The following is a 144,179-nucleotide window of genomic DNA, read 5'->3' on the forward strand; positions in this document are numbered from 1 at the left end:
GTTGTATGTCCAGCTAGAATGTCCTCTGTCTGAAACCCTGGAGAGTTTTTGCCATCCATTGTGGACAACACTGAGCTAGATAGAGCCATAGTGGGACTCAGTATAAGGCAGCCTCCTATTGTCCCAGCAAGAAGCCTTTGCCACGCACAGAGTGTGAGATTTTGACCAGCTTCGGCCCATCTGAAGCTGAAGCTGATACAGGCTCGTCTTATCTTGAGCCCAAGCAGAGCGTCGTCACACACAGCGGAAGGATAAACAGTATGTGCCACGTTCTTAACTTTATTTACACTTCTATGCTGAGAGAATACAAACGTGCATCTTGCCTCTGCGAGAGCAGAGAAGCAACTCCTTTCGGAAACAAAGAACACTGAGAGAACAGTGAAAAACAGGAAACCAGTGAATGTCACATCCAGTCTCCCATTCCCGTGGGAACCCAACAGTAACGCTGACTGTGGAATGCAAAACAATGTCCTGTGACTGCATTTGCTGCTCAGTGAGGGAAATAGAAACCAACATCCTCCCCCTTTCTGTGAACAGCACTGGGCAGCGTGTTCGTACAATATCACTACAAACCCAACTTCTGCACATAGGTACAGTGTTGATCCCTTGATACAATCTTGGACAATACATCAGCAGGAATTTCATTACCTGGCATATAGGACACCGTTACGAGTCCCTTCTGAACACATTCCCTAGCATGTTGCAGTTTCAATTGCAAATGCTTCGTGCTTTGCTTACAACCTTCAGAATTCAGCAAAGCCAAACATGCTTTGTTGTCCTGGTAAACCTGGATTGGACATTTGACAGGAATTTTCATGTCTTTGCACAATTGTAACAACCATTCACAATCTTTAAGTGAATAAGACAGTGCATTCAGTTCAGCTTCACAAGTACTTAAGCTAACTGTTGTTTGCTTCTTGCATGACCAATCAAATAGACCCTGATTGTACATGTAGCAAACTCCAGACATACTTTTCCTGTCTGTAGTGTCACTTCCAAAACTTGCATCTGCAAATATCTCAAAACCACCAGACTTCTGATTGTTAAATATCAGTCTGTAATGCATAGTGCCTTTCAAATAGCGTGCTATGCGTTTCAGAGCTTTCCAATCCTTAACAGTAGGATTGTTGACTTGTCTGCTTAGCAAATTACAGCTAACAGCAATGTCAGATCTTGAACATCTGGTAATGAAGTTTAGTTTGCCTACCACACTTCTGTACAGTGTAGTGTCAGAAAATGCTTCTTCAGTGTCATCTACTCAGGCTTGCTAGAGAGGTTAAAAGCAACAAAAAAGGCTTTTATGGGTATGTTTGCAGCAAAAGGAAGAACAAAGAAACAGTGGGGTCACTCAGAGGAGAAGATGGTGAAATGCAAACAGGGGACACAGAAAGGGGTGAACTCCTCAATGCCTTCTTTGCCTCAGTCTTCTCCGATAAAGAAAACAATGCCCGACCTGAAGAATTTGGAGCAAATGATTCAGCAGAGGAAACACAGCCCAGAATAACTAAGGAGATAGTACAAGAATACTTGGCTACTCTAGATGTATTCAAGTCTCCAGGGCCAGATGAACTGCATCCAAGAGTATTAAAAGAACTGGCAGATGTGATCTCAGAACCACTGGCAGTCATCTTTGAGAATTCCTGGAGAACAGGCGAAGTCCCGGCAGACTGGAGGAGGGCAAATGTTGTCCCTATTTTCAAAAAGGGGAAAAGGGAGGACCCAAATAATTACCGCCCAGTCAGTCTGACATCAATACCAGGGAAGATTCTGGAGCAGATCATTAAGCAAACAGTCTGTGAGCACCTAGAAAGGAATGCTGTGATCACCAGTAGTCAGCATGGATTTCTGAAAAATAAGTCATGTCAGACTAACCTGGTCTCGTTTTTTGACAGAATAACAAGCCTGGTAGATGAAGGGAACGCAGTGGATGTAGCCTACCTTGATTTCAGCAAGGCATTTGACAAGGTGCCCCATGATATTCTTGTAAAGAAGCTGGTAAAATGTGGTCTTGACTATGCTACCACTCAGTGGATTTGTAACTGGCTGACTGACCGAACCCAAAGGGTGCTCATCAATGGTTCCTCTTCATCCTGGAGAAGGGTGACTAGTGGGGTGCCACAGGGTTCTGTCTTAGGCCCAGTCTTATTCAACATCTTTATCAACGACTTGGATGATGGACTCAAGGGCATCCTGATCAAATTTGCAGATGACACCAAACTGGGAGGGGTGGCTAACACCCCAGAGGACAGGATCACACTTCAAAACGACCTTGACAGATTAGAGAACTGGGCCAAAACAAACAAGATGAATTTTAACAGGGAGAAATGTAAAGTATTGCACTTGGGCAAAAAAAATGAGAGGCACAAATACAAGATGGGTGACACCTGGCTTGAGAGCAGTACATGTGAAAAGGATCTAGGAGTCTTGGTTGACCACAAACTTGACATGAGCCAACAGTGTGACGCGGCAGCTAAAAAAGCCAATGCAATTCTGGGCTGCATCAATAGGAGTATAGCATCTAGATCAAGGGAAGTAATAGTGCCACTGTATTCTGCTCTGGTCAGACCTCACCTGGAGTACTGTGTCCAGTTCTGGGCACCACAGTTCAAGAAGGACACTGACAAACTGGAACGTGTCCAGAGGAGGGCAACCAAAATGGTCAAAGGCCTGGAAACGATGCCTTATGAGGAACGGCTAAGGGAGCTGGGCATGTTTAGCCTGGAGAAGAGGAGGTTAAGGGGTGATATGATAGCCATGTTCAAATATATAAAAGGATGTCACATAGAGGAGGGAGAAAGGTTGTTTTCTGCTGCTCCAGAGAAGCGGACATGGAGCAATGGATCCAAACTACAAGAAAGAAGATTCCACCTAAACATTAGGAAGAACTTCCCGACAGTAAGAGCTGTTCGACAGTGGAATTTGCTGCCAAGGAGTGTGGTGGAGTCTCCTTCTTTGGAGGTCTTTAAGCAGAGGCTTGACAACCATATGTCAGGAGTGCTCTGATGGTGTTTCCTGCTTGGCAGGGGGTTGGATTCGATGGCCCTTGTGGTCTCTTCCAACTCTATGATTCTATGATTCTATGATAGCCTGTTGTCATCGGTGTGTCTACAGGGTTAGCATCCATCAGGTTTAGTTTGCTTAATACATCAGCAATTTTCTGTGACTGGTGTACTAGAATGTTACCATCTTGATCTCTCTATTTCCAGAGATAGGTAGTTGTTTACCTCACCAAGATCTTTCATGTCAAAGTGCTCTTTCAGTTGAGCTAGGGCGTTATTGTACATTGTGACATCTTTCCAAAAGAAAAGAATATCATCAACATAAAACAAGCAATACAGCTTCTTTTGCCCCTCCTCTTTGACAAATACACATGGATCAGCTTTCCCTTGCTTAAAACCTAGAGAAAACAATACTTCAGTGAGTTTTGTGTGCCAACACCGTGCACTTTGTTTGAGACCATAAAGAGACTTCTTCAGAGCAGAAACAAATCCCTGTTTTACCTGTACGCCATCAGGTGGAAGCATATAAAGAGATTCACCTAGAGATCCGTACAAAAATGCTGTATTCACATCGTGGTGACTAACGTGTAGATTCTCCTCTGCAGCAAGCTTGAGCATAAGCCTAATGCTCTCATACCTCACAGTGGGTGAGTAGGTCTCGAGATAGTCTTCACCTGGTACCTGTGAAAAACCCCTGGCTACCAATCTGGCTTTGCGCCTGACTATCTTGCCATTTTGATCTGTCTTCGCTTTGAAGACCCATTTGCTTCCAAGCAGTTTCATTCCTGGAACTATTGGAACTAGCTCCCATGTTTTGTTCCTCTCTAAGGAATCAAGCTCAGCCTTCATGGCATTTAACCATGGCTCAGCATCCTTTGAATCCAAATCCTGGATTTCTTGGAAACTTGAAGGTTCAAATACCTTCTTGGAGCTTTTAACAGCTGCTACTGCTGTCTTAGCAAATTCATCAGCAAATCTCTTTGGAGGTCTGCCTTTTGTGGCTCTTTGTGACCTGCGAATTAGCCTTAAGTCTTCAACACTCTCCTCTTCTTTCTTAGGAGAATAGTGACCTATTGTGAACAATGGTTCCTCCAATTCTTCTCGATCAGAACTTTCAGAGGGTCGCATAGAGGCTTTTGCACTCTTGAAATCCTCTGAATCATCTGATTCAGTCTCAGACTCAGAATCAGGACCTTCATCAGTGGGTGTGGGTGGTCGCGGCAGCTGTGGCTGTTGCTGCTGCTTTAGCTGTTGCCTATCCTCAGTCTCATCACTGTCATCAGGATAACATTGGAAAATTCCCACATTCTCCCCTCACTTGGCATTGTACTCAACACTTCTTGTGAGCCTAATTGTCTTAGAGTCAGTCATCATTATTCTGTAAGAACCTTTCTGATAACCTAGAAAGATACCATGCAATCCACGCTTGCCTAACTTGGAGCTTTGTGGTGTGTGAACCCACATGTCAGAACCAAAAATTCTCATGTGTTTGATGTAAGGTTTCTTGCCAAACATCTTCTCATAGGGGGTACAACCAATCGCTGAAGATGACCTGCGATTATAACTGTAAACAAAACAGGCCAGATTCCGCCCAATAACTCTCTGGAAGATTGGCATCACGCAGCAAGGTTTTCATACCCTGAAGCAATGTCTGATTTGCCCTCTCGCAAAGTCCATTCTGCCATGGCGAGCGAGGACTAGACAAATCGTGCTGAATTCCTTTCTCAGTCAGAAAAGCTTCAAACTGCTGAGAAGTGAATCCCCCCCCCCCCCGTGATCAGTGAAAAAAGTCTTTATCTTCTTACCATGCACATTTCCCAACCAAGCACAGAATTCCTTGAACCTTGGAAAAGCCTCTGATTTCTGCTCGAGATTGTACACATAAATATACCTGGAAAATGCATCAATGAGAACCATGAAGTACCTGTTTCCACCCAAAGAGGGCGATAGTGGACCAACCAAATCAGCATGAACAACCTAGTATGGTTCTGTAGCTTGCCTACTAGACACCTTACCTTTCGCAGCCATTTTTACCTTGTTTGCTGTGCATGCCTTACACTTCATGTGGTACCTGCAGGGTTTAATAGTCATACCTTCAACCAAGGCAGGCATCTTAGATACTGCCTCAAAATGCAAATGACCAAATTTCCTGTGAAAATCATGAATACATCCTGCATGCAAACCTTTGTTAGAACCTGCAATGCAACAAGTTTCATCCTGCACATCATCATCAGAATACAAAACAAACAAACGATCAACATATTCAGCATGCAATACATAATCGTTTTTCTTTGTGATGGTGCACTTCTTGTTCTTGAAGGAAACGTCAATGTTCCGTTCATTTAGCTGTGCAACGCTGAGTAGATTGTGTGCAGCATCTGGAACGAGAGCACATTGTGTATCGACAAGTCCAAACTGTGAAGAACAACAGTTCCGTAGCCTTGACTGGAGATCGTGTGGTCATCCGCTTGGTGAATCGCACCTTCCTGCGGTGTAAAAGACACGAACAGTCGCTTATCATTGCATAAATGTCTCGTGGCTCCTGAATCAATCACGAAGAAAGATCTAGACGTCTTCTGGACCTTTGCAACCTTTGGAGTGAAGCGTGAGACCATTGCCTTGTGCTGTGTTGTCCTGGACACCGGACCTTTGCCTTTGCCTTTGCCTTTTCCATGCGATGAGCTTTCGCTGCGCTGCTCTGTCTTGGCCCTGGGAAATCTGCATTCCCTCTTCATATGGCCTAGACGTCCACATGAGTAGCATTTCACTGCCTTCAAAGCTTTGGCGCCATCTGGTGGTTCCACTGCATTCTGGGATGACGTCTGTGAAGACTCCCTCTTACCCATGCAGCTAGCACCTCGGCGGTCTGCTTCATTCAGAATCATGGCAGTAACATGGGCTACTGTGAGCTGAGCAGTTGGCTGAACAGCAATCTGAGTGGCAACGGACTCCCAACTTGAACCCAAAGAATGTAGTATCATGAAGGAATACACAGCCTCTGGAAAGGTGAGTCCTCTCTGTTGCAGCTCATGTCTCAGATTCTGCATCTCCATCAGATGTGTACGCACATTTGCACCTTCAGCAAGTGCCATATCATGCAGCTTGGCATAGTAGAACAAAGAAGCGCCAGCTTCTGTCCTCAAATGAGCATCTCTCAAAGTGTCCCAAATCTCTCTGGCTGAGGTCTTATCACGCAACAGACCGAGCTCTTCTGGGGATACTATCAATGTAAGAGTTCCCCTTGCTTTGGAATCCTTAGCTGCCCATTCATCTGTTATTGGAGCTGGGGGGGGGGCGCGTCTGTAATAACTGTAAACAGACCCTCTTTTTGCAGAAGAGCCTCTGCGTACAGCACCCAGTTCGTGTAATTCTTTTTATTGAGCTTTGGATTCCCAAAAGCATCAGCTAGCCTTGCATTAGCCATCTCTGCTCCTTTAATCAAGCTGCTTTCTAGCAAGCTGCGTCTGTGTACAGCAGCTGCATCCAAAAGCCCTTTTAAAAGTACTTTCGGTTTTCCAGCCTCTCAAGCCTTTGAGCCTGTGCCATGGCAAACGGCTTTAAAAGTTCAAAGTCCAGCCTTAAAGCCATTAAGTAGGAGCTGGCAGGCTGCCTGGAGCAATGAGCACATACCTCTCATCAATCGTCTTGACGCGCAGGCAGATATCGTCTGATCCATCCCTCTGCCTCTGCCGGCTTCCGATCCTTTGTTTCTTTGTTCCTTTGCCAGCAGCCATTCTTCAGTCCGATTGCGTATTTCTGGGCCCATAACCCAAAAATGTGAGATTTTGACCAGCTTCGGCCCATCTGAAGCTGAAGCTGATACAGGCTCGTCTTATCTTGAGCCCAAGCAGAGCGTCGTCACACACAGTGGAAGGATAAGCAGTATGTGCCACATTCTTAGCTTTATTTACACTTCTATGCTGAGAGAATACAAACGTGCATCTTGCCTCTGCGAGAGCAGAGAAGCAACTCCTCTTGGAAACAAAGAACACCGAGAGAACAGTGAAAAACAGGAAACCAGTGAACGTCACATCCAGTCTCCCATTCCCGTGGGAACCCAACAGTAACGCTGACTGTGGAATGCAAAACAATGTCCCGTGACTGCATTTGCTGCTCAGTGAGGGAAATAGAAACCAACACAGAGGACTTCTTAAATACATGAAATAAATAAAGCTGCCCTGGAAAGGGATGCTGAAAATGAGTCAAAATTAGAAAGCCCTGGGACAGCAAAACACTCGGACACAGTGCCTTTAAAGCACGGACCTGTGCATAGGAAGCATGGGGCACAAGGTAACTGTGGCTGAGCCTTGAGAGACTGCTGTCCAACGTGCTGAAGGGATTGAATACAAAGATGCAACTGTTAGCATGTCAAGGGGCATGATGGTGCTTTGAAAGTATAAAGCAGATGTGGCCTAACTTGTACAGTCGCAGAATGAACTGAATTGAGCTGGAAGAAGCAGGACTACATGGGATGTAGAACGCTATACAGGAAATGGCTATGGGTGGCCCACTGGGAGAGCCACATTATGCAAAAAGTGGCAATTTCAATCCATTCATGGGAAACAGAACTCTGAAAACCTGCTCTCTGAAATCCTGGAAAGCAGCTGCTGGCTATGGCAGACCATACAGAACTCGATGGCCCAGTGGTCTCACTGGGTTTTCAACCCAGAACACAGCTTCAGCACCCCCAGAACAAACCAATTTTTAATTCTCCAAACTGTTATGAAGAGACACGAGAATTCTAAGGTGCCAGAACAAGCTTTGCTGGCTACTGGTAGTAAACAAAGCAGAAGAGACAAAAGATGACCGACTTTCCATTGAAGAAGCCTTGAACCGTTTGAATAAAGGTAAGAACAAAGATAGGGCTCAGTGCTTATGCCCCAATCCAGCAAAGAAGAAAAATACATGTAAATCAGCTCTTATATGTTTGTCTCTTGCTGGATCACGAACTGGGAATAAAGCTGGTGCATATCTGAGTGTTAGTACTGAACTGCATTGTTTCCAATATGATGTGCTTCTGAATGGGTACTCCATTCATCTTTTAGCTCATCAAGCCATACTTTAAAATGGTGTTTACATGTGACTAGGGTTGGGTAAGGTCCTTACCGTCAGGATGTTAATACTTGGATGCTCAGTTGAGGTTTATCCCATTCTCTTCAGCTGTTTAAGGACTGCCCCTCTTTCTGATTTACTGCCGCTGAACTTTGTGCCATCTGCAGATTTCAACATGCTTCTAAATAATAAATAATAATAATAATAATAATAATAATAATAATAATAATTATTATTATTATTATTATTATTATTATTATTATTATTAGTTATATTCCATCCTCCCCAGCCGGAGCCGGGCTCAGGGCGGCTAACAATAATAAAATAGTGCAACGTTCTAAAATAATTCATTATAAAATTAATTCAAGTCAAATTGATGGCAACCATTGGGCTAGAGATTCTGAGAAGATTGCCAAAGGAGGGAGTCAGGCTGTGCCCTGACCAAAGGCCTGGTGGAACAGCTCTGTCTTGCAGGCCCTGCAGAAAGATGTCAAGTCCCGCAGGGCCCTAGTCTCTTGTGACAGAGCGTTCCACCAGATTGGAGCCAGGGGGAGCAAGGTCCCGCAAGGCTTGGCGGAATCTATCAGGGTCCATCAGCCTCTGCGGGCGAGCCCAAATCGGCTAGCCACCGAAGCAGGGTGCGGGTGGAAAGTCAATCCTAGCTTTCAGAGCGTAGTGATCAGACCATGGCACCTTCATCGAAGGAGACATGATCACATCTATACCTACGCCAAAGATCAAATCCAGTGTGTGGCCTGCTTGATGTGTGGGGCCCGAAACAAACTGGGAGAGCCCTAGTGTCGCCATGGAAGACACCAGGTCCAGAGCCTGTGGCATCAGCATGGGAGTGGCATCAGCATGAATGTTGAAGTCCCCCAATACCAATAGATTAGGGAACTCCAAGGCCCAGCTGGCCACCGCCTCCAGTAGGCCTGACAGGGTGGCTGCTGGTGTGCTAGGTGGCCGGTACACCAGCCAGACAACCAAGCTCTCCTCGGAGCCCCACACTAGGCCAACACATTCAATGCCGGGGATCGATGGCGATGGTAGAGCCCTGAAAGAACAATCTTCCCGGATTAGTAATGCCACCCCTCCCCCCCGGCCCACAGTCCGCGACTGGTGGAGGACGGAGAAACCCGGGGGCGCCATCTCTCGTAAGGTAACTGTTTCCCCTTCGTGCACCCAGGTCTCCGTCACACAAGCCAGGTCGACCCCCTGCGAGGTAAAGAAATCTCGCAGGGTGGCGGTTTTGTTGCCTATAGACCTGGCATTGCACAACACCAGTGACGGAGGTGAGTAATCCTTGCTCACCCTACCCTCGTCCCTCGGGATGGGGCGCAGATTGGAAGGGGTATGAGCGTATCCGTATCTCAATCCCCTTTGCCTATAACATCTGCTCCCACCGCCATATCTCCCTCGCCCCTCCACGGTAGCAATCCCAAGCCTAATACTAGCCTCCATTGATGGCAATTGATGTTATTCTTTCCCAGCCTAGTTGTTCTGCTTATAGTATCAGCAACTTGATAACTCTAATTAGTCGAGTAGAACAGACCAACTAAACATCAGCTACCTCTCTGATTGCATGGAATTATTATATTCTATGTCAGCCTACTATTATAATATCAAACAAACCAATTAACTGAATTAAAAATTAAAAAATAAACCCCAAAACATTCCACCACTAAACAAAACTACCATATAACATACATTAAGGAAAGAAAAAACACTTAAATAGCAAAAGAACAACAATCAAACACCTAACAGTAAGCAAGGAGCTTAAATATTATCACGAAAAAATGAACTATAAAAACTAAAACAAATGGCAAAGGAAGGTGGGAGGGGGAAAAGGAAAGGAAAAAAGTTCTTGTAGCAGATGAAGTTCTTGTAGCATCACGTGCCAGCTCAAGTCTGCTCGAATGATCTCTTGGCATCAGGAGTCCGCTTGTTTCCCTGCAGCTGGAGTTCTCAGGGCCACAGGATGATACCTCTCCTCTGCTACAACCAGCTGCCAGCCCTGTGGCTTAAGAGTCTCTGGTGTCTTGAGGGTGGAACCTCCCTCTCTGGCTTCCCTAGGTGCCTTTCAATTGAGTCCTCTGCAGAGTAATATATCTTGACCCAGGCTCCATGCCGAGTACATTTTTAGAATGTATGATTATTTGACTGTTTGATTATTTGATTGTTGTTAGCCGCCCTGAGCCCGGCTTCGGCTGGGGAGGGCGGGATATAAATAAAGTTTATTATTATTATTATTATTACTCAACCAGTCTGTCTCAGTCCAGGAGCACCGCTGGCATGCAGGGCAGCCGGACCCACAGCTGGGAGGACAGAGCAGGCACACAGCACAGTTGGACCCACAAGCCAGGAGGGCAGAGGCAAGCACAAACGGAACACTCCTGCAACACAGCTTCACCTCCCTTAGTTCATTTAAAACGGCCAGTCAAAACCTGAGTCAGAGTCAGTTCGGGAAAAGTTCAGAGGATTAATTAAATTGATTAGAGTTACGAGTCCTTGAAATAGGTTGGGCGGCCGCTGTTAAGCTGTTCGACTTTGTTAGATCTAATTTACAGCGCCAACATCACACGTTCTCTGATATAAAACCCCAGGTTGCCAAACTTTGATAAGAAGAAGGTTAAAAGGTTAAAAAGTTAAAAGTTAAAAAGTTAAAAATGTTAAAAGGAGTAGGAGCCCCCAACATCTTTTCCAGGGAGTCTTCTCTTCTCGTGAGGTGGCCAAAGTATAGGAGGCTCAGATTCAGGATCTGTCCTTCCAGTGAGCACTCAGGGCTGATTTCCTTAAGAATGGAGAGGTTTGATCTTCTTGCAGTCCATGGGACTCTCAAGAGTCTCCTCCAGCACCAGAATTCAAAAGCATCCATTCTTCGGCGATCAGCCTTCTTTATGGTCCAGCTCTCACTTCCATACATCACTACTGGGAAAACTATCGCTTTAACTATACAGACCTTTGTTGGCAAGGTGATGTCTCTGCTTTTTAAGATGCTGTCTAGGTTTGTCATTGCTTTTCTCCCAAGAAGCAGGCGTCTTTTAATTTCGTGGCTGCTGTCACCATCTGCAGTGATCATGGAACCCAAGTAAGTCAAATCTCTCACTGCCTCCATTTCTTCCCCTTCTATTTGCCAGAAGGTGATGGGTCCAGTGGCCATGATCTTCGTTTTTTTGATGTTGAGTTTCAGACCATATTTTGTGCTCTCCTCTTTCACCCTCATTAAAAGGTTCTTTAGTTCCTCCTCACTTTCTGCCATCAAGGTTGTGTCATCCGCATATCTGAGGTTGTTGATATTTCTTCCAGCGATCTTAATTCCGGCTTGGGATTCATCCAGCCCAGCCTTTCGCATGATGAATTCTGCATATAAGTTAAATAAGCTGGGAGACAATATACAGCCTTGTCGTCCTCCTTTCCCAATTTTGAACCAGTCAGTTGTTCCATATCCAGTTCTAATTGTAGCTTCTTGTCCCACAGAGAGATTTCTCAGGAGACAGATGAGGTGATCAGGCACTCCCATTTCTTTAAGAACTTGCCATAGTTTGCTGTGGTTGACACAGTCAAAGGCTTTTGCATAGTCAATGAAGCAGAAGTAGATGACTTTCTGAAACTCTCTAGCTTTCTCCATAATCCAGCGCATGTTTGCAATTTGGTCTCTGGTTCCTCTGCCTCTTCTGAATCCAGCTTGCACTTCTGGGAGTTCTCGGTCCACATACTGCTTGAGCCTGCCTTGTAGAATTTTAAGCATAACCTTGCTAGCATATGAAATTAGTGCAATTGTGCGGTAGTTGGAGCACTCTTTGGCACTGCCCTTCTTTGGGATTGGGATGTAGACTGATCTTCTCCAATCCTCTGGCCACTGCTGAGTTTTCCAAACTTGCTAGCATATTGAGTGTAGCACCTTAACAGCATCATCTTTTTAAATTTTAAATAGTTCAGCTGGAATACCATCACTTCCACTGGCCTTGTTATTAGCAGTGCTTTCTAAGGCCCATTTGACTTCACTTTCCAGGATGTCTGGCTCAAGGTCAGCAACCACACTACCGGGGGTGTATCTTACCGGCCCAGTGGTTTTTCCTACTTTCTTCAGTTTAAGCTTGAATTTTGCTATAAGAAGCTGATGATCTGAGCCACAGTCAGCTCCAGGTCTTGTTTTTGCTGACTGTATAGAGCTTCTCCATCTTTGGCTGCAGAAAATATTATCAATCTGATTTCGATGCTCCCCATCTGGTGATGTCCATGTGTAGAGTCGTCTCTTGTGTTGTTGGGAAAGCGTGTTTGTGATGACCAGCTTGTTCTCTTGGCAGAACTCTATTAGCCTTTGCCCTGCTTCGTTTTGATCTCCAAGACCAAACTTGCCAGTTGTTCCTTTTATCTCTTGATTCCCTACTTTAGCATTCCAATCCCCTATAATGAGAAGAACATCCTTCTTTGGTGTCACTTCTATAAGGTGTTGTAAGTATTCATAGAATTGGTCAATTTCAGTTTCTTCAGCACCAGTAGTTGGTGCATAAACTTGGATTACTGTGATGTTAAAAGGTCTGCCTTGGATTCGTATCGAGATCATTCTATCATTTTTGAGATTGCATCCCAGTACAGCTCTCGCCACTCTTTTGTTGACTATGAGGGCCACTCCATTTCTTTTACGGGATTCTTGCCCACAGTAGTAGATATGATGGTCATCCAAACTGAATTTGCCCATTCCTGTCCATTTTAGTTCACTGATGCCCAGGATGTCAATATTTATTCTTGCCATCTCCTTTTTGACCACATCCAACTTACCCAGGTTCATGGTTCTTACATTCCAGGTTCCTATGCAATATTTTTCTTTACAGCATTGGACTTTCCTTTCACTTCCAGGCATATCCGCAACTGAGCGACCTTTCGGCTTTGGCCCAGCCGCTTCATCAGCTCTGAATCTACTTGTACTTGTCCTCCGCTCTTTCTCAGTAGCATGTTGGACGCCTTCCGACCTGAGGGGCTCATCTTCCAGCGTCATAACTTTTATATGCCTGTTGCCTTTGTCCATGGAGTTTTCTTGGCAGGGATACTGGAGTGGCTTGCCGGTTCCTCCTCCAGGTGGATCACGTTTGGGCAAAACTTTCCACTATGACCTGTCCATCTTGGGTGCCCTGCTCGGCATAGTTCATAGCTTCTCTGAGTTATTCAAGCCCCTTCGCCACGGCCAGGCAGTGATCCACGAAGAGGGTTTATATCTTAGACCTTCTAATTCTCCTAACATCAGGAATTGACCAGATGGTGCAGGATGCCCCCCCCCCCAAGTATCTGTTAGCAGCAGATTTAGGAGATTTAGGAGTGTGTGGGGGGGTGGAAGCACCTACTGGTGGGGAGCACACTTCTTCTGGGGATGCTTCCTCCTCCTCCTCTTCCCACTTCTCCCTGGGGCCTTAAGATGAGAAGTCAGGCTGGAAGTCTCCTTGGAGAAGACGAAGGAGCAAGCATGGCTGCCTTTACTCTTCTCCAGAACAGTTAGTTGGACTAACTTGCTGTTGGGAATGGACAGGCAAGTCCCAGGCCCCTGGGGGGGGGGGCAGCGGGAGCAGCTCAGAGACCAAGAGGAGGACTCCTAAGGAGAGGGGAGAGGAGAGGAGAGGAGGCTAAGAGAGCACTCCGCAAGGGAGGCTGTTTGAGAAAGGGGGAGGGGAGGCAACCTCGGCAAGCAAGGGGGGACCTAACTGGTCTCCTGAGCCCCACAGGGGTGCCGCAGAAAGAAGGGAGTTGGTCCAAGGAGCCATGGACCCAAAAGGGTTGAAAACCTCTGTACTTTTATTTCCTCCAGTAAATTATTTTGCTATTATAGCAAGGCCACTGGACCCAAGAAGCTGTGGAGTTTGGAACTGACAGGGTTAAAACTCCGTGGTGTCCTGTATCTGGGAGGAGCTTGACGCAGAGAAGTGAGTCACAGTCTGTGTCACTGTTCAGACTTGCTTTCGCTTCTGGCTGACACGCAGCACAGCACGGAGGCTGTGCGAGTGTGCTTTGGGAAGCACAGAGAAATGTTCGAAGTTTCTGATGGATTTACTGCTTTGTAAATAAATGCTACTAGAGATAAGAACGAACTGTCTCTGGACTTGATTTATCCCTTATCTCACACGGACGCAGGACCGCTGCTACTCTGCTCTCCTGCCAGGTCAGCTCCCCAGCAGAGCCACGCAGGGAAGAGTGACTGGACGCAGGATTTATTTTCCCGAATAGGTTATGGAAGTTCTGCGTTTCCTGACAAGTGTGAGAAGGGAGGAAGGCTGCCAGCGTTGAGTTGCTGAGAGCTCCTTCCAGGAAGGGCAGTGAGGAATGCTGGAGATCGGAGCCAAGAGCCAAGAGAGACGGCTGCTTCGGAGGACCAGTTGCTGGCAGTGTGAGTACGCTTGAAGCCCCGGTGGGAGGAGAATGGCTGCTGCACAGGCACAGCAGGGCCAAGACAGCTACCTCGGTGAGAGACTGAATGGGGCCAACTGGGAGGCCTGGTCAAGAAGAGCAAGGGGGTGGTTTGTGGCCACAGGGCTCTGGAGTCCAGTCCAGAAGGAGCCGGCCCCACCCACGCAAGCTACTGCTCTGCTGAGTGAGAGAGAGCAGAGAGAGCTCTGCATGTTGAAAGCAACTGTGGATGCTTTGCTGTTGCCCCATCTGGAGGGCGTTAAATCGGCTCAGGCCGCCTGGCAGGTGCTGAGGAGTCTGTGCAAAAGCTCAGCAGGAGCCAAGGGCCGGGAGGAAGCCGAAGGCCAAGGGAGCAAGCCTTGGGCCGAAGTGGGAGCCAGACCAGAGGGGGCTGGAAGCCCAGGAGGGGCTGAGGGATGCCCAGAAAGCCCAGTGGGGGCTGGGACTGTGTTGGGAAGCTGTTGCAATGCTTCAACACGTCTGTGTGATGGACTGTGTGCTTGAGAGCGGCTGAGAGCTGAGAAGAGGAAAGCAGTGGCAAGCTGTTCCTCTGGAAGCTGTGCACCCAGGAGTGGGGGTGCAGGCCAGGCAGGCCATTCCAAGAGCTCTGAGAAAGCCATAGGCTCCGAAAGTTGTTTGTGCTTTGAGGCGTCGTCCAACAGCTCTGGGAAACATCCGCTAGAGGCTCAGGCTGCCAAGGACACCGGCCGGCGTGGAATGTCAACAAAGCAGGTTTCCAGGGCCGGTTCCCAGCAAAGATGTGGGAAAGCAGCAGGCCAGGAGAAAAACAAAGACAAGGCGTCTTATCACCTCACAGCTGCGATGGTGTCTCTGAGAAAAGGCAAAGGCCTTAGTCGGGGGGGAGGCTGTGGCCATGGCAACCGGTGGGGGTGCGAGCAACGCCATGGCAACTTTGGAAGACAGCCAGAGAGACACTTTATCTCTCGTAATCGACTCAGGCGCGTCTCATTGCCTCGTGAAATCTCGGGAGCTCCTGAGGAACTGCAAGACAGTTAAAACTGGACGTTATGTTACGTTAGCGGATGGGTCTCAGAGACCGTTGACTGAATCTGGGTTTTTATTTTGTTCTTTTATAGATCATTGGGTGCAAGCTTATGTGGTTCCAGAGCTTGCACATTCTCTTTTAAGTGTGTCATCTCTTACTGCTGATGGGTTTGAAATTCTGTTCTCTAACAATTTGTGTTCCTTCTACAGGGATGGGAAGAAGATCTACAGTGTTGAGAGAAAAGACAGGCTCTTTCTGGTGGAGATGCCTATTGAAAATGGGACTGGTGGGAAAATGGGACTGGTGGAAAATGGGGCTAGTGGAGAGTCCATTGAAGACGCCCAAGTGCAGTGTGCAAATGTCCCACCACACCATGATTGTATACACTTATGGCACAGGAAATTTGGGCACGTTGGGTGGTCACTTGTGAGAAAAGCCGCAGAGAACACCATTGGGTGTAGGTTCAAGGCATGTGACAGATACCTAGATTGTCAAGCCTGTAAGCAATCGAAGGTCACAACATGCACATACCCCAGGTCAGAGAGGCGAACCAGCAAACCCTTTGAACTTGTGCATGCAGATTTATCAGGGCCCATGCCAACACCTTCTTTAGCTGGGTCTAAATGGGTTCTGGTTCTGATTGACGATTTTTCGAAGCATTCTTGGGTTTTCACGCTTAAACAGAAGTCAGAGGCAGCTGCACTGATCAGGGATTGGATCACAGCGGTAGAGCTACGGTTCTCTACCAGGGTGATTTCCTTTCAATCTGATCGCGGGGGGGAGTTCACAGGTTCTGCGCTGCAATCGTTTTTCAGGCAGAAGGGTATCAGTCATCGACTGACTGCACCCTACAGTCCGCAGCAGAATGGGGTTGTAGAGAGAAAATTTCGCACACTACAGGAATCAGCGAACGCTATGTTGGCAGACTCGGGTTTGCCACAGCACTTTTGGGCTGAGAGTTATAAGACAGCATGTTTTCTGCAGAATCGGGTGTACAATTCCAGTGTAGGCAACACACCATTTTTCTTACTGCATCAGAGGAAACCGAAGGTGGGGTTTCTACGCGTCTTTGGGTCTGAGGCTTGGGTTCTCATTCCAAAGGCCATACGCAGAAAGGGTGAGCCAAGGTCCAGGAAGATGATCTTTGTAGGCTATGAGCCGGGTTCAAAGGTGTGGCGTTTCGCATACCCTACTGGCAACCAGTCTAAGCTGCTTATTAGCGGCAGTGCTGAGTTTTGCGAGCAGAGTGGATGGAAACGTCTTCATGGGAACCCGGATGTTCTGTTAGACTCAGGTGAGGAAGAGGAGGAGGACGAGGCTGAACCTGTTGCTGAGGTGGGACTTCCGGAGGCGACGCGAAACGGCAATGGCGGTCCTCTTCGCGCTGTGAAGAGGGGCTCCGCGGAAAAGGGTCGTCCGCTGCGGCAAAGCGGAGACCCATCAAGAAAAACCTCAGGCAGAGCGAGCCTGTGGCCGTGGGACTCGGCGGGTGCCCAAAGCCCCCCCAGAAGCGCAGAAGGGACCCCGTAAGGGGCTCCGGAACGTGAAAGGGGGAGCGGCACTGTGAGTTCATCGCTCTTTCCGTGGATGCAAAGCCGCGCAGCTGCTGCCGATGAGCGCCGACCTTTCTTCTTGAAAACATCGGATTGGCAGTAACATACCCGTGAGTAAGGGGTACCAAAATCTAAATCTAAAATTTAAAAATTGGAAATTTGGCCGAAAACGGGAGGCGAGTAACAGGAAGTCCGCCTCCCGATCTTGCTAAACAGATCAAAGCAAAGACTCTGAGGAATGCGGAGGAGATTAAAGGGGATCGTAAAAGTGGAACTATTGTGCATCTAAAGACTTATTTAAAGGATAAAGGAGAAGTTACTTTCAAAACTGTGGGATTCGTTCTTGGAACTATTTTCTTGCTTTACCTTTGTTTTCGGATCTAAAAGGGACAACCAAGCCGTCGGGCTGCCAGTGCTTAAGAGAGCTGTCAAACTGCGGATTACTGTTACAAGAGTTTAAACTGTTACATGTATTGAGGTTTCAACACTTAAACATTGTTGTTGCCACCTTTCTTGCGACCTTGTGGCTATTCTTTAAGAAATAGAAAGCTTTGGGAACTTTCCTTTTGTCTCGGAACTATAAGGATTCAACACAGGGAATATAGGAACTTTAATGGCGGAAAAACTCTTTCCTTCCTTGAAACTGTGAGCCACCCCCCCTAGTGGATTGTGGAGACATAGGGGCCTGGGAACTACACTTTGTTTGGACTTTCTGAGGTTAATTGTTTACACTCTGGATTTGTCTTTCTCATGGAATAAAAGACAATTTGACCTTGAACAGAGGCTGCTGGGGAATGAGCGGCACAGGGAAAACAAGAGCAGCTAAAGCTAAAGAAAAAGAAAAGAAATCTGCCCAACTAACCCAAACAACCTTAACCCATCAACGTAGATCATCTGTTCCAACTGTGCTGACAGCACAGGAGGTGGAAGTCGAACAGCCTGCTCCAGAAGATATGGCAGCAGGAGGGTCTGAAGCAGCTTTGAAACAAATTTTGGACCAAGCAACATCCTCTATTAGTAAATTGACTGAAAAGGTTTCTCAGCACACTCAAGCAATTGAGAATTTGCAAGGAGCAACAGCTGAAAATCATAAACTAGCTGAGGAAGCCTATCAAAAAGCAGAGCAAGCGAACAAAAAGGTTGATGAGATTAAGGGAGAAGTTAGGCCTCTGCAAAGACGGGTAGGGGAACAGCAAGCCTACCTGTCAATGGTGGAACTGAAAAGTAAGGAAAATAACCTCAGGCTGAGGGCCATCCCAGAATTGGAGGAAGGTAATTTGGAGGGATTTTTGACACTTTTATTTTCCAAATTCTGGGGAGTAGAAGAAGATAAAGACTTTAAAATCGTGACGGCATTCAGACTGGGTAGATTGGTAAAGAAAGACAAGGCCAGAGATTGTTTGGTCATTTTGAGATCAAAGGAAGAAAGAGACAAGATACTAGGCCTACATTTTAAAAAATCTTTGGAGATACAAGGTAAAAAGGCTGAAATTTACAGAGACATACCCAAACCGCTTTTGGATCTTAGAGCCACATATTTAGAACTGACAAAATTGTTGAGATACAACGCAATCCCTTACAGGTGGGAGTTTCCACAAGGATTATCATTTACATACAAAGGAAGGAAAGTAAGAATCAAAACATCAGAGGATCAGCAGAAGTTCCTACACGACCACGGGGAAGACCTCCAAAAAGGAGCAGCAGCTTCTTGGCCACCGCCCCCACCGGAACCTACACCTGGAGCCGGACCAGTATTACCACCACCGGGATCGGAGGAAAATCAAGACACCCCATTGTAAGACTTACGAATTGATCCAGGATGTCTCTGCAACTACTTAGTTGGAATATAAATGGCGGAAACTCTCCGGAAAAAAGAAGAAAAGTGTTTCATATTTTGAAAAAAGAACAATTGGACATTATTTGCCTGCAAGAAACCCATGTGACAAGGCTCCATAGAAAAGTGCTAATTAATAAAAGGTTAGGCCAGGAATTTATTTCCTCGGATAAAGTTAAGAAAAGAGGAGTGGTGATATATGCAAAGGAGAGCCTGTCACCAAAATTTTTATTTAAAGATGAACAAGGCAGAATTCTGGCGATTGAAATTCAAACACAAGGAGAAAAAATTTTGATATTAGGAATCTACGCACCAAACGATGGAAAATCGGAATTTTTCAAGAAGTTGCATGAGACTTTACTGGACTATCTAGACTACAACAACATTATTATGTTGGGAGATATGAATGGAGTTGTGTCTGTACACATGGATAAGTCGCAAAGTGCAAACATAACTAAGGATGGCAGACTACCTAAAACCTTTTTTGAAATGACTGACAATATGGACTTGATTGACATATGGAGGGTTAAGAACCCCCTAGGAAAAGAAGGAACTTTCTTTTCTGAAGCTCATCTGTCATGGACACGAATCGACCAAATATGGATATCTAAAGGACTGGCACCCAAGACTAGAAAAGTGGAAATCTGCCCAAAAACCTGCTCCGACCATAATGCCTTGAAAGTGGAATTGAGATTAAACACAACCGGATCCTTCAGATGGAAAATGAATGACACTTTATTAAGAGATCAGGAGATTGTTAAGAAGGCCCAAAAAACTTTAAAGGACTATTTTGAGATAAATTTAAACACTACGATAGAAAAAAGAACAATCTGGGACGCAAGTAAAGCAGTTATGAGAGGGTTCCTAATACAACAAAATACGATAAAGAAAAGACTCTGGAATGAAAGGAAGGAGAAGATATTAGAGAAAATAAGAGAAGGAGAGAAAAAATTAAGATCTAGGCCTAAGTCGAAGGAGGTGCTGAGAGAAGTGAAATTTTTCCAAGCACAATATTCGAAACTGATAAATCAAGAAGTGGAATGGAAAATTAAACAAATGAAACAAAGATCTTTTGAATCAGCTAATAAGTGTGGGAAACTGCTAGCATGGCAGTTGAAAAAAAGACAAAAATTAAATACAGTCACAAATCTAGAGATTGAAGGGAGAATTGTTCAGAAACCCGAGGAAATTAGAAAGTGTTTCCAGAGATACTTCAAAGAACTTTATGCACAAGGGCCGCAGAAAGAGTTTGAGGTGGATCAATTCGTTAAAACCAATGGATTACAAAAAATACCCCAGGAAATGAGAACAATCCTGAACAGTAAAATTTCACAGCAGGAAATCGAAAATGCCATACAGAATCTCCAACTAGGCAAATCTCCAGGCCCTGATGGACTTACCTCCAAATATTACAAGGCTTTGAAGGACTATTTGATACAACCCTTGATGGAGGTCTGTAATCAGATAATGGAGGGGAGGAAGGCACCGGAAACGTGGAAAGAAGCCTTCATCACATTGATACCTAAACTAGAAACTGAAAAGACCCAAATTAAAAACTATCGTCCCATCTCACTCCTAAATGTGGATTACAAAATTTTTGCGGACATTTTGGCAAGTAGATTTAAAAAAGTCCTTAATGAAGTGATCCATAAGGACCAGGCAGGCTTTCTCCCTGGTAGGCATTTGTTTGACAACACAAGAAACATCATTGACATTTTGGAACTTTTACAAACAAATCTCAACACTAGAGCGGTGTTAATCTTTATTGATGCGGAGAAAGCCTTTGACAACATTTCTTGGATGTTCATGAAGAAAAATTTGGAAGGGATGGGAGTGGGACGGGGGTTTGAAAATGGAATAGAAGCAATTTACTCAGAACAAAAAGCTAAATTGATAGTAAACAATGTGGTGACAGAGGAATTTAAAATAGAAAAAGGGACACGACAGGGGTGCCCCCTATCACCTCTATTGTTTATCTCAGTCCTGGAGGTGCTATTGAACATGATTAGAAAGGACCGGTTGGTACAAGGAATCGAGGTCGGAGTGAAACAATATAAACTGAAAGCATTTGCAGATGACTTGGTATTAACATTACAGGAGCCAGTCTCTAGTTCTAAAAGAGTTTTAGAAATAATTTCTGATTTTGGTCGAGTGGCGGGATTTAAGCTGAACAAGCAAAAGACTAAGGTTTTAGCAAAAAATTTGGCATCCACAGAAATAGATGAGTTCCAGAAAGAGACAGAATTAAATGTGGTTAAAAAAGTGAAATACCTAGGGGTATATCTGACCTCCAAAAATTTGAATTTATTTAAAGATAATTACGAGAAATGTTGGTCCGAAATTAAAAGAGATATGGAAACTTGGTCAAGATTGAAACTTTCCTTGTTAGGCCGAATAGCAGCTATAAAGATGAATGTATTGCCGAAAATGTTATTTTTGTTTCAGGCCCTACAGATCGTGGACAAGGTGGAATGTTTTGGAAAGTGGCAGAAGGATATTTCTAAGTTTGTTTGGCAGGGCAAAAAGCCCCGAATAAAGTTTAAAATATTAACTGATGCGAAAGAAAGAGGGGGATTTGCCCTGCCAGACTTGAGGTTATATTATGAATCTGCAGCCTTCTGCTGGATGAAAGATTGGTTTTTGCTGGAGAACACTGATGTCCTAGATCTGGAAGGGTTTGATAACGCGTTTGGGTGGCATGCATATTTGTGGTATGACAAGGTTAAAGTTCACAAACGGTTTAAAAACCATATTGTCAGAAGAGCAATTTTTATGGTCTGGATGAAATACAAAGACTTATTGGAGAGTAAGACCCCGAGGTGGCTTTCACCGGTGGAGGCCAAGGCACGTAAGAGACTTAACATGGAGGCCTATTGGCCAAAATATTGGGAGATAATTGAAAAAATTGGAGACAATTGGAGGTTGCAGAGCTTGGAAAAATTAAAATACAAGGTGCGAGATTGGTTGCACTATGCCCAAATTCAGGAAGTTTTTAAAGTGGACAAAAAGGTGGGATTCCAGGTGGAAAAATCGAAATTAGAGATAGAATTGTTAGAACCAAAAAATAAATTGCTTTCGAGAATGTATAACTTGCTGCTTAAATGGAACACACAGGATGAGACAGTCAAATCCGCCATGATAAAGTGGGCACAGGACATTGGGCACAACATTATGTTTGAAGACTGGGAAAAGTTATGGAACACCGGAATGAAATTCACGGCATGTAGTGCCTTGAAGGAAAATATTATGAAAATGATATACCGGTGGTACATGACCCCAGTCAAGCTTGCTAAGATATATCATCTGTCTGATAATAAATGTTGGAAGTGTAAGGAGGCGGAAGGGACATTCTTTCACCTCTGGTGGACATGTCCGAAAGTGAAGGCCTTCTGGGAGTTGATTTACAATGAGCTAAAAAAGGTATTTAGGTATACCTTACCTAAGAAACCGGAGGCCTTCCTTCTGGGCATGGTAGACCAGAACGTGTTAAAGAAGGATAGAACCTTTTTTATGTATGCTACTACAGCAGCAAGAATCCTCATTGCAAAGTATTGGAAGACACAAGATTTACCCACTCTGGAGGAATGGCAGACGCAGTTGATGGACTACATGGAACTGGCTGAAATGACTGGCAGAATCCGAGACTTGGGAGAAGAAGCAATGGAAGAGGACTGGAAAAAATTTAAGGACTATCTACAAAAACATTATAAGTTGTATGAATGTTAAGAAAATGCGCTTTTTAGGAAATTTTAACCCCAGCAATAGCAATTAGGTGAAATGAAAACCAAGGTATAAGAAGTTTGAGGTGGAATCAGGAAATAATTTTATTGTGTTTTGATTAAAATATATAAGAATTGGCGTACAACATTTTGAATTTGATAACATGATAAACTGAAAGTTACAATAAGTTATGAAACAAGATGACAAATTGCTGAAGTTTGTATTTTAAATAATGCAAGGTCTGGAGGATGTGGGGAAGTCCAGTAGTTTTGACAAAAGATCTATGAAATTTTTATATTCTTCTTTCTTCTATCTGTTTTTCTTCTATTCTGTAAAATTAATAAAAATATTTATTAAAAAAAAACCTGTTGCTGAGGTGCACAGTCCACAGCCACAGAGTCCAGAGCAGGGATCTCCAAGGGGGAGGCTCCGTATCTCTCCAAAAGGGAGTCCCAGGACCCCTCCACAGGTCTCTGTCAAGTCTGAGCTAAGGAGTGCGCCCGAAACGGCGCCCGAAACGGCACAGCAGGTCCGAGGGGGATGTTTCTGACATAGGGGATAGTAGGGTTGATCCAGGTGAATCAGGCACAGTTCCAGAATTCACACTGAGGAGGCCAGCAAGATCAACCAAAGGGAAGCCACCTGAAAGGTATGAAGCCACAAGTGTCTGGGTTGGTGTGGCTAGATGTGAACCTGAATCCTTTGAGGATGTTCAAAAGTTGCCTCAGGAAGAAGCCAGCAAATGGCGTGAGGCGATGCAAAAGGAGATGAACTCAATGGAGTCTCTTGGTGTGTTCTCACTCACACAGCTGCCGGCGAACAAACAAGCTGTTAGCTGCAAATGGGTTTACCGTCTTAAACCCACAGAAGCGGGAGAACCACAGTATAAAGCGAGGTTAGTGGCCCGAGGATTTACACAGTGAAAGGGTGTCCACTTCACAGAGGTATATTCGCCGACCTCGAGAGCGGAGACTTTGAGAACGCTTTTGGCGATAGCAGCACAGAGAGGTTGGAAGGTGAACCATTTTGATGTAGATGTCGCCTACCTGAACTCAGATCTCCAGGAGGAGTTGTACATGCTTCCTCCTCCAGGGTTTGAAGTCAGTGAGCCAGGCGTCGTGTGGCGGTTGCACAAATCCATCTATGGATTACGCCAATCTGCCAGGAATTGGAATATGTGCCTACATGAAGCCTTAGAAGAGCTAGGTTTTAAGAGATCTCTTGCAGACAGTTGTCTTTACATTAGAGATTCAGGCTTAAAACAGAAAGTGGTTCAGGTGTTTGTTGATGATATTTTGATCATGGCACAGACAGGTAAACAGATGGAGAAGTTTGCTAGGGAGCTTGGAAAGCGGTTCAAGCTAAAGCAGCTTGGAGATGTCAAGTCCTATCTAGGCGTAGAGATCACAAGAGCAAGTGATGGAAGTTTTTTGCTTTGCCAGAAAGGTAAGATTGAACAGTTGCTTGAGAAGTTCAGGATGTCTGATTGTGCAGGTGCCAGATCACCCATGGAGGCTGGATACGTGAAGGAGTGTCAGCAAGTAGAACGCGTGGTGTTTGAAAACACTGAACTCTTTCAGTCAGCTCTGGGTAGTCTGTTGTATCTGTCACAGTGGAGCAGACCAGACATAGCGTTTGCTGTCAATCTGCTCAGTAGAGAGGCTTCAAGTCCTAGTGTGCAGGCCTGGAATGGTATAAAGCGGGTGCTACGTTACCTGCAAGATACCAAAGACTTTTGCCTTAAGATGTCAGCTGAGGGTGGTGTCAAGCTGACTGCTTGGGTGGATTCGGACTGGGCTAACCTTGCGGACTGCAAATCAGTGTCAGGCCTAGTGGTGAGGTTTGGGGACTCAGTAGTTGGGTGGAGGTCCCGGAAGCAAAGTCTCATAGCGCTTTCATCTACTGAAGCTGAGTTCAGTGCGCTATCAGAGGTTTGCAGAGAGCTGGAGTTCTATGTTTGTTTGGTCGAGGAAATCTGTGGAGAGAATTGTCTGCCCGTTGTGGTGCATGAAGACAATCAACCGTGCCTTAAATTGGCTGAGACGGGGCAATTCAAGGCGAGGACCAAACATTTGGACATACGTTTCCGGAATGTATGTCAGAGCGTTCATGAGGGGCTAGTTGCTCTGAAATACTGTCCCTCAACCAAGAACCTCGCTGATGGTTTCACAAAACCATTGACCTTCCAGAAGCACGAGGAGTTCTGTGAGGGTCTGTGTATGGGGAAAGCATTGTTGGCTCTTGTCCCTAGATGCAGGACAAGAGGGGTGTGGAGTTTGGAACTGACAGGGTTAAAATTCCGTGGTGTCCTGTATCTGGGAGGAGCTTGACGCAGAGAAGTGAGTCACAGTCTGTGTCACTGTTCAGACTTGCTTTCGCTTCTGGCTGACACGCAGCACAGCACGGAGGCTGTGCGAGTGTGCTTTTGGAAGCACAGAGAAATATCCGAAGTTTCTGATGGATTTACTGCTTTGTAAATAAACGCTACTAGAGATAAGAACGAACTGTCTCTGGACTTGATTTATCCCTATTCTCACACGGACGCAGGACCGCTGCTACTCTGCTCTCCTGCCAGGTCAGCTCCCCAGCAGAGCCACGCAGGGAAGAGTGACTGGACGCAGGATTTATTTTCCCGAATAGAAGCCAGTATAATAATAATAATAATAATAATAATAATAATAATAATAATAATAATAATAATAATTTATTATTTATACCCCGCCCATCTGGCTGAGTTTCCCCAGCCACTCTGGGCGGCTCCCAATCAGTGTTAAAAACAGTACAGCATTACATATTAAAAACTTCCCTGAACAGGGCTGCCTTAAAATGTCTTCTGAACGTCAGGTAATTCTCTCTATGTGTCTCAATCAAAGCTGAGTTTTCCCTTTTCTTGTCAGGGAGAGATCTGTCGCCGCCTGGAGATTCTGAGGAAAGAGAGAGGGGAAATTCTGGCCTATCAAGCAGACCTGGACAAGGAAAGCAAAGACCTCCTTGTAAGTGTCTCTATTGTTACTATTGAGGGAACAAGCACTTCAAGAAGCAAGTCAGGACTGAGGAGGGATGGGGAAATCTGCCCATTTCAACTTCTCCCCATTTCTCCTTTTTCCATATCAGTTTGTTATATTTATTATTCGGAATCAAATGCTAGGGTGTCTACCTTCTCGTGTAAATATTTTGATACATGCTTTACCCTCATAAATACATTTTGGAAAGGTTGTGGACTACTGGGCTAAATTTCACTGCATGCAATGCTTTGAAAGAAAATGTAATGAAAATGATATATAGATGGTACATGACCCCAGTCAAACTTGCAAAAATATACCACTAGTCTGATAACAAATGTTGGAAGTGTAAGGAAAATGAAGGAACATTCTTTCACCTCTGGTGGACCTGCCCTAGAGTGAAGGCTTTCTGGGAAATGATATATAATGAGCTGAAAAAGGTATTTAAGTATACCTTCTCTAAGAAACCAGAGGCCTTCCTTTTGGGTATTGTCGGCCAAGGGGTGCTAAAGAAGGACCGAACATTTTTCATGTACGCAACAACAGCAGCAAGGATACTTGTCGCCAAGCATTGGAAAACCCAAGATCTACCCACACTGGAAGAATGGCAGATGCAACTGATAGACTACATGGAACTGGCCGAGATGACTGGCAGAATCCGAGATCTGGGAGAGGAGACAGTAGAAGAAGACTGGAAAAAATTTAAGATTTATTTGCAAAAATATTGTAAATTGTATGAATGTTAAGTAGGATGCTTGACTATAAACAATTTGGCACCATCAAAACAGATGAGGTGAATTATGAAGACAAATTAAATTTAAGAAAAAACAAATCTTTTTAGATAATTATTAGGCTAAGAGGGAAATAAATGTATCTAAAATTTGAGATATAACATTGGAAAAATAGACAGTCAAGATGGAGATAAGGTGATAAATTGCTGGTTTAAATTTTATAATTTGGAACGCAGGAGCGGGAGATGTGAGGAAGTCCAAAGGAGATAAGAAAAGATGTTGTGATATGTAATATTTTTGTTTGTTTATTTATATTGTAATTAAAAAACCCTTAATAAATATTATATATTAAAAAAAACCATAAATACATTTTTTTGTGAACATTACCTGGCTGGGTCAACCTTGAAAAATTCAGAGGTGTGGATTTCAAAAGATTGCTGTTTTGGTCTTCATATTTTTCCAAGAATTGCGAATTAGGTAAGTTCACCTTTGAATGCAGCTAAATGGAGTTTATTTCCCATTGTTGTTTATTATGTGAAAAGCAGTCAAGGAGAAGCCTGAGGACTTATGAGCTGAGAGGGTGGAAGCAGTTCAATTCAAATCCTAATTCTCTTGCTGATGTTTTGAAGGCTGACCATCTTCCTCACTCAGACCTCCTCAGAACCGGAGAGGCTGAAGACTGTGGAGAAGTTGAGACAACTGTGCCAGTTCCTGGAAGAAGAAGAAGAAAAGTGTCTGCTGAATCATGTGGAGGAGGTGGAGAAGGAGATTGCAGGGAGAAGGGATGAGCAGCTGGCCAGACTCTGCAGGAAACTCTCCTCTCTTGAGAGGATCATCCAGGTGATGGAGGAAAAGGGTCAGCAGCCAGCAAGTGAACTGCTGCAGGTAAGACGGTAGCAGGAGCAGCCCAAGGCTCCAGGAAAAGGCTGCCTCCCATCCTTTCTGTGCCCCTTTTATGTACGCAAGGAGTGTAGGGCTCAGTTGACGGAGCCTCGAGTCAGGTTTGTAATGGACAGGAACACCCCAGAGACCTGGGATGCTGAACTCACCTGAATGCCGACTAGAGATTCTTCAGTCTTCTTGATGGAACGGGAGGGGATTTTCTGCTCCTTGCTGATGATTTGCCTCCGAATGCCTTCTCGCTGGGCAATGCTGCCTTCTTGCCCTGTCCTGGGCTTCACCAAGGATGCATTCAGGCCTCCTTCTGACACGAGCCAATCTCTTGACCAAGCTTCTCTTCCCGTTCCCTCCAAAACTTCTGGGTTGATCCCCTTCCCCATAGATACTGATCGTCCCAAAATGGTGCTCGGTCACAGTGACCAAAGAGCAAGACAGAGGGACTCATCCAGACTGCACCATCTTCTCCATTCACAATCCCATATGGCCAGACGTACAAGTGCTTCTGAAGTGCTTTAAGGAGGCTGAGAAGGCTGACATACTGGCAAAGGCAGGAGAAGCCCTATTATGGAATGATTACCAGATGTCCCTGTCTCCCAGGGACAGTCCCCGGATTTACGAATCTGTCCCCAACAAAATCTGTCCCCTGAATGTCCCCGGATTTTCTATAAGGTCCCCAGATTTATATTTTAAATGTTGTAGATTTATTAGTAGGGAAGGAATGTTGTGTGATTGGTTCAACGGCCCAAGACACATCATATGGGGACTTCCGGCGAGGCAAAATGGTGGGTGCCATGGTAATAAGCAGCTCCTGAAGCCAGCCAGAACCAACTGCACTACCAGGCTGGCTCTGGGCTGCTGAGACTGCCGCTACCGCTGCCACTGCCGAGGGGGAACCAGGGATGCCCGGTGCGTCAACTGGGGGAACCACTGACACACACCCCCAGGACCCAAATCGAGGCGGGAGCGAGAGTGCCCAGCCACTTGGCCGACTGCCCAGTGGCACTCCAGGGCCAGTAAAAACCCCGGAGCCAACCCAGGGAGGAGAAAAGGAGAAGGAGAAGGAAGAGAGAGAAAGAGGAAGGTGAAAAAAGAGGGGCGGCCCTGAGGAGATTTCACCCCTCCCATATCCAAGAATCTGCTGATGTTCTCTGCTGATTCTCCAGAGAGGAGGGGCGGTTTTCTGCTCACTACTTATTCCGCTCCAGCCTCACATTAAAGTGTCGGGGAGAGAGAGACTGAGTGTTAGAGAGAGATCATGTGTATAGATAAGGTTGCTGCTAAGAGCAGCTGCAGACACTCAGTGCAGTTCAGCATTTTCATTTAGACCTCATTTAGCTCTGTATATAGTTGTGTATTATAGTTGTAGATAGAATAAAGAAGATATTCTACAGAGCTGCTCTCCGAGTCGTTTATGCTGTGCTGTACTCTGCTATACTCTGCTGTGCGACGACTGTCTTCTTGTTGGAGTGAATCCGGTGCTCACAACTCTAAGCTGTGAGTCCACAGCACTTTGACCTGTTCCTGTGCAGAAGGTGGTCTCTGGAAGTGCTACCCAGCTCGCCTAGCCCAGTCGGGGCTGAAGTGGATGAGTCCAGTCCGTGGCACTGGCTCAAGGGCAATGCTGACAGCCCCGACCTTGCCATGCTAGTGTCGCTGAGGAAGAGAGGTAGGAGAGCAAGGGCACGGGGCCGAGCCCAGGCCCGACCCAAGCCTACTCCACGGCAGATAGCACTCCAAGAGCTCAGGCTGGGGCGCAGAGGAAGGCAAGAGGAGAGGAAGGCAGAGGAAGGCAAGAAGACAGAAGAGACAAAAAAGAGAAGATATTACTTCTTATTTTTTTAAAAAAAGATTTTTAAAAAATAACATTTTTTTCTCTTTTGAAAAAAAAGTGTCCCCGGATTCTTTGAAAAAAATCTGGTAACCTTACCTTAAATCCTAACCTTCTAATTCCAAGTCTCTTCTTTCTCAATATCCCCCATTCCGTTAACCGCACCAAGCAACAAGCTGTAAAATACAAGTTTTAAACACAAGCTTTCCTTTGCATCTCCCAGAACTTTAAATGTAATTCATGGCTTTTTTCACCTGTCCTACAAACTTAGGTCTTTTCCCATCCTTTAAATGGGAAATCACTAGTCAAGCCATACTTTTTGGTAAAACGTACATCTGGATCCCGGAAGGCCTACCTGAGAAGAACAATGGGAGTTTCCACCAGCACCAGCCGCTTCTCCTTCTGCAAGCAGCGCCACCCGAATTCCCACCTGGGATGAGCCTCTTGACACACTAAACTGAGCTGTCGAAGAAAGACTGGGGTGGGCGGCAAGTGGGAGGGGGAAGTCGTGCGCTTCTGTCCCGTGAGAAAAGTGCTGGGCTCTGTCTCTCCAGTTGCGCTTCCTCGGTTCAGAGGTGGACTATAGCAGCTGGGCTGGGCTGCCACAAAGCCCATCAAGGCCACAGGCTGCTAGCATGACTCATCCCGGCTTTATCATCTGAGGGGAAAGGGTGCATGGTCTTAAATGCTGGCCTTGGCAACTTGGCTGAGCCACCTTGGGCCAGTCCTTGGGCCAGCTTAGCCTCCCTCCCAGAGGGTTGTTCTGAAGATACACTCAGGAAAACACCCAAGGCCATGGACATGGGGAGGGAGACCAGGCTGGAAGGAGCAAAGAGGGGGCATGAAGAAGAATAATGAGGAGAATGGGGTCTGGAAAGGGGGTGGTGGGGAGTGATACCCCCCCAGCCGCTCCAGGATGGGAAGTGCGTCCCAGGGGAAGTGGGATTCAGGTGGAGGGGGACGTCAGGTTGGGTGGGGGTTGCCAGGAGCAGCACGATGTCCCTCAAACCCCCGGGTTCCACTCTCCAGGCAGGCGCCCAACGTGGCCAGCTGGCAAGGGTTCTTTCTTACTCCAGCCTTGGTGTGCAGATCCCAGGTTCTGCCCCAGATCTCTGGAGCGGAAAGGCTCTTGGGCATGAATATGAAAGGCAGCATCTGTCAGAATAGGTCATACTGAGCCAGTACAGATGAACGTGACTATTGGTTTGCTTCCTCGGCATCCCAGAACTGTGAAGGTTGCCTCAGCTGTTGAACAACACAGCTAAGGAAGAAGGAGTGGAGTGTCTCTGTTCAGTTTCTGTTAATTGATTCTCATGAAAACTTACAGATTCTGGCTTCACACAATTAACTCAAGGCAGTGTCCATTTACTCTTGGCAGAAAGCCAAGGTCTGCTTGACCTAGAAACTACTTACTCTGATTGGTTAACGACCAGCACTCAACTCTGTTATCTAGGAATGCTAGCACAGTTTGTGTTGAGGGTGTGGTGTGTTAGGAGTGCTGTGTAGAGAGAGAGAAAGAAAGGATTTATTTTGCTTTGTTTTGTATGCAGAAACTCTGCTGGTTTTATTTTTCCTTTTAATAAATCCTGTAAATAGTTATTCTGAGTCTAGCTGACTAGTCATTTCCACCTCAACTAGCTTCTTCACTGTGCAGGAAAACTCTGCTACGTTTGGGCTAAAGCCATTAGAGCTATGCCTGACACTTCAAAGTCTCCAAAATTTTATCTTTTTTCTCATTTTGAGTTCTCTTCTTTATTGCGTTCTGTTGAATCAGAAACCCTCTCATAACCGTTTGCTTGCATCCCAGATTACTCTTTTTTCAAGCGTAGTATTCAAATTTATCTCAAAATAGTCTCTCAAAGTTTTTGGGGCCTTCTTGGTAACTTCTGCATCTCTAAACAAGGTGTCATTCATCCTCCACCTAAAGGAACCAATTGGTGTTAATTTCATCTCCATTCTCACAGCATTATGGTCGGAGCAAGTTTTAGGGCAAATTTCCGCTTTTCGAATTTTAGGAGCCAATCCTCTAGTTATCCAAATTTGGTCAATTCTTGTCCATGTCATTTTGGCTTCAGAGAAGAAAGTTCCGTCTCTACCCTAGGGGTTCTTAGTTCTCCAAGTGTCAATTAAGTCCATGTTGTCAGTCATGTCAAAAAAAGTTTTTGGTAGTCTGCCGTCTTTAGTAATTACCTGTCTTTGTGACTTGTCCATATTTGTAGACACCACTCCGTTCATATCTCCCATCATAATAATGTTATATTCCATGTAGTCCAACAATGTCTCATGCAACTTCTTTAAAAAAATCAGATTTCCCCTCATTTGGTGCATAAACTCCTACTATCAAGAATTTCTCTCCTTGAATTTGTATTTCAATTGCCACAAATCTTCCTTGATCATCTTTAAAAATAAATTTCGGTGATAAGCTCTCTTTTGCATAAATTACAACTCCTCTCTTTTTAACTTTGTCTGACGAAATAAACTCTTGGCCCAATCTTTTATTAATCAGTACTTTCCTATGGAGCATTATCACATGAGTTTCCTGTAGGCAAATCAAGTCCAGTTGTTCCTTTTTCAATAAGTGGAAAACCTTTCTCCTTTTCTCCAGGGAGTTAAAGCCGTGAATATTCCAACTTAATAGTTGCAGAGACATGGTGTGGTTATTTTGCTTCTCCTCCAACTGCTCCAAGTAGTTGTTCTTCTTCTGTCGGTGGTGGCTCTTTCTCTGGTTTATCCAATCCCAAAGGTAGTGATACTAATTCTAGTAATCCTGGTTTTAATGCTCTTGGCTCTTCTCCTTCTTCAGCTTCAGCTTCTTTTTGTAGATCTTCTTCGTGGTCTCTCAAGAATTTTTCTTTATCTTCCACTGATCTTATTTTGGTTTTTCTCCCTTTAAAGGTAAAAGAAAGGCCTTGGGGAAACTCCCACCTGAAAACAATTCTGTTTCTTCTCAACAGAGCCACCAGATCTCCGTAGTTAGCCCTAAGGTCCAATAAATGTTTCGGAATATCCTTGAAAATCTCTACTCTTGGACTTCCGGAGGCGGCGCGTCCGGCAATGGCTGCCCTTTCCTAAGTGGGAAGAGGGAGCTCTGCAGGAACGGGTCGTCCGCTACGGCGCAGCGGAGACCCTTACCAGGAAAACCACGGGTAGCGTAAGCCCGTGGCCGTGGGACTCAGCGGGCACCTGGAGCGCCCCCAGAAGCGCAGAAGAGACCTCGTAAGAGGTCTCGGAACGTGGAAGGGCTGGCGCGGTGCTGTGAGTCAATCGCTCTTTCTGCAGAGTGAAGCCGCGAAGCTGCTGTCGGTGAGCGCTGTCCTCTTTTCTTGGGGAAATTCGGCTTAAATCAACAACTCGTGAGTAACAACGGAAAAGATAAGGGTTGGACTATAAATTTGCTGTAAATTCAGCTGAAAGCGAGAGACGTAACCAGGAAGTCCGTCTCTTGTCACTGCTTAAGATCTAAAGCAAAGACTTTGATGTGCGGCGCCTTTGAAGAGGTGTTAAAAGGCAATCAACTTCTACATTAGTTTAAACTACTTCAGGACTTAACTTTTTTAAAAGTTTTACTTCAATATATGAACTGTGTAACCTACTCTGTTGGATTAACAAAGGGACAAAGAATCCCAGGCACCGGATTGCCTAGACATTAGAACTGTCAGTTTGCAAGACTTGGATACTTTATTGCTGGATCTAGTAATATCTGAGCTTTAATGGAACTGTTGCTGTGAATTGCTACAGTGTACACTTATTGAAATATTGTTACCCTCTGAAACCGACTCTTCTAAATACAACTGCTGAAGGTCTTTATGAGACTATAGATGTTTTGGACATTGCTTTACAGTACTTAAGTTTAGAAAAACTTAATCAACGGACATTAATAATCAGACTTTTTCCCTATAATAGAAGCAAGCTCCCCCTAGAGGATTTTTGGACTTTAACAAAATCTGACTTTCCTTTTGGTTTCCTTTCCTCCGACTGGACTGTTTATTTTATGGGCTGGTGGATTCTCATGAGAACATACTCAGTTTGACCTTGACAGTAGATAAAAGTGTAATGAGCGGTACTGGGAGGCAAACAAGAGCGGCCAAAGCAAAAAGACAAACAACTCTGACTTTGGTCTCTCAGCCACGTAGGTCATCCGTGCCGGATGCTCGGGAATTAGAAGAGAGTGAGCAGCTGTTTGGACTAGATATGGCAGCAGGTGGAACTGCTTCAGTATTGGACAAAATATTTGAAAAATTGGAAGGCTTGGATAAAAAGGTGGATGAACAAACGGCAAAGATTGACCAGACCAGAGACTGTGTAAACAAGTTAACTGAACAAGTTACGTCGAACGCTCAAGCAATCAGTAATTTATCTGAATCCACCGTAGAAAATCGGAAATTGGCAGAAGAAGCCATCCAGAAAACTGTAGCACTGGAGCAGGAGGTGAGACCACTGCATAAGCAGGTAGGGGACCAACAAGCCTACCTGTCCATGATAGAACTTCGGGCACGGGAAAACAACTTGAAATTGAGGTTCATTCCAGAACTTGAACATGAACAAGGGAACCTAACTGAGTATCTAACAAAAGAGTTTTCCAAGTGGTGGAACTTGGAGGAGGAAAAGGACTTTAAAATTGTGACTGCTTTTAGACTTGGAAAACTTACAAGAAAAGACAAGCCCAGAGATTGTTTGATTACTTTAAGATCCAAGGAGGAGAGGGATAAAATATTAGGATTACACTACAGAAAGTCACTGGAAATTTTGGACAAAAGAGCAGAGGTGTACAAGGATATTCCTAAACAACTTTTGGATCTTAGATCTACTTATCTTGAACTAGTGAAGTTGCTGAAGAGCAATTTAATTATCTTTAGGTGGGAATTCCCACAAGGACTGTCCTTTACGTTTAGGGGGAAGAAGGTGAAAATCAAAACTGCAGAAGACAGAGACAAATTTCTGAATACTTACGGAGAGGATCTTCAGAAAGGGATTGACAGACCTCCTGGGGCCGAACCACAACTTGTACCTACACCTACACCGGCGGGGTCTCTAGACCAGGAGAAAAAGATACCACCACCAGATCAATAACAGATTTGACCAGGATGTCTCTGCAACTTCTTAGTTGGAATATAAATGGCGCCAACATCCTGGAGAAAATAAGAAGGATATTTCATATTTTGAAAAAAGAACAATTGGACATTATTTGTCTGCAAGAAACACATGTGACTAGGCTACACAGAAAAGTGTTAATAAACAAAAGATTAGGCCAAGAATTTATTTCTTCAGATCGAGTAAAGAAAAGAGGCGTGGTGATATATGCAAAAGAGAGCCTGTCACCAAAACTCCTATTCAAGGACGAACATGGACGAATTCTGGCAATTGAGATTCAGGCTCAAGGTGAAAAGTTTTTATTATTAGGAATCTATGCGCCAAATGAGGGAAAATCGGAATTTTACAAGAAGCTGCATGAGATTATGCTGGACTATCTGGACTATGATAACTTCATTATGTTAGGAGATATGAATGGAGTGGTATCAACTAACATGGATAACTCACAAAGCCATAACGTGACAAAAGATGGCAGACTACCAAAGACATTTTTTGAAATGACTGACAACATGGACTTGATTGACATCTGGAGAACAAAGCATCCCCTAGAAAGGCAAGGAACATTCTTTTCTGAAGCCCAACTGACATGGACAAGAATTGACCAAATTTGGACAACTAAAGGCCTGGCCCCGAAAATAAAAAAAGTTGAAATCTGCCCAAGAACCTGCTCCGACCATAACGCTGTCAAGATGGATATGAGACTAACTCCAACCGGCTCCTTCAGATGGAGGATGAATGACAACTTGTTTAGAGATCAGGATATTGTTAAAAAGGCCCAAAAAGCTTTGAAGGACTATTTTGAGATAAACCTGAATACTACAGTCGAAAAAAGAACTGTTTGGGACGCAAGTAAGGCGGTGATGAGAGGGTTTCTGATACAGCAGAATACAATTAAGAAAAAAGCGCAGAATGACAAGAAAGACAAGATCTTGGAGAAAATTAAAGAAGGTGAGTAAAAGTTAAGATCGAAACCGAAATCAAAGGAGATCTTAAGAGAAATTAAACACTATCAAGTACAATATGCAAAAATGATGAACCAAGAAGTAGAATGGAAGATCAAGTTAATGAAACAAAGATACTTTGAATCGGCAAATAAATGTGGAAAGCTGCTAGCATGGCAGCTGAAAAAGAGACAAAAGCTGAACACAGTAACAAATTTGGAAATTGAGGGAAGAACTATTCAGAACCCGATGGAAATTAGAAAGTGCTTCCAGAGTTTCTTCAAACAACTTTACACACAAGGGCCGCAAAATGATTCAGAGATAGATCAGTTTTTACAGAAGTATGGTTTACCAAAGTTGTCTCTTAAGAACAGAACAATCCTGAATTATAAAATAACACAATTGGAAATTGAGGAGGCCATTCAGAACATGCAACTGGGCAAGTCTCCAGGGCCAGATGGGCTTACCTCCAAATATTATAAGACATTGAAAGACTATTTGATGCATCCATTAATGGAGGTTTGCAATGAAATTATGGAAGGGAAAAAGGCACCGGAGTCGTGGAAAGAAGCTTTCATCACATTGATACCCAAACTAGAATCTGAAAATACGCAACTCAGGAATTACCGCCCCATCTCCCTTTTAAACGTGGATTATAAAATATTTGCAGACATTTTAGCAAGAAGATTTTAAAAAGTACTAAATGAAGTAATCCATAAGGACCAAGCAGGCTTCCTCCCAGGTAGACATTTGTTTGCTAACACAAGGAACATTATTGACATTTTGGAACTTTTGCAAACAAATATTAATACAAAAGCTGTTTTAATCTTTATAGATGTGGAGACGGCCTTTGATAACATCTCTTGGAAGTTCATGAAGAAAAATTTGGAAGGAATGGGAGTGGGGCGGGGGTTTTACAATGGGATAGAGGCAATTTATTCAGAGCAAAAAGCAAAATTGATAGTCAACAATGTGGTGACAGAAGAGTTCAGAATTGAGAAAGGAACACGACAAGGTTGCCCTATATCCCCTTTATTATTTATTTTGGTCCTGGAAGTGCTCTTGAATATGATTAGAGGAGAGGGTATCCAGTGGAAGGTATCCAGGTCGGAGCGGAACAATATAAACTGAAAGCATTTGCAGATGACCTAGTTTTGACCCTACAGGAGCCAGAGCCTAGTACTAAAAGGGTATTGCAACTGATTCAGGAATTTGGTCGAGTGGCAGGATTTAAACTTAATAAACAAAAAACTAAGGTTTGGGGGAATAATTTGACTTCTTTAGAGTCAGAAAGGTTTGAAAAAGAGACAGAATTAAATGTGGTCAAAAAAGTCAAATATCTAGGGGTAAATATAACAGTGAAGAACAGAAATTTATTTAAAGATAATTATGAAAAATGTTGGTCTGAAATAAAAAAAGACCTAGATGTCTGGTCAAGATTGAAACTTTCCTTGTCAGGACGTATTGCTGCTGTCAAGATGAACGTATTGCCAAAGATGTTGTTTTTATTTCAAACTTTGCAAATAGTGGACAAAATGGAGTGTTTTGGGAGGTGGCAACGAGATATTTCTAAATTTGTCTGGCAGGGCAAAAAGCCCAGAATCAAGTTTAAGATATTAACTGATGCTAAAGAAAGAGGGGGCTTTGCCCTGCCAGACTTAAAGTTGTATTATGAATCAGCAGCCTTTTGCTGGTTGAAAGATTGGCTACTTCTTGAAAACACTGATGTTTTAGATTTGGAAGGATTTAATAATGCGTTTGGTTGGCATGCATATCTGTGGTATGACAATGTTAAAATACATAAGGCTTTCAAGAACCATGTTGTCAGAAAAGCAGTGTTTAATGTCTGGTCAAAATATAAGGACTTATTGGAAAGGAAAACCCCAAGGTGGCTATCACCAATGGAGGCTAAGGCCCCGAAAAGACTCAATATGGAGGCCAAATGGCCGAAATATTGGGAAATAATAGAAAAAGATGGTGACAACTGGAGACTGCAGAGTATGGAGAAACTAAAGGGGAAAGTGCGAAATTGGTTACATTACGCTCAGATTAAAGAAGTTTTTAAGTCAGATAAAAAATTAGGATTCCAGGTGGAAAAATCAAAGTTAGAAACAGAACTGTTAGAACCCAGCTCTAAGACACTTTCAAGAATGTATAATTTGCTGCTAAAATGGAATACACAGGATGAAACGGTCAAATCAGCTATGATAAAATGGGCACAGGACATAGGGTACATCATCATGTTTGCTGACTGGGAAAAGTTATGGACCACCGGTATGAAATTTACGGCATGTAATACCCTGAAAGAAAACATTATGAAAATGATATACAGGTGGTACATGACCCCAGTCAAGCTTGCGAAGATATATCATTTGCCTGATAATAAATGTTGGAAGTGTAAAGAGGCTGAAGGAACATTCTTTCACCTCTGGTGGACGTGCCCTAGAGTGAAGGCTTTCTGGGAAATGATATATAACGAGCTGAAAAAGGTATTTAAGTACACCTTTCTTAAGAAACCAGAGGCCTTCCTCCTGGGCATTGTCGGCCAAAGTGTGCAAAAGAAGGATCAAACTTTTTTTATGTATGCCACAACAGCAGCAAGGATACTCATTGCTAAGGGCTGGAAAACTCAAGATTTGCCCACACTGGAAGAATGGCAGATGCAACTGATGGACTATATGAAACTGGATGAGATGACCGGCAGAATCCGAAACCAGGGAGAAGAATTGGAGGAGGAGAACTGGAAGAAGTTTAAAGACTATCTACAAAAGCATTGTAAACTGTATGAATGTTAAGAAAAATGTATGATCTGCAACATCAGGGCTCCAACAAATTAATAATTTATATGTGTAAAAGTTAATGTAACTGAAAAATAAGATAAATTGTGGATAAATGGTACTCTATAATTAACCTTTGACAAGAGAAATTTAAAAGATTAAATTTGAGATTTGAATATTGGGAAATTGTAATAGACAAATTAAATTAAGTTAATAATTTGCTGGTAAAACTTATGAGTTTAGAGAGTAGGAACAAGAGGCGTGAGGAAGTCCAAGGATGTTTATGAAATGAGGATATCTGAATTTGGTATGTTTTTTTTATATATCTTTATTGTTAAACAAAAATTTAATAAATATTATAAAAAAGAAAAAAAAAAGAAAATCTCTACTCTTGATTCTTGTATCTCCAGAGTCTGCTGGAAATGCAGATTCAGTATTTTGTCTCTCTCTTCTTTTGTTCGGAGGGTAATCAGACAGTCTCTCACCCTGTTTTTTCTCCCTCCTCTTCCAAGTCTAAAGGCACTTACAATCTTAAAGTCTTGCTTAGCATCCAGGTTCCAAAAGTCTGCAAATTCTTGCGTAAGAAAGTCACTTAAACTGTCTTTTTCAAGTTCAGGTACTGCCCTGATCCTCAAATTAATCTGTTTTTCCTTAAGTTCAACCATAGACAGGAGCGTCCGGTGGTCCTCAAGTTGTTTACATAGTGGTGTAATCTTTTCCTCCACAGCCAAAGCTTTTTCCTGTGCTTCCTCAGCTGCCTTTTGGTTCAAAGTAGATTTTTGCAGCAGTCTTTCAATGGATTCTGTATTTGAGTTCAACTTTTGCCCCAAGCTATTAATGCTGGTAGTGTTTTGGTCGATTTTAGTTGTTTGTTCAGTAACTTGGTTACTTAGTTTTTCCAAGGTTTCATAAATTTTGCTTAATACTGAAGTAAAACTCTCTTCAGATGCCATTCCTTTAGGCCCAGCTTGTACAGGATCCTTTCCTTGTGTTGCAGTTTGTGCTGCAGTTTGTGCAGGGTCTTTTCCTTGTGGTACGGGGGGCCGGATGCGGATGCGCTGCGCTGCGCTGCTGTGATATGCTGGTCTGCGTCAGTCTAACCTTACCCGATCTTGTTGTCTTTTCCTGAGGCAAGTCTGCCATAACACTTTATCTGAGGATCAAGGTCAGTCCCACGGCTCGAAGCTTGTTTTGCAGTGGAAATTTCCCTGGCCAGTTAACAGTGGAAAATCCCCAACTAGTTGTAACAATTTCAGTATTCCTCTAGGGGGACACAGTAACAGTCAATGGAAACAATATAATGTCTTTTCCAGTTTTCCAAAGTCCCCCTTCGACAAAATAAGCAACAGTTTCAAGTCCAGAGAAGTGTAGGAATGAAAATCACGGGAGACGAGTAGTAGGTGTCATGTGAGAGGCGTCTGCCGGGGAAGCCCCGGGAACTCTCTTTTATTGAATATTACAAACATTGCCACAGGTGTGGTTGTGGCTGATTGGTTGATACAAACACAAAGAAACTCATTGCCTATTGGTTAATGCAAATGCAAGGCGGGAATTACATGTGAGGGGTGGGAATTACATGTGAACATTAATCACTGGTAGATTAAAGGCTGGGAAACGAGGTTGGGACTAGACAGGCATGAAACCTGACAGGCATGATTGATCATAACATGAAAGAATACAATAATCAAGTTCTATAGATGTGGTCAGCTATGCATGGAGTACAAGTCACCATGAACTTTAGGTGAACGGAGCGATGAGGGAATGTCTTGGTGTTTGGAGCAGGTTCGTACAGTGTGTGCAGAAACAGAGAGAAGATTATAAGCGAGACTTCCCAGAATGCAAGAGAAAAGAAGCAATACTTCCCATAGCAAGACTTCCCATAAGGCCACAGTTATGTGTAGAAAGAGATGCAATGCTTCCCTATAATGCAACAGTTATGTGCAGAGGGAAAACATATGTGCAGAAGGAAAACTTCCCTTTATTTCCCTTCAGAATTAAAGTATCTCACTTGCAGAGTTAACTGTCAAAAAGTAACATTGTCCATAAACAGTGCGTCTCTCAGTACTGCGGTTTTATTGATCCTGGCAGTCTGTTCCCAGGGATTAAGTGGTGGTCTTTATTGTTAGGATATTTCCGTTCCACCTTAAGAGAGAGCAGGCTTGTGAGTCACAGAGTCTGCGCATGTCCTGTTTCTCAGGATGTTTAAGTTTGCTATTGCTTTCGTTTTCTCTCTCTGCGCCAGAACACGCTAGCAGTCGGTCATGCTTTTCTTTGTTCTGACCAATGCTGAATAAACATTCTAAATGATACTCTCCTGAGTGAAACTTTTGCTGTGTGAATTCTGCTGATAGAGTGTGCATCAGCCCAGGAATGTGGCAATCTGTTTCTGAGGCTTGGTGCCGCTAATTGCTGATACTGTGTGACTATGGGACATCAACAGATCGTCCGGAGACGACGTGGAGGCAGTGATGGCCTTTGTCTCCCTGGCAGTATCCCAACAACAGGTTTCGGGCCCAGATTCACGGCACTTAAAGGGGAGTAAGAATGAAAATGCAACAGACTACTGAGGCATGTGAAAAGCGAATGAGGAGGCTTTTCTGTTGGGCCGCGGCAAAAGGCCTTTGATGTTCCGGCAGGGCTTAATTGGCCTGGGAGCCGTGCCAGAGACTTCGTGATTAATGAGGAGCCAAGATTAAAGAGTCTTTGAGATAAAGAGAGAGGCTCGGGCTGAAGGAAAACCTGAAATGGAGTTTTTCCAAGCCTCTGCTGAATGCCCAAAGTTAAATGGGGGAAATTATCAGACCTAGGCAAAATGGTGTGAGAGTTTGCTGTGACAATTCGGAGTGTGGCATACTGTGAGTGACGCCCCTCCAGTTCCTCTGACAGATAGATGGAGGGCCCAGAATTCGAAGGCCATTGACATAATCGTCTTGTCCGTCTCTCTGGAGGAAATAAAAACGCTTGCTGGCAACGTGACGGCACGTAAGATGTGGAATGCTTTGAAGAAAGCTCATTTGCCAGTCATCCCAGCTCAGAGTCTGAATGCCCAGGGTGTGAATGCATTGGAAGTCCTGTCTGTTTCCCAGAATGCGAGTGAATGCAGGGATGCAGAGGGCACCGGTTGAAAGCTGCAGAGGGAGCAGACTGTGATGTCAGCCCAGGCAGCATTCCAGCCTCCAGGGGGAGCCCAGGAGTCGGCAGCTGAGAGCTCTGTTTCTCGTGGGAGCCAAGGTCATTGTCTTTGCAGAGGCCGGAAGGCCAGAGGTAAACAAAGACAGATGCCTGCAGATGGCCCGAAGCAGAGGGGGGGGGTGAAGAGCCCACGCCAGTGGAAAACAAAGCGTTGTTAGCTGGCACTGCTTCACCAAAGGCTAAAGGCAAGTCTCATGGCCAGGAGCAGGGGGGCAAGCTGCAAAAGCCCACGCCGGTGGAAAACAAGGTTTTGCTTGTCAGAAAGACTGCTCCAAAGGCTAAAGCCAGGTTTATTGTGGACTCAGGTGCGAGCCGCCATTTATCGAAGGACAAGCATCTGTTTATCTCCTTCACACCTCAAGACGGAGAGATCCACCTGGCTGATGGAAAGACGTTGCAAATTGCAGGAGAAGGGACTGTTAAACTTGCAAGTTTGCATACAACCATCAGTAATGTACTTTATGTTCCAGGAGCTGCGGACAATTTGCTCAGTGTCCCACAGCTGACTGGGCGTGGTTTTGAGATTTCCTTCAAGAGGAGCGTCTGTGTCATCAGGAAAGGCAAAGAGGACATTTTGCATGCGAAATTTATGGATGGTTTATTCTGTATAACTTATGATGACAATGCTGTTATGTCTAGTGTTGATTCTTGTTGTGTTGCACAGACTAACTCTAAGTCCATTAAGTTCACCAAGAGTGTTGAGTACAATCCTAAGTGGGGGGAAAATGTGGGAATTTTCCAGAGTTACCCAGAGGAGGATGAAGGTGATGGGAAAAAGGCAGATGATGTTGAGGAAGCTGAGGATGATGATGATGATGATGATGATGATCAGAGTTTGGATTCCAGTTCAGTTGGTGGCACTGCTGCTGGTGTCAGCGACAGTGATGACACAGCAGACTACAAGAGCGTAAAGGCCTCAGTCAGACCATCTGATGCGTCTGACAATGAACTGGAAGAACCACTGTTCACCATTGGTCACTTTTCTCCTAAGAAGGAGGAGATGAGTCCAGAAGACTTACGTCTGGTTCGCAGGTCTGAGAGGGCGACCAAAGGCAGACCTCCAAAGAGATTTGCTGATGAGTTTGCTAAGACGGCAACTGCTGTTCTTAGTAGCTCAGAGAAGGTGTGGGAACCTTCAAGCTTCAAAGAGGTTCAGGAGTTAACCTCTAAAGATGCTGAGCCTTGGCTTAATGCCATGAAGGCTGAAGTTGATTCCTTGAACAGGAACCAAACTTGGGAATTGGTACCAGTAGTTCCAGGAATGAGACTGGTTGGCAGCAAATGGGTCTTCAAGGCCAAGACAGACGAGAATGGCAAGGTTGTCAGACACAAAGCCAGATTGGTTGCCAGAGGTTTTTCACAGGTACCAGGACAGGATTACCACGAGACCTACTCACCCACCGTCAAGTATGAGAGCATTCGGCTGATGCTCAAGATAGCTGCCGAGGAGAAACTGCATGTTTCTCACCATGACATTAATACAGCTTTTTTGTACGGGATTCTGGGGGAGGAGCTGTATATGCTTCCACCTGATGGAATGCAGATACAGAAGGGAATGGTCTGTAAACTGCGGAAATCCTTATATGGTCTCAAGCAGAGTGCCAGGTGTTGGAACACAAAACTCACTGAGACATTGCTTTCTCTAGGTTTTCACCAGGGCAAAGCTGATCCGTGTGTGTTTGTCAAAGAGGAGGGGCAAAACAAACTGTATTGTTTGTGTTTTGTTGATGATCTTCTTCTGTTTTGGAAGAATCAGGCTTTTTACCAAAGCACCCTAGCTCAGCTGAAGGAGCACTTTGACATGAAGGATCTTGGTGAGGTATCCAACTATCTTTCTCTGCAGGTGGAGAGGGACCGAGCAGGTAATTTTCTGGTACACCAAACACAGAAAATTGCTGATGTATTAACCAGGTTGAATTTGGTTGATGCAAACCCAGCAGACACACCGATGGTGACAGGTTACCAGGTAGATAGTACTGCTGAAGCGTTTTCTGACACTACGCTGTACAGATGCATTCTAAGCAAGTTGAATTTCATTGCTAGATGCTCAAGACCTGACATTGCTGTAAGCACTAACCTGCTTAGCAGACATGCTAACAATCCTACTGTTCAGGATTGGAAAGCTCTGAAGCGCATAGCCCGCTATTTGAAAGGGACTATGCACTACAGGCTGAGGTTCACCAGTCAGAAGACTGGAGGTCTTGAAATCTTTGCAGATGCAAGTTTTGGAAGTGATACCACGGATGTTACAAGCACTTCTGGAGTATGCTACATGTACAACCACTGTCTATTTGACTGGTTGTGCAAAAAGCAGACAACAGTGAGCCTAAGTTCCTGTGAAGCAGAACTCAATGCTCTGTCATTTTCACTCTTGGATTGTGAATGGTTGGTGCAACTGTTTAAGGACATCGGGGTTTCTGTGAAATGTCCTATACAAGTGTATCAAGACAATAGATCCTGTTTGGCTTTGCTGAACTCAGAGAGTTGCAAGCAAAGAACCAAGTACTTGCAGATTAAGCTACATTGTGCAAGAGAGTGTATTCAGAAAGGACTGATTCAGGTGTCTTACATGCCAGGAAATGAAATTCCTGCTGATCTGTTGTCTAAGGTTGCTAACAGAGAACAACTTAAGGTTTACGTACAGAATTTGCAATTGGGTGAACCACAGGTACTACAGGTTACACGGAAAGGGGGAGGATGTTAGGATATTTCCGTTCCACCTTAAGAGAGAGCAGGCTTGTGAGTCACAGAGTCTACGCATGTCCTGTTTCTCAGGATGCTTAAGTTTGCTATTGCTTTCGTTTTCTCTCTCTGCGCCAGAACACGCTAGCAGTCGGTCATGCTTTTCTTTGTTCTGACCAACGATGAATAAACATTCTAAATGATACTCTCCTGAGTGAAACTTTTGCTGTGTGAATTCTGCTGATAGAGTGTGCATCAGCCCAGGAATGTGGCAATCTGTTTCTGAGGCTTGGTGCCGCTAATTGCTGATACTGCGTGACTACGGGACATCAACAGATCATCCGGAGACGACGTGGAGGCAGTGATGGCCTTTGTCTCCCTGGCAGTATCCCAACATTTATTCCCTTTACTCTCCTTTTTTTTTGCAGGCAAAAAATACTTTCTCCTCTTCCCTCCCCTCTCCTGCAATTCGGGGGGGGGGGGATTCTTTTAGTCTGATGTTAGGATTTAAGTCCTTTTAGACACAACTCTCCAGGTGGTCCTCTAGTTGCTTAAAGAGTCTTTGCTTTGATCTATATACAGAAAACGGAAGTCGGACTTCCTGTTTACGCCTTCCCGCTTCAGTGCCAAATTAATCCTTTTTTCTTATATTCCCCAATCTTAAACTTGACCTACTCACGGGTAGCTGTTTGTTAGCCGAATTGTCACAGGAAAAAGGTCAGCGCTCTCTGGCAACAGCTGTGCGGCTTCACTCCACGGAAAGAGCAGTTGGCTCTCAGCACCATGCCAAACCCCCGTTACGCTCCGGACCCCCTTGCGGGGTTCCCTCACAAATTGGGGGGCGCTAATGGTGCTCGCCGAGTCCCACGGTCACAGGCTTCTCCTGCCTGTGAATTTCAAAGGGGTCCCCGCTTCGCTGTAGCGGCAAGACCCAATTTCCGCGGAGTTACTCCCTCGAAGTTAGAGGGAATCCGCCATTGCCGATGGAAGTCTCGCAATATTTCAGCCGTATCAAACCTGACTGAACACTTTGACATACATTCTGGAAAAGTATGTGTAGATGCTTGGTTCTGGCCTTAAACTGCCCAGATTCTGCTAGCTTCAGACAGGGTTGATTGTCTTCCTAAACAGTGATGGGCAAGCTACAATCCCCACAGATCTCTTGCACCAAGCATCTATAGAACTCCAGTTCCCGGCACAAATTTGACAGTGTGCTGAACTCAGCCTCAGTAGAGAACAGCGCAACGAGACTTTGCTTCCGGGACTTCCACCCAACAAGAGATTTCCCAAACTTTATTACCACCCCGGATACGGACTTCCTGTCATCCAGATTTGCCCAGTCGCTGTCTGCCCAGAATGTGAACTTCGTCTCACCTGCAGCTGACAGTTTGAGACTGAAGTCTTTGGTATCCTGCAGGTAACGCAGTAAACGCTTGATACCATGCCAGGCACTTACACTGGGCTTTGAAGCTTCCCTACTGAGCTGATTGGTAGCAAAAGCAATGTTTGGTCTGCTCCATTGGGACAGATACAACAGACTACCCAGAGCTGACTGAAAGAGCACAGCGTTCTCGAACTCAGCACATTCTGCTTGCTGACTGTCCATCATATAGCTTGTCTCCATGGGTGTCCTAACCCCTGCACAATCAGACATTCTGAACTTCTCAAGCAACTGCTCTATCTTGCCTTTCTGACTGAGCAAGAAGCTACCATCCTCAGTTCTAGCTATCTCCACGCCCAGGTAGATCTTTACTGCACACAGGTTCTTGAGCTGAAACCGCTTCCCTAGCTCTTTGGCAAACTTCTGTACCTGTTTGTCGGCCCTTGCGTTGTAAATGATGTCATCAACAAAGATTAACACCATTTCCTGTGACTCTCTTGACCCTTTAAGGTACAGGCAGCTGTCAGCAAGACTCTTCCTGAAACCTAGCTTCTCTAAAGCTTCATTCAGGCACAAGTTCCAATTCCTGGCCGATTGTTTCAAACCGTAAATTGACTTGTGAAGTCTCCATACAGTACCTTGCTCATTGCCCTCAAACCCTGTAGGAGGAAGCATGTACAGATCCTCCTGGAGGTCTGAGTTCAAGTAGGCTACATCCACATCAAAGTGATGCACCAGCAAACCTCTTTGTGCAGCAATGGCTAAGAGCATGCACAGAGTTTCACGTCTGGAAGTAGGAGCATATACCTCAGTATAATACAGCCCCTTCCACTGCGTGAACTCTCTGGCTACTAGCCTAGCCTTGTACTGTGGTTCTCCAGTTGCTGTGGGTTTAAGACAGTAAACCCAGCGGCTACTCACGGCCTGTTTGCCCGCTGGCAACTTCGTGAGGGAGAACACACCTAGAGACTCCATTGAGCTCATCTTCTTTTGCATCGCCTCATGCCATTTCCTGGCTTCTTCCTGAGGCAGTTTCTGAACATCCTCGAAACTCTCAGGTTCACACTGTGCCATACCAACCCACACACTAGTGACTGCAAACCTGTCAGGAGGTTTTCCTTTTGTTGCCCGAGTTGAACGGCGCAACCCAACTTCAGATACCCCCTCTGACCCACTAGGGCCAGCCAGAACGTCCTTGGCATCAGAGAGCTCCCCCTCTGACTTGCTGCACCGTCTGGACTTCTCAGCTGACCTTATAGGAGAAGAAGGAGCACTGCTGTGTTCAAGCTTTACAGCCTTAGGAGAAGTTCTCCCCTCTATCTGATCTGGGTCTGGACTCTGTGCCTCAACAGAAGGTTCAAACTCTTCCTCTTCTTCATCAGCAGAGTCAAGCAGACTCTCTGAAAGAATATCAGGGTTCCCATGCATGCGTGTCCACCCACTCTGCTCACAGAATTCAGGACTGTTGCTGAGCAGAATTCTGGACTGATTCCCTGATGGATAAGCAAATCTCCACCCCTTGGTCCCTGGCTCATACCCACATTTAATCATCTTTTGGGACCTAGGGCCACCCTTTCTGCGTTTGGCCTTTGGTATGAGGACCCAAGCCTCACAGCCAAAAACACAGAAGAAATGCACCTTGGGCTTCTTGCCATGCAGCAGAAAATAGGCTGTGTCCCCTACCACTGAATTAAATGACCTGTTCAAGGTAAAACTGGCCTTCCGCCAAGACTCCCCCCAAAAGCGCTGTGGGAGCCCAGCATCAAACAGCAACGCTGCAGACATCTCCTGCAGCGTTCTGTTCCAGCGTTCTGCAACGCCATTCTGCTGGGGACTGTGTGGAGCTGTCAACCTGTGTTGAATTTCCTTCTGGTGGAAGAAACTTTGCAGCGCAGACCCGGTGAACTCTCCGCCACGGTCGCTCTGAAAGTTTCGCATTCGTGTGGAAAACTGCAGTTCCACTGCCGCAATCCAATTTTTGATTAGCAGCGCAGCCTCACTCTTGTGTTTAAGAGTGAACAGTCAGCCATTCCTCGAAAAATCATCTATCAGCACCAATGCAAATTTGGCCCTGCCCAGATTGGTTACTGACATCGGGCCACACAAATCTGCATGTACTAACTGAAAAGGCCTAGTGGTCATCCTTTCAGACCTTGGGTATGGGCACGTTTTCACCTTTGCGTGCTTACACGCTCTGCACTCAAGAAACTTAGCACAGGATTTCATTTTGCACCCCTCAGTGCATTCTGGGATCTTCTTCACGTAACCCCATGACACGTGAGCCATACGTCTATGCCAGAGATGAGCACATGCATCATGGACTGGAACATTGGCACATTACGCATGAGCTGCCTCCGTGGCATCTGGACCTGCAAGAGAAGCTTCTAGCACAAACAGCCTATCTTTACATTCCACACTGACTAGTTGTTGCCTATCCCTGGAAATAGAACACATATTATTCTCAAAACAGACTCTATAATTGTCAGCAACAAGAGCGGTGATGGATAGCAACGCACAGGACAGTCCAGGAATGACAAACGCCTGTATCAAATTCTGTAAGAAAGAACAAAACAGTGAGCCAGTCTGCGTCAGAGCACGCTTAGTCCCATCTGTCAAACAGACAGATTTTCCAGAGACTATAGAGGTGCAGTTCCTCAGAAAACCACCAGAGGGCACGAGATGATGCAAAGCTCCTGAGTCAATCACAAAAAACAGCACAGCGTCCTGTTCACAGCTCCTGATTCTTGCCATAGAAGCTGCTAAATGTTTATGTTCAGGGCCGTCTCTGCCAGCTGTCTTTGGCTTTTGCTTCCCACGTTTCAAAGAGCTCTTAATCTGGTTGCTCCGGGAACAACCTTAGGCCCTTCCTGCACCTCCACTGGGCAATTTCTCACGAGGTGGGAGCGAGAGCCATACCGATAACAGCGGCATGTAGCAAAAGCTCTCACAGCTTCCCCTCCAGCCATTCCTGCACTCACTGCACCCCCACCTTTGGGTGCACAGCTTGGGCCTGCATGCTCCCCAGCACTCTGGTTTTGGGCCTCTACATGACGTGGCCTCTCGGAGACAAAGCAGCAACTCCCAGCTGTATCTTCAGGAATGTGGCCTTCAGCCCCCACCGGGTCCTCGGCTTCCCCTCGGCCCTTGGCTCCTGCTGAGCTTTCACACAGACACTTCAGCACCTGCCAGGTGGCCTGAGCAGTCTTGAGACCCTCCAGGTGGGGCAACAGCAAAGCATCCACACTTGCTCTCAGCATACAGAGCTCTCACTGCTCTCTCTGCTCTCAGCAGAGCAGCCTCCACGTCTGCTGCACCAGCTCCAGCAGCAGCTTTCATGGGTGGGGCCAGCTCCTTCTGGAATGGACTCCAGAGCCCTGTGGCCAAAAACAACCCCCGTGCTCTTCTGGCCCAGATTTCCCAGTTCTGGCTGTTGAGCTTCTCAACCGGGACATCATAAGATTCCTGGAGAGCAGCCATCTCCTCCCCCAGTCCTCCCTTGGGGCTCAGAAGTACTCACGCGTACCAGCCAGCTTCTGAGGAGAGTCCTCCAGTGACACTTTGCAGCACACAGCTTGCAGCCAGTGAGACCCCCTGCTTTCCTCCAGGCAGGGTCTCAGAGCTGGGCTTCCTTCTTCAGCAGCCAAAAGCTTTTCAGCACACAGCACATAAAAGCAGGCTTTCTCTGACAGCGTAAAAACTTCGGCTCCATAGCTTCTGAAAGTAATTTATTGCTCAGAGAGATAACAGTCCGGCGGGCTTTCCTTGCTGCGCCAGGCCTTCAAAGGCATTCCAAAGCTCTGAGCAAAAGCAGAGTCTAGCAGTGGTCAGAAAATAAGTCTCTGTGCGTCGATATGCATAAATCAGGCTCTCACGCAGAGTTACTAAAACTAAAAGCACTTTATTTATAGCAGAAACTATCCATTATCTAGTAGAGTACGGAACATCGTACAAACGTGTCTGTCCCAGACAAAAACAAAAGCAGAATAGAACAAAGGACTGAGACTCTCGGATGTGACGCAGAGTCTCTCCACCCCACTGTAGGCAGGACGCACATTCTGAGCTGTTTAACCTTGTAAGCTCAGGTTCTCCTCACACATACTGCCCAATCCTAGTTATCAGTCTTACTACATATTGCAGGAAGTGGCAGCAGGCTGCCCCCCGCCCCCCGACCCTGTGAGCTAGCCTATAGCTGTGGTTTCATTACTTTTTTCCAGCATTGTCATCTGGTTGGGTGATCTGAACTACAGGCTTTGCCTTCCTGATGCCAACGATGTGAAAACTCTGATCACTAAAAATGAACTTCAGAGACTTCTGACCTACGACCAGGTGAGAGAGATATTTGTGTTATATGTGGTGGTTTAAGATATTGCCCTGTTTATTTCCTCTGTCTGGGATACCCCAGCCTAGGCTAGAGAAACCACTTTCAGGCAGTTAGGAGCAAAGTGTAGCTATAACATAGAATGACTGTGACTTCTACAAATGCTTTTTAAGGTTGTAGTTTTGTGCAACCTTAATTAGAAGCAAGTCCCAATTAAGTTGGAGGGTTGCCTTGGAATAAATAGGACTGCTCTGCAATTTCCCAGTTAAAGGGCTTTCCTAGCTCAGCACACGCTCCAGATGTTTGTTGGACTCCCATCAGCCCCAGCATAGCTGCTGTCCAGCAATATCTAAAGGTCTAAGGTTTCCTGCTCTAGGTTTTGCATCTATCTGGAAAATCTGCATTGCTCACATGTTCTTATCAGCAGATACTTCCATTAAATCAAATTAAATTGCTGATGCTTTTTGTTTTTAATTTTTCTCTCCAAGGTTTGTGTGTTCATAATGTTTACGACCTTTCTCCCACTTGGCATAAGGATCATTGGTATTTTGTGTTGAAACAGAGGCCTGATTGCTGCACCTTATGGTGGATTTAAACTTTGTGAGTGTAGTCATGCCTTAGCCCTTTTAGAAGGATGCTGCAAGGAAGGCAAGGGGGGGCAGCCTCAGACTTGCAACATATGCAAAACCATCATAAAACATTAAAAACTTCCCTAAAGGTTGTATAGTTACTTATCTCCTTGACATCTGACGGGAGGGTGCCCCACAGGGCAGGTGCCACTACTCAGAAGGCCCTCTGTCTGGTTCCCTGTAACTTCGCTTCTCACAGTGAGGAAACCGTCAGAAGGCCCTCAGTGCTGGACCCTGATGCCTGGGCTGAACAATGGGGATGGAGACACTCTTTCAGGGCTGAGGCCATTTAGGGCTTTAAAGGTTGGCACCAACACTTTGAATTGTGCTCAGAAATGTACTGGGAGCCAACGCAGGATGCAAAAGGATGGTTTTGCAGTTGTTCGTAGTGTTGGGATGTATTCTGGTGGTTTTTAACAGTTTGTATGGATTATTGGTACATATAACATTGTCTGTTGTAGGTATGGCTAACCTGTGGTCTGCCAGATGTTACTGAGCTGCAGTTCCTGTTAGCTCCAACCATCATGGCCAGTAATCAGGGATGATGGGAATTGTAGTTCTGCAGCACTGTGAGGGCCACGTGTCTGCTACTCCTGAGTTAGAGGATTTTCCTGTCGTGTGATGCAGCAAAGTAATTTAAGATGACTAGGGGCAAAAATGCACAAGCATCCTGTACCTTTAATAATTGTGTATAAGATAGGATTTCAGCAGGTATACCCCTTTTTTTGCACATGGCTAACCTACTAGTAGGGACGCGGGTGGCGCTGTGGGTTAAACTACAGAGCCTAGGGCTTGACGATCAGAAGGTTGGCAGTTCGAATTCCTGCGACGGGGTGAGCTCCCCTTGCTCTCTCCCTGCTCCTGCCAACTTAGCAGTTCAAAAGCACATCAAAGTGCAAGTAGATAAATAGGTACGCCTCCGGCAGGAAGGTAAATGGCGTTTCTGTGCACTGCTCTGGTTCGCCAGAAGCGGCTTAGTCATGCTGGCCACATGACCCAGAAGCTGTACGCCGGCTCCCTCGGTCAATAAAGCGAGATGAGCACTGCAATCCCAGAGTCGGCCACAACTGGACCTAATGGTCAGGGGTCCCTTTACCTTTACCCTACTAGTACTTCACCTTGGTCTTCCAGCACAACAGTGGCTATTAATAGACTCCATTGTCAGGCAACAGGGGGTCTTCTGCTTCTCTGCTGATAAGCGATTTCTTTTTGGCTTTAGCTAAACATTCAGCGTACCAAAAAGACAGCTTTTGCTGATTTCACAGAGGGAGAGATCAAGTTCATCCCGACGTACAAATTCGACTCTAAAACAGATCGCTGGGACTCCAGGTAAGCGCCTGCTTGATAGCTGAGCCTTTGTAAGTAAGTCCTCTAAATCATTCTTCTGCAAGGCTTGTTTGTTTTTCCTAGTCTGCTGAGATGCTAGTAGTGTCCTGCCTTTCCATTCTCTTGAGCAGGCTAGTAAAAAAAAATATTTTAAAAATTGCTTTCTGCTAAGCAAGCTGGTGGAGGAGGGATAGAGTTGAGGGCTGGATGGACTTCCATTCCTCTGCAGCCAGAATGGACATCAAGCAAAGGAGGAAGAGAGAGATCCAGCTCTCCTTCACCTGCTCACTTTGCTTGCATGGAATTCCTGGTTACCAAAGGCTGCTAGGCAAGTTGTGAAATGCAAGGCTGTGATATGTTGTCTTCCTCAACCCATCCCTGCTCAAAGTCTCTGGAAATGTTTCGGCTCCTTTTCCACAAGCAGCCTTTCCCCCACATTTGTCCTGATAACCAGCATCCTCTGTTTCATGGTGTGTATAACCGGTGTTGCAGTTCATTGAAAGGTGCAGCAGGCTGAATGACAATCCTGTTTGTGTCAAGGAAGTCTGGGAATTAGACTTGGTGCTCTCTCAAGATGAGTCTGCCAGGGCATAAGAACGTGAGAGCAGCCCTGCTGGATCAGGCCATTGGTCCATCTGGCCCAGCATCCTGTTCTCACATTGGCCAATGAGATGCCTCTTGGGGAGCCCACAAACAGGACCTGAGTGCAACAACACACTCCCCTCCTCCAAGCCATACTGCTTCTGTTGGGGGAGTATGTTCTGTGGCCATTATGGCTAGTAGCCATTGAGCCTCATCATCCATGATTTTGCATATTATTGTGGTTATTGACAACTGTAAGAAGCCACCTAGGCCTGCTAGTTTAATTTCTCTTGCTGTGGTAATGGGGAAATCAAAAGGACAGGCGGAACATGTAGTGACGAAGCCGGAAAACGGCAGGCTCCTTTGGGCAGCATTTCAGGTGCCAGAAAGGGTATTTTTACATTTCTTGAAGCTTGGATCACTGAACAAAAATACCGGGGCCCATTGCTTTTGGGAAGGATCATAATTTGATCCTAATTTGGATCGTAATTTGGATCATAATTTGGTGGTGTGCCATATGCTTTGTATGCAGAGTCTCAAGTTGAAACTCTATGGCACCTCCACCTGAAAAAGGATTGGGCCACAGAGAGCTGCTGCCAGCCAGAGTAGACTTAATTAATTAATTGGGGGGTTGGAAGGGATCATGAGGGTCATCTAGTCCAACCCCCTGCAATGTAGGAGTCAAAACTGGGGTAGGTCAGAAATCCATTCTGACCTGGTAGAAGGCAGCTTTTGATTTCCTAACAACTCTCTCCATGAGGCAAAATACCTGCACACCTGCAAGGTCCGCCCCTTCAGAAGTTGGACTCCCAAGCCCCATCATTGTCGCGAATTCCTCGCGGCGCTTTCAGCAGAAACGCTCAAAATCCCAGGTTTTTTTCAGTGCAGTCTTTTTAATGTGAGCTATATACAAGTATTTACAAAAACAGTCCATACAGAGTACCTGCTCCTTAAGGCAAACAAATACTCTCCACCACAGCACCACCACACCACAGCACAACCACCACACCACAGCACAACCACACAACTGTTGCACAGGCTTTCCTTTTAAAAACAGGTGATAGCCAATCACATTCCCGCTGAGTCACTCTGACCCAGCACTTCACAGAGTATTGCATCAGCCTGTTGAAGCCTGCAGACTTACTCATCATCCTGCGAATCCCAACACTCCTCCTTAAGTCAAAGGCTTGAGACCTAATAATTCTCTTAAGTCTTGAAATTTAGTAGCATCCAAACATTTTGTATACAAATCCGCCACATTACATTTCGTGTTACAGTGCTGTACCTTTAACACATTTCTTTCCAAAGCATTTTTCACATTTCCGTATCTTATAGCAATATGTTTACTCTTGCTCTTAAAGTTCTGTTGGTTAGCAAGCTGTTGTGCAGCCATGTTGTCACTTAGCACAGTGATTGGCATTTCAGAAGGTATTCCAAGTTCTTTTGTTAGACAAGCAAACCACTCTATTTGTGACACACATTCGCTTATGGCTGAGTACTCTGCTTCACAAGTACTTGTGGAAACAAATGTTTGTTTCTGGGATTTCCACTGAACCAGGGCATTTCCAATATATATGGCATAGCCAGCACCAGTTTGTAATCATTTGTGCCTTTCAGATACCTTAGGATTCTTTTAAGTGCTACCCAATCTCTCTGAGCCGGGTCTGCACTTCTTTGGCTTAACATGTGCACTGCCAATGTTATGTTGGGCCTTGTCCAACAACTTAAATATAACAGAGAACCCAACAGAGAATGAAACGCTGTTGCATTCTCACATTTTTGTCCTTCTGGTTCATTTTTGTACTGGGTAGTCATGGGAGTGTCAACCTCATTTGCCCTCTCCATTCCATATGTCTTCAGTAGCTTTTCGATTTTTTACTTCTGACTCAGATAGCAGACTGAACCTCTACTCCTAAGTAATTCTGAATCTCTCCCAAATACTTCAGTTTGTATTTGTTACCTAGGCTGTTTATAAACCAAGACACTTGCTTTTGTGCAGTTGTTATTAGACAGATATCGTCAACATACAAAAGTAAATAACAAACACTTCCTTGCACCATTGCTGAATATAAACAGGAATCAGCCAGGCTTTGTTTGAATCCCATCTTTTTCAAAGTTGTGTCTATGCATTCATGCCATAGACGTGCACTTTGGTGTAAACCGTATAGTGCCCTTTGCAGCTTTAACACCATGCTGTCTTTTTCCAGCTCATAACCTGGTATTTGCTGTAAATACGCCGCGGTGTCAATAGGAGCATTTAAATATGCTGAGGCAACATCAAAATGATTAACCTTTAACCCTCTCAGACTTGCCATTGCTAAAACTGATTTTACTGTTTCAGCCTTTGCTGTTGGGGCAAACACTTCATCATAATGTATCATTTTCCTTTGTGTAAAGCCCCTTGCAACCAACCTGGCTTTCCTCTGACAACTACCATCAGCCAGCTTTTTCACTTTAAAAACCCACTTACAGCTTATGGGCTTTTTACCTTCAGGCAATTCTGTAGGTACAAACACATTGTTGTTTAGCAGAGAGTTATACTCTGCCTGCATTGCCTTTAACCACGCCTCTTTCTCTAGAGTAGGTAACTCTTGCACTTCTTCAAAGTTTTCTGGCTCAGTTACACAAACCTGGTTTATGGTGGCTGGGAACCCATAACGGTCTGGAGGTTGACCTTTATTACTTCTTGCAGACCTCCTTGGTTCATTAATCTCACCCCCTGGGCTACCTTCAGGACTGCTTTTGGGGTGGATTGATTCTGGAGATTTACCTCCTCCTGTCCCTGTTGCACTTTATTTTCCCCACTGCTCCATGCTAGCAGCTGGAGAAAAATGCTCAACCTTTACCTCCTCCCTTTCAGTTTCTCTGGGAGAGCTGCCAATTCTTAGCTTTGTTTCAGCTGCCTCAACAGGTACGCTCGGCAGTAAAACTTTTTCTGGCAGCAGGTTTGCATGTATCTTGGGCCAATTTCTTTGCTCATTAAAGCTAGCTGATCGACTATAACTCAAAAGATTTTTATCATCTTCAAACCTGTAGGCTTTCGTACCACTTTCATACCCAAGAAATAGCAACTGCTGTGCCCTTTTCCCACCTTTTCTTCGGTTCTTTACAGGTATGTCAACCCACGCCTTTGCCCCAAAGATTCTCAAATGTTGCAAACTGGGACTTTTGTTATAGAGAATTTTATAGGGTATGTCATCTAGTACCCTTGACCACAAGCGATTCCCAATATAATTCGCAGTCTTAATACTCTCAGCCCAGTACTTCATTGGAAGATTTGCATCTGCTAACAATGCTTTCATTTGTGTCTGCAAGACACCTCCCCTACGCTCTGCTACTCCGTTCTCCTGAGGCGTTGCCACATTGGTAAGCCTATGTTTAATCCCTTGGGAACGCAACCAGTTTCTTAGAGAGCTTGCCATAAACTCTCCTCCCCTGTCTGTCTGAATAGAGCACACCTTTTCGCCAAGTTGCCTTTCTACCCTTCTTACCCAGAACTTCAAAGTTTGGGCAACGTCAGACTTTTGCTTTAATGGATAGACCCAGCCAAATCTAGAATAGTCATCCACTAGGATCAAACAGTACTTGTTATGGGAGACACTTGGTGGAAAAGGACCAGTTACATCAGCATGAATCAACTCCAGTGGTTTTTTGGTTTCTCTCTGGCTTGCTCTTGCTACTGGGCAAGCCCTTCTTTTAACCTCCTTGCAGATATTGCAGTCTAAGTAATTATCACAACTTTTAATGTTTTTCATCCCCCCACACAACTCCAATGTTTTGTTCAGCACCTTAAAGCTAGCATGAGCCAGACGCCTGTGCAGGAGATGAATACACATATCATGGGTTGGGACATTTTGCACATTCGCAACCTTAGACTCACACTGCAGTACATACATATTAGTTCTAAGGTTAGCATTTGCCAACACTGCCCCATTTTGCTTTATCTGTCACTGACCTCCCACAAAGTTTACTTCAAAGCCTGCTTTTGCCAAGTCTGGAATACTCAGGAGATTGTTTTGCAAACTAGGCACACACAACACATTCCTGAATGCGTGTCCCAGCTGTGGGAACACACCTCCCCCTCACAAACCACATTAGCTTTCTGGCCCGTAGCAAGACTTACATGTTTTTTGTTTTAAGCCCTAGCATCAGTTAGCAATCCTTTTCTTTTACAAGAAGAAGCTCTTCCTTTTCTTGACCATCTGCTCTTCCACAGCTCTTCCTTTTCTTGACCATCTGCAGACACCCAAGCGGTAGACTCTCTCTCTGCTGCCTCCTGTGCTTCTGCTGTTTTTGTTGTTTTCTCGGGCAGTCCCGCAGCAGATGTCCACTGGACTTGCAGCAAAAACACCTTTTTACTTTGTTGACCACTGGCTGGTCTGCAGCAGCTCCTCCTGGCTGTTTCTCCGACTCCCGACACCTCTGCTCTTACCGGTTGTTGTTCCCTCTGGGATGCTCCAACAGCTGGGCTGAGGTCATCTTTTGCTCTGAGCGCCTGTCCTCCTCTGCATACAACTGTCCAGTAATGTATTCCAGAGTCAGCTTATCAGTCTCTACAGGCTCGAGGGAATTGACCAGCATATCATAGCTGTCATCAAGGGAACTCAGGACTATAAAGACTTTGTCCTCTTCCCCCACAGGCCTCCCTCTTAAGGCTAGCTCCTGGAAACAGCCTGTTAGGAATTTTAGGTGGTTCACCAGGGAGTCCCCCGGTTTCTTCCAACACCGGTACAGTCTCCTGGTCAATGTTATCAGTGAGCCAGCTGTCTCTTGCACATGGACAGCCTTGAGCGCATTCCACGCCTCACTTGCCGTCACCTTATCAGCTACGTAGACTAGCTGGCTGTCGTCCACTCCAAGAATGATAATAGCCAAAGCTTTCTCATCCTTTTCTAGCTGGGCCTCTGCTAGTGCCAGCTTTTCATCGTCGTCCTCATCCTCCTCAGGGGGCTGCGGTGGAGTTTCCACCACCTTCCACAGGCCCTCACGCTTGAGGAAGTGTTGCATGCAGACCGACCAGATGCTGTAGTTCGTGGCCGTCAGCTTCTCCAGCAACACGCCAGTTCTGGACTGCTCCATCCCTGCAGCTCACCTCCAGCACCCACGGCTAGATAACTGCCACCTGTACTCTTGCACAGCGGAAGCGTGCTGGGCCCATAACCCTGTCGCGAATTCCTCACGGCGCTTTCAGCAGAAACGCCCAGAGTCCCAGGTTTTATTCAGTGCAGTCTTTTTAATGTGAGCTATATACAAGTATTTACAAAAACAGTCCATACAGAGTACCTGCTCCTTAAGGCAAACAAATACTCACCACCACACCACAGCACAACCACCACACCACAGCACAACCACACAACTGTTGCACAGGCTTTCCTTTTTAAAACAGGTGATAGCCGATCACATTCCCACTGAGTCACTATGACCCAGCACTTCACAGAGTATTGCATCAGCCTGTTGAAGCCTGCAGACTTACTCATCATCCTGCGAATCCCAACAATCATCTCCAGCTGTTGACCATGGTCAAGATCACAGACCGTGTGTGGAGCCAAAGTTTGACTGTGTGAGCCTTGTGTGTTGCCTCAGGCAGTCCAACAGTCCTAGTGTCTCTCCTGCCTCCTTGCAGTGGGAAGTGCTGTGTGCCAGCATGGTGTGACCCAATCCTCTTGAGAGGAGGCAGCGTGAATCAACTTAGCTACCAAAGCCACATGGAATTGAAAATGAGCGACCACAAGCCCGTCAGCTCCCTCTTCCTCACAGGGGTAACAACTGCACTGGCCAGGGCTATCGTCTATTCAGGGTTTTTAGTTGCTTGCTATGTTGCACCTCCTCGAATCTGGGCTGGCCCTGACCAACAACCAGGCCCCTTTCCACAGAGCTCCTCCTTAGCAAATGACTTCTGGTGCAAGGAGTGGGCAGGTTTTGGCTCTGTTAAATCCCTATGCTTCCATTCTCCACTGTTCTGAGTACACGCTGCTCCTGCAGGCATGGCAGACCACATGGGCTGAACTGTATACTTTAACAGTTGGCTCCATTCATGCAGTGGAGCTTCTGTGGCACTTGGCTTGGAGCATTTGGCTTCAGTCCATTGGGTCTGGAAGTCACAGAGCCACTTCCGAGCTCGAGAGGAGGTGGGGTTGTGGGCCCCCCCCCACACGCGGGGGCTGGTTTTGGCCCCCGCGAGAACGAGGGAATCCCCGTCGCGCCCAGGGAAAGCCCTCTTTGCGTCCATTCCAGCTGACCGTTTTTTTTGCCTGGTACCGTTGTGGACTCGCCTTTCCCTTGTGCTCGGCCAGACCTCGCTCAAGAACTGAAATCACTGTCGTGACTTTGGTCTCAGTCAGAGCTGAAATCACTGCTTCGCTTTAGCATGGTTGCTGGTAGCAGAGGGTCAGGGCGCACGAACGGTTCGAAAGGGAGTGCAGCGGCGCTCGGGCTCTGCGGTCTTGCCGGACTAGGGAGTATTGCAGCGGTCACTTATTGGGTTCGCTTGCAGTGAACTGTGCTACGCGGAGGGAAATCCTTGGATTAGTGTGCGGTCCAGAATACGGGTGAAGTATACCGAGCGGGTCTTCCGTGGCTGTTCTTTCCTTCTCCCGCACTAGGCACCATTTAACTGTGCCTTGACTTATTTTGCCCTGGTTCCTTGGTCCCAAAGGCAATCTGCACGGCGGGAACCGAGCGAGCAAGGAGGACTGTAAACAGTGCAGCCTGCCCTGCGACGTTTTCTGCCAGGAGGCCTCCATTCTAAAAAAAAGCGGGGGGGAATTTCCGTTCCACCTTAACAGGGAGCAGGCTTGTGAGTCACAGAGTCTGCATATTTCCTGTTCACAGCGCTGCTGCTGGTGTCAGTGACAGTGATGACACAGCAGACTACAAGAGCGCAAAGGTCTCAGTCAGACCATCTGATGCGTCTGACAATGAACTGGAAGAACCACTGTTCACCATTGGTCACTTTTCTCCTAAGAAGGAGGAGATGAGTCCAGAAGACTTACGTCTGGTTCGCAGGTCTGAAAGGGCGACCAAAGGCAGACCTCCAAAGAGATTTGCTGATGAGTTTGCTAAGACGGCAACTGCTGTTCTTAGTAGCTCAGAGAAGGTGTGGGAACCTTCAAGCTTCAAAGAGGTTCAGGAGTTAACCTCTAAAGATGCTGAGCCTTGGCTTAATGTCATGAAGGCTGAAGTTGATTCCTTGAACAGGAACCAAACTTGGGAACTGGTACCGGTAGTCCCAGGAATGAGACTGGTTGGCAGCAAATGGGTCTTCAAGGCCAAGACAGACCAGAATGGCAAGGTTGTCAGACACAAAGCCAGATTGGTTGCCAGAGGTTTTTCACAGGTACCAGGACAGGATTACCACGAGACCTACTCGCCCACCGTCAAATATGAGAGCATTCGGCTAATGCTCAAGATAGCTGCAGAGGAGAAACTGCATGTTTCCCATCATGACATTAATACAGCTTTTTTGTACGGGATTTTGGGGGAGGAGCTGTACATGCTTCCACCTGATGGAATGCAGATACAGAAGGGAATGGTCTGTAAACTGCGGAAATCCTTATATGGTCTCAAGCAGAGTGCCAGGTGTTGGAACACAAAACTCACTGAGACATTGCTTTCTCTAGGTTTTCACCAGGGCAAAGCTGATCCGTGTGTGTTTGTCAAGGAGGAGGGGCAAAACAAACTGTATTGTTTATGTTTTGTTGATGATCTTCTGATGTTTTGGAAGAATCAGGCTTTTTACAAAGGCACCCTAGCTCAACTGAAGGAGCACTTTGACATGAAGGATCTTGGTGAGGTATCCAACTATCTTTCTCTGCAGGTGGAGAGGGACCAAGCAGGTAATTTTCTGGTACACCAAACGCAGAAAATTGCTGATGTATTAACCAGGTTGAATTTGGTTGATGCAAACCCAGCAGACACACCGATGGTGACAGGTTACCAGGTAGATAGTACTGCTGAAGCGTTTTCTGACACTACGCTGTACAGATGCATTCTAGGCAAGTTGAATTTCATTGCTAGATGCTCAAGACCTTACATAGCTGTAAGCACTAACCTGCTTAGCGGACATGCTAACAATCCTACTGTTCAGGATTGGAAAGCTCTGAAGCGCATAGCCCGCTATTTGAAAGGGACTTTGCACTACAGGCTGAGGTTCACCAGTCAGAAGACTGGAGGTCTTGAAATCTTTGCAGATGCTAGTTTTGGAAGTGACACCACGGATGGTACAAGCACTTCTGGAGTATGCTACATGTACAACCACTGTCTGTTTGACTGGTTGTGCAAAAAGCAGACGACAGTGAGCCTAAGTTCCTGTGAAGCAGAACTCAATGCTCTGTCATTTTCACTCATGGATTGTGAATGGTTGATGCAACTGTTTAAGGACATCGGGGTTTCTGTGAAATGTCCTATACAAGTGTATCAAGACAATAGATCCTGTTTGGCTTTGCTGAACTCAGAGAGTTGCAAGCAAAGAACCAAGTAGTTGCAGATTAAGTTACATCGTGCAAGAGAGTGTATTCAGAAAGGACTGATTCAGGTGTCCTACATGCCAGGAAATGAAATTCCTGCTGATCTGTTGTCTAAGGTTGTTAACAGAGAACAACTAAAGGTTTACGTACAGAGGTTGCAATTGGGTTGAACCACAGGTACTACAGGTTACACGGAAAGGGGGAGGATGTTAGGATATTTCCATTCCACCTTAAAAGGGAGCAGGCTTGTGAGTCACAGAGTCTGCATATTTCCTGTTCACAGGATGTTTATGTTTGCTATTGCTTTCGTTTTCTCTCTCTGCGCCAGAACACGCTAGCAGGCAGTCACCTTTGTTCTTTATTCTGACCAACGCTGAATAAACATTCTAAATGATACCCTCCTGAGTGCAACTTTCGCTGCGTGTGAATTCTGCTGACAGAGTGTGCATCAGCCCAGGAATGTGGCAATCTATTTCTGGAGCTGGTGTCACTAATCACTGATACTGTATCTACGGGAGATCGATGGACCATCTTGCTTTAGGCCACGCGGCGAGGTGTGGGCAGCCTATCTTTAGTAAGGTACTAGAACCGGGCAACACTGTCTTTACTGTATCATTTGCTCATTCCTTTACTTTAGCACCTGCAACCATTTAGTTTGAGGGTGTGTTTTCGTTAGCGGTTTTCAGTTCAGGGGCGTTTTTGTTTCAAAGAAGCATTACCTGGCGCACGTCACCCACGCAGGGGGTTGCCTGATTAGATAGCGCTAAATCTCCGGCAGCATTGTAAGCTTCATCGCTCCTGCGAGCGGGGTGGTAAATAGCAGGGGAGCTTTAAGCCTGGGAACTTTTAAGTCCTTTTTAAGTCTGTAAGGTTTACCCACGGGCTACAGGTCACGGTATTGCGATTCACTTGAAGTGCTTGAGCATTGTTTGGCGTGCTGTTTTTCCGAGGTTATTTTTCTATCGCCACAGCAGTGCCGCAATCTAAGTGCGGGGTGTATTGTTTGAAGGTTTAATTATCTGGCGGCTGATCTGTAGTTTGATTGTGAAGGAATTGGTTTCTGTGTAGTAAGTTTAAAAACTGACTCAACCCCCCCCCCCCCGTTTTGTTCTTTCAAAAGAGAGCACTTTTAAATGCGTAAAACTTGAACTGTTGAGCAAAAACCATAATAAAGGACACAACTGCATAAACAGTTCTGTCCTTTATCAGGACAGGCAAGGCATGGCCTTGGCTCCCCAGGGAACAACGAAAACACATCAAAACTTTATCTTATGTGCCGACCACAAAATACGCACAAGACCAATGTCTGGGAAAAACTCCAAAAGCTTGTTCCCGGAGATTATGACGCCCCCCCCCCCCCCCAGATAAGAGTAGGAAGAGATCCTTTTATGGTTAGAAGTACAGGAAGGAAGATCCTTTATGGATGAGAGTACCAGAGAAGTAATATATGTGATGTCAACCTGCGTATACAAGTTGACGTGGCTAGGGAAGCGGGAGAGGATGCCTGGAGAGTATATAAACTGCATGAAACCTGTCATTTCTTTGGACTTTGCTGTGGACCCACCACGCAAGTGCCTTCTGCTATCCGGAGAGCAGAATAAACTCTTTCTTTGAACCAACTCGGTGTCATTTTGACTTCCTTCCTCCCGTCACGGAGCAACGCAGACCCAATCAGTGAACTCCAGTAAGGCTACAATTGTTTTGCTTTACACGGTTCAGAGAGTGGCTGTTTAGTTGGAGGATTCTGGTTATTGGGAAACATATGTTTAGTACTGCTAAGGCACAGCTTGCCTCAAGTTAAAATGCTGGGTGCATCAATTTAGGGATAATTGTTTGGGAGCTGATTCATAAGTTAGTTGCATCTCATTACATTTAAGTGCCTGGAGCTTAAATTCTGGTTATTCAGCAGTGGAGCTGCTGAATAATTTAAAACTACTGTGTTGCTAAAGTAAAATAAAATAGATAGATAGATAGATAGATAGATAGATAGATAGATAGATAGATATAATAATAAATAAAATAAAATAAAATAAAATAAAATAAAATAAATAGTAATAAAATAAATACAATCAATAAATAAATAAATAAATAAATAAATAAATAAATAAATAATAACCCGAAGCATTTTAGGCCACTCAGTTGGTAAGCATCTAAGGTGGTCAGGATTGTTATAAGACCTGCTGTCTAAGTGGCTTACAGTGGGGAAGAGTCCGCGGGGACTGTTGTCCCAAGCTCATACAAAAGCAACCAGGGGCTCTTATTTGCTAGCGTTCAGGGTACATAATACTGAGCTAGCCCTCTGTGTTGCCTTTTTCTTGCAAGGACAGCGTGTCAGTAATTATTTGGTACTAAATCCTACCTGAGATAATTCTCACCTCTGATAACTGAACAACCCTTAACTTTAATACCTATTGGGCGGTCGTTCATTCTGAGCGGCTTCTAGTGGGTACGCATTTCCACCAGTGTGGACAATACTGAGCTAGTGGTTCGCAGATAATTAGAAGGTTTCTTTGTGTCTTTTTTATTTCGGAATGGCTTCTGGGGGTAATCAACAGGCTTCCTCCACCGGTAATCAGCTGGCATCTTCCACGGGTAATGGAGGCGCTCAATTGCTGGCTATGCCCTGTGATCCTCAAGCCTTTGCTCAATTCTTCATGGCTTTTGAAACATTTTATAGGCAGTGTAGGCTGAGGGCTCTGGCACATCCAGCGCCGGAATCTTCACAGGAGGTTATACCCGATACTCCCCTTAACAGTCAGGAGCAACAGGGCACATCAGTCGCTGTGTCGGTCAGCGGTCAGATAGAGACCACGGCAGTCGGATGCCCCAACACTCACGCCCAATCAGCCATTGCTAAGAAACCCACCTCAGGCACCGGTAAAGGTAAGGCACCCATATAGAGTGCCGGTAAAGGAAAGGCGCCTGCAAAGGGAGCCAGCAGTAATACCATGTCACAGGCTTTAGGTTCCCCCCGTGTTTTTCAGAAGCAGCAGCCGTAGCACAGTTCTACGGAGGGTAGCTCGGGTTCCGACTCTGATACGGAGCAGCTGGAACCCCAAGTCGCCCAGCCAGCGGCCAATGAGAACTCAGCCAACAGTGAGGTGCAAGGGGGCAAAAGAAAGTCCAAGAAGAAGCACACGTCGGCTAAGAAAAGAAGTAAGCAGTCGGAGACGGAAGATGAGTCAGGTACGTCTTCCTCGGATTCTGATAGCGAGGGTCCTATGGATAGATACTGGGGTTTTGGGGAAGATAATCATGGGATCCCACTTTGGGCGCATGAAAGAAGAGCTAATTCGCACTGTAAGACGTTCAATGGAACATTGGAATGGAAGGATGGTGTGATGGCCTGGGATTCCGATTCAGAGGCTGAACCAGAGGAATCCCAGCCTGCACAGGAGTCCCCGCCTCCAGGGCCGGCTGAACTGGGGCAAGGCCTAGATTCTGAGGAGCCTGCACCTCTGTCAGATCCTCAGGAGCAGGCACCAGGTGAAACCATTCTGGCCCCAGAGGTGCTTGAGGACTCAGTGTCTACAGGTGAACCTCCTCCGGGGCCCAGTAACCCTTCGGCCTCTCCTGAACTGCAGAGGCTTAGGGCAGAGAGGCAAAGGGAACTGGTTGCTCCCAGGAGGAGTGCTCGCCTTAAGGCCAGAGGAGGCGGGGCTCCAGGGGGCCGGGACCGCCCCTGGCCTTAGAAGAAGATAAAGGTCAGTCAGCCCGCTCCCAGGTTGCGGGAGCAACGTCGTTGTTGGCTTCAAACCTTCCAGTGTTCCTGTTCCCTGCCCGGCCTCCTGCTCCTGACCTTCCAGCATTCCTGTTCCTTGCCCGGCCTCCTGCTCCTGACCTTCCAGCGTTCCTGTTCCCTGCCCGGCCTCCTGCTCCTGACCTTCCAGCGTTCCTGTTCCCTGCCCGGCTCCCTGTTTCGGACCTCGCCTCTCATCTTGTGAACTCGGACTACGGTAACGGTACCTTTACCCCGGGACCAGCACAGTTTGCTCCCGCCACCTCCCGCACTCCCCCTTTGTTGGGGTGCGTTCGGGAAGAGCCAGAAGCCATGGCCGACCAAGCGGCTACGCTGCTGGCAATAGCCCAGGAGAACCAGGCCTTGACTCACACCGTGCAGCAGCTCAGCAACGCGGTTACGGCACTTCAGCAGCGCTTGGACACCCTACCGGCTCCTGGGGCTGACGCCCCGGCTTCTGGCAAGTACCCAGTGGCTTTGCCTGAGAAATTTGATGGGGCCCCGGCCAGTTTTCCCATGTTCCTTGCCCAGGCCAAGTTGTACATTCAGGGGCGAGCCCGGAACTTCCCTGACGACCGCACCAAGGTGCACTTTTTAATCAGTTTGTTAAAGGACCAGGCGGCCAAGTGGGCTTTGCCACTGCTCCGGCAAGACTCTCCTTTGCTAACGGACTATGTGGGGTTTTGTAACCACTTAGAGACTGCGTTTGGTGACCCTCTGAAGGAGAGCCAAGCCAATCGGACGATTCGTCGGTTGAAGCAGGACAAGTCCACAGCCGCCGCCTACGCCACAGAATTTCGGCTGTTGGCACAAGACTTGTCTTGGAATGACTCTGCACTACGGGACCAGTATCTTGAGGGACTGTCGGACGAGATACTGGACCAGTTGGCCATGATGGATCGTCCCACCACGCTGGACGCCCTCATTCAGCGGAGCCTGCAGATAGACGATCGGTTGGAGGACCGTCGCCAGGCCTGGGATCGCCATCACTTCCGGCTACTAGCGCCAGTCCTTCCCAGCAGGTCCACGCCCACAGCCTAATTGCCAGTCGAGCCAACGCAGCTCGGGGCTGCGTGACCTCGCCTCTCCCCCTCGGAGAAGTTGCGGCGTCGGGAGGGGAACCTGTGTCTTTACTGCGGTGGGAGTGGACATTATGCCCGTTCCTGTCCCGAGAAGATACCAGTCGCAGGGAGACCGCCAACCTCGGTAGCCGAAGGCCCTAGCAACATGGGGTCCCAAACCATGCAAGAAGGGCCCTCACCAGTGGAATTGCGACATCTCATGGTACCGGTGCGTCTCTACCCTCCAGGTGGGCCCTGGATTCTTACCCACGCTTTGGTAGATTCGGGGGCAACCCGCTCCTATATGGACGCTGCCTTTGCCGCTCATCATCAGGTGCCACTTCAGAACAAGCCAGAACCGGTACAGGTGGAGGCAATTGACGGACGGCTCCTGCGTTCAGGTGCCGTCACTCGGGAGACCCAGACCTTGGTCCTGTGTCTCCAGCAGCACCGGGAGGTGCGAACCTTGGACATTGCCTCCATGCCCCGGTTCCCCCTGGTGCTCGGGATGGACTGGCTGGAGGCTCACAACGTTCAGATTGACTGGGTCAAACGGACTGTGCACTTCCCAGACCCATGTTCCCATGCTCAGTCCGAGATGCTAGCGGCCACACCCACGGAGGAGGCAGCACCCATGCTTCCAGCCGTGTACCGGGACTACCAAGACGTGTTCGAGGAACGGGGGGCAGACCAGCTGCCGCCACATCGGTCTTTTGACTGCGGCATAGACCTCCAGCCTGGAGCGCCCCTACCGGTGAGTCACTTATACTCTCTAACAGAGCCAGAGCGCGAGGCTTTGCAGGACTTCTTGCGCAAGAACCTGGAGTGTGGTTTCATTAGGCCTTCTACCTCGCCCACCGCTGCGCCAGTGCTCTTTGTTAAGAAGAAATGTGGGGAGCTCCGCCTTTGCCATGATTACCGGGCCCTGAACAAAATTACCATCCCAGACCGGTACCCCTTGCCCCTTATTTCGGAGTTGCTGGAGCGGGTGCAAGGGGCGCAGGTGTTCACCAAGCTAGACCTCCGGGGGGCCTACAATTTGATTCGGATCCGAGCCGGGGATGAGTGGAAGACAGCATTCAGGACCCGGTACGGGCAGTTCGAATACCTGGTTATGCCCTTCGGTTTGTGCAACGCGCCTGCTGTGTTCCAACGGTACATCAACCACGTGTTCCAGGACTTGCTAGACAAGTACGTGGTGGAGTACTTGGATGACATTCTGGTTTACTCCCGTGACCCGGCTTGCCACGAGGGTCATGTCCGGACTGTGCTGCAGCGCTTGCGCGAGCACCGTTTGTATGCAAAGCTCAGCAAGTGCGAGTTCCATCAGCGGCCTGTGGACTTCCTTGGTCACCGGCTCTCTCCAGATGGGGTGCAGATGGATCCTGGGAAGGTGGCAGCGGTTCGGGAATGGGCGGCACCTCGGAACCGCAAGGACCTAGAGCGTTTCCTGGGGTTCGCCAACTATTACCGGACCTTCATTGCAAATTATGCTCATCGCACCACCCCGCTGACCCGGCTACTGCGCCCCAAGACGCCGTTTTCCTGGGACAAGGAGGCAGAGGAGGCGTTTCAGGGGTTGAAGGCCTGTTTCCAGAGAGCGCCGATCTTGCAACATCCTGACCCCTCTCGACCCTTTGTGGTGGAGACCGACGCCTCCAGTACGGCTCTCGGTGCCGTCTTGTCTCAGCAGTACGGACCTGAAGCGCCACTCTTACCCTGTGCCTTCTATTCCCGCCAGCTCCTTCCAGCGGAGCGTAACTATACCGTGTGGGAGCGGGAACTACTGGCCATCAAGGTGGCCTTTGAGGTCTGGCACCACCATCTTGAGGGGGCACGACACCCGGTGGAGGTGAGAACCAACCACCGGAACCTGGAGTACCTCCAGACCACCCGCAAGCTGAACCAAAGGCAGATCCGGTGGGCGTTGTTCTTTTCCCGGTTCCAGTTCCGGATCCGCTACATCCCTAGCTCCCAAAACCAGAAGGCAGATGCCCTGTCCCGGAAACCTGAAGACAACGCAGACACGGTACAGCAGGCAGTACCCACCACGATCCTACCACCAGCTGCATTCCTGGCCACCCAGGAGGCTGAGCCACTGCAGGCTCGGGTGCGGGAACAGCAGCAGGTCGACGCTTGGGCCCAGGACGCTTGGTCTTCCATCAGGGCCTTCTGCTGCACCATGGTCTCCTGTACATCCCGCCAGGGCCACTGCGGGCTGAGCTTCTCCGGATGACCCATGATGCCCCAGCAGTGGGGCACTTTGGGCGGTATCGGACAACCCATCTGGTAAGCCGTGAGTTTTGGTGGCCCCGCCTGAAGGCTGACGTGGCTCGCTACGTTGCTGGTTGTGATATCTGCCGGCGGGCCAAGGGCCCTACCGGGCGACCCCCCGGCCTACTTCAGCCATTGCCAGTTCCACCACGTCCTTGGCACACGGTTTCGCTGGACTTTGTAGTGGACTTACCCCCATCTCGTGGCTGTACCTGCCTTCTAGTTTTCTCCGACCATTTCACTAAGATGGTGCACTGTGCCCCCTGCCCATCTGTACCCACAGCCAAGGAAACCGCTCAGCTGTACCTTCAGCATGTCTTCCGCCTGCATGGCCTACCTGAGCGCGTGGTGTCCGACCGGGGCGTTCAGTTCACATCCCGGTTCTGGCGAGCATTGCACCAGACCCTCGGGACAGAGGTCTGTCTCTCGTCAGCCTACCACCCACAGACCGATGGCCAGACGGAACGGGCGAACGCGGTGCTGGAGCAGTACCTCCGGTGTTACTGCAGCTACCAGCAGGATGACTGGGTCGACCACCTAGCATTGGCAGAGTTCGCCTACAACAACGCGGTGAATGCGTCCACCCAGCAGACCCCGTTCCAGGCCAGTTACGGTTATCATCCACGGCTGTTTCCAGATGTGCTGCCGGCATCCGTGGTCCCTGCGGTGACGGAGTGGCTTCAGGAGCTTCAGTCCCAGCAGCAGCTTTTGATGGAGCAACTGCACCAGGCCAAGGAGGCGTACAAGGCCCAGGCCGACCGCCACCGCCAGGTGGGGCCGGAACTTCACGTCGGTGACCTGGTATGGCTTTCCACTCGCCACCTCCACCCCTCTCGACCTTCACGGAAGTTGGACGCCCGTTTCACCGGCCCGTTTCCTATCGTGGACCAAGTCTCACCTGTGGCATTCCGTCTCCGGTTGCCCGCAACCCTGAAGGTTCACCCGGTCTTCCACAGGTCCCTTCTGAGTCCAGTGGCCCCACCCGATGAGTTCCACCCGAACCGTCCCCGACCGCAGCCAGTTTTGGTTCAGGGAGAGCCTGAGTACGAGGTGGAACACATTCTGGACTCCCGATGCCGCAGGGGAAAGCTGCAGTATGTCAGTGACTGGAAGGGGTATGGACCGGAGGACCGTTCCTGGGAACCAGCGGCCAACGTCCACGCGCCTGCCTGCCTCCGAGAGTTCCATGCGGCGTACCCCTGCAAGCCGGGTCCGGACCCTTGATTGAGGGGGGGGCTGGTAGGGGGGATGGTGTGATGGCCTGGGATTCCGATTCAGAGGCTGAACCAGAGGAATCCCATCCTGCACAGGAGTCCCCGCCTCCAGGGCCGGCTGAACTGGGGCAAGGCCTAGATTCTGAGGAGCCTGCACCTCTGTCAGATCCTCAGGAGCAGGCACCAGGTGAAACCATTCTGGCCCCAGAGGTGCTTGAGGACTCAGTGTCTACAGGTGAACCTCCTCCGGGGCCCAGTAACCCTTTGGCCTCTCCTGAACTACAGAGGCTTAGGGCAGAGAGGCAAAGGGAACTGGTTGCTCCCAGGAGGAGTGCTCGCCTTAAGGCCAGAGGAGGCGGGGCTCCAGGGGGCCGGGACCGCCCCTGGCCTTAGAAGAAGATAAAGGTCAGTCAGCCCGCTCCCAGGTTGCGGGAGCAGCGTCGTTATTGGCTTCAAACCTTCCAGTGTTCCTGTTCCCTGCCCGGCCTCCTGCTCCTGACCTTCCAGCGTTCCTGTTCCTTGCCCGGCCTCCTGCTCCTGACCTTCCAGCGTTTCTGTTCCCTGCCTGGCCTCCTGCTCCTGACCTTCCAGCGTTCCTGTTCCCCGCCCGGCTCCCTGTTTCGGACCTCGCCTCTCATCTTGTGAACTCGGACTACGGTAACGGTACCTTTACCCCGGGACCAGCACAGATGGGGTGTTGGTAGAAGATGTAAAGATTTCCACCAATCAGTCTACTGATTTTATATTAGGGAACCATTTGTCCCAGAGGAAGAGGAATAAGATCCTTAAGGGCGACTATGTAGATATGTTTACCCTTCTCCCTCCTACCAAGTTAACTGGGAAAGGGGAAAAGAAGTGCTCTTTCGGTAAGCGGAGGTATAGGACACCTAGGGCTGAGCGCACCTTTGAGAACTGGTTGGATGGGTACCAAGTCTTCATGGGAGTAATTTGCGCAGCTTACCCCAAAACGTTTGATGGATCTGGTTGCGTATTTGGCTCACATGAGGCGGGCTCACATGCTGGCGAGTGAGACCGTGGCATTAACCTATGATGAGAATTTTCGTAGAAATGCTTCTCTCCTGCCCTCCACCTGGTGGGGACCTAACGGACCTTAATTACTGGGGCGAGGACGTTGGCCCTTACATCGAAAAGAGGAACCAGGAATCGGCCAAGTCAGGTAAGAGAGAGGCAAAACAGTAAAGCTGTTATGAGAGGGTTCTTGATACGACAAAATGCAATAAAGAAGAGAAGCCAAAATGAGAAAAAAGATAAAATGTTGGAGAAGATAAAAGAGGGGGGAAAGAAATTAAGATCTGTAATGGGAATTGGGGTTGCTTGTTGTATATTCCAAACTGCTCCAAGCTGGTTGTATAGCTGGACCTTTCCCCGGTTTGACAGCCCTAACAGCGCGACTGTCTCAGTCACTGGCAGAATCCGTCAGTGGCCGTTTCCTAAACTTCTTCCAACATAAGAATTCCTTAACTGCAAGTCTCCACCTCGCTTCTCTGCGCAGAAGCCTTCTGCGCAGAGTGGGCATGCCAAGCGGTGGTCCTGCGCTCTCCTCACTGATCTCACTGGAAGAGTCTCGGAGCCTCCCCTCCGAAGTACTCTCAGCCTCTCCTTTCTTCCTGGTGTCACCTTGGTTTCCTTCCCCAGCGGAAGCTCTCTCTCTCCTTGCTGGTTCCCTCTCCGGCATCATTAGGGAGCCTTACCTCTCCACTCGGCTCCGATATCAGTTCCCTGACAAGATCAAAACCAAAGTCCCAAGAGATTTTGAGAGAAATTAAGTTATATCAAACACAATATATGGAACTGATGAACCAGGAAATAGAATGGAAAATTAAACAAATGAGACAAAAGACATTTGAATCAGCAGATAAATGTGGTAAACTATTGGCTTGGCAAATGAGGAAAAGACAAAAATTAAATACGGTTACAAATTTAGAAGTGGAAGGAAAGAACATCTATAACCCAACTGAGATCAGAAATTGCTTCCAGAAGTACTTTAAACAATTATACTCACAAGGGCCACAGAAAGAAATGGACATAGACCGATTTCTTGAGACAAATGGATTACAAAAAAATTCCCATGAAAGCAAAATAGTGTTGAATCATAAAATAACTGAACAGGAAATAGAAGGTGCCATTCAAAATATGCAATTGGGTAAGTCTCCGGGACCGGATGGGCTGACTTCCAGATACTATAAAGCTTTGAAGGAGTGGTTATTACAACCTTTGAAGGAAGTCTGCAATGAAATTTTGGAGGGGAAAAGGGCACCAGAATCGTGGAAAGAGGCTTATATTACACTTATACCGAAGACACAGACTGAAAAGGCTCAACTTAAGAACTACCGCCCTATCTCGTTACTAAATGTGGATTACAAAATTTTTGCCGACATTTTGGCTAAGAGATTGAAAAAAGTTTTGATGGAGTAGATTCATAGAGACCAAGCGGGCTTTCTCCTGGGAAGACACCTGTCAGATAACGTGAGGAATATAATTGACATTTTGGAAAAGCTAGAAGTGAATATAAATACTAAAGCAGTTTTGATATTTGTAGACGCGGAGAAGGCCTTCGACAATATTTCTTGGAGCTTTATGAGGAAGAATCTTCAGGGGATGGGGTAGGCCAAGGGTTTGAAAACGGTATAGGTGCAATATATTCTGAGCAAAAAGCTAAACTAATTGTAAACAATGTGGTTACGGAAGAATTTAAGATAGAAAAAGGGACACATCAGGGGTGCCCAATCTCCCCACTACTTTTTATATCAGTCCTGGAGGTTTTGCTGAACATGATCAGAAGAGACCGGTTGGTTAAAGGTATACAGGTTGGAGCCAAATAGTATAAACTGAGAGCATTTGCAGATGATTTAGTACTTACACTACAAGAGCCTGAATCTAGTACTAAAAGGGTTTTAGAATTAATTCAAGAGTTTGGTCAAGTAGCAGGATTTAAATTGAATAAGTCAAAAACTAAGGTTTTAGAGAAAAACTTAACAGCTATTGAAAAAGACAGGTTTCAGAATGAGACAGGTTTAACTGTGGTTAAGAAAGTGAAATATTTGGGGATTAACATGACAGCTAAAAATGTGAATTTATTTAAAGATAATTATGAGAAAATTTGGACAGAAGTGAAAAAAGATTTAGAAATCTGGTCAAATTTGAAGCTTTCCTTGTCTGGTCGAATTGCAGCTATAAAGATTAATGTATTGCCTAGAATGTTATTTTTGTTTCAAACATTGCAAATTGTGGACAAGATGGACTGTTTCAAGAAGTGGCAGAAAGATATTTCTAAATTTGTCTGGCAGGGCAAGAAACCCAGAATAAAATTTAAGATTTTCACTGATGCAAAGGAAAGGGGGGATTTGCCCTGCCAGACTTTAAACTTTACTATGAATCAGCAGCATTCTGCTGGTTGAAAGACTGGCTGCTTCTTGAGAACACAGACATTTTGGATTTAGAAGGTTTTAACAATATTTTTGGGTGGCATGCATATTTGTGGTATGACAAGGTTAAAGCTCACAAAGCTTTCAAAAATCATATTGTCAGGAAAGCATTGTATAATGTCTGGATTAAATATAAAGACTTGCTGGAAAATAAAACTCCAAGGTGGTTGTCGCCTGTAATGGATGTGAGGGGTTACTTGTGCGTTCAGTTATTTTGCTTGCCCAACCATGCTTAGGGTCGGAGCTCGCCCTCCGTGACCTGTTAGTCACTTGCAGAATCCGAGAGTGGGCGTCTCTTGAATCTCTTCCAGCATAGAAGCTGTTTGACCCCGAGTCTCTGCCTATGTTCTCTGCGCGGAACGCGTCTGCGCAAGTAAGGGGAAGGCAGGGGCGTCCCAGCACTCTCTCCACTAGATTCGGGGGAAGGGTCTTGGAGCCCTGTCACCAATTCCTCCATCTCCCTCTCTGCTCTATGGGTGTTACGTTGAAATCCTTCCCCCCTGCTCGTCCCCTCTCCGGCATCGCCCGGGAGCCCCGCCTCCGTTTCTTGCTCTGATGGCAATTCCCTGACATCCACCTCCTCCCCAGGACCCCCTTCACCCCCGGCCTGACCCTGTGACGGGACCTTGTCCCCTTCTTCAGCCGACGATGCCGGGAACCCCCGAAAGGAGCTGCTGTCGTCGTCAGTGGACTCAAACCCCGCTTCCCAACTGCTCCAATTTCTCACGGGCGGGACGTCTCCTCTCCTGACGCTTCTCCTCCTTCCTCCTGGGAAGCCGGAAAACCCACGAAATCCTCCTCCTCCTCATCGGTGGTGGCAAATTGCCCCTCCCAGAATCTCTCAAGGGGTTTGGGCTTCCTCGGATACCTGTTGTGGAACTCTTCCACCAGATATCCATCATCTATTTCCCCTGCAGGCACCCACGTGTTTACTGACTCGGGTTCCCCCTCCCAGGCCACTAGGTACTCCACCTGCCGCCCTCGCCAGCGCGAATCCAGGATCTCCATTACCTCGTGGTGGCGTTCCCTCTCTTCCATTAGCGGGTGGGTGAGCCCTTCCCCTCCTGCCTCCCGGACCCTCCGCTCCCCTCTGTATGGTGAGAGCAGCGACCTATGAAATACCGGGTGGATCTTCATGCTGTCTGGCAACTTGAGCCGGAACGCCACCGGGTTCACTTGGTGGGTCACCTCAAATGGTCCCAGCCGTTTTGGCCTCAGTTTCTTACACCCGCCCTTGAAGGGTAAGCCTTGTGTGGATAACCACACCCGGTCCCCCACCCTAATGGTCTCCCCTTCCCAGCGACATTTGTCTGCTTGTCTCTTGTACACTTCCTTGGCCCTATCCAGGTTCATTTTAAGCTGCTGGTGCAGAGCTTCCATTTCTTCCACAAACTGCTCTGCGGTGGGCACGCTCCACCCTTCCTCCCCTCTCCCAGGAAAAGCCCTGGGGTGCAACCCATAATTCGCCATGAACGGGCTCATCCCTGTGGACACATGCTCAGCGTTGTTATACGCAAACTCCGCTAGTGCTAGCTTCTCTACCCAATCGTTCTGTCTCTCGTTGACGTAGCAGTGTAGATATTGCTGTAAAATGCTGTTCGCCCTCTCTGCTTGCCCGTTGGTCTCCGGGTGTCTCGCCGTCGAGAATCCCACTTCCACCTGCAATAAGCTCATGAGTTTCCTCTAGAACCTCGAGGTAAATTGTTTCCCTCGGTCGGAGATAACCCTCGAAGGAGCCCCATGCAACCTGAAGATGTGATCCATAAACAACCGGGCAGTTTCCTCGGCCGTTACTGCATGTGAGCACGCTATAAAATGGCACATTTTGGTTAGCAGATCTACTACTACCATGACTGCTGTCTTCCCTCTAGATTTGGGTAGATCGGTCAGGAAATCGATCGACACCACCTCCCAGGGTCTTCCCGGTGTGGGTAAGGGCTCCAATAACCCCGCCGGGGCCGCCCTCCCTCCCTTGGCCCATTGGCAGCGGTCACACCCCCGTACATACTCTCGTACATCTTCCCTCACCCTTGGCCACCAGAATTGCCTCGTAACCAGTAACATGGTTTTGTGTTGCCCAAAGTGCCCCGCTGTTGGGTTGTCATGAAGCTGTCTGAGAACCCTTTCTCGCAGGGCTTCCCCGGGCACATACATTGCTCCCCTGTAATACAGCAGTCCTTCCCTCTCCTCAAAGCCTCCCTGATCTCCCCCAGTTCCCTGATTCTGGTTTGGGCGAATTCGTCCTGGCGAATCAGCTCGGTTAGTTCTCGTTTCCCAACCAACGCTCCCCCGCAAACCCATCATTCCTCAGGGAACACGTGTCGAGCTTCCGGCGGTCCTTCTCCTTCCGTATACTCGGGCTTCCGTGACAGCGCGTCTGCCCTCACGTTCTCTTCCCCTGGCACGTACTTGATCTCAAAGTTGAACTTGGAGAACTCCTGTGCCCATCGAATCTGTCTCTGGTTGAGCACTCGAGCTGTTCTCCAATATTCCAGGTTCTTATGATCCGTGCAAACCTGAATCTTATGCTGTGCCCCTATTAGGATATGTCTCCACTGTCGAAACGCTGCATAAATAGCTAACAGTTCGCGATCATACACCGTGTAGTTATGCTCCGATTTGTTCAGTTTCCGTGAGAAGAAGGCGCACGGCCTCCAGGTGTGTTGGCTCCATCCCGGCTGTAGCAACACTGCTCCAATTGCTCTGTCTGATGCGTCGGTCTCCAGCCTCATCGGCTTCTGCAGATCCACGTGCAGGAGCTGTTCCTCCGATGCGAACGCCTTCTTTAGTTTTTCGAAGGACCTTTGGGCACTTTCCGTCCAGACGAACTTCTTCTTGCTACTGAGACAATCCGTGATGGGTGCGGTCAAGTGGGCGAAGTTCTTGATGAACTTCCGGTAGAAGTTGCTGAACCTGAGGAACCTCTGCACATCCTTCCGGGTCTTAGGGGCCTTCCATTCCAGCACTGCCTGCACCTTGCCAGGGTCCATGGCAAGTCCTTTGTCCGACAACTTGTATCCCAGGAATTCCACCTCCCTGGCGTGAAATTGGCACTTTTCCAGCTTGAACCACAATTGGTGCTCTAGTAGCCTCTTCAGCACTTCCCTGACGTCCTGGACATGCTGCTTTTCATTGTCCGAATAGATCAGTACGTCGTCCAGAAATGCTAGACAGTTTTTGTACAGCAGGGGTCCCAGCACATGGTGCATGAAGCTTTGAAAACAAGCTGAGCCCGATTGTAATCCAAATGGCATGACTAGGTACTCAAAGGCCCCTGGGGGGGTGAACATGGTGGTTTTCCATTCGTCCCCCTTCCTTATTCTAATCAGATTGTATGCTCCCCGGAGGTCCAGCTTGGTGAAGATCTTGCCCTTCCTCACCCTAGTCAGAATATCATCAATTCTGGGCATAGGGAAGGTCACGGGTTCCAATACAAGGTTTAGTCTCCGAAAGTCCACTACAAGCCTTGGCTGATCCGTGTTTTTCTTGTCCACAAAAAACACAGGGCTGCCCCCCACCACCTTAGATTCCCTTATGAACCCCCTCTTAAGGTTTTTGTCAATAAAGTCTCGCAACTCCTGCATCTCTCTGTCCGACATGGCATACAGCTTACCCACCGGTAGCTGCGCCCCAGGGAGCAGGTTGATTTGGCAGTCAAAGGGCCTATGTGGCGGCAGCTTGTCCGCTTCCCTCTCGCTGAAGACTTCCTGTAAATCTGCGTACTGTGGCGGCACTTCCGCTCTCTGCTTCAGTGTAGTTGCTGCCACTCTGGCCAACCTCACCCTGGGTTTCTCCCCCCCTAGACAGTGTTCCAAACAGTGTGCTGACCCGAAGGTGACTGTCCGTTGGTGCCAGGCCACCACTGGATCATGTAGCACTAGCCAGCTCATGCCCAGTATTATCTTTTTTATATATATAAATATTTATTAAAGATTTTCTTAATACAATAAAAAAGAGAAACAAAGAACATAACATATAGTTTTACAATCACCATACTTTCTTCACTTCTTTGGACTTCCTCACATCTCTCGTTCCTGCGTTCCAAATTTTCAATCTTTACCCAGCAATTTATCACCTTGATTCAAATCTTGTATTATATTTTTCCAATATTATCCCTGATTTTAGATAGTATAACATAATATTTATCCAAAATTTATCTTTTCTTATAATTTCATTTATCTTCATACTCCTTTTAACTAGCTTTTTGGTGCCATATTGTTAATAATCTTACATCTTTCTTAACATTCATACAATTTACAATATTTTTGTAAGTAGTCTTTGAATTTCTTCCAGTCCTCCTCCACAGCCTCTTCTCCCAGGTCTCGGATTCTGCCAGTCATTTCTGCTAGTTCCATATAGTCTATCAGTTGCATCTGCCATTCTTCCAGTGTGGGCAAATCTTGGGTTTTCCAGTGCTTGGCGACAAGTATCCTTGCTGCTGTTGTTGCATACATAAAAAATGTTCGGTCCTTCTTTAACACCCTCTGGCCGGCGATGCCCAACAGAAAGGCCTCTGGTTTCTTAGAAAAGATATACTTAAATACCTTTTTCAATTCATTATATATCATTTCCCAGAAAGCCTTAACTCTAGGACAGGTCCACCAGAGGTGAAAGAACGTTCCTTCGGTTTCTTTACATTTCCAACATTTATTATCAGACAAATGGTATATTTTTGCGAGCTTGACTGGGGTCATGTACCACCTATATATCATTTTCATAATATTTTCTTTCAAGGCATTACATGCCGTAAATTTCAAACCGGTGGTCCATAACCTTTCCCAGTCAGCAAACATGATATTTTTGTACCCAATATCCTGTGCCCATTTTATCATAGCCGATTTAACCGTTTCATCTTGTGTATTCCATTTTAACAGCAAGTTGTACATTCTTGAAAGTACCTTAGTCTTAGGTTCTAACAGTTCTGTTTCCAATTTCGATTTTTCCACCTGGAATCCTATCTTTTTATCCATCTTGAAAACCTCTTTAATCTGAGCGTAATGTAACCAATCTCACACTTTATCTTTTAGTTTCTCCAAACTCTGCAACCTCCAATTATCTCCATCTTTTTCTATTATTTCCCAATATTTCGGCCATTTGGCCTCCATATTGAGTCTTTTCCGGGCCTTAGCTTCCATTGGTGATAACCACCTTGGGGTCTTATTTTCCAATAGGTCTTTATATTTTATCCAGACATTGAACACTGCTTTCCTGACAATATGGTTCTTAAAAGCCTTATGAAGTTTAACCTTGTCATACCACAAGTATGCATGCCATCCAAAAGCGTTGTTAAATCCTTCCAAATCTAAAACATCAGTGTTTTCAAGAAGCAGCCAATCTTTCAACCAGCAGAAAGCTGCTGATTCATAGTACAGCTTTAAGTCTGGCAGGGCAAAGCCCCCTCTTTCTTTAGCATCAGTTAGTATCTTAAACTTAATTCTGGGCTTTTTGCCCTGCCAGACAAATTTAGAGATATCTCTTTGCCACCTCCCAAAACACTCCATTTTGTCCACAATCTGTAAAGTCTGAAACAAAAACAGCATCTTTGGCAATACATTCATCTTTATAACAGCAATTCGTCCTGACAAGGAAAGTTTCAATCTTGACCAAACTTCTAAATCCCTTTTAATTTCAGACCAGCACTTTTCATAGTTATCCTTAAATAAACTCATATTCTTCGCTGTTATGTTTACCCCTAGGTATCTTACTTTTTTACCAGGGACGCAGGTGGCGCTGTGGGTTAAAGCCTCAGCACCTAGGACTTGCCGATTGAAAGGTCGGCGGTTCGAATCCCTGCGGCGGGGTGCGCTCCCGCTGCTCGGTCCCAGCGCCTGCCAACCTAGCAGTTCGAAAGCACCTCCGGGTGCAAGTAGATAAATAGGGACCGCTTACTAGCGGGAAGGTAAACAGTGTTTCCGTGTGCAGCTCTGGCTCGCCAGATGCAGCTTTGTCACGCTGGCCACGTGACCCGGAAGTGTCTCCGGACAGCGCTGGCCCCTGGCCTCTTAAGTGAGATGGGCGCACAACCCCAGAGTCTGTCAAGACTGGCCCGTACGGGCAGGGGTACCTTTACCTTTACCTATCTTACTTTTTTAACCACATTTAACTCTGTCTCTTTCTGAAACCTTTCTGATTCTAAAGGTGTCAAATTCTTTTCCAAAACCTTGGTTTTCTGCTTGTTAAGTTTAAATCCCGCCACCCGACCAAACTCATGAATCAATTGTAATACCCTTTTTGTACTAGATTCTGGCTCCTGTAGGGTCAAAACTAGGTCATCTGCGAATGCTTTAAGTTTATACTGTTTCGCTCCGACCTGAATTCCTTCCACCAACCGGTCTCCTCTAATCATATTCAAGAGCACCTCCAGGACCGAAATAAATAGCAAAGGGGAGATAGGACAACCTTGTCGTGTTCCTTTTTCAATTTTGAACTCTTCCATCACCACATTGTTCACTATCAATTTAGCCTTTTGTTCCGAATAGATTGCCTCTATCCCATTCTCAAACCCCCGTCCCACTCCCATCCCTTCCAAATTTTTCTTCATAAACTTCCATGAGATGTTATCAAAGGCCTTCTCCGCATCAATAAATATTAACACTGCTTTTGTATTGATATTTGTTTGCAAAAGTTCCAGAATGTCAATAATATTCCTTGTATTAGCAAACAAATGTCTACCTGGGAGAAAGCCTGCCTGGTCCTTGTGAATTACTTCATTTAACACTTTTTAAAATCTGCTTGCTAAAATGTCTGCAAATATTTTGTAATCCACATTTAGGAGGGAGATGGGGCGGTAGTTCTTAAGTTGTGTCTTTTCAGTTTCTAGTTTGGGTATCAATGTGATGAAAGCTGCTTTCCACGACTCCGGTGCCTTCTTCCCCTCCATAATTTCATTGCAAACCTCCATTAAAGGATGTATCAAATAGTCTTTCAATGTCTTATAATATTTGGAGGTAAGCCCATCTGGCCCTGGAGATTTGCCCAGTTGCATGTTCTGAATGGCTTCTTCAATCTCTTGTTGTGTTATTTTATAGTTCAGGATTGTTCTATTTTCCTGAGACAGCCTTGGTAGACCATTCTTTATCAAAAATTGTTCTATCTCCACCTCGTTTTGCGGCCCTTGTGTATAAAGTTGTTTAAAATATCTCTGGAAACACTTTCTGATCTCCACTGGGTTCTGAATATTTCTTTCTTCAATCTCTAAATTTGTAACCGTGTTCAATTTTTGTCTCTTTTTCAGCTGCCATGCTAGCAGCTTTCCACATTTGTTTGCCGATTCAAAAGATCTTTGTTTCATTATCTTAACTTTCCATTCCACTTCCTGATTTATCAATTTAGAATATTGTGCTTGGTAGAGTTTAATTTCTCTTAGAATCTCCTTTGACTTCGGTCTCGATCTTAACTTCTTCTCACATTCTTTAATTTTCTCTAGGATCTTGTCTTTTTTCTCATTCTGTGCTCTTTTCTTTATAGTGTTCTGTTGTATCAGAAACCCCCTCATAACCGCTTTGCTTGCGTCCCAGACGGTTCTTTTTTCCACCGTAGTGTTCAAATTTATCTCAAAGTAGTCCTTCAAAGCTTTTTGGGCCTTTTTAATAATCTCCTGATCTCTAAACAAATTGTCATTCATCTTCCATCTGAAGGAGCCGGTTGGAGTTAGTCTCATGTCCATCTTTACGGCATTATGGTCGGAGCAGGTCTTTGGGCAGATTTCCACTTTTTTTATCTTGGGTGCCAGACCTCTAATTATCCATATTTGGTCGATTCTTGTCCATGTCAGTTGGGCTTCAGAAAAGAATGTTCCTTCTCTTCCCAGGGGATTCTTTGTTCTCCAGATGTCAATCAAGTCCATATTGTCAGTCAGTTCAAAAAATGTTTTAGGTAGTCTGCCATCTTTTGTCACATTTTGGCTATGTGACTTATCCATGTTGGTCGATGCCACCCCATTCATGTCTCCCATCATGATGATGTTGTCATAGTTCAGATAGTCCAGCATTATCTCATGCAGCTTCTTGTAAAATTCCGATTTCCCCTCATTTGGCGCATAAATTCCTAATATCAAAAACTTTTCTCCTTGATTTTGTATCTCGATTGCCAAAATTCTTCCTTGCTCATCTTTGAATAAAAATTTTGGTGACAGGCTCTCTTTTGCATATATCGCCACACCTCTTTTCTTAACTCGGTCCGAAGAGATAAATTCTTGGCCTAATCTTTTATTTATTAGCACTTTTCTATGGAGCCTAGTCACATGTGTTTCTTGCAGGCAAATAATGTCCAATTGTTCTTTTTTCAATATATGAAATATTCTTCTCCTTTTTTCCGGAGAGTTGGCGCCATTAATGTTCCAACTCAGAAGTTGCAGAGACATCCTGGACAAATCTGTTATTGCTCTAGTGGTGGTGTCTTTTCCTCCTGGTCTTCAGACCCCGAAGGTGTGGGTGTAGGTGCAGGCGATGGTCCAGCCCCTAAAGGTCTTTCGATCCCTTTCTGAAGGTCCTCTCCGTAGGTACTCAGAAATTTTTCTTTATCCTCAGCTGTTTTGATTTTCACTTTCTTCCCTCTGAATGTAAAAGATAATCCTTGGGGAAAATCCCACCTAAAAACAATTGAGTTGCTCCTCAGCAATCTTACTAGCTCAGTGTAGGTGGATCTAAGGTCCAGAAGTTGTCTTGGAATGTCTTTGTAAATCTCTGCTCTTTTATCCAAAATTTCAAGTGACTTTCTGTAATGTAATCCTAGTATTTTATCCCTTTCCTCCTTGGATCTCAAAGTAATCAAACAGTCTCTGGGCCTATCTTTCCTTGTTAATTTTCCAAGTCTAAAAGCAGTCACAATTTTAAAGTCCTTTTCTTCCTCCAAAGGCCAAAACTTGGAAAATTCCTTAGTCAGAAACTCAATTAAATTCCCTTGTTCAGGTTCAAGTTCTGGTATAAACCTCAATCTCAAGTTATTTTCCCGAGCCCGTAGTTCAATCATAGACAGATGTTCTCCAACATGCTTATGCAATGGTCTTACCTCCTGCTTCAGTTCTTCAGTTTTTTGAATAGCTTCCTCTGCCAATTTCCGATTTTCTGCGGTGGCTTCAGATAATTTGCCAATTGATTGTGCATTCAAAGTAACTTGTTCAGTTAATTTATTAACACTGGCTGTATTTTGATCAATCTTTGCCGTTTGCTCATCCGCTTTTTTGTCTAAAGCTTCCAATTTCTCAAGTATTTTGTCTAATACTGAAGCAGATCCTCCTGCTGCCATATCCTCTAACCAAGGTTGCTCAATTTCTTCTTCTACTTCCAAAACAGCAGGGACAGATGATCTACGCGGCTGTGAGGTTAAAGTCAGAGTTGTTTGCTTTGCTTTCGCTTTAGCCGCTCTTGTTGATCTCCCAGTGCCACTCATTCCAATTCTGTCTACTGGTCAAGGTCAGACTGAGTATGTTCCCATGGGAAACCACCAGCCCAGAGGGTAAACAACCAAATAGAAGGAAAGGAAAAGAAAAGCAAAGTCACATGCAGTTGTAAATCCAAAGTCCTCTAGAGGGAGCCCAATTATGTTTTGAGGGAGGAAATCAAATTATTAAAGTCAATTATTTAGACCTCCAAACTTTTCCAAGTTCCAATACTTCAAAAATAATGTCCATACAGCCTTTAGTTTCCAAAGAACCTTCAGTTCCCCTGTATTTAGCAGAGTTGATCTCAGAGGTATAACAATGTCTCAGCAAGTGCCAGAAAAAATGATTCAATGTAGCAGTTCCAATAGCACTCAGCTTGTAGCAGCACAAAGAAACAAAGTGTCAAAATTTGCAATCTGACAGTTCTGTTAAATAGGCAGTCCGACTGCCTGGGTTTCTCTGTAAATTTGTAAATCCCACAGAAAAGGTAAAGCACAGTTCGTATTAAGAAGTGAATCACTTAAAGAGTTAAGGAGTTAAGTCTTAAACGCAGCTTCAATAGATGTAAAGATTGATTGCCTTTTAGCGCCTCTTCAAAGGCTCCAAACATCAAAGTCCTTTGCTTTGAATCTTAAACAGAGACAAGAGACGGACTTCCTGGTTGCGTCTCCCGCTTTTAGCCGAATTAGCAGTAATTTAGCCTCCAAATCTTTCCTTCTTTTCTTACTCACGGGTTGTTGTTTTCCAATCGGATGTTCCCAGGAAAAGAGGTCAGCGCTCACCTACAGCAGCTACGCGGCTTCACTCCACAGAAAGAGCGATCGACTCACAGCACCGCGCCAGCCCTTCCACGTTCCGAGACCCCTTACGGGGTCTCTTCTGCATTTCGGGGGGCGCTTCTGGTGCCCGCCGAGTCCCACGGCCACAGGCTGTCGCTGCCTGTGGTTTTCCGACGTGGGTCTCCGCTTCGCCGTAGCGGACGACCCGTTTCTGCGGAGCTCCCCCTTCGCAGTTAGAAGAGGGCAGCCATTGTCGTTCACGCCGCCTCCGGAAGTCCCATGCCCAGTATTATCGGGGGTCCCGCCAGTGTGGCAACGTGAAAGGCAATGGTCTCTGTGTGCCTGGATGCACTCATTCTCATAGGTGGGGTTTGATGTGTCACTTCCCCTCCCAGCAGCTCCCTGCCATCTATCGTGGTCACTTGGAGTGGGAAATCAAGTGGCAGCAGGTGGATCTGGTGCTCCAATGCAAACTCCTTACTAAAAAAATTACAGGAGCTGCCTGAGTCCAGCATTGCTTTCACCTTGACTGGGTGTCCATTTGGGAGTTCTAGCACCACCTCTATCGCTATAGAAACCTTGGGTGGGTCCGGTTGGGGCACTTCTGTTATCTGTTCGCTTGGCTGAGGCGCCCCCCTGTGGGCAGTCAAGCGCTGGCGTTTCCCTGCACCTTTTCCTCTGCGCCCTCCTCCTCGCTTCCAGCAGCTCCCACCATCCCTTGCCAAGCCTTTCTTTGAGGACAGACCCTGGCAAAGTGTCCTGGCCGTTGGCAGAGGAAACACTTCTTGGTGCTTTTCCCAGCCTTTCCCTCCCTTTTGCCTCCTTGGTTGGCGCCAGAAACCTCGCGCGCCCGTGCTCCATCGATTTCCATTGGCACTACGTCATCGGCAGGCAGCTTAGGCATCTCTGGAATTCGGTAGTCAGAGTGGCGCTCTCCCCTCCCTTCCCACCTTTCCAAAGCGCGCGCTTCCTATCGCCAGCGCTGCTTTTGTCAGCTGATCCATGGTCTCCGGGCGGGGCGCGCGGGAGAGCTCATCTTTAACGGCTGGGGACAACCCCTCCTCAAACAGCATCCGTATGGGAGGGCTATCTAGATCCCATTCGAGCCGGTGTATTAGCATCGCAAAGCGGGACCAGTAGTCTCTCACTGAAAGTTCCCCTTGCTTGCATCTCAGCAGCTCCCTCTGGTTCACGCTCTCCCCCAAATGGCTAGAATACATTGCGTCCATTGCCTGAAGAAACTTCAGAACGTCCTTCATGGCGGGGTTCTGCGCGGTCATTAGGGGTCTAACCCATTCCCGCGCGCTGCCCTCAAGGTGCCCCACGATATACGCCACTTGCGCTGCCTCGTCAGCAAAGTCATCCTGCTACAGCTGCAAGGCGTACTCTATTTCTGTTCGGAATCCATTATATTTCTGGGGCTCCCCCCCAAATTTGTGTACTAGTCCTGGCACCTTCCTTGCCACTGGGGTGGGTCTAACCTGCGCGTCTTGGGTGCGCCTCTCGTCCAGCCGCACCATCAGCAGTGCTACATGCCGTTCCAGCTCCTGGTTCCTCTTGAGTAGGTCCTGCGCCCCCGCAGCAGGCTCCGCTGCCCCGGCGCCTCCAGTCTGGCTCATGTTTCCACTGCTTGCGCACAAGTAACAGCAGTGACTCTCGGATTGCTGTAATGGATGTGAGGGGTTACTTGTGCATAACCTTACTTCAGTTCAGTTATTTTGCTTGCCCAACCATGCTTAGGGTCGGAGCTCGCCCTCCGTGACCTGTTAGTCACTTGCAGAATCCGAGAGTGGGCGTCTCTTGAATCTCTTCCAGCATAGAAGCTGTTTGACCCCGAGTCTCCGCCTATGTTCTCTGCGCGGAACGCGTCTGCGCAAATAAGGGGAAGGCAGGGGCATCCCAGCGCTCTCTCCACTAGATTCGGGGGAAGGGTCTTGGAGCCCTGTCACCAATTCCTCCATCTCCCTCTCTGCTCTATGGGTGTTACGTTGAAATCCTTCCCCCCTGCTCGTCCCCTCTCCGGCATCGCCCGGGAGCCCCACCTCCGTTTCTTGCTCTGATGGCAATTCCCTGACATCGCCAATGGAGGCAAAGGCTGTGAAAAGACTCAATATGGAGTCCAAATGGCCGAAATATTGGGAAATTCTGTAACAAGAAGGAGACAAACTGAAATTGCAGTTTTGAGAAATTAAAAGATAAAGTGTGAGACTGGCTTCATTATTACCAAATAATGGAGGCTTACAAGTTGGACAGGAAAATTGGCTTCCAGGTGGAAAAATCAAAATTGGAAACAGAATTGTTAGAACCCAAAATTAAGAATTTGTCAAAGATGTATAACTTGCTGTTGAAATGGAATACGCAGGATGAAACGGTTAAATCAGCTATGATTAAGTGGGCACAAGATATTGGTCATAATATTATGTTTGCTCACTGGGAACAGTTGTGGACCACCGGTATGAAATTTATGGCATGTAATGCCCTAAGAGAGAATATTATGAAAATGATTTATAGGTGGTACATGACCCCAGTCACGCTCGCAAAAATTTACCACTTGCCTGATAATAAATGTTGGAAATGTAAAGAAAATGAAGGTACATTCTTTCACCTTTGGTGGACGTGCCCAAGGATTAAGGCTTTCTGGGAAATGATATATAATGAAATGAAAAAGGTATTTAAATATACCTTCCTGAAGAAACCAGAGGCCTTTCTCCTGGGCATGGTCGGCCAATTGGTGCCAAAGAAGGATAGAACATTTTTTATGTATGCTACAACAGCAGCAAGAATACTCATCGCAAAGTATTGGAAGACACAATACCTACCCACCTTGGAAGAATGGCAGATGAAGGTGATAGACTATATGCGACTGGCAGAAATGACTGGCAGAATCCGAGACCAGGGAAGAGAGACGGCGGAAGAAGATTGGAAGAAATTTAAGGACTATCTTGGGAAATATTGCAAAATTAATAAATGTTAGAATGAGGTTGGTTTAGAAATTAAGTCGTTTTCAGCTGTAATGATTAAGTAAAAAGAAAAGAAAGGTTGAAAATTAAATGAATTTTTTTTTTGTTAGATATTTATTAAGGTTTTAAAAATTATATTAAAAACAAAACATAACAACAATACAATCAAACGCAAACAAAAGAAAAAACAAGTATAATTTCATTACCTTATTTTCTTAAACCTTACTTTCCCGACTTCCCCATACCTCCCCTCTCTGTATTCCAATTTCTATTTTATTAATTCAGCAAATCCTTTCCCTTAATTTCATTTAGTTTTTAACCCTTCTTTTCTTACTACTTATCCAATCCGGCTGGAAACCACACAGTTTCTAAATCAACGTCGTTCTAACATTCATTAACTTTGCAATATTTCTTGAGATAGTCCTTAAATTTCTTCCAATCTTCTTCCGCTGTCTCTCTCCCCTGGTCTCGGATTCTGCCAGTCATTTCTGCCAGTCCCATATAGTCCATCACCTTCATCTGCCATTCTTCCCGGGTGGGTAGATCTTGTGTCTTCCAATACTTTGCGGTGAGTATTCTTGCTGCTGTTGTAGCATACATAAAGAATGTTCTATCCTTCTTTAGCACCGTTTGGCCGACAATACCCAAGAGAAAGGCCTCTGGTTTCTTCAGGAAGGTACATTTAAATACCTTTTTCAATTCATTATATATCATTTCCCAGAAAGCCTTAATCTTTGGGCATGTCCGCCAAAGGTGAAAAAATGTACCTTCAGTCTCTTTACATTTCCAACATTTATTATCAGGCAAGTGGTAAATTTTTGCAAGCTTGACTGGGGTCATGTACCACCTGTAAATCATTTTCATAATATTTTCTCTCAGGGCATTACATGCCGTAAATTTCACACCGGTGGTCCACAACTTTTCCCAGTCAGCAAACAAAATATTATGACCAATGTCTTGTGCCCACTTAATCATAGCTGATTTCACTGTTTCATCCTGCGTATTCCATTTCAACTGCAAGTTATACATTTTTGACAAATTTTTAGTATTGGGTTCTAACAATTGTGTTTCCAATTTTGATTTTTCCACCTGGAAGCCAATTTTCCTGTCCATCTTGTAAACCTCCATTATTTGATAATAATGAAGCCAGTCTCGCACAAAATTAAATGAAAATTAAGGGAGAGGATTTGTTGAATTAATAATTAGAAATTGGAATACAAAAAGGGGAGGTATGAGGAGGTCGAGGAAGTAAGTTATAAGAAAAAAAGGGAATGAAACTTTACTTGTTTTTAAATAGTTTTTAGTTTTGTATATTGTTTTTTATATTTGTTATTTTTTGTGTTTGTGTTTTGTTTTTATTACTTTTTTTGTATAACTTTTGAAATTTCAATAAATATCTTTAAAAAAAAAAAAAAAAACAGTGCCGCCAGTGCTGGGAGTACAACAGGGGTGTGTGTTCGTGACCTTCCTGTAAGTATCTTCACGAATGTGAACGGTGCCTGGAAAACCACCCCACCTCTGCATGCTTTAAGAATAAGCAACAGCCCTTTCGGGGGGCAGGGGGTACTTCAACAACAATGCTAGAGGTGCCCCTGATCCTCTCACCAAGGATCCAGTAACCGCCAGTAACTTGTATCTTGGTCTCACCTTCTCCCCCATCCGCCTCCAGCCCCTCAAAGCCCTCCTAGACCAATACCCCAATAGAAAAGCCGCAATATACCTTTGGGAAGGATTCTCCATGGGGTTCAGAATCCCCGTGGTATTTCCTCCCAACACTGGGGATCCCCAAAATCAGAAGTCTGTATGGGAAAGGCCTGGGATAGTTAGGGAAAAGATACAGAAGGAAATCACGGCAGGTAGGGTTGCAGGTCCCTTTTCTGAGCCCCCCCCCCCCGAGGGTCTTCACTTATCCCCGCTGGGCATTGTACCGAAAAAGGCTCCGGGGGAGTTTCGCATGATCCACAACCTCTCTTACCCAAGGGGAGGCTCTGTCAATGATGCGATACCTCAGGAACTGTGTATGGTGAAATACGCCTCTTTTGACCAGGCAGTTAAAATGATTCGCAGATTTGGGCGAGGAGCACTTCTAGCAAAATGTGACATTGAGTTTGCATTCTGCCTCCTGCCGGTGCATCCATCAGATTTCCGTTGGTTGGGGTTTCGATTTGAGGGGGCGTATTTCATTGACAAAGCAATGCCTATGGGCTGCTCCGTCGCATGCTCAGCATTAGAGTCCTTTAGTACGTTTCTCGATTGGGCCCTGTACTTCAGGACAGGGTCTCTGGGCGTGTCGCATTACCTGGACGACTTTATTCTGGTCGCAGATAATAGACAGCGAGGTTCTCCCCTCTTGGAGGCATTCACAACTCTAGCGGGGGGACCTCAGAGTCAGTGGCGTAGCATGTCAGGGAATCTCGTGCCGTGTCAGAGGAATGTGCCACTCTCCAGGCACCCGGCTCGATTTCCTTGTTGACCTCCCCGTCTGCGACTCCCGGCAGGATACAGGCAAGGTCTCTATCGGCAATCCTCCTCAAACGTGAGAAGAACACACCACTCTTCCCTCCTCCCTGCCTTCCCCAGGGAGGGGAAAGAGACAGACAGAAATGTATTTACATGCCTTTATTTCTGTCTTTGCAGCAGTACAGAGAAACACGTCTGCACTCACCAAACACCAACAGCAGAGAGAGAGACTCCACCCCTGTACTTCCAGTACAGGTCAGATGACACTCTGAGCTAACATCCGGCGCTCAGTACAGTGAATAGACTGTCCCTTTGTCCCAAACATCAACATCCTGTTTGGCTTTCCAGCCAGCTGCAGCTCGCTGTTGCATTGGTCCTTTTTCGTAACAGTTCTGCCCTCTTGGAGGCATTCACAACTCTAGCGGGGGACCTCGGAGTCAGTGGCGTAGCATGGGGGTGCAGGGGGCCCCGGCCGCACCGGGCACAACATCTGGGGGGGCGCTTGCACTCGCAGCTCTCTGCCCCTACCTGGTTCACTCACTCTCTCACTGTAGTGCTGGCTGTGCGAATCCGATCCGAGCCGCTGGGTCGCCGCCCACTGTGGAGGGGGGCGGTGCCAGGCGTGCGGTGCAGTGTGGAGGGGTTAGGGGGTGCAAATTACTTGCTTTGCCCCGGGTGCTGACAACCCACGCTACGCCACTGCTCAGAGTACCACTGGCAGCTGACAAAATGGAGGGCCCAGCCACATCTCTGGTCTATTTGGGCATTGAGTTAGACACCGTGGCCCAAACTTCTAGGCTCCCCCTGGAAAAACTGGTCGCCCTTTAGGCATTGATACAGCAGCTCCTGCCCCTAAAGAAGGTTACCCTTAGACAAATCTCTGTTAGGTCACTTAAATTTTGCTTGTAGGGTGGTGGCACCAGGCCGGCCCTTTTGTGGCCGCCTGGCCAGATTGTCAGCGGGCCTTAGGGCGCCCCAGCATAGGGTACGCCTCTCCAAAGAAGTTAAGTCCGATCTGGGAGTCTGGCTTCAATTCCTCGACAGGTATAATGGCATATCCTTATGGCAAGATACTATGGCTCTCAAGGCTGACTTGCAAGTGTAATCAGACACGGCGGGTTCTCTGGGATTTGGTGTTTATTTCAGGGGACAGTGGTGTGCTCAAAGGTGGCCTGCAGACTGGCAGGGCAAGCCCATTACTCGAGACCTTACATTTTTAGATTTTTTTCCTATTGTAGTGGCAGTACATTTATGGGCGGGACAGTTTCGCAATCATAGGGTTTGTTTCAATACAGACAATCAGTCAGTAGTAGCGGTTCTTTCTAGACAGTCTGCGCATTACACCAGAGTGGGAAACCTGTTACGGTCCTTTGTCCTCTTGTGCCTTGAGCAGAATATATATATTTCAGCCAAATTCGTGCCTGCCGTTAATAATGACATCGCGGATGCTCTGTCTCGTTTTCAGATGGAGCGTTTTCGCTCATTAGCGCCGGATGCACAACAGTCACCGCTGCCTTTCCCGGAGCATCTCTGGAGCCTCGGGAGCGAGAAGTGATGAAGGGATTATTGGGTGCAGTTGCCCCTTCCACAATGAGATCTGATAAGAAAGCGTGGGCCGACTTCCTAAAGTTTCGCAACAGTATACCCAATGCGAGGCAGGATTCAGTTCCTTCAATGAGGGAGGTCCTCCACAACAGCCCACCTGAAGGAGCTGGGCAGGGCACCAAAGACTCTTAACATCCAGTCCGCAGGGATTTCATACTTTTGTAAAGCCTTGTTTGCCACAGATCCGTGCGCTGAATTTGTAGTGCCTAAGGCCTTAGAGGGTTGGTGCAGGCTCTAGCCCCCTAGCACTGACAAGAGGAGGCCCATAACTTTCGACATTCTGACCCAGATCCATAAGAAATTAAGAACAATATGCTGGTCAAAATATGAAGCTCGCCTATTCTCAGCTGCTTATTCCATGGCCTTCTTTGGTGCCCTCCGTATAGGGGAGGTTGTATGTGAAGGGGGGCGGCCCACAGCCATAGGGGCATCCTCCTAAGTGACCTGACCCTGTCCAGTACTGACCTGATGGTGCAAGTACGGAGCTCTAAGATGGACCAGCAGGATAAGGGGGCCCTCCTTCGCTTACCAGCGGCACAAGGGAGTGGACCTTGCCCGGTTAGGGATACTAAGCGTTTCCTCTATTTAAGACCCAACAGACCCGGCCCTTTTTTGATTCACGCGGATGGATCGCTCTTGGCCTGGCACCAGTTTACTTGCGTGATGCGAATGGCATTGGCAGCATGCGGGCTGCTTGCAGCAGAATTTGCAGCTCACTCCTTTCAGATTGGAGCCGCTACCACTGCGGTACACCTCGGGCTCTCAACTGAGAGGATAAAGGACTTGGGGCGGTGGAAATCTAATGCGTATAAAGCGTATGTTAGAAAGCATCTATGACTAGCTGCCTGGTTCCTGACCTGGGTTTTTCTGTTCATTTTCCTTCCAGAATACATGAGGGTGCGCATCTGGTTGGTGGGCCACAGCATTGTGCATTGGGCTAAGAATCGAGCCATGAGCACCGGTTTGGGGCAAAACTTGAACTTACCTTCAAATGTTGAGGTGGCTTGGATTACGCGAAGAGGGATGCGCTGGAACGAATTCAAGCCAGCCGTGATGGCGAGAGCCGCTTCTGAGGGCCCACCTGATGCCTTGGTTATCCAGTGGGGGGAGAATGACCTAGCATACCGCAAAGCTATAGACTTGAGATGGAACATTTTCGATGACTTTGCTGATCTGATGGCGGTTTATCCAAACATTACTATCTTGTGGTCCTCGTTGCTTGAGAGGAGGACATGGAGGGATAGCTTGAGCCCGGTTGCAATCAATAGAGCAAGAAAAGTGTTGGAGCGGGCTGTGGCGCGTAGAGTGGTGGCTCTGGGTGGGTGTGTCATTAGCCACCCCACCATCAATTACTGCAACGAGGCCCTCTACAGAGTTGATGGCATGCATCTGTCAGATGCTGGAAACGACATTTGGTTGGGGGACATCATGGCTGGGATTAGGAGTTGGTTACAGGTTTGAAGGTATTGGCGGCGAGCTTTGCTCGATTGGCGGTTAGGCATTGACAGGGGTAATTGTTATGCAAATAAAGGGGGAAGGAAGCGCCATCACCTTCCCCCAAGGAAAAGGGTAGTCTGGTAGAGGACTCCGGAGGGTGTTGCCCTGTCCGAAACCTAGGGAGGTGAGAGCCTCCGGCACGCCCCCGTGGGATCCTAGTTGGTGTACTTCAACAGGACTCCCATGGCTGGTAGATAACCCTTCCCGGTCCCCATGCCGGGTAGTCGATAGGAGCCAATGCCTAAGGCCAATACCTTCCAATTCCTGTAATCAATAAAGTTGTGGCCTTTTACACCCATTAACCTTAAATAATGTGTCCAGTGTCTTCATTTCACTTGGGGGGAGGGGACTTGCCACGCAACCGCTGCCATCCCTGGGGAAGCTCCCAGAGTTACAGTATTTGCCTCTTTCTTCCTTTTTTTAAAAAAATAATTTTTATTAACCGGCCAATCAAATCAAATCACATCACATCACATAAATTCCGAATTGCAAAGCCGAATTTTAAATTTTGTTGAGGGGACCCATATTTCAAGATCCAAAGGGGGATTCTGATCATCTTCTTGCTACTGTGTTAATGTCCAAATCAGTCCAAACAAAGTTCATAATTCTATCCAATCTTATCTTGCTGTTTCCACATCACCTCTTGTTCATATATTTTCTCTTTTTTTCTTTATGATCTCTTCTGATAGTCTCCTTAAGCCGATAAACACCAATAATAATCCTGTGTGAATTTTTCCATTCTTCCAATCCTCAAATCGAGATGGTTTCCATATATCATCGCCTTCATAGATAACATCACTTTTCCCATCTTTAATTACAGAACTGTCGTTCTTAAGTCCCTCTGAGGAGTTTCACCCACAATATAAAAACAGCTCTATTTCTCTATTTCTCCTCCCAGACTTAAGTCCTCCGACAGAACTTCCCAATATGGCGACGGCACTTTTAACTGCGTCATTCCAAAGCCCTTATACATTCCACGCTCTTCTCAAAACATGCTTTGGTTCGAAAGTTTATCTCCACACAGCCTTAAATCCACAGCTTAAGTCCTTAAAACGACATTTCTGACTTGGAGGGGGGTTCTTGTTTAATCACATAAAAGAAAGAAAGGAAGGTTTTTTCCCCCTCCCCCATCAGTCCCTTTGCCATACCGAGTCTTGGCGTATCTTCTCATGATTTATACTTGCTCCTTCGACTCTTCTTGTTTTATCAGAGATCTCTTCTGTTAGCAGTCTTTACTCCCCCTTCTTCCTTGAAATATGTGCATTCGCTTCATCCAAATTGTTTCTTTTGAAGTTCTTGCAGCTAGTGGCGCGGATCAGAGACGGCGTCCAGGAGCGCCAAAATCCCACAGGAGGGCATTGTGCCCAGTGCCCCCATCCCCACAAATTCGGGGGTGGTATAGGGCACAGCAGGCAAGGGCAGTCCCACCCCACAATCCGGGGGGGGGGGGGGTAGGGAGGCTATTTACTCCCATCACAGCCTCCAAATTACCTCGTGTGGGTCGGAGAGATGTTATTGTCAGCCATCTTCTATTGCGCCCCTAGTGGCCCCTCCAGTACTTGCCTCTTTCAGGGCTGGGAACGGGGAGGGGTGCATCAGGCATTTCTGCTCTTAACACATGCCCCCCCTTTTTAGTCCATAGCCCCAACAAATGTGCTCTGTCCCCCCCCCCCCATAGATGAAGGTTGTGGAAAACCGACGGTACCGGAAAGTGTTTGAGGATATTGTTCAGTTGATGGACAGAATGGAGAACGAAATCCTTCCCTCACTGGAGCTCAGCAGGAGGGAGGTAAAGATGAATAGGATCCTCTCCAGCCCCTTAAAGAGGGTTTGCTGCAAAAAGACCGGGGGGGGGGGAGAAGCCTGCTTTATATCATGTCAGGCCCTTGGCCCATCTAGCTCAGTCTTGTTTATACTGTCTCCGAGTGGTTCCCCAGGATTTCCGGGGGATCTCTCCCAGCCCTACCTGGAGATGCTGGGGATAGAACCTGGGACCCTTGCATGCAAAGCAGATGCCCTTCCACTGAGCTGCAGCCTCTTCCTCACAGGCAAATACTCCAGGGGTAGCTAGTGTGGTGCCCCCCAGATGTTGGACTACAACTCCCATCATCCCCAGCCAACATGGCCAGTGGCAATGGGAAGTTGCAAGTGCAGCAATATCTGGAGAGCCCCACATGGACACTCAAGAACAAACGTGGCCACTGTGTGGTGGCGTTTAGACCTGTTGCATGTGCAGTCCCCTAAATGAGAGCCCGGGGCCAAGGACAAACTTCCCCCTGGAACACGTTTCCTTGCCATCTGCTGAAGGCAAGCACTCTCTTTCCTCCCCCCCCCCTTTTGCTCGGCAGTTTTCGTTTGAGAATGTGAAGTTCCGGCAGCTGCAGAAGGAGAAGTTCCAGATCACAAACAACGGGCAGGTCACTCTCCATTTCTCCTTTATCCCCAAGCTCAGTGACAGCCAGTATTGGAAGCATGGCTTCGCACTGAGCCCTGCGAGGGATACTTGGAGCCCAGTGAGTCATAGAATTGTAGAGTTGGAAAGGGACCCCAAGGGTCATCTAGGGAAGGCCTTCCTTTTCTCCTCCTCTTCCCAACCCTCCTCCCTCAAACCTTGGGAGTTTGGTAGAGCAGGGGAGGCTTAACATTTGTGGGCTGCATTGCCCCATGCTCAAGCCTCCAAGGGCCACACATCAAAGCAGGTGAGCCCAAAGTGTAAAAGTGTGTGTGACCAGCTTTAAACAAACACACACACAAATGAATTGAAGCCCCAAAATGCTGAAGAGTCCCAAAAAACCTTTTGGCATCGCAGGGAACCAGTGAGAGCAGTCCGTCAAAAAATTATTATTATTATTTTTAAAAATGCATATTTTTACGTTGTGGAGGAACAAAAATATATTGGGGAACATATAGAACTAGCCAAACTTTTAAAAACTCAGTGAAATGTAGACTAAAAAAGAAAGTTACATTGGGGGTGCAAAAATCCTTTAGGAGACAAATAAATGCTTTCCCTTTTTATATTCTTTTGTTAGGATCACTTTCTCTTACCCCCCCCCCCCCCCAGTATCCTGTCACCATCTTCTGTGCAGCTGCTGCTTTGGAGGAATAGAGAGGAAAGTGGGGTGGGGGTGGGAACTGAGTCGCTTCTTTTCCTAATTCTTGAAGTTAAGGTTTCCTACATACACCTGTGAGAACAGGACGCTGTACTAGATGGGCCATTGGCCTGATCCAGCAGGCTCATATTGTGTCCTTCTGTTAAATTATTCACTATCTTAACTTTTAATTTACAAACAAACAAACTTGACTATGCCAAAGAGTGTATCTACCTGACCTCCTCCCGTTTTAGATGAGACGGCGGACATTTCCCTGGATGTGTACGTCAGCAAGGACTCTGTGACGCTTCTCAATTCAAGAGAAGATAAGATTGAAGATATCTTTGTCCTTCACCTTGACCCTGGCAAGGACTATTTCCTCACCATCAGTGAGAGCTACCTACCAAGCTGCTTCGGGACCTCCTTGGAAGCCTTGTGCTGGATGAGGCAGCTGATTTGCGAAGTTCCCGTCACCAGACTTATTGACCTGGTAGGGAAAGGGGTTCATTTACCTGGCAGGTTCATTTGCTGAATGTCTACCCTTCCCACTCTGCTTGCCTGCTTGAAAAACAGCTGCTCTTCCACTCAGAAATGTGTGGCCTGGGGGTCCTTCACTGCATTCAGCTTCAGCTCCTGTAGCTGTGCATTCGCTTCCTGTGTGATGTTCATGCCCTTTGTTTGCCTTGACTGAGTCATCCCAGGTTCTGGTCCTCCCACCTGCCCTTTCGCAGGGCCACTAAACCGTGTGCATTTCCCTGCCATCTGCCCAGATACTGTTCAGCCAACAGGCTGTTTCTTTCTCTTCTCAGGGCCTGTGCCATTAACACACTTTGTTGTCTTTTCCCCACTTTTCTTTTGCTCTTGCCTTCCTCCTCTGATCTCAGGGAGAAGACAGCTTCCTAGAAAAGGTAAGAGTTGGTTTGCTATCCTCTAGATGTTCTTGTAGTGGGCTCAAATCAGGTACAGGCAACGCCCCGTTTACACGGGGGTTGCGTTCCGAGGTACTGTGCATTTAAATGAAATTGCATATATTGGGGACAGCATTGGAAAAGCCTGCAAACACCCTCTAAACTTCCGGAAACCCTTTTGAAAGGCCTTTTGAAAACCAGCAGCACTTGCCAGACTCCCTGCAAAACTCCTTGCTCCAACTCTCCACAGGCCTCAAAGGTCGGTGCAAAAGCTCCTGGGAGGGAGTCTAGATGCTGTTTCCATGCCACTTTGCTGCGTTTGTGCTCTTTGGGGGGACATTTTTGCCCCTTCAAGTGCCACTTCCAGCTTTGCGGCAGTGTGCATGTGCCTCGAACGCACGTAAATGGAGTTGCCTGTACTGGAAGGCACTTGTCATGGGACCAGTGGCCATGATCTTCGTTTTTTTGATATTGAGTTTCAGACCATATTTTGTGCTCTCCTCTTTCACCCTCAATAAAAGGTTCTTTAATTCCTCCTCACTTTCTGCCATCAAGGTTGTGTCATCTGCATATCTGAGGTTGTTGATATTTCTTCCGGCAATCTTAATTCCGGCTAGGGATTCGTCAAGGAGACAGTGGTGACTGTCAATTTGGACAGCTGTATACATTTAGAATCATGGAGGATAGGTTTATCAGTGGCTATTTATTGCCACTATTATCATAAACCACATGCTTTTGATTACTAGTTTCTGGGGAACATGATTGTAATGGCTTTAAGGGTTGCTTGTGCGTACGTTACCGCCTCTGCGGGCTAGTTTGCCTGGTTGAGCCGTTTCCCTCTGGACAGCCCTCCACTCCGTGGCTGTTCAGTCGCTGGCAGAATCCGTCAGTGGGCGTTTCTTGAACCTCTTCCAGCAAAGAAGCTCTTTGACGCCAAGTCGCCGCCTACTTTCCCTGCGTGAAAGTCTTCTGCGCAGGGTGGGAATAGGCAGCGGGGGACTTGTGCTCTCCTCGCTGGTCTCTTGCGAAGAGTCCTGGAGCCTACTCTCCGCTTCCCCCATCGGCCCCCCTCTATCCCTGGTGTAGCGCTGATTATCTTCCCCAGCCAGGGATTCGCCTCTCTCCCCGCTTGGCCCCTCTCCAGCATCGCTGCTGAGTCTCGCCTCCTCTGCTAGCTGCGATGGCAGTTCCCTGACATGTGGAGTTTGGAACTGACAGGGTTAAAACTCCGTGGTGTCCTGTATGTGGGAGGAGCTTGACGCAGAGAAGTGTGTCACAGTCTGTGTCACTGTTCAGACTTGCTTTCGCTTCTGGCTGACACGCAGCATAGCTTGGAGGCTGCGTGTGTGTGCTTTTGGAGCACAGAGAAATGTCGGAAGTTTCTGATGGGTTTACTGCTTTGTAAATAAACGCTACTAGAGATAAGAACCGAGCTGTCTCTGGACTTGATTTATCCCTTATCTCACACGGACGCAGGACCGCTGCTACTCTGCTCTCCTGCCAGGTCAGCTCCCCAGCAGAGCCACGCAGGGAAGCCTGACTGGACGCAGGATTTATTTTCCAAATAAATCTCTCCCCCCACCCCAGAACCACCTCCACCCCCGACCCGACCTTTGGATCCAACTTCGTCCCTGTCCTCGGCCGACGATGCAGGGAATCCCCAGAAGGAGCTGTTGCCATCCTCAGAGGATTCAAACCCCGCTTCCCACCCGCTCTGATCTCTCCCCGCAGGGTGGGCCTCCCAGTCTGAATCCTCCCCCCCCCCCGACGCTTCTCCTCCCTCCTCTTCGGAGGCAGGAAAACCCTCAAAGTCCTCCTCGACGTCGGCGGTGCCAAAGTGCTCCTCCCAGAACCTCGCTGGTGGTTGTGGTTTGTGTGGGAACCGACTGTGGAATTCTTCCACTAGATACCCGTCATGGATTGCTTCCGCGGGAACCCACGTGTCTTCTGACCGGGGCTCTTCCTCCCACGCTACCAAGTACTCTACCTTGCGCCCTCGCCACCTGGAATTGAGTATTTCCGTGGCTTGGTTGTGGTGTTCCCTCTCCTCTACCTGCGGGTGTGTGGTGACTTCTCCCTCCCGTCTGGGGAATTCCCGTCCCTCCCTGTACGGAGAGAGTAGGGACCTATGGAACACCGGGTGTAACTTCATGCTGTCAGGCAGCTTGAGTCTGAATGCCACGGGGTTCACCTGCTGAGTCACCTCAAAAGGTCCCAGCCACCTCGGCTGCAATTTCTTGCACCCTCCCTTAAAGGGTAACCCTTGGGTTGACAACCACACCCGGCCTCCCACCCGTATGGTCTCCCCTTCCCGACGGTGCTTGTCTGCCTGCCTCTTGTAGATTTCCTTGGCCCTCTCCAAATTCATCTGGAGTTGTTGGTGCAAGGCCTCCATTTCTTCCACAAACTGCTCTGCTGCAGGTACGTTCCACCCTTCCTACCCCCTTCCCGGGAAGGCCCTGGGGTGACACCCATAATTAGCCATGAACGGGCTCATTCCCGTGGACACGTGTTCAGCGTTATTGTACGCAAATTCAGCCAGTGCTAGTTTCTCTACCCAATCGTTCTGTCTCTCGCTGACGTAGCAGCGTAGGTATTGCTGGAGTATACTGTTCGCTCGTTCCACTTGCCTGTTGGTTTCCAGGTGTCTCACCGTCGAGAAGCTCACCTCGACCTGCAGCAAGCTCATGAGCTTCCTCCAGAACCTTGAAGTAAATTGTTTCCCACGAACTGAGATGACCCTCGAGGGAGCCCCATGCAACCTGAAGATGTGATCCACAAACAATCTGACCGTCTCCTCTGCTGTCACCGCATGTGAGCAAGCTATGAAATGGCACATTTTTGTCAGTAGATCGACTACTACCACAACTGCCGTCTTCCCCCTTGATTTGAGCAAATCTGTCATAAAATCTATGGACACCACCTCCCAGGGTCTTCCCGGCGTGGGTAAGGGTTCCAGTAACCCAGCAGGGGCCGCCCTCTCCCCCTTTGCCCTCTGGCAGCGGTCGCACCCCCGTACGTACTCCCGTACATCTTCCCTTACCCTTAGCCACCAGAACTGCCTGGTGATGAGCAGCATGGTCTTGTGCTGACCAAAGTGCCCCGCTGTTGGATAGTCGTGGAGTTGTTTGAGTACCCTTCCCCTCAAGGTCTCCCCCGGTACATACAGTGCTCCCTTATAGTACAGTACCCCTTCCTTTTCCTCAAACTCTCCATGGTTTTCCCTTCCTTCCCGTAGTTCCCTGATTTTAGTTTGGGCGAACTCGTCATCCCTGGTGAGACCGGCTAGTTCCCGTTTCCCAACCAACACTCCCCCCCCCCACCCATCTGTCCTCGGGGAACATGTGTCGGGCTCCTGGCGGTCCCTCTCCTTCCATGTACTCCGGCTTCCGGGAGAGAGCACCGGCTCTCACATTCTCCTCTCCCGGCACATACCGGATCTCGAAGGAAAACTTGGAGAACTCTTGTGCCCATCGAATCTGTCTCTGGTTGAGTACTCGCTCAGTCCTCCAGTACTCCAAGTTCTTGTGATCCGTGCAAACCTGGATCTTGTGCCGCGCCCCTATTAACAAATGTCTCCATCGGCGAAATGCTGCATAGATAGCTAGCAGTTCGCGGTCATACACCATGTAGTTCTGCTCCGACTTGTTCAGCTTCCTCAAGAAAAAGGCGCACGGCCTCCAGTCTTGCTGGGTTCCTGGCTGCAAAAGCACGGCTCCTATGGCCCGGTCTGACGCGTCGGTCTCTAGCCTCATGGGTTTCTCCAGATCCACGTGCAGGAGCTGTTCTTCCAATGCGAACACTTTTTTCAGGCTTTCAAAGGATTGCTGGGCCCCTTCCGTCCAGGCGAACTTCTTTTTGCTACTGAGACAGTCTGTGATGGGTGCAGTTAAATAGGTGAAATTCTTGATAAACTTCCTGTAGACGTTGCTGAAACCTAGGAACCTCTGCACGTCCTTCCGGGTCTTTGGGGCCTTCCATTCCAGTACCGCCTGCACCTTGCTGGGGATCATAGCTAGGCCCTTGTCTGACAACTTGTACCCCAGAAACTCGACCTCCCTTGTGTGAAATTGGCATTTTTCCAGCTTGACCCACAACTGGTGCTTCTGCAGTCTCTTTAGCACTTCCCTGACGTCATTGACATGTTGCTTCTCATTGTCAGAATAGATTAAGTCGTCGTCCAAGAAGGCTACGCAGTTCTTGTACAGCAGGGAACCCAACACGTGGTGCATGAAAGCTTGAAAACAGGCGGAGCCCGACTGTAATCCGAAGGGCATAACTAAGTACTCAAAGGCCCCCAGTGGGGTGAACATGGTGGTTTTCCATTCGTCCCCCTCCCTCATCCTGATCAAATTGTATGCTCCCCTGAGGTCCAGCTTGGTAAAAAAATTCCCCTGCCTCACCCTTGTTAAAATATTGTCAATCCTGGGCATTGGGAAGGTCACGGGTTCCGATACCAGGTTCAAGGCCCTGAAATCTACGACTAATCTGGGCTGATTTCTGTCTTTTTTGTCCACAAAGAACACCGGACTGGCCCCCACCGCCATTGATTCTCTTATGAAACCTCTTTTCATGTTCTTGTCAATAAATTCCCTCAACTCCTGCATCTCCCTGTCCGACATGGCATACAGTTTACCCACTGGCAACTGAGCCCCTGGGAGTAGGTTGATTTGGCAGTCAAAGGGCCTATGGGGGGGTAGTCTATCCACCTCCTTCTCGCTGAAGACCTCCTGCAGGTCAGCATATTGGGGTGGCACCTTCCCCTTTGGCTCCACAGCCATTCCAGCCACCCTGGCCACTGTCATCCTTGGGGTTCCCCCCCCCCATGCAGTGTTCCAAGCAGTAAGCTGACCCAAAGGTGACTGACCGCTGGTGCCATACCACTACTGGATCATGCAGTCCCAACCAGCTCATTCCCAGTATTATTGGGGGTCCTGACAGTGTGGCTACGTGAAAGGCAATGGTCTCTGTGTGCCTGGACACCCTCATTCTCATTGGTGGGGTCTGGTGCGTCACCTCCCCTCCCAGAAGTTCCCTGCCGTCTATGGTTGTCACCTGCAAGGGGAAATCCAGAGGTAGCAGGTGGAGTTGGTGTTCCATAGCGAAGCTCTTGCTGAAGAAATTGCAGGAACTGCCTGAATCCAGCAGCCCCTTCACCTTCACTGGGTACCCATTTGGGAGTTCTAGCACCACTTCTAGGGCTATGGCTGTCCTGGGAGGGTCTGGTTGGGGCACTTCTATTGGTTGTTGGCTTGGCTGCTGCCCCCGCTGATTGGCAGCCAAGCTTGGCCGTTTCCCTGGGCCTGCTCCGTTTTCCCCTCCCCCTCACAGCCAGCAGCTCCCACCATCCCTTGCCAGGCCTTTATTTGAGGGCAGACCCTGGCAAAATGTCCTGGCCGTTGGCAGAGGAAACACTTCTTGTGGGCTTTCCAATCTTTCCCTCCCTCTTGCGCCCTTCCGTGGTGTTTGAAACCTCGCGTGCGCGCGCCATCTATTTCCATTGGCTCTGCCGGCTGGGAAGGCTGCCTTGGTATTTCAGGAATGCGGTAGTCATGGTAATGCTCCCCGCAACCTCCGCCCTTCTCCTGAGCCCGGGCTTCCTGTCTTGCTCCAATCGCAAGCACAGCCTTGGTCAGCTGCTCCATCGACTGCGGGCGGAGCGCACGGGAAAGCTCATCCTTGACCGTTGGGGACAACCCCTCCTCAAACAACATCTGAATGGGTTCAGCGTCCAGATCCCACCCAAGCCGGTGGATCAACATCGCAAAGCGCGACCAGTACTCTCTAACAGATTGGTTCCCCTGCTTGCACCCCATCAATTGCCGTCGAACCACAGTTTGCTCCACTTCGCTTGAAAACATTGCATTCATTGCCTGAAAAAATGTCCTGACGTCTTTCAGGGCGGCATTTTGCGTTGCCATTAGGGGCCTGATCCATTCCCGCGCTCCATCCTCCAGATGCCCGACAATATAAGCCACCCTTTCCCCGTCATCCGCAAAATTATCATGCTGCAGTTCCAAAGCGTACTCTATTTCCATCCGGAACGCGTTGTAGTCCTGGGGCTTCCCCCCAAACTTGTGCACTAGCCCCGGTACCTTCCTTGCGATGGGGGTGGGTCTGACCTTGGCATCCTGAGCCCTCCGTTCATCAAGCCTCGCCGTCAGCAGAGCCACATGCTGTTCTAAATCTCGGTTCCTCTCCACCAGATTCTGCACTCCAGCTGCTCGCTCCGCGCCGCCGGCTTCTCCAGTCTGACTCATTATGCTCCCCTGCCTGCCGCTGCGCACAAGCAACTTCAGGGACTGACGGATTGCTGTAATGGCTTTAAGGGTTGCTTGTGCATACGTTACCGCTTCTGCAGGCTAGTTTGCCTGGTTGAGCCGTTTCCCTCTGGACAGCCCTCCACTCCGTGGCTGTTCAGTCGCTGGCAGAATCCGTCAGTGGGCGTTTCTTGAACCTCTTCCAGCAAAGAAGCTCTTTGACACCAAGTCGCCGCCTACTTTCCCTGCGTGAAAGTCTTCTGTGCAGGGTGGGCGTAGGCAGCAGAGGACTTGTGCTCTCCTCGCTGGTCTCTTGCGAAGAGTCCTGGAGCCTACTCTCCGTTTCCCCCATCGGCCCCCCTCTAGCCCTGGTGTAGCGCTGATTATCTTCCCCAGCCGGGGATTCGCCTCTTTCCCCGCTTGGCCCCTCTCCAGCATCGCTGCTGAGTCTCGCCTCCTCTGCTAGCTGCGATGGCAGTTCCCTGACAATGATGGACAGTGTTATTGTCACCTGTGTCCCTATGGACTCCCAAGGGCATGTGGTTGGCCATTGTGGGAACAAAATGCTGATCTAACCTAGCAATGCTTCTGTGTTCTTTAGCATGCATCAGCTACTCTTGCACTAAGACTCTGATACAGTATGTGTCATTCCCCACACCAATACACACACACTCTCTCTCAAGACAGGGGCGGGGAGTATTGGCGGCGGGGGGTGGGGATGAATTGGGTCCTAATCAACAGCTTCCCTGGGGATGAGAGGAAGTGGAGTTGGAATCAAATTCTCCATCCTTGCCAACTCCTTTTAGTGATGGGCTGCTTGCCATTGCTGTGCTCCTAAAGCTCTCTTGCTCCCCCCCTCCTCTCTTTCTCTTTCTCTTGAATGTGGTAGCTTGAGATAGAACTAACCACCCTGAACATTTCTGGAGAGGAAGATGGGAAGGAAGCAGGAGGCATTGTTCACCAGCTGCTGTGTGCTGCATTGCCCAGACAAAGTAGTGGGCTGGGGCTCCAGCTGTTGTTCAGTTTCTACCACTGCCTCTGCAACGTGTTCTAGACAAGGGGTGGTGAACATGTGACCCCATCATCTCATCATGCTGGCTGGGGCTGCAGCCCATCAACCTATGAAGGCCCATCCATGTTCTGTTGCTGTTTTTGTTACTTATTTCCTGCCCTTCACCCTAAGGTCCCAGGGCAGGTTCCAACAATTAAAATAAAATGTTAGCCAACCCTCATGTCCACAGCTGCATATTTAGTAAGCTTTTGGGTGAACTGCACATCCGGAGTGGGAGGATTACTAGCTGCATATTAATAGGGGGAGGGGGAGCTTGGATTTGGGGTGCAAGCAATTTGTTTTTTGTTTCCCCACTTGAGATGCTTGTTGTAGCTAGGGCCAGGTGATATGTTAATTTATATATATTTTCAAATCAGCTTGAAGTCTATATAGTGATACTGGTTGCATAATTTTTGACCTGGCAATATATTGCGAATCATGATGTGTGTGTGTACTATGCAAAAAAAAAACAAAGTGGGGGGAAACTGTGAAGCCAGACAATGCTTCTCTAGATTCCTGCAGCTCCTGTGCACTCTGCCGGTTCAGCTTTCCCCTGCCCTCCTGCAGGGGGCAGCAAATCACAAGAGAGCAGGCGCCAGCAAAAATCACAATGCGGGGAAAACCGTGAAGCCAGCCAATGCCTCTACATAGCTCCATCTTATTTTAGACATTGTGATATATTGGTGTATTGCAATGTTTAGCTAGTGATATATCACAGTGTTGAAAGCCAGATATCGCCCAGCCCTAGTTGTGGCCTCAGAAGGCAAGACTTGTCCACCCAGCTGGAGCAAGGAAAGAATGCATACAGGCACACATTCTGTCAGGCTCTCATGCCAGTCCCGCTTGTCATTGGACCTCCAGGAGAAGCAGTTTCTGGATATCGTACCCCAGGATGGTGATGACTCCACTGAGCGGCCTTTGCACATACCCAAGGAGATATGGCTTTTGGTGGACCACCTCTTCAAGAATGCCTGCCACCAGGTGAGCTGAGGGGGACTGTACCATTTAAAGGATGGGTGTTGGCCGGAATCCAGTACCAGTTTTGGGGTGTGCAGGTTCCAAACGTCACAATTTATTTATATCTTAGCTACCAACTCGCTCTTACAAACTCCTGCTGTGAGTATAGTGGCACCTTGGAGGAGCGGCAGTGGGTGGGACATCCAGCATACGGTATTCCTTAGAACAGCTCAGAAAAACCCAAGTGTTCACAACCATTGTCTGTCTCTTCCTAGCAAAGTGGCTCTCTGAGACTCGCCACTAGAAGAAGCGGGGAATGATTTCACTCTCCCATTGCCCAAAATCATGAGAGGGGTAGTAGGAATGCTACTGTGGAAAGCAGGAGGTGGGATACAATTCTCAGCCTCTTGGTGATGGGCTTCTCTCCATTCTGGCATTCCTCGACCTCACATTATGCACCCCAGGGCTGGATTGTTCTTCGTGCTATCCAGGATGTACCTCATCCCTTCCTAACGCATGGGTGATACTCTGCTTCAGGAGGACCTCTTCCAGACCCCGGGCACGCAGGACGAGCTGCAGGAGATAACTGAGTGCCTGGACACCAGCATTCCTGAGACGATCCGTATCCTCTTTGGGGGACATTGTTGGGGAGCAGGGCTGTTTGGTGGTTTTGTTTAGCTCTTGGCTGGAGTGGACCTCACTTTTATATCCCTGGTGGCTTAGGTTCCTAGGCCACCCCATCCTTAAGGCTCTGGGACACATCAAAATGAAATGCCCACAGTAAAGTCCAGTCATGCATCCAAACAACTTAACAGCTTTAACCCCCATTTGAAAACATCAGCCTGGCTAGATAGAGCAGAGGTGGGGAATCTTGACAGGCCCGCAGCCCCCACATCTAGCATCATACGTGGTATCAGGTGTGGAGACAGGTAAAGACATGGCTGCAAAGGAGCTTCAAGGGTGCATTCAATTGTTCTTTGGCAAGCAGGGTTTGTTGACCGCACTTTTGGAGTTGACCACCAGTATTTGTTGTTTGGATTGAAACCATGCCTGCAGAAGGACATTTCCTCGGCAGATCAGCTTTGCAGGCGGCTTTGTCAAGAGGGGAGGTGTGGGATAATTACAGTGGGGTGGCTCAGTTGGTAGAGCGTGACACTCTTAATCTCAGGGCTGTGGGTTCAAGGTCCACCTTGCGCCAAAAGGGGGAACTTGCAAGGTGGGCCCAGATGTATAAGGACCAAGCTTCTTGCTTTGGACCAGCCTGGGAAGGAGGCAGGCTGCAGGTAACAGGACAGAACACTTCCCTTGCCAGGCTGTCAATAGCTGGCAGTGACCACTTGGTGGCCGAAGCTCTGCTCATCTTCCTGGAGGCAGTGCCAGAACCAGTCATTTGCTATGAACTGTATCAGCTCTGCCTTGAGTGCTCCCATGACAGCCACCTCTGTCGCCAGGTCGGCCCCAGAGCCCCATCTCTTCCTGGCTGGTCTGTGGTGTGTACAGAAGCATAGAATCAGAAGGGATTTCCAAAGGCATCTAGTCCAAATGTTGCCGCGAGTAACAGGAAATCCACTAAAACATCCCTGAAAGCCAGTAAATCGGCACACTGGCAGGAGGGCTAGTCTGGTCTGGGAAGCCTTGTTAACTGCAGAGGTTGCTGATGTCTCCTTTGATAACCATCCCTCTCGGTTGTGGAGGGGGGTGGGGTGCGCACATGTTGTCTTTTTGCTTTCTGACAAGGAGTTGTAACAATAGCCCACCTGTTTCAGTGAACCTCGCTTCAATTTCCAACACAGGAAGCGGCCATATACTGAATCAGACCCCTGGGCCATCTAGCTCAGTATTGTCGAAATTGACAAGCAGTGGCTCTCAAGGATTTCAGACAAGGGATGTTCCCTACCCTACTTGGAGATGCTGGGGGTGGAACCTGAGACTTTCTGCATGAAAAGCAGAGCAATGGCCCTTCCCCCAAGATATCTCAGTTGGTAGAGCATAAGACTCTTCATCTCAGTGTCCTGAGGTCGAGCCCCACCTTAGGCATTGCAGGGGGTTCGATTAGTTAACCCTCGTGGTCCCTTCCAACTCTACAGTTGTATTATTCCCCAAAGTTCCCAGCAGAGTTCTAGTCCGGTTACCATTTTAAAAATTATTTTTTTAATGCCAGGTCTAAACCTGCAAACATAAAAAGTACACTGTGCTAGTGATCCATGCCCCTCCTCTAGCAAAGCTCTGCATTGAAACTCCAAACTGCCCCTCCCTGTCTTGCAGGTGATCTGCCAGTTGCCGCGGTCGCACCAGAACGTGTTCCGCTTCGTGGTGGCTTTCCTGCGGGAGCTGCTGAAATACTCTGAGAGCAACAACGTCAGTGGCAACATGCTAGGTAAGGCCTGCCTGTCCTGGCTGGGAGCTGGCCTTCCTCCTGCTCCCGCCTCCTCTCATGCAAATGTTTTCGCTTCCCTGCAGCCACCCTCTTCGCCAGCCTCCTGCTACGGCCTCTGCCCAACGTTCTGTCGAAGCAGAGCCCACAGGAGCGTCAGCGTGCCATCGGCTTCCTCCTGGGCTTCCTGCTGGGGGTGGATGACTACGAAAGGTGCCAAGCGTGACTGGAGATGAAGTTGGGAGGGAAGAGGCAAGGCCCAGCCTCTGTTCTCTGGTGCCTGCCTGTGAGGGGTGAGGGTGCTGATAAGCTAGTAAAGCAACATTCTGGGCTTCGCGCCATCTCTTCACAAGATTTATTGTTCTACTTCAAAGCCGTTTACGAGAGATCAAACACATACATTCATACTCAGCTATCCAGATGAGTCATCTGACTTTCGTCTGTGACGCTGCCAACAAGCCCATTCCCGGAAATGACGCTTCCTTTTCATTTTGCCCTGTGAATGGCTGGGTCCTGCTTTAGGCTCCCCCCTGCCAGTTTCCCCCTCTGACGAGGAAGAGACGCTGCTGAATGCCGGCTTGGGCTCTCTATATTTGTCTCCCTCCCTCATGGTTTCCCCTGCAGCCTCCAATTCCCTGACACTGCCCTTCCCCTTGTGCCATCTTGCCATGTGCCAGCTCCCTTCCTTGTGCTTCGCCCTTTCCACCTTTTCCTCTTGACTCCTGACTCGGTTGAACACTTGGTTTTCCTCATGGTTCCAGGGCATTAGCAGGATAAGGGTGCTTTGGGAGGGACCCTGTTAGAGGACAGTCATTCCCCTGCCCATCCTACTACCACTGCTGCTCTCAGTCCCTGTGCAGTAGTCCACTCTCTCTCCCCTTCTGCTGCAGCTGAGCATGTGATACTCTTGGTGGGTACAAGGCATAAGGATTCCTAGCCTGTCCTGGGATTGCAGGACCTTTTTCTCTGTTTCCAACAGCCAAATCTCGGCAATTCTAGGCGGATGACAACCCTACCCACTTGTGCCAGATTGCCTGGCATACATTACAAGTATCTAGTCACTGTGGGAATGTTCAGGGGTGCAGGAGAGGATATATTGACTAATTATATCCTTATCCAACTTGTGCTAACAAGTTCCCAAAATATCAGCAGAGTTTATAGACATTCCCCTTTAAGTTTGCAACGGTAACGTGTGCACAGGTTCGCTAGAACCTCTATAATAATTACTCTGGTAATTTCCCCTTTGTTCCCTCTTAAAATACAAGACACGACACAGTCTTTATAAAAGTATAAAAGAGTTTACTCACGTTCTGTTCACAATATGATCCCAGAAGGCACACAGCTTAAAAAGGTAAAATACATTTAGAATCTATCTTATAGGAAGATAGTACTGTCCTCTCTTGGCTGAGAGCCAAGAGGGCATGTTGCTCCTTCAGAAGATGAAGATGAGAGAGAGAGATATGGCTGCCTGCCCTGTGCTTTTATCATTTACCTGCACAGGTGAGGCCACACCCACCTCTGGTCACATGTGGAGGAAGTCCGTCCCCAGGAAGTTTACCTACTTGCTAGACAGACATCCCTCCCCATGTTCTAACATGTACACTCTAGGAATGTTGTCATTGACTGCTCCTGTGTTTACATCCCACATACCCCTTCTCAGGCAATACAGCATACACAAAACATAAACAACTTTATTCAACCACCCAGAGTCCCAGCTTGACACGTAGATTCTGGAAACTCTCTCTTGGTAGGGGTTTCATCAGGATGTCAGCAGTCATCTCTTGGGTGCTGCAGTAGGATAGTTCCACAAGTCCATCCTGGATCATCTGGCGTATGTAGTGGTATTTAACCCCAATGTGTTTTGTTCTGGCCAGGAACTTCTCACTCTGCGTCAGCTTCAGGCAACTTTGATTGTCCTCTAGCAAGCTGACAGGCCCTTTTCTCACCAACACAAAGTCCTTTATGAGTTGATCAAGCCAGGTGATCTCTCTGCAGGCTTCTGTTGCTGCAACGTATTCGGATTCTGTGGAAGATAATGCTACACAGCTCTGTTTATAACTGCCCCATGAAACAGGTCCATCACCAAACATGAAAACATGACCACTTGTTGATTTATAATCAGCATTATCCCCAGCCCAATCCGCATCAGTATACCCAACCAACTTAGGGTCTCTGACGGCTGGTAACCTTAATTTACAATTCATGGTACCCTTCAAATATCGCACCACCCTCTTTACACCTGCCCAATCATGCTCAGTGGGAGAATTCACTTTTCTGCTAAGAATCCCCACAGCATTAGCTAAGTCAGGTCTACATGTGGTAACTAAATACAAAAGTTTACCAATCGCCGACCTGTAGTCATTGTTGTCTGGCAACTGCTTCGAATCCTGCTGATTCTTCAGGAAGTCAGTGGCCATCGGTGTAGTAACTGGATGTGCGTCTTGCATCTGCATGTGCTCAATTAGCTCGTGGATCTTCTGTCTTTGGCTGAGAAGAAATGAGCCGTCCTCTTCTCTTTCCACCTGGATCCCGAGGTAGTACTGGACATCTCCTAGCTCCTTGACCTCCACCTCTTTGCTAAGGTGTTTTACTATCTGTGTATAGTCTTTCTCACTTGCTGTGGCAATAATCAGGTCATCAACAAATGCTAGGATATATGAGAATTATCCATTATTTGACTTACTGTACAAGCACTTGTCAGCGTTGCCTTGCTTGTACCCAAGTTGCGTCAGCATTTTATGCAACTTCTGGTTCCAGGCTCTAGCAGCCTGTTTAAGTCCATAAAGTCCTTTCTGGAGTTTGCACACTAAATGTGCCTCATGTGGTTTTACAAAACCTTTGGGCTGTTTCATGTAAATTTCTTCAGAAATCTGCCCATGTAGAAAAGCGGTAGCAATGTCTATGTGTTTCACTCTTATTTTCTTGGAGGCTGCAATGCTTAAAAGCATTCTTACGCTGCTGTACCTCACGGTTGGTGCAAAAACTTCATCATAGTCTTCACCAAAACGCTGTGAAAATCCCTGTGCTACAAGTCTAGCTTTGTAGTGCTGCACTTCTCCTTCTGACCCCTTCTTAACCTTGAAAACCCATTTACTGCCAATGGCCTTCTTACCAGGAGGCAGCTTACCGAGTGTCCAGGTCTGGTTCTGATGCAGTGCATCCATCTCCTCCTGCGTGGCCTTTCCTCCAGAGACTGGCTTCTGCAGCTGGCATCTCCTGTATCTCTTCCCAAGTGGAAGGTTCCTTTGGAAATGCCGACCCTGCAAAGTAGGACAACCGTAATGGTGGGACACCTTTGTTGGTTCTGGACAAGCGCCTGACCTCTGGTTCTGTGACCACATCAGCCTCCTCATCCTCCTCCAACGCAGGCATGTCCCCATCTGAGTCCTCCTCTTTGTCTCTGGTGCTGCCAGGGGTCTGGTCCTCTGCGTCTTCTGGTGCGTCGCCTGTAGGGGGCGCTGTAACACTCGAAGGCAGATTATTACTTTGTGGGGTCTCAAAAGGGAAATATACAAACTCTTGAGTCCTTTCTGACTCATCTGAAGAATCCACAACAGTGTTCTTAGTGTCTACTTTTCCATATTCATCAAAATAAACCGCATGGTATGCATTTGTCTTACCAGTTTGTAAGTCCATAATTCTGTATCCTTTGCCTCCAGAGGCATATCCCACAAGGATACCTGCTTTTGCCCTGGAGTCAAGCTTGTGTCTGTGTTCTTTGGGCACGTGGAAGCAACACAGACTTCCAAACACACATATGTGCAAAAGATTGGGAGCTTTCCCATGCCAAAGTTCAAATGGTGTGCGCTCTGCACCTTTAGTTGGCAGTCTATTCTGCAAATAGACCGACGTGTATTCTCCTTCAGCCCACAGCTTCTGTGGCAAACATGCATCCTTTAGCATGCACCTTGTCATGTCCATAATGGACCTAAACTTTCTCTCAGCTATGGCATTCTGCTGTGGTGTGTAAGGAATTGTGGTTACATGTGCAATTCCTTCCTTGGCCAGAAAAGCCTGCATTTCATTTGAGCAGTACTCACCTCCATTGTCGCTCATTAGCACAGCTGGAGCTCTTTGGAATTTATTCTTGACCATGGCAATGTATTCCTGGAGCTTGTCCACTGTCTCACTCTTCTCTTTGAGGAAATATACAACACAAAATCTTGAAAAGTCATCCAGAAATATTAAAATGTATCTATTCTTTCCCAGTGAGGGAACATTCATGGGTCCACATATGTCAGTGTGCACTATGTCAAGCACTTTGTTGCTTCTTTGTTCTGCACAACGGGGAAATGAAGGTTTTACAGCCTTCTCAGTAATACAGCTTATGCACTTTGCTGGAGCTTTGTTGCTCTGCTTTACCTGCAAACCTCTTACAAGATCTCTTTTCTGTAGATCCAGAATGACGTTGGTATCCCTGTGTCCAAGCCTTCTGTGCCACAGGTCCAGATCTGCTTCATCCCTCTGGCTGGAATGTGCCACTTTTGCAGACTGGTTCTCTGAAAGATCAAACTCATATACACCATTGATTAGCTTTGCTTGAGCAAACACTTTGCCATTTCTAGTCACTTTACATTCTCCATTTCCAAATGTGATCTGGAAACCTTTCTTGTCCAAAGTGGACACGCTGATTAAATTGCAGCTCAGCTCTGGTACGTACAAAACTCTAGAGATTGTGTTCTCAATGCATTCATTGTTTATATTGCATTTCAGACTCATGGAACCTGCACCTTTTGCTTTAACAATGTTGCCATCTGCAATCTCAATTTCAGATCCTTCTTCATCATTTATCTCATTAATCTCATTAAAATAGTCCTTTTTATATGAAAAATGCGAACTGGCACCTGAATCTAAAATCCATTTATTACGTCTATTCTCACGATTCTGGACAGTTAAATTCCTTTCTTGCAGTAGCCATGTGCATTCACATTTCCCCTTCTTTTCCACTTTTGGCTGAAAGGGGTGGGGTTTCTTTGATTTAGGAGCCCTGCAATTCTTTGCAATGTGTCCTTCTTTGTTACAATTGAAACAAATCACTCTCTTAGGCATCTCTTTGGACTTTGTACATTGCCTAGATGCATAACTGCTGTCTTTGCTTCTAGCATTTCTCACTGGAGATTCAGCTCTATCTCTGCATTTTTCTTTTAAATAACCAATCAAGTCTTTAAAAGTCAGACCTTGTCTATGATCCATCAAACTTACAAATGCGCTAAAGCGTGGTCCAAGTGATGATAACAAAAAATGCTATCTTTGTATCTTCATCAAAAGCTTTGGGAGTCAGATCAATTCTTTGAATAATCTCAGTAAACTTGTTGATGTGCTCTGTGAATTCCTCTTTTGAATTCATCCTCACTCTGGTTAATTTACACACCAAGTTTCTGAAGCAGTTTATGCTAGATTCTCCATACACGCGCTCAATATCTCTTAAGATTTGAGATGCATCATCTGTACTATTTATTAATGATAGCTGCTCATCACGAAGTCCACTCAAAATTATGTGTCTAGCTTCGCTGTTCATGCGTTTCCAAGCACTTATCTTGGCTAAATCTCCCTCAGTTGTTCCTGTAGGCTGAGGCTTTAAAGCTTCAAAAATGTGCTTATAATCTAAACATGCTATCAAGCGCTGCTTCCTGTGTATGAAATTGTGTTCATTCAGCACAGGCATTCCTAATTTTGCATCACTATCAAAAGCTGCTCTAGCCATCTTAAAATCCAAAAAATTGAAAATTCTTCAAAATCTCAAAAATTTCTCAAAATTTTAAAATTAAAATCTCAAAAATCTCAAAATACAAAACAATTCTTCACTGCCTTGGGTCACTGTGAACTCTGAGGGAAGGGGGGGGTGCTTAATCCCCACTGCACAATGGAACAAAGGACCATGTGCTTACCAGGAAGTTAACTCAGAAAAGTACTACTCAACTCAAAATCACAATCCAACGCAATCCTTCAAAAATACACAAAAATATGCAATACTGGGGCCACTAACCCTTTGTGGGAATGTTCAGGGGTGCAGGAGAGGATATATTGACTAATTATATCCTTATCCAACTTGTGCTAACAAGTTCCCAAAATATCAGCAGAGTTTATAGACATTCCCCTTTAAGTTTGCAACGGTAACGTGTGCACAGGTTCGCTAGAACCTCTATAATAATTACTCTGGTAATTTCCCCTTTGTTCCCTCTTAAAATACAAGACACGACGCAGTATAAAAGTATAAAAGAGTTTACTCACGTTCTGTTCACAATATGATCCCAGAAGGCACACAGCTTAAAAAGGTAAAATACATTTAGAATCTATCTTATAGGAAGATAGTACTGTCCTCTCTTGGCTGAGAGCCAAGAGGGCATGTTGCTCCTTCAGAAGATGAAGATGAGAGAGAGAGATATGGCTGCCTGCCCTGTGCTTTTATCATTTACCTGCACAGGTGAGGCCACACCCACCTCTGGTCACATGCGGAGGAAGTCCGTCCCCAGGAAGTTTACCTGCTTACTGGACAGACATCCCTCCCCATGTTCTAACATGTACACTCTAGGAATGTTGTCATTGACTGCTCCTGTGTTTACATCCCACAGTCACATAGATTATCCAGAATCCCGGAGCTAGCCGACCTGACTAGAAGAGACCATGACCAGAAGGAGGAGGAGTACCAGGAAGAATGGACAAAATCCAAAGCTTATTTAGCTAAATATGTCAAGATAATTGGAAAAGCTTGCAAATTTGAGATAGGCTTAGGATTTAATTATGTAAGGATAGGAATTAAGATGTTTAAAGCTAGATTAGAAAGAATGAAAGATGTTAAGTGATCAAGTTAATTATTATTTTTTTGAGAAGATTGATTTTGGAAAACTGTTAAAATGAAATACAATGAAATTCAACCAGGGGGATTTGAGGAAGTCACTTAACAATGTTATCAAGATTGGTTTAATTACAATTAGGATGTATGTTTGTTTGTTTGTCTTAATTTCTTTTAAAAAGAATAGGTTATCCAGAATCCTAAGCAGCGACATTGTGAAATTTTAATAGGTATAAAAGGTAGGGGGAAAGGAGGCACAATGTCAAGCAGGCAATAGAATAAACCCGAGCACTGTGGGTCTAAAACCGGCCCCTGAATTTCTTCCTCCCCACTCTGCCCTTCTAACAATAACATTTTTTTGTTTGCTGGATGGATGTGTGCATTGAGACCTCAGTCACTGAGGAAGGATGCTGGCCCAGTGGTAGAAGTATGTGCTTGGCATGCAGGCGATCCAAAAATCAATTCAAGAGCAAAATTCCAGTTCTCATGTTTTCTGTATACATGGCTAATTTAAAGGAGAATAGCATGGTGCCTTCCACAGAGTCAGACCATTGAGCCGCCTAACTCCTTAAGGGAGGACCATAGCTCGCTGGTGATGCAGGTCCCAGAACAGTCTCCAGCATCTCCAGGTGAAGCTGAAAACATCACCTGCCTGGAACCTTGTAGAGCCACTGCCAATCAGTACAGACAGTGCTGAGTTAGGTAGCTATGATCCATTCACCATCACCCTTTGCCCGAAGCAAAGGCACATTGCTGGTCCAAATCTTTTAAAGAATTTCCCTGCTCACCAAGCCACCTGCCCTCCTTTATGCATTGTCGATGGCTTATCAAAGGGATCCTCACTGAAAGTATCATCAAGGCAGACAGCTTTATGAAATCTTGGTGCCCGAGGACTTCCAGGTTAGCGCCATCGGTAATGGCGGAATTCCTTTGACTAAGGGGAATTTACTCCGTGAAAATACCATAAATTTATTCCAATCGCTAATAAACTTTGTATTTTTTTGGTTTCTAATTTTTTGCGTCATTTTTGCTAGTTCAACATATTCAAATAATTTTATTTGCTAATCTCTGACCGTTGGGGTATTTGAACTTTTCCAATTTTGTGCAATTAGTATTCTGGCCGCTGTTGTCGAGTATTGGAATAATGTCTTATCTTCTTCTTTAATTTCGTCCCCAATTATTCCTAATAAAAAGGCCTCTGGTCTTTTAGGGAAAGTGTATTTAAGTATTTTTTTTAACTCGTTATAAATCAAATCCCAGAATTTCTTCATTTCTTCGCAAGTCCACCACATATGGTAGAAATTGCCTTCTTTGATTTTACACTTCCAGCAGGCCTTATTTCCTGTTTTGTACATTTTTCTTAATTTTGCTGGTGTGATGTACCACCTATACATCATCTTTTCCAAATTTTCTCTGAGTGTGACGCATGCCGTGAATTTCATTCCATTGCTCCATAATACAAAGTTTATTAGCGATTGGAATAAATTTATGGTATATATTGAAGGAAACTATAGAAATTTAAAAACTACAGCAGGTCTGATATAAACCTTATGATGTGCAAACCATCAATAATTATTAGCTGCAGAAAAAAGAATTTTTTTTTATCAAGAAGCCCGAAATTGGGAGGGAAGGAGGTCAATAGGTGTGTAGAGGAAAGATCTAAATATTTAAAGATATAAAGATTCAAGGAACAAGACAAAGAACTGTAACGGAAATTGATGCTACTTTTGTGTTATGTATGGATATTTTTTCTTTTTTATCTTTTTTCTGAAACTGTTGTTTTGTTTTTTCTTTTGGTTTTTTTTTTGGTGATTTAAGTAAAACTCAATAAAAAGAAATTAAAACAAAAACAAAATAAACAATTGGATTTTAAAAGACACTACCCGTGAGTAGAACAAATTGGAAACTTTTAAAAGAAGAAAGACTCAATTCGGAATCGTAGCGGGGAGGCATAAACAGGAAGTCCGCCTTCCGCTTTTGTAAATAGAACAAAGCAAAGAGGCTGCAAGCTAGAGTCTTGGAGAGCCGATTGGAAAGGATTAAATTTCAACCTCTAAAAATAGTAAATCCCCCCCCCCTGGAAGCAGGAGAAGAGGGGGGGGGGGAGTTTTGGACTATTTATACCTGTGAGAGAGAGGGAAGGAAGTTAAAATTCCATTGCTTGGAACCTGGGAACGGGCTGCAAATAGGACAATAAGGCTGCCGTATCTGAAACGCGCTCTGACTGTTAGCTGTCAAAGAGAGATACATTGTTTTCAACTGTTTTTAACTGTCCCCCTCTGACTTTAAAGGGAGAAAAAAGTAACTGAAAATTGAAACTAAATTTCCTGCTTGAGTTATGCTTTAAAAGGAGTTATTTTGGATCAATACAAGTACGGATTGTAACTGTTTCCCCCTAGAGGAAGTTGTGGAAACTGTTACAAGAGCTGGATCAGGGGAATTTTCCATTAGAAAGATAAAACTGCCTGACTGTGGGACTTCCGGGGGCAGCGCGAACGGCAATGGCGGTCCCCTGCTATTTGTGAGGGGGAAGCTCCGCAGAAACGGGTCGTCCGCTACGGCGAAGCGGAGACCCTGATTGGAAACCCACAGGCAGTGATAGCCTGTGGTCGTGGGACTCGGCGGGCACCATCAGCGCCCCTCGAAACGTCGAAGGGACCTCGTAAGGGGCTCCGGAGCGTGAAAGGGCTGGCGCGGTGCTGTGAGTCGATCGCTCTTTCTGTGGGGTGAAGCCGCGAAGCTGCTGCCGGTGAGCGCTGACCCTTTTCCTGGGACAATTCGGCTATAAAAACAACTACTCGTGAGTAGGTGAAGTTCACTGAATTTGGGACTAAATTTTATGAAGTTTTGGCACTGAAGCGGGAGGCGCAACCAGGAAGTCCGTCTCCCGGCTCTGTTTAAAGACTTAAAGCAAAGACATTTAACTTTCTAATGCCTTGGAAACTACGATCTTAAAAGGCACTAATCTGAGCATCAATTGTATTCAATTTAACTTCGGTATCTGTGGATTTTACCCTTTATTCGTGGATACCTTTTTACCTTTTCACTTGTGGATTTACAAAATCACTGAGAAATCCCGGTAATCGGGCTGCCAGACTACTAGAGCTACTAAATTACTAGAACTGTTAGGCTGTTGGAACTTCTACATTGGATTGTTACATTGAACTGTTACATTGGAACTCGCACTTTTTGAGACATTGTAATTACTCAAGGATTGGCTCTGCAAAGACTAAAGGACTCAGAAGGTTTTTGGGAGTTTGTTGCTGTTTGACATTGATATTAACTTTTGAAAGACTTGGAATAACTTGGAGCAAATTGTATGAATTGGAGCAAATTGTATGAACAGTAACTTTCTTTCTTTTAAGATATATCTAGTGTCCCTCTAGTGGAACACTGAAACTTTGCAACTGCTGGGGGATTTTTCCATCTAGGGACTTGTGGATTCCCATGAGAATTGCTAACCGTGAGACTGACCTTGACGCATAGACAGTGGTGGGATGAGTGGGAAGACAAGATCAGGCAAAGCCAAAACACAACAAGCTACTATAATTTCACAGCTGCGCAGATCATCTGTTCCTATTGTTTCTGTGACACAACAGGAAGACTTAGAGCAAGCTAGGCCTGAAGGAATGGCCACAGGAGGTGACACATCAGTACTAGATAAAATTCTTGGAAAATTGGATGATCTGTGTAAGCAAGTGACTGAACAATCATCTAAATTAGACCAAAATACAGCTAGTGTAAACAATTTGACTCAACAAGTTGGTTTAAATGCACAAGCTATTGGGAAACTGTTGGAAGTTACTACAGAAAACCGTAAAATTGCTGAGGAGGCCAAACAGAAAGCAGAGGCCGTGCAACAGGAAATAAAACCTATGCGCAAACAGATTGGTGAACACCAGGCATATCTGTCTATGATAGAACTAAAAAGTAAGGAAAATAACTTGAGACTGAGGTCAGTTCCAGAAGTTGAAAAGGGAGATTTAATTGAATATTTGACAAAAGAATTTGCAGAATTTTGGTCTTTGGAAGAAGATGAAGATTTTAAAATTGTAAGTGCATTCAGACTTGGAAAAGGAGGGAGGGAGGTTAAGTCTAGAGACTGCCTGATCTCCCTCAGAACGAAGGCAGAAAGAGATAAGATACTGAGTGCACATTTTCAAAAGACCTTGGAAATTCAGGATTTTAAAGTGGAAATCTACAAGGACATCCCGAAATACTTATTGGAACTTAGATCTAACTACGGAGATTTGGTGACATTACTGAGAAGTAACAGAATCGTCTTTAGACTATTTAATTCAACCATTAAAGGAGGTGTGCAATGAGATTATGGAGGGGAAGAAGGCACCGGAGTCGTGGAAAGAAGCTTTCATCACACTTATACCAAAATCTGAAGTAGAAAAGACACAATTTAAGAACTACCGTCCCATATCCCTCTTAAACGTGGATTACAAAATTTTTGCAGATATCTTAGCTAATAGATTAAAAAGAGTGTTAAATGAAGTGATACACAAAGATCAGGCAGGCTTTCTTCCAGGCAGACATTTGTCTGATAACACAAGGAACATTATCAACATTTTGAAGTTATTGCAAATGAACACTAATACAAAAGCAGTTCTAATTTTTATTGATGCGGAGAAGGCCTTTGACAATATTTCTTGGAATTTTATGAAGAAAAATCTTAAGGGAATGGGAGTGGGACGGGGTTTGAAAATAGTATAGAAGCAATCTATTCAGAACAAAAGGCAATATTGATAGTTAACAATGAGGTGTCAGAAGAGTTTAAAATTGAAAAAGGAACACGACAGGGTTGCCCTATCTCTCCATTGCTATTTATCTCGGTCCTGGAGGTGCTCTTGAACATGATTAGGAGGGACCAGTTGATTAAAGGAATTCAGGTCGGAGCTAAACAATATAAACTTAAGGCTTTTGCAGATGACCTGGTTTTGACATTACAGGAGCCAGAATCTAGTATGAAAAGAGTTTTAGAATTGATTCAGGAATTTGGTCAAGTGGCAGGATTTAAATTAAATAAGCAAAAAACTAAGGTTTTGGAGAAAAATTTGACAATAATGGAAAAAGAAAGGTTTCAGAAGGAGACAGATTTAAATGTGGTGAAGAAAGTGAAATACCTAGGAATAAATATGACAGCCAAAAATCTGAATTTATTTAAGGATAACTATGAAAAATGTTGGTCAGAGGTTAAAAAAGATTTAGAAATCTGGTCAAAATTGAAGCTCTCCCTGTTGGGTCGAATTGCTGCTATAAAGATGAATGTATTGCCAAAAATGTTGTTTTTGTTTCAAACTTTGCAGATTGTGGACAGGATAGATTGTTTCAAGAAGTGGCAGAGAGATATCTCTAAGTTTGTCTGGCAGGGCAAAAAGCCCAGAATAAAATTTAAAATAGTGACTGATGCTAAAGAAAGAGGGGGGTTTGCCCTGCCGGACATGAAGTTATATTATGAATCAGCAGCATTCTGCTGGATGAAAGACTGGCTACTTCTTGAGAACACTAACATTTTAGATTTGGAAGGGTTTAACAATGTGTTTGGGTGGCATGCATATTTGTGGTACGACAAGGTTAGAGCTCACAAAGCATTTAAGAACCATATTGTCAGGAAAGCAGTATTTAATGTCTGGACAAGATACAAAGATTTACTAGAAAACAAGACCCCAAGGTGGTTGTCACCTATGGAAGCTAAGGCTCTGAAAAGACTCAATATGGAGGCCAAATGGCCGAAATATTGGGAGATATTAGAACAAAATGGAGACACATGGAGATTGCAGAGTTTTGAGAAACTAAAAGATAAAGTGCGAGACTGGTTACATTATTACCAAATTAGAGAGGTTTTTAATATGGATAAAAAAATAGGTTTCCAGGTGGAAAAATTGAAATTAGAAACAGAATTGCTAGAACCTAAAACTAAGGTACTTTCAAGAATGTACAACTTGCTGTTAAAGTGGAATACTCAGGATGAAACGGTCAAATCAGCTATGATTAAGTGGGCACAAGATATTGGTCATAATATCATGTTTGCTGACTGGGAATGGTTATGGACCACCGGTGTGAAATTCACGGCATGTAATACCTTAAAAGAAAATATTATGAAAATGATATATAGGTGGTACATGACACCAGTCAAGCTTGCAAAAGTATATCATTTGCCTGATAATAAATGTTGGAAATGTAAGGAAACTGAGGGAACATTCTTTCACCTCTGGTGGACGTGCCCAAAGGTCAAGGCTTTCTGGGAAATGATCTATAATGAACTGAAAAAGGTATTTAAGTATACCTTCCTTAAGAAACCAGAGGCCTTCCTCCTGGGCATTGTCGGCCAGATGGTGCCAAAGAAGGATAGAACTTTCTTTATGTATGCAACAACAGCAGCAAGAATACTTATTGCAAAGTATTGGAAGACACAAGATTTGCCCACTCTGGAAGAATGGCAGATGCAACTGATAGACTACATGGAATTGGCAGAAATGACTGGCAGAATCCGAGACATGGGAGAAGAGCAAACGGAAGAGGATTGGAAGAAATTTAAAGACTATCTGCAAAAACATTGCAAAATATTTGAATGTTAAAGTGATGCAGGATATAAGGACATTATGGCATTAGTGACATAGTTGAAAGGAACATGTAAAAATGTTTTATGAGAAATAAGGTTGAAAAGTTAGAATATCATTATGTCAAACTTAAGTAAGAGGTTATAAGGGGAAAAATTGGAGACATAATAGATGAAAGGTACAATACAGAATAAGATCTGAAAAAGGGTTAGGGATTGCTGAATATGATTGTGTAAAAAGGGAACGCAGAAAAAGGAGATGTGAGGAAGTCAGGAAAGAAGGATATGAAAATAATGGGTAAGAAACTGGATATATATGATTTTTTTTCTTTTTTTAGGTCTATTCTTTTTTTGTTTTTTATGTTTCGTGTTGTATCTTTTTTTTCTTTTTGCTTGATTGATTGATTGTGACGGTGGTGTTTTTCTTTTATTTTAGTCCTTTTTTATTTCAGCTTTGAGTGTGAGGTTTGTTGTATTGTTTGAAAATCGCAATAAATATCTTTAAAAAAAAAAACTGCCTGACTGTGGGATTGACCTTGGACTTTCTGAGTGTTATGGCAGATGGGAAAGAGAAAGTAGATTCGTCATTCCCAGAAAAAACAACAAGATCTGGGAAGTCTTGGCAGCAAAGAGAGTCAGCATCTGGTCCTTCTGCCTCACCTGCAGCTGTACCAACACAACTTAAACCAAGAGGAATGTCATCAGAAGAAGCTTTAGCGACTGTATTAGGTAAGATAAATGAATCTTTGGAAAAACTCAGCAAGAAGGTAGATGAGACAAATGTAAAAGTTGATGCGTCAAATGCGAAGGTGGATGCTGCAAATACCAAAATTGATATAAATACAGAAAGTATAAATAGCCTGGGACAAAAGGTGAACACCAACATAGAAGCCATACAGAAATTGATACAGGAGTCTGCTTCAACCCGTCAAATTGCAGAGGAAGCTCGGGAAAAAGTGGATGCTGTGGAGGTTAAGGTAACTCAATTGGAAACAAAGAGAGTCCCAGATATACAGAGACAAGTTGAGGACCATAAGCTGATTCTTTCTATGATTGAGCTCAAGGAAAAACAGACAAACTTGAGGATTAGAGCTGTACCTGAACTGGAGAAGGATAGTTTGATAGAATTTCTTACGCAGGAATTTGCAGAGTTTTGGAATTTGGATTTGGAACAAGAAGGAGTGAAAATCATGAGTGCTTTTAGGCTTGGAAGAGGAGGGAAGAAGAACAGAGTAAGAGACTGTTTGATTACCCTCCGATCTAAAGAAGAGAGAGATAAAATTTTGGGTTGGCACTTTCAGAAGACTTTGGAAATATTGCAGACAAGAGTGGAAATATTCAAAGATATCCCGAAATACCTTTTGGACCTTAGGTCCAACTATGGGGATTTGGTTGCTCTGCTGAGAAGGAACAGAATCATCTTTAGGTGGGAATCTCTCCAAGGCCTATCCTTTAGCTTTAAAGGAAGGAAAATAAAAATAAGATCAGTTGAGGACAAAGAAAAATTCCTGAGCATTCATGAAGAGGATCTACAGAAGGGGCTTGGAAAAGAACCAGGAGCATCGGACAGAAGATCACCAGATAGAGGATTAGAGCAAAGAGTACTGGACAGACGATCACCTATACTGGACATAGCAAAGCTATCCTTTGGACTGGACTGCCCAGCAAAAGGGATACCAACACTACCGACAGAACAAGAGCAAGCACTGGGCGCAGTTGGAGGAGACTTAAAGTAACTACATCATGGCACTGCAAATATTAAGTTGGAATGTTAATGGGATGAACTCCCCTGAAAAAAGACGAAGAGTCTTTCCTGTATTAAAAAAAGAACAATTGGACTTGATTTGTTTACAAGAAACACATGTGATAAGGCTACACAGGAAAATATTGGCAAACAAAAGATTGGGGAATGAATTCATTTCATCAGACAAAGTTAAAAAAAGAGGAGTAGTACTTTACGCAAAGGAGAGCCTATCACTGAAATTTATTTTTAAAGATTACCAAGGAAGATTTGTGGCAATTGAAATCCAATCACAAGGAGAGAAATTTTTGATATTAGGCATTTATGCACCAAATGAGGGAAAATCTGATTTTTTTAAGAAGTTACATGAGACTCTGGTGGACTATATGGACTATAATATGATTTTGATGGGGGATATGAATGGAGTGGTGTCTACAAATATGGATAAGGCACAGAGACAGGTAGTCACTAAGGATGGTAGATTACCAAAGAGTTTCTTTGATATGACTGACAATATGGATTTAGTTGACATTTGGAGAATTAAAAACCCTCTGGGAAGAGAGGGAACCTTCTTCTCTGAGGCCAAAATGACATGGACAAGAATTGACCAAATTTGGGTAACTAGAGGGCTGGCTCCAAAGACTAGAAAGGTGGAAATATGCCCTAAAACTTGTTCCGACCATAATGCTGTAAAGATGGAATTGAAACTAACACCAACTGGTTCCTTCAGATGGAGGATGAATGACACTTTGTTTAGGAACGAAGAAGTGACTAAGAAGGCCCAAAAAACTCTGAGAGACTATTTTGAGATAAATATGAATACAACTGTAGAAAAAAGAGTAATTTGGGACGCAAGCAAAGCGGTTATGAGAGGATTTTTTATACAACAGAATGCGATTCAAAAGAGAGTCCAAAATGAGAAAAAAGATAAGATTTTGGAGAAAATAAAGGAAGGAGAGAAGAAACTGTGAGTGAAACCAAAGTCACAGTAGATTCTGAAAGAGATAAAGCTACATCAAGTACAATATATGAAAATGATGAATCAGGAAATAGAATGGAAAATTAAACAGATGAGACAAAAGACATTTGAATCGGCAAACAAATGTGGAAAACTGCTGGCTTGGCAAATGAAAAAAAGACAGAAACTTAACACTATTACAAATTTGGAAGTAGAAGGAAAAAATATACAGAATCCAGTGGAGATTAGAAAGTGTTTTCAGAGGTATTTTAAACAACTATATACACAGGAAACCCAGAAACAAATGGACATTGATCGTTTTTTTGAAAACAAATGGATTACAAAAAAATCTCTCAAGAAAATAAGCTAATGTTGAATTACAAAATAACAGAGCAAGAGATAGAAGGGGCCATCCAGAATATGCCATTGGGACCGGATGGTTTGACTTCAAGATACTATAGATCTCTGAAAGAATGGATAATACAGCCTTTAAAGGAAGTTTGTAATGGAATATTGGAAGGGAAAAGGGCACCAGAGTCGTGGAAGGAAGCTTATATTACACTTATACCGAAATTAGAGTCTGAGAAGACACAGCTTAAGAATTACCGCCCCATATCTTTGCTTAATGTGGACTATAAAATTTTTGCAGACATTTTGGCTAAAAGATTAAAAAAGGTATTAGAAGAAGAAATTCATAAAGACCAAGCTGGTTTTCTCCCGGGCAGACACTTGTCTGACAACACAAGGAACATAATTAACATTCTAGAAAAGTTACAAGTGAATATTAATACTAAAGCAGTTTTGATATTTGTGGACGCGGAGAAAGCCTTTGACAATATTTCTTGGAGTTTTATGAAGAAAAGATTACAGGGGATGGGGGTTGGCCAAGGTTTTGAAAATGGTATAGGTGCAATTTATTCAGAACAAAAGGCTAAATTAATTGTGAACAATGTAGTGACGGAAGAATTTAAGATAGAGAAAGGAACACGACAAGGTTGCCCAATTTCTCCATTGCTATTTATATCGGTCCTGGAGATTCTTTTAAACATAATTAGAAGGGACCAAACAGTTAAAGGTATACAAGTTGGAGCTAAACAGTACAAACTGAAAGCATTTGCCGATGATTTGGTGTTGACATTACAGGAGCCAGAATCTAGTACCAAAAGAGTATTGGAACTGATTCAAGAATTTGGTCAGGTGGCGGGTTTTAAGTTGAATAAGATGAAAACTAAGGTTTTAGAGAAAAATTTAACTGTGACGGAGAGAGAAAGGTTTCAGAAGGAGACAGGACTAACACTGGTTAAGAAAGTGAAATACCTAGGGGTTAACATGACTGCCAAGAATGTGAATTTATTTAAGGATAATTATGAAAAATGTTGGATGGAAGTGAAAAAGGTTTTAGAAATATGGTCAAACCTGAGCTTATCATTGCTAGGTCGAATTACTGCGATAAAGATGAATGTATTGCCAAGGATGTTGTTTTTGTTTCAAACATTGCAAATTTTGGATAAAATGGAGTGTTTCAAGAAGTGGCAGAGAGATATTTCTAGATTTGTCTGGCAGGGCAAGAAGCCTCGAATAAAATTCAAGATATTAACTGACGCTAAAGAAAGAGGTGGATTTGCCCTGCCAGACTTAAAACTTTATTATGAATCAGCCGCTTTTTGCTGGCTGAGAGAATGGATGCTTCTTGAGAACACTGTCGTGTTGGATTTAAAAGGCTTTAACAACGTTTTTGGGTGGCATGCATATTTGTGGTATGATAAGGTTAAAGCACATAAAGCGTTTAAAAACCTTATTGTCAGAAAAGCACTGTTTAATGTTTGGACAAGATATAAGGACCTGCTTGAAAATAAAACCCCAAGGTGGCTGTCACCAATGGAAGCAAAGGCTCAGAAAAAGCTCAATATGGAGGCCAAATGACCGAAATATTGGGAAATTTTGGAAGAAGAGGGAGACAGATTAAAACTGCAGAGTTTTGAAAAATTAAAAAATAGAGTGCGAGATTGGCTTCATTATTATCAGATAATGGAGGCATATAACTTGGACAAAAAAATTGGCTTCCAGGTGGAAAAATCAAAATTGGAAACAGAACTGTTAGATCCTAAAATTAAGAATTTGTCAAGAATGTATAACTTGCTGTTGAAATGGAATACTCAGGATGAAACGGTGAAATCTGCTATGATTAAATGGGCATAAGATGTTGGACATAATATTATGATGGCTGACTGGGAACAGTTATGGACCACAGGTATGAAGTTCACGGCATGTAATGCCTTAAGAGAGAATATAATGAAAATGATATACAGGTGGTACATGACACAAGTCAAGCTTGCAAAAATTTATCATTTGCCCTATAATAAATGTTGGAAATGTAAAGAGACTGAAGGTACATTCTTACATCTTTGGTGGACATGCCCAAGGATTAAGACCTTCTGGGAGATGATCTATAATGAAATGAAAAAGGTATTTAAATATACCTTTCTGAAGAAACCAGAGGCCTTTCTCCTGGGCATGGTCGGCCAATTGGTGCCAAAGAGGGACAGAACTTTTTTTATGTATGCCACAACAGCAGCAAGAATACCTATTGCAAAGTATTGGAAGACACAAGATCTACCCACCCGGGAAGAATGGCAGATGAAGGTGATGGTGTGGAGTTTGGAACTGACAGGGTTAAAACGCCATGGTGTCCTGTATCTGGGAGGAGCTTGACGCAGAGAAGTGCGTCACAGTCTGTGTCAGTGTTCAGACTTGCTTTCGCTTCTGGCTGACACGCAGCACAGCACGGAGGCTGTGCGAGTGTGCTTTTGGAAGCACCGAGAAATGTCCGAAGTGTCCGATGGATTTACTGCTTTGTAAATAAACGCTACTAGAGATAAGAACGAACTGTCTCTGGACTTGATTTATCCCTATTCTCACACGGACGCAGGACCACTGCTACTCTGCTCTCCTGCCAGGTCTGCTCCCCAGCAGAGCCACGCAGGGAAGCCTGACTGGACGTAGGATTTATTTCTGAAAGGTTATGGAAGTTCCGCGTTTCCTGACAAGTGTGAGAAGGGAGGAAGGCTGCCAGCGTTGAGTTGCTGAGAGCTCCTGCCAGGAAGGGCAGTGAGGAATGCTGGAGAGCGGAGCCAAAAGCCAAGAGAGACGGCTGCTTCGGAGGTCCAGCTTGCTGGCAAACGCATGAGTACGCTTGAAGCCCCGGTGGGAGGAGAATGGCTGCTGCACAGGCACAGCAGGGCCAAGACAGCTACCCCAGTGAGAGACTGAATGGGGCCAACTGGGAGGCCTGGTCAAGAAGAGCAAGGGGGTGGTTTGTGGCCACAGGGCTCTGGAGTCCAGTCCAGAAGGAGCTGGCCCCACCCACGCAAGCTACTGCTCTGCTGAGTGAGAGAGAGCAGAGAGAGCTCTGCATGTTGCAAGCAAATGTGGACGCTTTGCTGTTGCCCCATCTGGAGGGCGTTAAATCGGCTCAGGCCGCCTGGCAGGTGCTGAGGAGTCTGTGCGGAAGCTCAGCAGGAGCCGAGGGCCAAGGGAGCAAGCCTTGGGCCGAAGTGGGACGCCCAGAAAGCCCAGTGGGGGCTGGGACTGTGTTGGGAAGCTGTTGCAATGCTTCAACACGTCTGTGTTAAGAGAGTCTGTGTACTGGTCCAGTAAACGCTTCCACTGCGCAACCAGCAACAGTGCTCTTTGCAGAGCATTAATTAAGTCCAGTGCAGAGATTCTTGTTGCAGTACAAGCTTCAGAGTCTCAGCAGCAAAGAAATAACGACACAGGGAAGCCTGTCTTTCCAAAGACAGGTTTATTACAGAAAGATAACAGAAACACCTCCGGAGCTTTCAGACATTTTTGCTTCACGCCCCACAGGCAGAGAAAACAATCACTCTTTATATACTGAGCAACTTAACAACTTAACGAGCTTTACTACTTAAAGTCACATGACATTGCTAACTTGCCAGCATCTTAGGTTTCACACCCTAACACCCCCTCTCGCTGGCAATACAAAAACAAAATTACTTCAGACCCATTTCTTCACAAAGGTTTTCATGCCACTGAAACCCAAGCGGTTTTGTAAAACCATCAGCTTGATTTTCATGACTGGGACAGTAATTTAATTTAACAATTCCTGCTTTTACCGTTTGACAAACATTTTGAAAGCGGATATCCAAATGTTTTGTACGACCTTTAAACTGCCCATTTTGTGCTAACTTAAGACACGGTTGATTATCACCCCATACAGTGATTGGAGTGATGGCCTTTTCATACATCTCTTGTGCCAAGCATTTGTAAAATTCTAGATCTCTACATAACTCAGATAAGGCACAGAACTCAGCTTCTGTTGATGACAAAGCAATCAGGTTCTGTTTCTTGGATTTCCACCCAATCAGAGAGTTACCAAATTTTATTACACAGCCAGACACTGATTTTCTATCCTTTAAATTTGCCCAATCACTATCTGCGCAACAAGTAATCTGTGCTTGTCCTTCAGAAGATAATTCAAGGCAAAAATCTTTGGTGTATTGTAAATATCTTAACACTCTTTGAATTCCTTTCCATGCATTTACACTAGGTTTTGAAGCTTCTCTGCTAAGTAAGTTAACAGCGTAAGCAATGTCTGGTCTACTCCATTGCGAAAGATGAAGTAAGCTTCCCAGTGCTGACTGAAAGATTTCAGCACGCTTGAATTCAGCACTATCCTTGAACTCATTGTCTTTTACAAAACCCATTTCCATTGGTGTTCTAACACCTGCACACTCCGTCATGCCAAACTTTTTCAACATTTGCAATATCTTGCCTTTTTGATTCAGTAGAAAACTGCCATTTTTGGTCCTATCTATCTGAACACCAAGATAGACCTTCACATCACCAAGATTCTTAACTTTGAAGTGTTTATTTAACCCTTGGCTCGTTTTTTTACTTGTTCTTGTGTCTTTGAAGTATAAATCAGGTCATCTACATAAACAAGCAAAGATTCTTGAGCATCTCCTGAACCTCTGAAATATAAGCAATTGTCAGCCTTGCTCCTGCTAAAACCAATGCCTACCAAAACGTCATTCAAACACTCATTCCAATTATGAGCAGATTGCTTGAGTCCATAAATAGATTTATGTAGTTTCCATACCTGATTTGATTTACCAACTTTCAATCCTGGTGGTAGCTCCATATAGAGCTCTTCAGCCAAGTCTGAATGAAGATAAGCTGTAGAGACATCAAATTGATTCACTTTGAACCCTTTCTGAGCAGCAACTGCTAATAGTGCCCGTAGGGTTTCACTCCTTGAAGTGGGTGCATAGACTTCAGAATAATGTAACCCCTTTCTTTGCGTAAAACCTCGAGCTACAAGCCTTGCTTTGTACTCTGGTTTCCCCATCGCTGTTGTCTTTATCCTGTACACCCACCTACAACTTACTGCCTTGGTACCTTCTGGCAGTTTGGTGATGGAAAACACACCCAGTTCTTTCATAGAATTCAACTCTTTTTGCATGGATGGCCTCACGCCACCTACTGGCCTCCCCCTGGGGTAATTGCTCAACCTCCTCAAAACTTTCAGGTTCGCAATTTGCCAAACCAGCCCAAACACTAATAGCTTGGTACCTTTCAGGAGGTTTACCTTTGTTGGTACGCTTGGAACGCCTTAACAGTTCCTGTGGTGTTCCTTCAGTTTTCCCCTCTGACCCAGAATCACTAGTCGTCACCTGTTTGTCACTAGTAGTTGAAGAACTTTCTGATTCTGACTTTACACGTCTCTCTTGCTGTACAGGTGAACTTTTAGAGCTAGAAGATTCTGACTTTACAGACTTGGGTGAACTAGACGATTTCTCACCCTCGTCCTCAGACTCAAATTCCTCAGCCTGTTCTGGAACTAATACCTGCCCTGGGGCCTGAGTTTCATTGTTACTGTTCACCACATCAAATAGTATGTCAGGATTTCCATGAATTTTATTCCAACCATCCTGTTCACAAAATTCCGCACTTCTGCTGATTGTGATTTTCGTTTGATTGCCTTCTACATTCACAAATCTCCAACCTTTTGTGTTTGCTTGATAACCACAGAAAAACATTTCTTTAGATCTAGGATCGCCTTTCCTACGTTGTGCCCTAGGCACCAGCACATAAGCACGACATCCAAAAACTCTTAGAGGATCGGACTTCCGGAGGCGGCGCGAAACAGCAATGGCGGTCCTCTTCGCGCTGTGAAGAGGGGCTCCGCGAAAAAGGGTCGTCCGCTACGGCAAAGCGGAGACCCATCAAGAAAAACCGCAGGCAGAGCGAGCCTGCGGCCGTGGGACTCGGCGGGCGCCTTGAGCCCCCCCAGAAGCGGAGAAGGAGCCTCGTAAGAGGCTCCGGAACGTGAAAGGGGGAGCGGCGCTGTGAGTTCATCGCTCTTTTCGTGGATGCAAAGCCGCGCTGCTACTGCTGATGAGCGCCGACCTTTCTTCTTGAAAACATCGAAATTGGAGCAACATACCCGTGAGTAAGGGGTTTAAATTTTTAACCAAATTGGAGAAATTCGGCTGAAAACGGGAGGCGAGTAACAGGAAGTCCGCCTCCCGACTCTGCTAATTAGATCAAAGCAAGGGCTCTGAAGCGAGCTGAAGTGTTTAAAAGGGACTGTAAAAGTGGAAGAAAGAGTGCATTGATAGACTGTGTATTTTTGAGGAGAAAAGGGAAAGAATTGTGAAATTTATGGACTTTTGCTTTCTGGAACTGTCCCCCTATTTTTCAGCTAAACGGAATTAAAAGGGGTAACCCCGTCATCGGGCTGCCAGTGTATAGAAGAGAACTGTCAAACTGCTGTCAAACTGACGACATTGTAGCAGAGACTTAAACTGTTGCATAGACTGAGATATTAACGTTTAACATTGTTGCTGGGACCTCCTTTGACACCTTGTGGCTGGAGCTTAAGAAACTGGAAGCTTTGGAAACCTTCCTTTTGTGTATTGGAATTACAAAAATTTAACATGGGGAATATAGGAACTTCAATGGCAGAAAATAGTTCCTTCCTTCTTTGAAACTTTGAAATACTCCCCCTAGAGGATTGTGGAAGTATAGTGGCCTGGGAATTGAACTTTATTGAAATTCTTTGTGGTTTAATTGTTTATACTTTGGACTCGTCTTTCTCATGGGACAAAAGATCATTTGACCTTGAACAGAGGCAGGTGTGGAATGAGCGGCTCAGGGAGAACAAGAGCAGCTAAAGCTAAAGATAAAGAAAAAGAGAAAAAATCTGGGCAACTTATGCAAACAACTTTAACTCATCATCGCAGATCATCCGTCCCAACTGTGCTGACAGCACAGGAGGTGGAATTTGTACAGCCTGCTGCAGAAGATATGGCAACTGGAGGATCTGAAACAGTTTTGAAACAAATTCTGGAACAACTGGCAGTTTTAAATCAAAAAGTGGATAATCAAACATCAAAAATTGACCAAGCTACATCCTCTATTGGCAAATTAACTGAACAGGTTTCGCAGCACACCCAGGCGATTGAGAAACTGCAAGGAGCTACGGCTGAAAACTACAAATTAGCTGTGGAAGCCAACCAAAAAGCAGAACAGGCGAATATAAAGGTTGATGAGATTAAAGGGGAAGTAAGGCCTCTGAAAAGACAGGTAGGGGAACAACAAGCCTACCTGTCATTGGTTGAATTGAAAAGTAAAGAAAATAATCTCAGGATAAGGGCTATCCCGGAACTGGAGAAAGACAACCTAGAGGGATTTCTGACACTTTTGTTCTCCAAATTCTGGGGAATTGAGGAAGAAAAGGACTTTAAAATTGTGACAGCCTTTAGACTGGGAAGATCTGTAAAGAAAGACAAGTCCAGAGACTGCTTAGTTATTCTGAGATCAAGAGAAGAGAGGGATAAGATATTAGGCCTACATTTCAAGAAATCTTTGGAGATAGAAGGCAAAAAGGCTGAAATTTACAGAGATATACCCAAATATCTCTTGGAACTTAGGACTACCTATATAGACTTGACTAAATTGTTGAGACACAACGGAATTCCTTATAGGTGGGAGTTTCCACAAGGACTTTCATTTACTTACAAAGGAAGGAAAATAAAAATTAAATCACCTGAAGACCAGCAGAAGTTCCTATATGACCACGAGGAGGACCTGCAAAAAGGAGCTGCAGCTTCTTGGCCTCCACCACCACTGGGACCACCTTCAAAAGTTACACCACCTGGATCTGGACCAGTACTACCACCTCCGGGATCGGAGGGAAACTTAGACACCCCATTGTAGGACCCGTCAATTGAATCAGGATGTCTCTGCAGCTTCTTAGTTGGAACATAAATGGCGGAAATTCCCCGGAAAAAAGAAGAAAAGTTTTTCACATATTGAAAAAGGAACAATTGGACGTTATTTGCCTACAAGAAACACATGTGACAAGGCTCCACAGAAAAGTGCTAATTAATAAAAGACTAGGCCAAGAATTTATTTCTTCGGATAAAGTTAAGAAAAGAGGAGTGGTGATATATGCAAAGGAGAGCCTGTCACCGAAATTTTTATTTAAAGATGAACATGGCCGAATTTTGGCGATTGAAATACAGACACAAGGAGAAAAATTTTTGATATTAGGAATATACGCTCCAAATGAGGGAAAATCGGAATTTTTCAGGAAGCTGCATGAGACTATGCTGGATTACTTGGACTACAATAACATCATTATGTTGGGTGATATGAATGGGGTTGTGTCTGTAAACATGGATAAGTCACAAAGTGCCAACATATCGAAAGATGGCAGACTACCTAAAACCTTTTTTGAAATGACTGACAATATGGACTTAATTGACATATGGAGGGTTAAGAACCCTCTAGGGAAAGAAGGAACTTTCTTTTCTGAAGCTCATCTGACATGGACACGAATCGACCAAATATGGACAACTAGAGGACTGGCACCTAAGACTAGAAAAGTGGAAATCTGCCCAAAAACTTGCTCCGACCATAATGCTTTGAAAGTGGAACTGAGACTAAATACAACCGGATCCTTTAGATGGAAAATGAATGACACCATATTAAGAGATCAGGAGATTGTTAAGAAGGCCCAAAAAACTTTAAAGGACTATTTTGAGATAAATTTGAATACCACCGTGGAAAAAAGAATAATCTGGGACGCAAGTAAAGCAGTCATGAGAGGGTTTCTAATACAACAAAACACGATTAAGAAAAGGCTCTGGAATGAAAAGAAGGAGAAGATATTGGAGAAAATAAGAGAAGGAGAGAAAAAATTAAGATCTAGGCCTAAGTCGAAGGATGTGCTAAGAGAAGTGAAATTTTTCCAGGCGCAATATTCGAAATTGATAAATCAAGAGGTGGAATGGAAAATTAAACAAATGAAACAAAGATCCTTTGAATCAGCGAATAAGTGTGGGAAACTGCTAGCCTGGCAGTTGAAAAAGAGACAAAAGCTTAATACAGTTACAAATTTAGAGATTGAAGGGAGAATGGTTCAGAAACCTGAGGAAATTAGAAAGTGTTTCCAGAGATATTTCAAAGAACTCTACTCACAAGGGCCGCAAAAAGCTTCCGAGGTGGATCAATTTCTTAAAATTAATGGATTACAAAAAATACCCCAGGAAATGAGAACAACCCTGAATTGCAACATCACACAGCAAGAAATTGAAAGTGCCATTCAGAATCTTCAATTGGGCAAGTCTCCAGGCCCTGATGGTCTAACCTCCAAATATTACAAAGTTTTAAAGGATTATTTGATACAACCCTTGATGGAGGTTTGCAACCAGATCATGGAGGGAAGGAAGGCACCGGAAACGTGGAAAGAAGCTTTCATCACATTGATACCTAAACTAGAAACTGAAAAGACTCAGCTTAAGAACTACCGCCCCATCTCACTCCTAAATGTGGATTACAAAATTTTTGCAGATATCCTGGCAAGTAGATTTAAAAAAGTATTAAATGAAGTGATCCATAAGGACCAGGCTGGCTTTCTCCCTGGTAGGCATTTGTTTGACAATACAAGAAACATTATTGATATTTTGGAGCTTCTACAAACAAATCTTAACACTAGAGCGGTCTTAATCTTTATTGATGCAGAGAAGGCCTTTGATAATATTTCTTGGATGTTCATGAAGAAAAATTTGGAAGGGATGGGAGTGGGGCGGGGGTTTGAAAATGGTATAGAAGCAATCTATTCAGAACAAAAAGCTAAATTGATAGTAAACAATGTGGTGACAGAGGAGTTTAAAATTGAAAAAGGGACACGTCAGGGGTGCCCCCTATCCCCCCTATTGTTCATCTCAGTTCTGGAGGTGTTGCTAAACATGATTAGAAAGGACCGGTTGGTCCAAGGAATTGAGGTCGGAGTGAAACAATATAAATTGAAAGCATTTGCAGATGACCTGGTATTAACATTACAGGAACCAGTCTCTAGCACTAAAAGAGTGTTAGAATTAATTTCTGACTTTGGTCGGGTGGCGGGGTTTAAGTTAAATAAGCAAAAAACTAAAGTTTTAGCAAAAAATTTGACAGTCACAGAAACAGATGAGTTCTCTAAAGAAACGGAACTAAATGTGGTTAGAAAAGTAAAATACCTAGGGGTGTATTTGACCTCCAAAAATCTGAATTTGTTTAAAGATAACTACGAGAAATGTTGGTCAGAAATCAAAAGAGATTTGGAAACATGGTCAAGATTGAAACTTTCCTTGTTAGGCCGAATAGCTGCTGTAAAGATGAATGTATTGCCGAAAATGTTATTTTTGTTTCAGGCCCTACAGATCGTGGACAAGGTGGAATGTTTTGGAAAGTGGCAGAAGGATATATCTAAGTTTGTTTGGCAGGGCAAAAAGCCCCGAATAAAGTTTAAAATATTAACTGATGTGAAAGAAAGAGGGGGATTTGCCCTGCCAGACTTGAGGTTATATTATGAATCTGCAGCCTTCTGCTGGTTGAAAGATTGGATTTTATTGGAGAACACTGATGTCCTAGATCTGGAAGGGTTTGACAATGCGTTTGGGTGGCATGCATATTTGTGGTATGACAAGGTTAAAGTGCACAAATTGTTTAAAAACCATATTGTCAGAAGAGCAATTTTGACGGTCTGGACAAAATATAAAGACTTATTGGAGAGTAAGACTCCGAGGTGGCTCTCACCGGTGGAGGCCAAGGCACGTAAGAGACTTAACATGGAGGCCCATTGGCCTAAATATTGGGAAATAATCGAAAAAATTGGAGACAATTGGAGGTTGCTGAGCTTGGAAAAACTGAAAACCAAGGTGCGAGATTGGTTGCACTATGCGCAAATTCAGGAGGTCTTTAAAATAGATAAAAAGGTTGGATTCCAGGTGGAAAAATCGAAACTAGAGACTGAATTGTTAGAGCCAAAAAATAAACTACTTTCGAGAATGTATAACTTGCTGCTTAAGTGGAATACACAGGATGAGACAGTCAAATCCGCCATGATAAAATGGGCGCAGGATGTGGGGCACAACATTATGTTTGTAGACTGGGAAAGGTTATGGAACACCGGTTTGAAATTCACGGCATGCACTGCCTTGAAGGAAAATATTATGAAAATGATATACCGGTGGTACATGACCCCAGTCAAGCTAGCTAAGATATACCATCTGTCTGACAATAAATGTTGGAAATGCAGAGAGGCGGAAGGGACATTCTTTCATCTCTGGTGGACTTGCCCGAAAGTGAAGGCCTTTTGGGAGATGATTCATAATGAACTAAAAAAGGTACTTAGATTTACCTTACCTAAGAAACCAGAGGCCTTCCTTCTGGGCATGGTGGACCAGAGAGTGCTTAAGAAGGACAGAACCTTTTTCATGTATGCTACTACAGCAGCAAGGATCCTGATTGCAAAACATTGGAAGACACAAGATTTACCCACGCTGGAGGAATGGCAATCGCAGTTGATGGACTATATGGAATTGGCCGAAATGACTGGCAGAATCCGAGACTTGGGAGAAGAAACAATCGAGGAGGACTGGAAAAAGTTTAAGGACTATTTGAAAAAACACTATAAGCTGTATGAATGTTAAAAAAAAAAATGCACCTTTTAGGAAACTCTAACTTCAGCAAATGTAAGTTAATGAAATGAAAATTAAGACACAAGAATTTAGAGGTAAAATAATGAAACAACTTTATTGTGTTTAATATAAAACGTACAAGAATTGGGTTACAGTATATTTGAAATCAGGGAACATGATAAAATGGAAGATACAATAAGCTTTGAAATAAGTTAACAAATTGCTGATGTTTTATATGACAGAGAATGCAGGGTTTGGAGGATGCGGGGAAGTCCTTTAGATTTGATGAAAAAAGAACATGGAAATTTGTTATTCTTCTATTCTATTTTCTTACATCTATCCTTTATTCTTTTTTCTGTATTTCTTAAACTCAATAAAAAATATTATAAAAAAAACAAAAACTCTTAGATGATCAATTTTTGGTTTTTTCCCAAATAGCATGAAGTAAGGTGTGTTGCCTACTGTGCTATTGTACACTCTGTTAAAAGTATAATTCGCATACAGTGCAGCCTCAGCCCAAAAACGCTGTGGAAGTCCAGAATCAAACAGCAAAGCAGCAATGGCTTCCTGTAATGTTCGAAATTTTCTTTCGGCAACTGCATTCTCCTGTGGTGAATAGGGATTGGTAAGTCTATGAACTATACTTTTCCTTTTTAACCACGTCTCCAGCGTGTGGTTCACATATTCCCCACCACGATCTGATTGTATTTTACGTACCCTGGTGTCAAATATACATTCGACTTCTTCAATCCAATCCATCAGGAAGGAAGCTGCTTGTGATTTTTCTTTCAGAAAGAAAACCCAACTAGCCCTTGAAAAATCATGCACCAAAATTTGCATAAATCTCGCACCTCCAAGCGATTTGACTGGCATAGGGCCACACACGTCTGTGTGCACAAGTTCAAAGGGTTTCTTGCTTACTCTATCAGATCTAGGATAGTTACATGTCTTAACCTTAGCATGTTTACAAGCACAACAATCCAGAAAATTTGGACAGGGTTTAATATTACATTCCTCAGCTAAATCTGGCATCTTGCTTACATACTTAAAGCATATATGAGCTAACCTTCTGTGTAGTAGATGTGCACAACCTGTATGAGGAGCCTTATTTACACACTTAGCTTGCGCTTCACCTGTTGAACATCTACCTGCTGCTAACTGCTCTTCATCCAAAACAAAAAGCCCATCCTCACAGGGAATTTTAACTAGCTCCTTCCCCTGTTTCGAAATGGTGCACACATCATTTTCAAACTCAACCTTAAAACCACTTTTTACCAGGCATGACACACTCAAAAGTCCATTCTTCATTCCTGGAAGAACAAAAACAGGAAGGTTAGTTTGCAAACAATTAACATAAATTGTGCCTTTAAGGTTCATTTCTCGTTTACTATTGTCTGCTATAGTCACAGTTTTTGCAACTGGCAATGTCTTGCAGTTCATCAAGCTGCCACTAGATGTCGCTGGAACTAAACTGTGACTTGCTCCACTGTCAATTATCCACTTCAAGGTTTGTTAGCTCCTTTTAGGACTCTGTTGTGCTGCCATTGCAGATAGTCCCTTATCAGCACCTGCTCCCCCTCTGGATCGTTGATTCTTGTAGTTCTCACATCGTCTTCCCCTGTAGCTGCGGAAACTGGCCTTGGACTGTTGAAATTCCTGTTGCTTTTCTGGACACTTTGCTATCAAATGAAACCTGCTGCCACATCGAAAGCATGACTTGCTGGCCATAGCAGACACTTGTGAGGCTTCCTTACAGCTCTGCCTGCTAGTTCCCCCATGCTGGGAATTATCTGAAAATCCAACCCTTGGGGTATTTGAATTATCAATACATTTTCGATGATGTTGATATTCTTGCTCACACAATCTACCAGTCACATAATTCATATTCAGCTGGTCCTCTGGCAAAACTTGTAAAGTTAGTACTAAGTTTTCAAACCCTGCATGCAGGCTGCTAAGCAGAGTATAAACTTTAATATTTTCAGGAAAATTCACACCTAGAGATGACAGTCGGTTGAAGTACTCAGTCATCTGTGACGTGTGTTCAACCACACTATCCCCTGGCTTCAGTTTCAACTCATACAAAGCACGTATAATGTTCACCTTCTCTCCGGGCGTGGCTCTATGGTGAATTCGCCTAAGAGCTTCCCAAATTTCAAATGCAGACCTTAAATTTTCCACATGAGGTAATTGGGAATCGTCTATCGATACCATCAACATGCATCTAGCTTTAGTGTCCATTTTATCATGTTCCCTGTTCTGAGCATGTGCAGCAGCCTGTTGCTCTGCTGTGGCATCTGCTGCAACAGCCACAAACGGCTTTCGCCTCTGGACATAGTCAGCCCACACTTCTTTGGCTTCCAACCAAACTTGAGCCCTCTTAGACCACTGCACGTAATTAGCAGAGTTCAACTTTGTAAAGGGAACCTGGAAATTTTCCACTGCCATTCTTGGGGTCTGCTGCTACTCCCTCTGTGTGCCCTTGCTTCTCTTTCCCCTTGGGATTTGTTTTACTCACTTTTCAGACGCCTCCAGCCTCCTCTGAAGCCTTTTAAACTTTTTCCCTCCGTCTCTTCACTAGCAACCTACCACCGTCCTCTGTTTTTATTAACAAAACAAAAACACAATGGGAGGTCAAGCTAGCCTTTTGCAGCTAATGAAGCTGTAAATCTTCACTTACGCAGCTCTCTCAACTTTCTGCAGCCTCTCAGTTCCTTTAAGAGCTGGATTTACGACCAAGCCGGTCTTCTCTCATCCGAAAGCTGCTTTCACTTTCTCTGCACACAATACAGCTGTAGAAACGTAGAAGGATCCATAACCTAAGAGAGTCTGTGTACTGGTCCAGTAAACGCTTCCACTGCGCAACCAGCAACAGTGCTCTTTGCAGAGCATTAATTAAGTCCAGTGCAGAGATTCTTGTTGCAGTACAAGCTTCAGAGTCTCAGCAGCAAAGAAATAACGACACAGGGAAGCCTGTCTTTCCAAAGACAGGTTTATTGCAGAAAGATAACAGAAACACCTCCGGAGCTTTCAGACATTTTTGCTTCACGCCCCACAGGCAGAGAAAACAAACACTCTTTATATACTGAGCAACTTAACAACTTAATGAGCTTGACTACTTAAAGTCACATGACATTGCTAACTTGCCAGCGTCTTAGGTTTCACACCCTAACATGTGTGATGGACTGTGTGCTGGAGAGAGGCTGAGAGCTGGGAAGAGGACGGCAGTCGCAAGCTGTTCCTCAGGCAGCAGTGCACCCAGGAGTGGGGGTGCAGGCCAGGCAGGCCATTCCAAGAGCTCTGAGAGAGCCAAAGGCTCCGAAAGTTGTTTGTGCTTTGAGGCGTCATCCAACAGCGCTGGGAAGCATCCGCTAGAGGCCCAGGCTGCCAAGGACACCGGCTGGCGTGGAATGTCAACAAAACAGGTTCCCAGGGCCGGTTCCCAGCAAAGACGTAGGAAAGAAGCAGGCCAGGAGAAGAACAAAGACAAGGCGTCTTATCACCTCACAGCTGCGATGGTGTCTCTGAGAAAAGGCAAAAGCCTTAGTCGGGGGGAGGCTGTGGCCATGGCAACCAGTGGGGGTGCGAGCAACACCATGGCAGCTTTGGAAGACAGCTGGAGAGACACTTTATCTCTCGTAATCGACTCAGGCGCGTCTCATTGTCTCGTGAAATCACAGGAGCTCCTGAGGAACTGCAAGACAGTTAACTGTTACGTTAGCGGATGGGTCTCAGAGACCGTTGACTGAATCTGGGTTTTTATTTTGTTCTTTTATAGATCATTGGGTGCAAGCTTATGTGGTTCCAGAGCTTGCACATTCTCTTTTAAGTGTGTCATCGCTCACTGCTGATGGGTTTGAAATTCGGTTCTCTAACAATTTGTGTTCCTTCTACAGGAATGGGAAGAAGATCTACAGTGTTGAGAGAAAAGACAGGCTCTTTCTGGTGGAGATGCCTATTGAAAATGGGACTGGTGGGAAAATGGGACTGGTGGAAAATGGGGCTAGTGGAGAGTCCATTGAAGACGCCCAGGTGCAGTGTGCAAATGTCCCACCACACCATGATTGTATACACTTATGGCACAGGAAATTTGGGCACGTTGGGTGGTCACTTGTGAGAAAAGCCGCAGAGAACACCATTGGGTGTAGGTTCAAGGCATGTGACAGATACCTAGATTGTCAAGCCTGTAAGCAATCGAAGGTCACAGCATGCACATACCCCAGGTCAGAGAGGAGAACCAGCAAACCCTTTGAACTTGTGCATGCAGATTTGTCAGGGCCCATGCCAACACCTTCTTTAGCTGGGTCTAAATGGGTTCTGGTTCTGATTGACGATTTTTCGAAGCATTCTTGGGTTTTCACGCTTAAACAGAAGTCAGAGGCAGCTGCACTGATCAGGGATTGGATCACAGCGGTAGAGCTACGGTTCTCTACCAGGGTGATTTCCTTTCAATCTGATCGCGGGGGGGGGGGGGAGTTCACAGGTTCTGCGCTACAATCGTTTTTCAGACAGAAGGGTATCAGTCATCGACTGACAGCCCCCTACTCTCCGCAACAGAATGGGGTTGCAGAGAGAAAATTTCGCACACTACAGGAATCAGCAAACGCTATGTTGGCAGACTCGGGTTTGCCACAGCGCTTTTGGGCTAAGAGTTATAAGACAGCATGTTTTCTGCAGAATCGGGTGTACAATTCCAGTGTAGACAACACACCATTTTTCTTGTTGCATCAGAAGAAGCCGAAAGTGCACTACTTCCGCGTTTTTGGCTGCCAGGCTTGGGTTCTCATTCCAAAGGCCATGCGCAGAAGGGGTGAGCCAAGGTCTAGGAAGATGATCTTTGTAGGCTATGAGCCGGGTTCAAAGGCGTGGCGTTTAGCATACCCTACTGGCAACCAGTCTAAGCTGCTTATTAGCGGCAGTGCTGAGTTTTGCGAGCAGAGTGGGTGGAAACGTCTTCACGAAAACCCGCATGTTCTGTTAGACTCAGGTGAGGAAAAGGAGGAGGACGAGGCTGAACCTGTTGCTGAAGTGCACAGTCCACAGCCACAGAGTCCAGAGCAGGGATCTCCAAGGGGGAGGCTCCGTATCTCTCCAAAAGGGAGTCCCAAGACCCCTCCACAGGTCTCTGTCAAGTCTGAGCAAAGGAGTGAACCATCCTTGCAAGCAGAACCAGCTGTACGCCCGAAACGGCGCAGCAGGTCAGAGGGGGATGTTTCTGACACAGGGGATAGTAGGGCTGATCCAGGTGAATCAGGCGCAGTTCCAGAATTCACGCTGAGGAGGTCAGCAAGATCAACCAAAGGGAAGCCACCTGAAAGGTATGAAGCCACAAGTGTCTGGGTTGGTGTGGCTAGATGTGAACCTGAATCCTTTGAGGATGTTCAAAGGTTGCCTCAGGAAGAAGCCAGCAAATGGCGTGAGGCGATGCAGAAGGAGATGAACTCAATGGAGTCTCTTGGTGTGTTCTCACTCACACAGCTGCCGGCCAATAGGCAAGCTGTTAGCTGCAAATGGGTTTACCGTCTTAAACCCACAGAAGTGGGAGAACCACAGTATAAAGCGAGATTAGTGGCCCGAGGATTCACACAGAAAAAGGGTGTCCACTTCACAGAGGTATATTCGCCAACCTCGAGAGCAGAGACTTTGAGAACGCTTTTGGCGATAGCAGCACAGAGAGGTTGAAAGGTGAACCATTTTGATGTAGATGTTGCCTACCTGAACTCAGATCTCCAGGAGGAGTTGTACATGCTTCTTCCTCTAGGGTTTGAAGTCAGTGAGCCAGGCGTCGTGTGGCGGTTGCACAAATCCATCTATGGATTACGCCAATCTGCCAGGAATTGGAATATGTGCCTACATGAAGCCTTAGAAGAGCTAGGTTTTAAGAGATCTCTTGCAGACAGTTGTCTTTACATTAGAGATTCAGGCTTAAAACAGCAAGTGGTTCAGGTGTTTGTTGATGACATTTTGATCATGGCACAGACAGGTAAACAGGTGGAGAAGTTTGCTAGGGAGCTTGGAAAGCGGTTCAAGCTAAAGCAGCTTGGAGATGTCAAGTCCTATCTATGCGTAGAGATCACAAGAGCAAGTGATGGAAGTTTTTTGCTTTGCCAGAAAGGTAAGATTGAACAGTTGCTTGAGAAGTTCAAGATGTCTGATTGTGCAGGTGCCAGATCACCCATGGAGGCTGGATACGTGAAGGAGTGTCAGCAAGTAGAACGCGTGGTGTTCGAAAATACTGAACTCTTTCAGTCAGCTCTGGGTAGTCTGTTGTATCTGTCACAGTGGAGCAGACCAGACATAGCGTTTGCTGTCAATCTCCTCAGTAGAGAGGCTTCAAGTCCTAGTGTGCAGGCCTGGAATGGTATAAAGCGGGTGCTACGTTACCTGCAAGATACCAAAGACTTTTGCCTCAAGATGTCAGCTGAGGGTGGTGTCAAGCTGACTGCTTGGGTGGATTCGGGCTGGGCTAACCTTGCAGACTGCAAATCAGTGTCAGGGCTAGTGGTGAAGTTTGGGGACTCAGTAGTTGGGTGGAGGTCCCAGAAGCAAAGTCTCATAGCGCTTTCATCTACTGAAGCTGAGTTCAGTGCGCTATCAGAGGTTTGCAGAGAGCTGGAGTTCTATGTGTGTTTGGTCGAGAAAATCTGTGGAGAAAATTGTCTGCCAAGCTGCCTCCCCACAGGCCCTACGACTGCAAGATTGACCTCCTGCCGGGGGCGACGCTGCCAACTGGAAAACTGTATTCCATGTCTGAAGACGAACTGCAGGAACTCAGGGAGTTCATAGATCACAACTTGAAGCGGGGATTCATCCAAGAATCCAAAGCAGTGGGGGGCAGTCCAGTGTTTTTTGTGAAGAAAAAAGACACGCCCCAAAAGAGGCTTGTAGTTGATTACAGGGTCATAAATTCGAGGACGAAGCCCACAGCATTCCCCATGCCCAAGATCGACGACCTGCTGGCGACGGTGAGGAAGGGTCGCATCTTCACCAAGTTGGATCTGCGAGGGGCGTACAACTTTATACGCATGAGGGAAGGCGACGAGTGGAAAACAGGCATGTTTACGCCGTTGGGCACCTATGAATACAGAGTTATGCCGTTTGGCTTGCAAAATGGCTCCCACTGTTTCCAAGCCTTCATGCACCACGTGTTAGCGGGTCTTCTCTACAAGAAGTGCATCTGCTTCCTGGACGACATTCTGATCTTCTCGGAATCGCAGGAGGCTCACGAGAAGGACGTCAAGGAAGTTCTGTAGAGACTACGGGAGCACAGACTTTATGCCAAACTGGAGAAGTGCTAGTTCGACATGACAGAGGTGGATTTCCTGGGCTACAAGCTGTCCGACAAGGGACTCGCCATGGACAGCACCAAGGTCCGCTCGGTGTTGGACTGGAAGAGCCCGCGCAATCGGAAGGAGGTCCAGATGTTCGTCGGCTTCGCCAACTTTTATCGCAAGTTCATCAAGGGGGTCGCGATGCAGACAGCGGCCATCACGGACACCCTCAGTTCCAAGAAGAAGAAATTCGTCTGGACGGACCAAGCGGAGCAGTCCTTTCAGAGACTCAAGCGTCTCTTCGCGTCCGAAGAACAGCTGCTACACGTCAACCCCAGCCGACCAATGAGGGTTGAAACGGACGCCTCGGACAGAGCCGTGGGGGCGGTCCTGTTGCAGCAAGATCCGCAAGGGGACTGGAGGCCGTGTGCTTTCTACTCCAGGAAACTCAGCAAGTCGGAGCAGAACTACACCATCTGGGACAGGGAGTTGCTGGCCATTCATGCAGCCTTCAAGGCGTGGCGGCACTTCCTCATCGGAGCCAAACACACAGTGCAGGTCCGCACGGACCATAAGAACCTGGAGTACTGGTGCACAGCGCGGTTCCTGAACCAGAGACACATCCGCTGGGCGGAGTTCTTTGCGGATTTCGACTTCAGGATAGAATACATCCCGGGAGACAACAACGTCATGGCGGACGCGCTATCCAGGAAGCCGCAGTATCTCGAGGAAGCGGCACCGGTGGCGGCCAAACACATTTTCGCACCGAAAGCGTGGGCATGCGCTTCAGCCACCGTGGACCTGGACGCGGTACGTCGCGCGCTGCAGGCGGATTCCTTCGCACAATCCAAGATGGAGGAGGTGCGAAGAGGCACAGCGAAGGACGACGAGTTTCAGATACGCGACGGACTGCTCATCCACAAAGGGGCCCTCTACGTGCCGGGAGACGAACTCCGCGCGAAAGTACTGCAGCAGTTACACGATGCGCCCAGCGCCGGGCACTTCGGCAAGGACAAGACGGCGGAATTAGTAGCCAGAGATTTTTGGTGGCCCAAGATGAGGGGAGAAGTCGCAGAGTACGTTACTATCTGTGACACATGCCAAAGGGCCAAGCCAGTACACAGGCCGCCGGCGGGACTGCTGGAACCGCTACAGACGCCGCTCGAACCGTGGGAGAGAGTGGCCCTGGACTTTGTCACAGATCTGCCCAGCTCGCGGGGCAAGACGGCGGTACTCGTGGTCGTAGACATGTTCACCAAGATGGCGCACTTCATTCCTTGCGCGAAGGTGGCCATGGTGGAACAGACCGCCAAACTGTTCATAGACCAAGTGTTCAAAGTGCACGGCTTACCGCGGTCCATCCTGTCTGACCGGGGTCGCCAGTTCATTTTGAACTTCTGGCAGAAGCTGCTGGGCATCCTGAACGTCAAGATCAACTTAGCGTCGGCACGGCATCCGCAGACCAACGGACAAGCGGAGAGAGTCAACGCCATCATGCAGCAGTACCTGAGATGCTACGCGAATCAACAGCCCTCGACCTGGGTGGACTACCTACCGCTGGCCGAGTTTGCCTACAACAACACGAAGCACGTGTCCACGGGGGTGACACCGTTCTTCGCCAGTAATGGGCGGCATCCCAGAACCTTCCCGGGATTAGAAAGAGTGGGGGAAGGGGAGCCACAGGGAGCAGAGGCCTTGGCAGCGGAGCTACAGGAGGTCCACGAGCAACTCCGACGGCAGTTGGAGTTAGCAAAGCACGAATACAAAATGCAGGCAGACAAACACAGGAGAGTTGGGGAAGACATCCAGGTGGGGGACTGGGTCTGGTTAGCAGCCCAGGCAGTGCCGGCCAGATCGTTAGCTAAGAAGAAGCTCGGACACAAGCAGCTAGGGCCTTATCAAGTCGAGGCACAGATCAATCCAGTAGCCTTCCGGTTGACACTCCCGGAGGGTTCCAGAATGTATCCGGTCTTTCATAGATCAGTGCTCACACCCTACAAGGCACCCCACAGGTTTCAGGTGCCAGGGAACGCACCAGACCCACTAAGCGAGGCGCCCACGAAGGGGGGGTCATCGAGGGCGGCGCCACTCAATGAGGCCACAGAGATTTTAGATTCGAGATGGGGGGAAGAGGGGGTTGAATATCTACTAGCCAGGGAAGGTACCCCGGCAAGCGACAACAGGTGGGTTCCTTACTATGCGGTGGAGGAGCACTACCTCAAAGACGAGTTTCATGCACTCTTCCCACACAGACCCATGCCGGCAGATTATTTCGATGAATATCTTTTCACACCCACACTCTCAGCCAGCACGTTCCAGGGGTTCTCATCAGCTGAGGAAACGGCGCCAGAGACTAGCTCCCCAGAGGGATCAATCTCTGGTTTTGGCACAGACCGCTCTTATTGGTGGGACAATCAACCGGAGGTGGGGTGGAGCAGGGAACTGCCAGGAGGGCCCTTGCACGCAACGTCACCCGAGGCAACAGGGGGAGAGGGGGACATGGACGTGTTGGGGGAGGATCCTGGGTTCGAGCACACCTGCAGAGAAATGGAAGCAGAGGAGATCGACGTCAACGAGCCCGTCACGGACTGGCAGGATCCAGCCGGCTGGCTGCACCCCAGGGGGGATGAACTGTATCCTGCACTCACCCCCACAACACTGGAGCACCCGGAACCCACACCAGAAGAGGGAGAGGGGGGAAGGGGGGGCTTCGAGGGGGGGATGGATGTCAGGGGCTCAGGAGCAGAAGCACAGGGAAGGGAGGAAATGGAGAGCGAAGGGGAAGAATCTGAGGGCAGCGTAGGAGAAGATGACAGTGGCCCGAGAGATTCCATGAGCCTCTCCAGCGAATCGGAAGATTCACAGAAGGGGGCGCCGGTGGCCAGGGCAAGGGGGGTCCCAAGGGGGACACTCCAGAAGCAAGGGGCCAGCGGGGACTCCCAGAGCAGCAGTTGGAGATCAGGACCAGCTTCCCCACCAGAGCATAGTGGGGGGGGAAGAGTCCCAGGTATCGGGGCCAGCGTATCCCCCAGCAGGGAGAGAAGATGAGTCAGGGCTGACCACGCCTCCATCGGAGAGTCAGGCAACGGAGGGGAGGTCAGGTCCAGCCAGCATCCCGGAAGAGGGAAGCAGTGATAGAAGCAGTGTAACGGTCAGGAGGAAGGTCACTGGGTTGGCGCGAGAGCCAAGTTCAAATGTACAGGCGCGCGGGACAGCAGAGAACGAGGATTGGGAACCAGGTCCCAAAGCCTGCCGGAGGCAGGGGGAGGAGTCAGGCGACTCAGCGTCAGAAGAGTCCAGAAAGGGGAATGCCTCAGCGGACAGGAGGACCCAGAGGAGGAGAGGGCAGAGGAAGAGGTGGAGCAGGGCTAGAATCTTAAACTGGTGTCAGGGGGGA

At 46.2% G+C, this 144,179-nt stretch overlaps 1 pseudogene across 1 annotated transcript; it reads left to right on the top strand.

The window, feature by feature from the left end:
- The first annotated feature begins 33,212 nt into the window (after positions 1–33,212).
- On the top strand, positions 33,213–105,687 carry LOC310836034 (inositol polyphosphate 5-phosphatase OCRL-like; annotated as a pseudogene). Its single transcript, XR_014568644.1, has 13 exons — positions 33,213–33,449; positions 49,268–49,411; positions 51,252–51,361; positions 57,564–57,699; positions 92,501–92,611; positions 93,171–93,335; positions 94,166–94,401; positions 94,796–94,819; positions 102,992–103,111; positions 103,625–103,709; positions 104,411–104,538; positions 105,353–105,464; positions 105,548–105,687. The product of XR_014568644.1 is annotated as an inositol polyphosphate 5-phosphatase OCRL-like (transcript).
- The last annotated feature ends 38,492 nt before the right edge of the window (positions 105,688–144,179 follow it).

Source organism: Podarcis gaigeae (assembly GCF_964106915.1).
Source record: "Podarcis gaigeae genome assembly, chromosome: W".
In the NCBI taxonomy this organism is placed as follows: Eukaryota; Metazoa; Chordata; class Lepidosauria; order Squamata; family Lacertidae; genus Podarcis; species Podarcis gaigeae.